The sequence below is a fragment of the Eulemur rufifrons genome, chromosome 3 (genome assembly GCF_041146395.1).
Source record: "Eulemur rufifrons isolate Redbay chromosome 3, OSU_ERuf_1, whole genome shotgun sequence".
NCBI classification, from domain to species: domain Eukaryota; kingdom Metazoa; phylum Chordata; class Mammalia; order Primates; family Lemuridae; genus Eulemur; species Eulemur rufifrons.
Window position 1 is genome coordinate 65,770,111 of NC_090985.1, and position 144,179 is coordinate 65,914,289.

General features: G+C 34.1%; 1 protein-coding gene across 6 annotated transcripts; it reads left to right on the top strand.

Annotated features, from left to right (window-relative positions):
- Positions 1-14,270: 14,270 nt before the first annotated feature.
- On the top strand, positions 14,271-104,493 carry TRIQK (triple QxxK/R motif containing). Of its 6 annotated transcripts, XM_069466232.1 has the most exons (6): positions 14,271-14,378; positions 22,971-23,130; positions 57,698-57,865; positions 61,341-61,419; positions 95,860-95,945; positions 101,278-104,493. In XM_069466232.1, the coding sequence occupies exons 4-6, from the start codon at positions 61,359-61,361 to the stop codon at positions 101,389-101,391; spliced, it is 261 nt and encodes an 86-aa protein (XP_069322333.1). In that variant the 5' UTR covers positions 14,271-14,378; positions 22,971-23,130; positions 57,698-57,865; positions 61,341-61,358; the 3' UTR covers positions 101,392-104,493. The 6 variants fall into 6 exon arrangements, with proteins under 6 accessions (XP_069322333.1, XP_069322334.1, XP_069322330.1 ...); XM_069466233.1 differs by lacking the exon at positions 57,698-57,865 and having other exon boundaries at positions 14,271-14,582; positions 61,338-61,419; XM_069466229.1 differs by lacking the exon at positions 57,698-57,865 and having other exon boundaries at positions 61,338-61,419.
- The last annotated feature ends 39,686 nt before the right edge of the window (positions 104,494-144,179 follow it).

Consider the following 144,179-nt stretch of genomic DNA (forward strand, 5'->3'; position numbering starts at 1 on the left):
AGTGACAAAGATGATAGAATTAGTAGATAAGGATGATAAACAGATATAACTATCTTCCAGATGTTCAAGAAGGTAGAAAAAAGGATAGGCATGTTAAGGAAAGACATGGATGATGTAAAAAGTATCAATTTAAACTTCTAAATATAGGAAAAATGCTTCACATCGAAAATACAATGGGTAGGTTAATAGCAGAAAATATAAGTGAACTTGAACGTATAGCAATGAAGCAATAAAAACTATGTGAAATTATATACTAGGAGAAAAAAAAGAGAAAAATATGAGTATGCCAAGTAGCTTACTGTGTAAGTAGAGTTCTTGAAAGAGAAGAAAGGGGGAGGGTAGAAAAAATACTTGAGGCAATAATGACTGAAAATCTTCCTAATTTGATGAAAATCGTAAACCCACAGATTCAAGAAGCTCAACAAACCCCAAACAGAAGAAACATGAAGAAATTTACACTATGCCATACAATAATCAAATTGTTTACAGTGGGGAAACTCTTAAAAGCAGCCAGAGAATAAAGATTAATTACTTACAGAGAAACAAAAATACAAAGTAGGCATATTAATGGGAAAAATGCAAGGCAGAGGGAGGTGGAGTACCTTTAAAGTACTCCAGTGAAAACTGTCAATCTAGAATTATATACCCAGCAAAAATATATTTCAAAAATAAAGGCAAAATAGTGACTTATTAAGATATGCAAAAGGTGAAACAATTCATCACCAGTAGATATACACTATAGGAAGTGTTCAAGGAAGTCTTTTAAGCAGAAAAAAAATAATACTAGATGACAATATGTATCTACACAAACGAATAAAAAACAACAGAAATGGTAAATATATGTGTGAATATTAAAGTTATTTTTTCATATTTTTAAAATCTCTTTAAAAGAAAATTGAATTGTTAAGGCAAAAGTAACCACATATATTGTTGGGTTTATGATATGTAGAAATAAAATCCATGACAATAGCACAAATGCTGGAGAAATGGAAGAATGCTATGTCAAATTATGAAATGTATATTATACTATGAAATAATATCATATTGCTTAAAGACAGATATTGGTAAATTGAATTCAATAGCACAGCAAAAAAAATAATTCATCATCCCAGGTGGGCTTCATCCCAGAGATGCAAAGACATTTCAACATAGGCAAATCTATAAATGTAATTCACCATCTAAATAAAAGCAAGAACAAAGACAACATGATCCTCTCAATAGATGCAGAAAAGGCATTTTACAAAATTCATCACCCTTTTATGATAAGAACTCTTAACAAAATAGGCATAGTTGGTAAATACCTCAAAATTATTAAAGCCATATATGACAAACCCACAGCTGACATCATCATACTGAACCAGGAACAACTGAAAGCATTCCACTTAGAACTGGAATCAGACAAGGTTGCCCACTACCTCTGCTTCTATTCAATGCAGTGCTGAAAGTTCTTGCTAGAGCAATCAGACAAGAGAAGAAAATCAAGGGAATCTAAATGGGGGCAGAAGAGGTCAAACTATCACTCTTTGCTGATGATATGATATTATAACTAGAAAACACCGAATATTCAACCAAGAGACTCTTGAAATTGATAAATGATGTCAGCAAAGTCTCAGGATACAAAATCAATGCACACAAATCAGTAGCTTTCATATAAGCTAGTAATAGTCAAGCTGAGAATCAAATCAAATATGCAATACTTTTCACAATAGCATCAAAGAAAATAAAATATTTAGGAATATATTTAATTAAGGAGGTGAGAGACCTATATAGGGAGAATTACAAAACACTAAGAAAAGAAATTGCAGAGGACATAAACAGATGGAAAACCACACCATGCTCATGGATGGGCAGAATCAATATTATTAAAATGTCTATATTACCCAAAGTGATCTACAGATTCAATGCAATCCCTATGAAAATACGAACAACATTTTTCACAGATCTAGATAAAATAATTCTATACTTCGTATGGAACCAGAGAAGACTCTTATAGCTAAAGCAACCTTAAGAAAAAAGAATACAAATTAGGAGGCATCAATCTACCAGACTTCAAGCTATGCTACAAAGCTATAGTAACCAAAACAGAATGGTACTGTCACAAGAACAGAGAAATAGGCCAATGGAACAGAGCTGAGAATCCAGATATAAAACCATCCTCATATTGTCATGTGATCTTTGACAAAGCAGACAAAAACATACATTGTGGAAAAGAATCCCTATTCAATAAATGGTGCTGGGAAAATTGAATAAGCACACGTAGAAGACTGAAAAAGGATCTGCACCTCTCTTCTCTCAAAAAAATCAACTCACGATGTATAGCAGACTTAAACCTAAGGTCTGAAACCATAACAATTCTAAAAGAAAATGTTGGAAAAATCTTATAGACATCAGCCTAGGCAAAGAATTTATGAAGACTTCAAAAGCAATTACAGCAACAACAAAAATAAATAAATGGGACCTGATCAAATTAAAAAGCTTCTGCACAACCAGTGAAACTCTCATTAGAGCAAATAGACAACCTATAGAATGAGTGAAAGTATTTGCATGTTACACATCCACTAAAGGGCTGATAACTAAAATCTATATAGAACTCAGGGAAATCAGCAAGAAAAAAATTAAACAACACCATTAAAAAGTGGGCAGAGGGCATGAATGGAAACTTTTTAAAAAAAGATTGATGGCCAAGAAACATATGAAAAATTGCTCAACATCTCTAATTATCAGGGAAATGCAAATCAAAACCACAATGAGTTATAACTTAACTCCAGTGAGATTGGCTTTTATCAAAAAGTCCCAAAATGACAAATGTTGGCATGGACATGGAGAGATAGGAACACTCATACACTGCTGGTGGGACTGAAAACTAGTACAACCTCTATGGAAAGTAATATGAAGATACCTTAAAGAACTAAAAGTAGAACTACCATTTGATCCAGCAATCCCATTACTGGGTATCTACCCAAAGGAAAGAAAGACATTCTATAATAAAGACATCTGCACTCGAATGGTTATAGCAGCACAATTCACAATTGCAAAGATGTAGAAACAACCCAAGTACCCATCAATATACAAGTGGATTAATAAAATGTGGTATACATATACCATGGAGTACTATTCAGCCACAAAAACAATGGAGAACTAGCACCTCTTGTATTATCCTGGATGGAGCTGGAGCCCATTAGCCAAAGTGAAGTATCACAAGAATGGAAAAACAAGCACCACATGTACTCATCATTAAATTGGTACTAATTGATCAACACTTATGTGCATGTATGGAAGTAACATTCATTGAGTGTTGGACAGGTCAGAGACGGGAGGTGGGGATGGGTCATTTCACACCTAATGGGTGCAGTGCACACTGTCTGGCGTATGGGCACGCTTGCAGCTCGGACCCAGGTGGGGCAAAGGCAATATATGTAACCAAGGTGTTTGTATCCCTGTAATACTCTGAAATAAAAAAAAAAAAAAAGAAAGATGGCGGTTAAGTTAAACATATATACTGTAAACTACAAAGCAACCATTAAAAAATTATAACCACTAAGCCAGCAAAGTAAATAAAATAGATTCATAAAACTATTCTATAATTCCAAAATAAGCATAACAATAAAGATAGAGAACAAAGAAGAGACTGCACCTATAGAAAACAAATAGCAAGTCAACCTAACCATATGGCACATGTAAACCTAATCATATGAATAATCACATTAAGTAAATGGTCTAACATTCCAATAATAAGGCAGATACTGTCAAATTAGATTTTAAAAAGCAAGACTCAACTATATGTTGTCTACAAAAAAGAACACTTTAAAACATAAAGATAAAAAGCCATTAAAAGATTGGAAAATAAAACCATATTAATATTGATCAAAAGAAAGCTGACATGATTATATTAATATCAGACAAAGTAGATTTCAGAACAAAGAATATCACCAGGGATAAAGTATGTCATTTCATAATGATAAAGGAGCCAGTTAATCTTAGAGAACATAACATATGTACATAATGACAGAGCAAAATGAGAATGTGTGACCCACTGTAAAAAAGAAAAAAAAAAAAAACCAGAAAAAAGTACCATTGAAGGTACTAAAATATAAAACTTTTTGTTTCCTTCTTCAGTCTGTCTTTCAACTTGTCGTGGTGTTTTATATTTGCTATTTAATATCATTCTAAGTAAAGAAAAAAATTATAGTATTAGCAGATTGTTATCTATCGTTCACCTTCATATTGTGTGATGCCAATTTTAAATGAAAATATAGAACCATTTACTGATATGCAGAATCACTGAAATTACACAATTCATATTTCATAGCTCATATGTACACATGTATATCATTCTTACTGAAACAGTGGAAACATTTCTAAGAATTAATTCAATTGTTCCTATTTCATTAATTGATATGCACACATTCTACCAATACTCTATGGAAACTAGTGACTTCATAACACATTTACTTCACATTTGCTTTGAGTATCATTAAACTCCCACACATCATGAATCCACCAGAATACTGTGCTCACAGAGCATGATGAACTCTATATGCAAGTGGGATAAGAAGGAATGGTAGTAAACATGCATATTGTGCCTCTCTTTTCCCCTAATGCACATGCTCCATCATCCCATTGGACTTCATTTAAAAAAGACAAGTTCAAAGACAAAATTATTAAAAATCTCAAGATGCCAACAGTACAGTATTAACCAAACATGGAGACCTTCTGAGCATGGAGTCCTGTGAGCGTGTACAGTTCTCATACCCTGAGGGGCAGGTCCTGGGGCCCAGTAAAGATCAGGTGGAAATTTTATGTTTTGTTAAGGGGTCAGCATTGTTTAGCATTCTACTTGGTGTGATTGGCCTTATCTGCTCTCATACTTCACTTCCATGTTTCCTTGACTCAAGTATAGAAGATGATGTTGTCACCCTCCTGGTTGGTATCATGCCATGTGGCTTAATGCCCAGAATATAGAAAAGTTTCGAGTTTCCAATGACCCACTGAAGCCCTGTGTACTTGACAGCTGTTCATCTGAGCCACCAGCCAGGGCCTCAACTGCACCTGGTGAGATAGTGGAAAAGAACCTGAGGTGGACATAAACATTGGAAAATTATTAATCTAATCTATCATACTGATAGAATAAAGTAAAAAATGATCATTTCAAAATATGCAGAAAAAGATTTGATAAAGCTAACATCCATTAAGATTTAAAAAAATCTTTGAAAACCAAATACAAAGAATAGCTACTAGAAGAAAAGAATATCTACTAGATACTAGATATTCTTAACCTAGTAAAGAACATCATTAAAACCTTCACAGCCAAGAAATAATTAATGGCAAATATTTAAAGCTTTCCCTTTGAGAATAAAAGATAAGAATGTCTGCCATCCTCACTTCTATTCATCATTGTACTGAAGGTTGTAGCGTGAAAATAAAATAAATATTGAAAAGGAAAAATAAAATTATCATTATTTATAGATGACATGATTGTGTAGAAAATAAAATAATATTTTAAAAAGTTTAGCAGAATTGCAAGACACAAAAAAATTTCAAATATCAACATGGACTTCTGCTTTTATGCCATGATAGGGTAGTTGGCACAAGACTAGCCCTTCTACCTAAACTACTGCACAAGATAAAAGAGGCAACATTTTTCAGATATTGAATGAGTCAGCACATACCTGTGATCCTTGAAAGAAGGGAAACATTTGACATAAACCCCATGTTCACTGCAGCTCTCTGTCTGGGACCATTTCCTGGTCACATCATAAAGAGCTGGAGAACAAGCAAAGTACATCAATCCCACTGATCTGTGGAGACAGAGTTCAGAATCTTGGGGTATCAAAACAGCTAGAATCTGCAGCACAGGATATTGAAGAGAAGAAAAACGGACATAACAGGGAGTCCAAAATTCTGTTCAGGGGTGCTCTACAAATCCTTGGCCTAGGATTAGGCTGTGCACTTACAACAAAAGACTTTGCAAAGCTTACCACCAAAGACTGGTTGTGATAAGATTGGAAGAAGAATAAAGATATTAGGGATTAAGTAAGGTTGAGAGATCAAATTCCAGCCCAGGCAGAGCAAAGAAACTATAGAAATACTTCATGCATAAAAATGAGACAGCAGAAATGATATATCTTCGGTGCAAGGGCCACACCCTCAAGTAAGATCTATTCTAGACTACTTATACTAACAAAGCTTAAAATCAAGAACAGAAGGGGAGAGTTTGGAATTTGAGTACAGCCCATGTAAGGGGTCTTGGGAAACACTTTGGAATTTTCACAAATCCACCTTAACAGAGCATAAAATCAAGCTTACAGAAATGCAAGGTGATTGACATAACTGAACTTGTAACTAGGAAAAAAAAAAAAAAGGCCACCATCACTTTTTGGAAGAATGTAATGTAATTGAGTTCCTTCAATGTATCATTCATAATGTCCAATATATAATAAAAGATTATCAGATGTATAAAAAAACAGAAAATTCTGATCAATAGCTAGGGAAAATAGCAGTCATTGTAAACTGACTTCAGGAAAGCCTAGATTTTTTTTTTTGTCATACTGTATTGTTTTTATTTGTATTATTTTCATTATTGTACTTTCTTTTTATTATTTTTAATTTTTTTTGTAATTGATCACTTTTATATTTCAGCATATTATGGGGGTACAAATATTTAGGTTACATATATTGCCCTTACTCCCCCTTGCCCCCCACCCGAGTCAGAGCTTCAAGCATGTCCATCCCCCAGACAGTGTGCATTGCACTCATTATATATGTATATACCCATCCCCTCCTTCCTCCTCCCACCTGCCCGACGCCTGATGAATGTTATTCCTACATGTGCACTTAGGTGTTGATCAGTTAAAACCAATTTGATGGTGAGTACATGTGGTGGTTATTTTTCCATTCTTTGGATACTTCACTTAGTAGAATGGGTTCCAGCTCTATCAGGAAAATACAAGAGGTGCTATATCACCATTGTTTCTTATACCTGAATAGTACTCCATGGTATACATATACCACATTTTATGTTTCCACATCTTTGCAATTGTGAATTGTGCTGCTATAAACATTCAAGTGCAGATGTCTTTTTTATAGAATGTCTTTTGTTCTTTTGGGTAGATGCCCAGCAATGGGATTGCTGGATCAAATGGTAGATCTACTTGAGGCATCTCCATATTGCTTTCCACAGAGGTTGCACTAGTTTGCAGTCCCACCAGCAGTGTATGATTGTTCCTCTCCTTCTGCATCCACACCAACATTTATTGTTTTGGGACTTTTTGATAAAGTCCATTCTCACTGGAGATAAGTGATATCTCATTGTGGTTTTGATTTGCATTTCCCTGATGATTAGAGATGTTGAGCATTTTTTCATATGCTTCTTGGCCATTATTTTGTCTTCTTTTGAAAAGTTTCTGTTCATGTCCTTTGCCCATTTTTTGATAGGGTTTGATTTTTTTCTTGCTGATTTTCCTGAGTTCTAAATAGATTTTAGTTATCAGCCCTTTATTAGATGTGTAGCATGCACATATTTTCTCCCATTCTGTAGTAGATGTCTTAATTATCAAGTGAAATGTTTAAAATGGCTATTATAAACATATTTAAAGAGTTAAAGATAAATATGGCCTTGAGAAGTGAAGAGTTTGGGAATCTCAGTGGAGAATGAGAAATAAACACTTAAATGGAAATTCTAGAAATTCTATAGTGATTGAATTGAAACATTTACCGAATAAGGCTAAAAGGAGATTAAAGAGAGCTGAAATGGGCATCCAATCTGAAGAAAAAAGAGCAAAACCTTGAAAAATAAACAGCCTCAGTGACCTGGGTGACACATTATCATTCACATTGATAGGAATTCCAGAATGAGATGAAAACTATGATGAGCCAGAAAAATTCTTTGAAAAAAAATCATGAATAAAACTTCCCAAATGATATAAAGCACCGATTCATAAACTTAAGTAATTCAGCAAAATCAAAATAAGATAAATACAAAGAGAAAAACACACACATAGCCTTGTGATAGTTAAACTGCTGAAAATTAAAGATAAAAATCTGCAGACACTTAGATGTAGAAAGAAAAGATAGAGTACAAACAGGAACAGCAAGATAAATGATGGCTAACTTCACATCAGTAATGTGGAGGCAGGAAGACAATTGCATGACATATTTAAAGTGCTCAAAAAAAATATAACTTTTAACCAAGAATTCTAAGTAACTTTCAAAGAGGATAAAGACATTTTCAAACAAATAGAAGCTAAGAGAAAATATCACCAACATACCTGGACTATAAGAAAATGCTAATTTGGCAATATGAAGGAAAGCAACACCACTGAAAATGCAGGCAAGAAAAAAATGCATCAGAAATGGCAAATATATGAGTAAATATAAAAGATAATTCTCTTAATTTCCTATAAAAAAGCTGACCATTGAAGTCAAAACTAATTGTATTTAAGTTGAAGTTTTATAATTTAAAACAAACATACATGACAAATAACACAAGACAAAGGAGCAAATAAATGGAATTATACATAAAAGATTCTTACATTTGTGAAGTGTGACATATGAAAGGGAAGTTCAAAGTGATGTGTGCAAAATGTGAAACTCTGTGAATTCCAGCTTTGGATGTTGGAGTTGGGGAGAAAATTGTGGTATGAAAGAGCAGTATAGAGAGATTACTCCTAGCAATGTAATATTAAATGGATAAAACAGTGATAAATCTCAGGAATGATTTATGAATACATATTGTTAATCCTAGAATAACACTAATAAAATAATAAAACAAACATAGCTAAAAATCCAGTAGAATAAAAAAACTGGAAGGCTAAACATATTTGACTCAACAAAATGAAAGCAGGAAAGGAAAAACAAGAGGAGAAAAATTAGAACTGAAAAATAGAAATTGCATAGAAAGATGGTAGATTTAAACCCTTCATATTAATAATTACATTAAATATAAATGGAATAAACATTTGATAACAAATCAAAGATTGTTAGACTGGATTAAAAAAGCAAACTCAACAATATGTTATCTATAAAAGATAGACTGAAAATATAAAGACACAGTTTAAAAGTAAAGGTATGGAAATGGATCTGGTAGAAACAATAAGCATAAGAAACCTAGTGTCACTTTATTAATATCAGGCAAAGTTGACTTCAAGACAAAGAGTGTTACCAGAGGTAAAAAAAGTAAGATTTCATAATGATATTAATGAAAAGGTTGTTTCATCAGTAAGCCATAATAATCCTAAATGTGTATGAGCCTAACAACAGAGCTTCAAAATACATGAAGCAAGAATTAACATACTTAAACGAAAAAAATAAACACATGAAGAAGCATAGTTGGAAATTCAACACTTGTTTTTCAGTAGGTGATAGAATATGTTAAAAACATCAGTAAGGATATAGACTATAATCAGCACATTTACAGAACACTGCAGCCAACAATTGCACAACACACTTTTTTTTTCAAGTACACTGGTAACAGTCATCAATATAAACCATATGCTGGGCTATAAAATAAGTGTCAATAATTTTCAGAAGTTTGAAATCTTACAGAGTATGTTTTCTAACCACAATGGAATTAAATTAAAAGTCAATAACAATATTAGAAAATCTTCAAGTACTTGGAAACTAAAAAACAGAATTCTAAATATATAACCAAATGATAAAAGAAGAAAGGGAAATTAAAACATATTTCCCAATGAATGCTAATTAAAATAACATATTAAAATTTATGAGATAACTCCAAAGCAATTCTTAGAAGTAATTTTCTAGCTTTAAATTCCTATATTAGAAATGAAGGAAAGTTTAAATCAAATATCTTGGTTTCCACCTTAAGGACATAGCAAAATAAAAAAATTAAGTTAGTAGAAAAAAAGGAATAATAAAATAAAAGCAGAAATCAATGAAATAAAAAGCAACAAAGTTAACAAAGCCAAGGTTTGGTTTTCTGAAAAGATTAATACATATGTATCTCATAAACACTTCTGTTAGGGGGGTAAAATGATACAACACCTTGGCAAAACAATTTGGTACTGTATTTTTATGTAAAATATCGACATGCTCTACAAATTTGTTACTCTAAGCCCTAATGATAAACCAGAGGAAGTCTTGCAAATCTATGCCAGGAAACTCATATGTTTATAACCACCTTGTTTGTTTTAGAGGAAACTTAGTAGTAGCCCAAAAGCCCTTCAAAAGAATAGATATATGAATTGTAGCCCAAAAGCGCTATAGCAGAAGAGATATATGAATAGTAGTATATTCAAGCACTAGAATATTATAAGGAATTAAAACAAATCAGTTATAACTATGCACAATTAATTCAACCAAAAACCCTTTCTTGAGTGTCTACTAGGTGCTAGGCACTGTTCTTGGCACTTGGAATACATCAGTTAATAAAATTGGCAAGGATCTCTACCCTTAAGCAACTTAGATTCTTGAAGTGGAGATATATAATAAGCGATGCACACAATAAATTATGTATAAAGCACACTAAAATGTGATGAATTATTATGAACAAAAGAACAAGTGAAGTGTGGTAATGGGTCTCTGGGATACTGGAATTGGGGAGAAACTGGGATGTAATATTAAGGGGAACATAGGGAGACTGCTCTTAGCAATGTCACATAAACTGGATATAATGTTGGTGAATCTTAGCAATAATATTGAGTGACAAAAGTACATCTCTGATGATGTGCCTCAATTCTTGCCTGTGGCAGTGAAAAGACCTTAAGAGATTCTGCAGTTGCTCTTTTTCCCTGATGTGAGGAATGTGGAGGCTTCGTTTTGAGATGGATGAAGCACAAGATCCAAGCAGCTCGGATTACTGAGTCACCACCTGGACATTAGGAGGCTATCAATTGTAAAACCCATTATTACTATGTGTACACTATGAAGGAGGAAAATGCCATCTGTGAATTATTTGTAAACTGCATCATGATTTCAGAACTGTTTTAGAGTCACTGACATATATTAAATGTTCAATAAACTGAAAAAAGTAAATGTGAACATTTTTAACTGATTGCAGGACATGCCTTTTATCTACATGTCATTTGTTAAAAGAATGGCTGGCAGCTACACATTTGAAATTACATCCTTAAAATATTTGCAGTATATGACTCCATCTTTCTTTTACTTATATGAAATAATTATATATGTTCTTACATCATGGGAAGAATATTTTGAGATTTTTTTTTTCAGAGACAGTTTTGAATTCAATTACTCAAAAAGCAAATAAGCATTGAAACATGCATTTAATAATGTAGGTTCATTCTTTCCATGAAGCTCATTCTATGCATGTGCTATATAACCATAAATTCAAATTTCAAATATTGTACAAATCAAAGAAAATATTTTTTATGGTTTATTAGTTTTCTGAGTTTTGAAAAGGAAGTTTTTTAAGAAAAACAAACCTATTTTCCAGTTTTTAAGTGGTTCAAGTACAGTACTATAGTTAAAACTAAGACTTTCAAGCATAGACTTGGTGATTCTAGGGATTTCTTAAATGAATTCACATGAGAAACATTTCTTTAAATGTTTTAAACAAAATTCACCCTAAATGCCTTCCTAATGTCCTAGGATGATTGCACAGAAATTGCAATACATGTGTTTGATCTGTTAACCAATCAATTCCAGCTACTTAGGTAGGCTGGATAATTCCTTTGTGTTAAAATTTAAGGCAGAGGATTACTGAACAAGATTAAGTATTAGTAATTTGATATTATATTTGTCATTTTAAAATTTTCAATATACTTCACAGATTTTTGACAGAATCATAATTTTGTTAAGATAGTTGAGCTTCATGATTACTAAAACAAATTTCTGCAAAGGATTCAAATTCATTCCTTCAAATTTTAAGCAATGCATATTCATTCTAGGCCAAATGTGTTAGCCATATAATTATTAGATTCTAGTTTATATTTCAACTTGCCACAAATAAAAGTAAATATGTCATGATATGCTAAATAAATAAGCATACTCATAACATATATCTGGAAGTTTTAATTTCACATTAAGCCATTTACTTCTTGTCCAAGATATATTTATTTGGAAAGGTTTGTTTGTTCTTCGTAATTTTTTCTAATATACATTTGTGCCTATGAGGGAATTTGAAACTATACATGTTCCAAGTTTTGGAGCAGAACATGAGGTGAAAAATTAATAATTGAGGTGTGAATAGCATGGGACTCTCCTACTCCAAAAGTTACAAGATATGCCTTTTATATACATGTCATTTTTTGAAGAAATAGCTGGCAGCTACACATTTGAAATTATATCCTATTTGGGAGATTAAAATTAATTGAAAACATTATTTTTTTGGATTTAATTATTTTGAAAAACACTTATAAGACTACTTTGCAATAGTTATATTAACACAGGGTAAATTGTCTAGTGTCCATTTTATAGATCAGTAAACTTCTTGTAGAACAATTATCTAAGACAAGCTTATCTCATAAGGATATGCTCATAAGAAATATAGTGGTAGAGATTCATTATTTGCTGTTCTAGCCTTATTTCCTCACAGCAGATACAATTTTAAAATGTATTCCTACGCATATGTAGCACAGCATTTTTTACTGGTTGTTTAACTAGATATCAAGGTGTAGAGTTCCAGGAATTTGAATGTATGCTTCAAACATCTGGAGCTATACATATGGGGCATATACAGCTGTGTTTATTTCAATGATTACACATTTACATGCATATAATACATTTATTTAAATGTATAATATCTTATATATGTGAGAATATTCAAACACATACATTTGCTGTACTTATTTGAATATGGAATTGAAAAAGGATTCAAATAAATACATTTGCCACTTTTATTTAAATCTTGTGCTATTTTTTATATAATGTACTTATTAATATACAATCATAACTCTTTCTTTTTAGTCTAAAATAAAATATTTTTAAAAGATTAAAGAAAATGGGGACTGTGAGTCATACAAAATCAAGAAAGTTTTGTGGAGAGTTACTCACAGTTAGCAAGCTTTCAGAAGAATTTGAAAATTCAGCAATCAAGAAAATAAAATCATTTGCAATTGGAATGTGTTTATTTTATTCCAACAATTGTATCACAGTATGGTGGACATTTTAATTGAATCTCAAAGCACTTGTCTTGAGGCATTTTTTTTTTTTCTTACTACTACCAAATCTGACAAGATAAACACTTCTGGGTTTTGGTTTAATATAGAAGGAAAAAGAGTTTCACTATTTTAAAGCCACACACACACAAAATCTGGTTAAGAGTATTAATATAATCTCATTTAACTCTACCTTTATTTCTGGGAAAGGAACTGGAGACCAGAAAATGATTTAGGAGGACAGAAAATAAAATTACATTTTGGATTCAATTCCTGGCCATGATATGCTGGGAGACTTTAGAGAACCTTCTGGTTAGTCTATTTATACTTGTCTCAGTTTTTTTGTATGCTACTTTCTTTCTCGAGGGCTTTTTAAAAAAAGATATGATGGACTGGTTTAGAGGAAGGTGACTTATTCTTGAGCAAAGGAAAAGTTAATATGGAAGTGGCATAATTTTTTGAAGGATTTAACTATACATGTACGTACTTAGATTTGTTTAATGATTGAAGAAACTTAAGCTCTCATAACCTGTGTTTCATTGTTCATAAGCTGTGGATAATAACAACTCTCAATGGGATTTTTAAGGATTACATGAGTATAATGTATAAAACATTCAATAGTCAAATGCTTTCCAAATAACTAACATCTTAATATTTCATTCTCTACTTTGTAGCTGTGAAAACTTGAGTATCTGAACATAGACCCTAAACCTTAGTTCTTGGTCATGTTTCAATAATCAACTTTCCTAAATTGATTAATCTCCTGTTAAAAGTTAAAATTAAGATAAAAAGTTTTTTTTTTCCCTTTTTTGGTGCTTGAATAGGCAATGAGTACATTGTTTACACAGACCATTCTTTCTCCTAGTGATGCTCCCCTGAAAGTGTGGATTGGAAGTGTGTGCCCGTGTGTGTGTTAGGTGGGAATGGTTAAATAATCAAAATAACACATATTAATATTTGCGTTGTATAGTTACAAGTTACAGTCTTTACTTTTAATTTCTACAGTTACCTAGTGAGACAGGAATTAGAGCTTGGGATTCACGTCAAAGGAAAGGAAAGGCCGCAGGGCCAGCGCATTCGCTTTCAGTATCGTCGCAGAGGCGGGAGAAAGACCGACCAATCGGAGAGCGGGCTGGGGACTGGTCCCGCCCCCGCCCGCCGAGCCCCGCCTCTGCTCCGTCCCTCGGTGAAGCTGGTGTGCTGCTAGCTCGTCCCGCCCCTGCCTGTGAGTGACAGGACCGTGGACAGCAACATTTTCAGCCGGACACGAAGTTTGTGGGCCCTTGCCTTGGCAGAGCTGAGGTGTGTGTGTGTCCGGCGAGTGCGAGGGGTTTGGGGAGATCCTGCCCAGGAAGGTCGGGGTCCGGGACTAAAAACGGGCGCACCTCCTTAGCGAGCCCCTAAAGCGTTTAGGAGACGATGGTTCCGTCCCTGGGAGGGGCACTTGGGTGGGCTGGGCGGAGGGAGGCTCTGCAAGAGGAACCCGGAGCCTGGGAAACCCAGTAGGTACGATTATCACTTAAGGACACCATCTCGGGGAGCAGGGCGCTCGCGGTGGGGGCGGGCGATGGCGGGCAGGGGTTCGCGTGGAGGGTGGGCGTGGCCGCCGCGGTTGCTAAGGAACGCGCGGTTCCCGCCCTGCCAGCGTGTCTGGCGCGGGCCTCTGGGCCCTGGAAGCGTTGGTCCCGCCCACCTCCTGAGGCCTTCCGCTCGGCTGGCGATTGGCTCCTTTGTGTAGTCAGATAATTCGCGGCCCTTTCCTTCAGTGAGCAGCGATGTGTGTTTTGCAGTCCCAGTTCTGGCTTCCCTTTCCCATGTTGCTCTTCACCCTTTTTCTTGCCTGCCCTTATTAATGGATAGGTATCTGCAGTGCAAAACATTTGTAGCCAAGAGCTTCAGACAGCACAGAGTGGCTTTATTGGTGGTGGTGGGGAAGGCAGGGTTACTTTTTCTGGAGCTTGGTGAATCCCTAAACCCACCAGGTATTGGTGTCCACATGGATGACTAGGAAATGGGAAGCTGAAGATCCTGTTTCTTCTCCCTGGAATTCTTTTTCTTACTGCTGCCTGTTTGGGCTTAATGAGCTTCCTCAGGATGTTGAAGCAATCTGTTGCTGGAGGGGCCCCAATAAACGATCCTCCTTTCAGTCCCTGCTGTGGAGAAGTGTGCTAAACTGTAAAGCTCTTTTTTGCTTCGTTGGGCCCATTTTTAATGATCAACTAGGAGATGGTAACCATAGATAACCATTTCAAATCTCCTCTTGTTTGCTCATGTAATCTGGCCCCAAATGATTCAGCAGAACAAACATTCCAAAGAAAAAACACAGAGGAGCTAAAAATCTGCTTTTACTTCCTTCTGCCAGGTTTACAGTGTAAATCCCCAGTAAGGAAGCTTGTACTGCTTGTTAACATTAGGAAGATCATTGGCCTACAAGTCAGGAAACTGGCAGGGTTAGGAAATGTTTGTCCTTAGGCAATACGCTTCATAACTGTTTTCTTATCTGTAGATCAAGTATACTGGTACATGCCCTTTCTTCCCATAAAGGAAGAATAATTGATTGTGAAAGTATTATTAAAATAATGATCTACGCAAATGCAAAGTGTTGATTTCATTTTTAATCTTTATGTGATCTGAATTTGTAAACATATAAGTATTATCATTCAACTTAAAGTATTTTAGAAGTTCCCTTTTGATTTCTTTGGGTTATGTAGACACGGGGAAGAAACCCACTCATCTATTCATTATTGATTCTGTGTTGGTTCTGGTTAGGTAGTGCCTGAAATGTCTTGCATGACACTTTTTCCCACTTAATAACACTAGATTTTTTTTCACTTATAGCCTGAAAGGATTGGGAAACATTACCTTTTAATTCAATGGTAACTAACCTTTTTGGTGCCACTTTGAGAAGCCAAAGAAAGCTATTGACTTCCTCCCTCAGAAAGAGGCACAATTTGAACCATAAGTGGACCCTGCCTTAAGAACACCTGTTTTCATTCTACTTCTTTAGGGATAAGAAAACTATTCTCTCTTCCTTGCCTCATCGCAAAGAAAGACTAAGTAAATTTTACCCAAAGCTACATAGCTGCGAGCAGAGCTAGGTCTTTTTGCTTTCTTCCACAATGGCTGCTACTATAGCTTACCTTAGTTCAGGGTCTTCAATCCATCCACTGCCACTGGCCCTTGATTTTTTTTGAGCATTTAACAAACAGGAACTAACAATGTTTAATAAATTGTTACTGTCTTTCAAAACCATGTAAGCAGTATTTTTCCCAAAATGCCCTTTGATCATTATTTCTTAAAGCATATTCAGATATTTAAACAAGTGAAAAGAGAATTTATTGTCAAATATTTTGGGAAAATGTTAAATTGTCATTTTGAGGTAAACATTAAATACATAAATTTTCTGTCAAAGTCTGTTTTGGACAAAGAAAAGCTGATTATGTTTAGTACCTGCCACTGGAATATCATTATCTATCTGATTGCTAGAACTCTTTTTTCAAACTAAGTTAATTAATGATCTTTTATGGCATTTTAATTTCCTGTGGCTAAAAAATATTGTGGTTGGTTTCATGGTAGCTCTTTTCCTGATTTCCATATTCAGATAGAAGGCTGTAAATAGAATACTTTATTTTCTTTGTTCAAATTCGTTATTTAGCTTCCCCAATAAAAGTGGGTATCCATAGTAGATACAAAAATTTATCATTGCATAAGGAAAAAATTGGAGAGGGAAAGATCTATTGTTTTTGTAATAAACAGAGGAAATAGGAGTACCTGTTATTTCTTTAGCACTTATGATTTATTCAAACTGTTTGGTATTTGACTATTCCTTTACTTACTCTGCTCTCTTCATTTCTGGTAGAGAAACAGGATAAAGAAAAATGGATTAAGGCCATTCTCACTGGGGTTAAGTGATATCTCATTGTGGTTTTGATTTCCATTTCTCTGATGATTAGGGATGTTGAGCATTTTCTCATATGTTTGTTAGCCATTCTTATATCTTCTTTTGAAAAATTTCTATTCATGTCGTTTGCCCACTTCTTGATAGGGTTGTTTGATTTTTTTCTTGCTGATTTTCCTGAGTTCTAAATAGATTCTTGTTATCAGTCTTTTATCTGATGTGTAGTATTCGAAAATTTTTTCCCATTCTGTAGGTGGTCTGTTTATTCTCGTGACTGTTTCTTTGGCTGTGCAGAAGCTTTTTAATTTAATCAGGTCCCATTCATTTATTTTTGTTGTTGCTGTGGTTGCCTTAGGGGTCTTCGTCATAAATTCTTTGCCTAGGCCAACGTCTGTAAGAGTCTTTCCTACATTTTCTTCTAGAATTCTAATCGTTTCACACCTAAGGTTTAAGTCTGTTATCCACCGTGATTTGATTTTTGTGAGAGGTGAAAGCTGTGGGTCCTGTTTCAGTCTTCTACATGTGGCTATCCAATTTTCCCAGCACCATTTATTGAATAGGGATTCTTGTCCCCAGAGTATGTTTTTGTCTGCTTTGTCAAAGATTAGATGGCTATATGATGATGGTTTTATATTTGGATTTTCTGTTCTGTTCCACTGGTCTGTGTCCCTGCACTTGTGCCAATACCAGGCAGTTTTAAGAACCACAGCCTTGTAGTATAGTTTGAAGTCTGGCAAATTAATACCTCCCATTTTGTTTTTATTGCTTAAAATTGGCCTTTATCAAAAAGTCCCAAAACAACATATGTTGGCGTGGATACGGAGAGACAGGAACACTCATACACTGCTGGTGGGACTGCAAACTAGTGCAACCCCTGTGGAAAGCATTATGGAGATACCTTAAACAGATTCAAATAGACCTACCATTGGATCCAGCAATCCCATTATTGGGCATCTACCCAAAGGAACATAAGTCATTCTATGACAAAGACACCTGTACCCGAATGTTTATAGCAGCACAATTCACAATTGCAAAGAGGTGGAAACAACCCAAATGGCCATCAATTCATGATTGGATTAGTAAATTATGGTATATGTATACCATGGAGTATTACTCAGCTATAAGAAATAACAGTGATACGACATCTCTTTGGTTCTCCTGGAGAGAGTTGGAACCCATTATATTAAGTGAAGTATCCTAAGAATGGAAAAACAAGCATCACATGTACTCACCAGAAAATTAGTTTCCCTAATCATCACCTAAATTCACATCTGGGAATGATACCAATCAGATATCAGACTGAGGTGGAGGGTGGGGGGAGGGGATGGGTGTATGCCTACATGATGAGTGCAATGCGCACTGTCTGGGGAATGGACATGCCTGGAGCTCTGACTTGGGGGGATAGGCAGTACATGGGCAACGTATGTAACCTGAACTTTTTAGCCCCCATAATAAGCTGAAATAAAAAAAAAAAAAGAATTCACAAGGGAAGATTTTATTACAAAAGATTTTAATGTCTACACATCAATAATATCAAACAAACAAATAAACCTCAAGTTTAAAACTTAAAAAAAAAAAAAGAAAAAGAAAACGAAAAATGGATTAGAGAGGCCATTAAAATGGACTTAGAGATTTTCAGGGTTCAATAATAGCCCTTTCCTTACTCTTTTGAGTTTGTAAACAGACCTGTGGGGTTTGCAATATTAGCTTCTTTACTAATGAGTTGATTGAGGGTAGTGTTTTAGATGTGAGACCAAAAAATGAGTACTGGTACTTCTTATCCCTTTTACCCCAACTCTTTCCCAGAACTTAGACTTTAGTTCAGCTGAGAGAAAAATTTCAGTTTGCAGACTAGACACACTTACCCAGAATTACTCCTTTGCATGGTCCAGGGCAGAAAGACAAGTAAAAGAGGGCAAATCTCTAGTGTATACTGGCTTATATTAGGTTAGCTCTAACCATGGAGTAATGTGGACTTGTGGATTTTAGCCACCAATTAAATAATTCTGTTGGGAAGCTGTGAAAAAGGAGTGGGATCTGAAGCCAAGACTGTTAGTCTAGTGCTCTGGTTTTCCATTCTAAGTTACACCCTTGGGCCATTTGGAATTTGTGGGGGTACAATGTCTTTAAAGAAGATACTACTGGCTTTTGGGACCCTGAAGATCAGGGATAATAAATATTGTGTAATGTCCACCAGCTCAACGAATAATTTCATTCTCTCCCATGCCAAAAGCTGCTCCACTGCAATTTCCTCCATGTAGAAACATGAAGCTTTAGGCCAGATTTCCCCATAGTCTGTGTTCACGTATATCTATGTTTTTGATATCAGTAGATTTGGCTCTAAGGGTGAAGGTCTTAAAAAGTACTGCTTAAAATATAGAGTTCTTTTTGGTATTCTTCCAGAATATTAGAATGATACTAATGGAAAGTAGTGATATATATTTCATCATATTCGATATCCTTAAGTATCTTATTGAACAGATAAAGATCATATAGTCCTAGAGCTAATTCTTTTTTTATATCTATTGCATACATTTATTCCTTTCTTATATGGCAGAAATGTTAAGTATCTTTGCAACAATCAAGTGAGATAGGTATATATTTTCATGAAAAAGAAATGATTTCTTACCTCATACTTTTGAAATGTTAAACAACAACAATAAAATTATAAGTGCTAAAAAGATAAAAACTGTATATGCAGTGGTTTAACAAACTGTTTCATTGAATCAGAAGGTGAAGATAGTTCCATAAATGAGCAACTCTTGTCAATTGTTTGGCTTTTAAGCCACTGAACATGGAGACTGGTAGCAGGAATAAAGTAGCTTAGCTCTTCTATACACATATTATGTAGTGACATAGTTGCAAAAATAGAAGACTGATCATACTGAACAAGTTAAAATTTTCACAAAGACAAAAGAAAGAGTTTAATCCAAAGAACACAAGTTTTACATACTTAGAATGTTAAAAATATTCAAATATTGCAGGGCATAGAATAAATTATATGGGTACCTGTGGCAAAGTCCTAACTGTAGATAGTAGTTTATAACCCATACAAGTGGAAGGTGTACTTCACTGAAAGCTTTAGACTTGGCATCAGCAGTAGACATATCCTTTGTTGAGTTTTATAACATTTCCAGTTTTCAAGTTCATTATCTATTTAGAAATGGTTGAAGATTTGTGGTTCTCTACCAGTTTCGTGAGGAATATGCTTGAATATTATAATACATTGCCATTATTCACAGTGACTCAGTATAGCACTGACTCTCTCTAGGCAGGGGCATATCAGATTTTTTTTTCAGGATGAGAAGGTGTAATTTTAAAAAGAAACTCCTAGTTTCTGATTCTGCTTTATCTGTGTTTCTAGGGAGTTCATTCTCTGTCTCCTCTCCTACCCTCAACACCTGTCCCCCCAGCTCATATTTGGAAAACACTGGACTGTGTAGAAATGATTTATACAGTTTCTCTCAGTGCCAAAATATTCTGGATTAATTTAGCATTTGAAAATGAATCAAGTGGAACAAAACAAGCCACAAAATCAAGACAAAGAAAGCAAGCAGAAGACTAAGAGGCATACCTGTAAAACTCTGAAAAGAATTTTAAGCTAAGGAAGAACACTTCAGGGAATTCTTTGATATCTAACACATTCAAGAATGCATGGCCTCTATGAATAGGAGAACTCCATATAAAAAGAACAATGGTAAAGTGACAGAAGGGAGATAGTAAAGGGAAACAAAAAGAAGACAAAGAAACTAGAAGCGTGTCCATTCCCCAGACAGTGCGCATTGCACTCATCACGTAGGTATACACCCATCCGGGTGGGGGGAGGGGATGGGTGTATATCTACGTGATAAGTGCAATTTGCATTGTCTAGGGAATGGACACGCTTGAAGTTCTGACGGGGGGGGGGGGGGGGGGGAGATGGAGGTGGGGGGAGGGGTTGGGTGTATACCTCCGTGATGAGTGCGATGAGCACTGTCTGGGGAATGGACACGCTTGAAGCTCAGACTCGGGGTGATGGGGGGGCATGGGCAATATATATAACCTGAACTTTTGTACCCCCATAATAAGCTGAAATAAAAAAAAAAGAAACTAGAAGTGTAAGATTTATTAAGGTCATTAAATATGAAATGTCCAATTTCGAATCCAAAGTTACGTTTATTGTATCTCAAACAAGAAGCAGTACAATTAATCAAAGTATGTGCCTAAACTGTTGACACAGTTTTGCCATCTTAATGGTAGCTTGTTTATGCCAGCAGTGAAGAAGCCTGGAGAGCTAGTGGCAATGAAATCGCTAAAGGCATTTTCCACAGCTTGTTGAGAATTGAATATTTTTCCTTGTAAGAAGTGGTCCAAATCCTGGAAGAAGTGGTAGTCACCAATCAGGTCTGGTGAATATGGTGGTTGACAGAGTTTCCAAGTCTAGCCTCTGTAGTTTGAGCAGCGTTGTTTGTGTGACACGTGGTTGAGTGTTGTCTTGCAAGAGGATTGGCCTGTCTCTTTTGACCAATCTTTGCTGCTTAATCTCAAGCATCCTCATCATTTCATCCAACTGGTTGCAGTAGACATCTGCTGTAATGGATTGACCAGGGTTCATGAAAGCTGTAGTGGTTAATACCCCCGCTAGATGACCAAACAGACACCATTAGCTTTTTTTTGATGAATATTTGGTTTTGGACTGTGTTTGGGCACTTCATCTTTATCCAACCATTGTGCTGAATGCTTGCGATTGTCAAAAAGTATCCATTCATCACACGTAACAATACAGTGTAGAAATGGTTCGACTTTATGTCGTGACAGCAAAGAAAGGCAAGCTTCGAGAGGCTTTCTCTTCTGACACTCTAAGTCATGCGGTACCCATCTAACCAGCTTCTTTACCTTGCCGATTTGTTTCAAATTGTCAAACTATGACCAATGGGCCAAATCTGGCTCACTGTGTATATCATATAATCTGTGAGCTAAGAATGGTGTTTACATTTTTAAATGGTTGAAAAAATCAAAAGTATAATGGTGTTTTGTGACATGTGAAAATTATCTGAAATTCAGATTTTATTGTTTATAAATGAAGTTTTATTGGAACACAAGCATGCTCATTTGTTTACACATTGTTTATGTCTTCTTCTGCATTACAACAGCAGAGTTGACTAATTGCCACAGAGATGCATGTGTGGTACTTTCATTGCTTTGCACTGCTTCTCATCACACTACAAATCATGATGATACTATTATAATTTGATTTTGTCTCTGGACACTCAAAGCCTAAAATATTTGAACATGGAAGTTAGAAAAAATTTTCCAATTCCTGACCTGAACTATAAACTTTAGTGTATAAGGTGAAACTTCCTTTTTCAATTCAAGTGACCCAAATTTTCTCAATTATTGCCCTTAAATTTGATAATCTTGTCCATATGAGAGCAATTGCAATGAAACACTACAGATAAATTCAGAGCCTGGCATATAATAGGTATTCAGTAAATATTCATTGAACAAAAATGAATAAATCGTGCAATACTTGATTATTGTTCCTTGTTGCTTTTTTAATGGGCATTTAGAAGGTAAAATATGCTTAAAATTTATGATTGAATAAATATAATTGTTTTTTAAGTCAACTGTATACAAATTAAAATAACAGAAAATAATTTCAAATCAATCTCTTTACACTCATACTGAACTTTACAAAATAGTGGAAGCATGGCCTGTTACTTTTCAGGTAATTGTTTGGGACACTTTGGATCAAGTAAATTTAAATAGGCTTTTCTGTGATAGGACTTCTCAGAGCCAATATTATGAAAATGTGCCTTGTTAAAATGGGGCATCATGTTCAGTATTTCCCAAATATATTTGGCCATAGAAACTTATTTGCACTGGATAGGTAATAGAGTTAGCAAACTGAGAAACACCTTTTTGGAAATGGTTTCACTGTGATTTTATTTTGTGGACAACTAGGGAACTTGAGATCATTCATTTACTATGTCTTTATACTCTATTTTGAATTCTAGTAAGAAAAATCAACCAAGAATATTATTTCTGGTATCTGGAATTGAATTTACCAGGAATGCGAGCACAGTTTCCTCAGTAAAGACTCTGCCTTTGGAAACATTCTGCCCCTTGGCAGCTCTCCAGAGTTCAGACTTGGCAGCATCAAGGACACAGCGCAAGGTGTGTTTATTTGATTTAACATTTGGCAAAAGGTGTTATGATTTGTAGTTTGTTTTCTTTTGCTTTGTTTTTCTTATTTTGGGTTGTTTGCTTCTGACAATGAACCTGGGTTCCAAACATAGTTTTTTCATGTGGAAGGAGGAAATGTTTTTACTTGTGTCTATTTTGTGGTATTTAGGCAAATCCAAGTAAATGATGCAAGATTTATAGAATTATACATATATATCTGATTTATTTGTTAAATTGTTTAGTATTAATTGTCTACTAATATTTGTAGTTATGTAAAATGCTTAGTGTCTCTTCATGTTTGGTACATTATTATACTTTGGCACTTTTCAATATTTTGGTAATTATATATTGGTTTTAATCATTCTCTCTGTCTAGTAAGTAATGAACAGATTAAGATCATCTTAAAATATCAGTTATTCAACATTATTTTTAATAATTTTGGTTAATTGATAAATCCATGTTTCTCATGTATTTTGGAGAGAGGAAGTATGGCATAAAATGAGAGAATATGGACCCTCATTATCTCTGACCTCATCTTTTACTGTCCCTTCCCACTCCTTATTCTACTCAGAGCCCTTCAATGGCTCTTCATTTTACTCAAGATAAAAGCTGAATAAAGCTCTTAAATTGGCCTAAATGTCTCTACAAGATTTAGCCCTTTGTTATCTCTCTAATTTTATCTTCAACTCCTCTCATCCTCATTCATTTGCTCTAGGTATACTGGCTCCCTTGTTCTTTCAACATGCCAGGCATTTTCCCATCTCAGTATTTTTGTATTTGCTATTCTTTCTACTGAATTGCTCTTTTCCCCAGTATCTGCCTGGCCAATTTCCTTACATTGCTTTGGATCTTTATTAAAAGGTCACCTTCTAAATGGGGTCTTGCCTGACCATTATCCCACACTTTACATTCTTTCCCTGATAAATAGCATTTATCACCATCTGATAAGCTATGTATTTTCTCCTTATTTGTCTGGCTTTTTGTCATTTTCTCTCACAAGAATGTAAGGCATATGGGGTCAGGGATTTTTGTTTGCTCAGTTTTTACCCTATCTCTAGCAACTAGAGTTGCCCCTGGCCCTTGATGAATGAATATATGAATGAATGGTTAATTCAGTATACATTTTTAAAGCACTTACTATGAGCTGGGCAGTTTGCTAGGCGGTGAAAATATAGGGTTAAAGTACACAGTTCCTGCTTTCAGGAGATCAATTTAATAAAGGAAATGGATAATTACAGCAGCCATTTTACTACAGTGTTGTGTTATAATAAGATCATGAATAGAATGCTGTCATCACTGGGAGAAGCAGCATTTAATCAGACTATATTGATCTCGTGAAAGGTTTCCTGAAAAAGTAACCCTCTGTATCAGTCAGACTAGCCTCGGTTATGCTCTAGGAACAAACGAGCCCAAATCTTAATGTTAACCAGTGTTTATTTGTCACACAAACTGCATGCCCAAAATGGGTTGGTAGGAAAGCTTATGGACCCAAGACATAGAAGACTTTTACTGGATGTATTTCTATGATCACTTCAGCAGTGGGAAGGGAGAGTGGCTCATTATGCACTGGTATTTAGAGCTTCATTGGTCAAAGAAAATTGCTTAATTTCAAATGGGGGACTATGAAGTGCAATACTGCCTTCTACCCAGAGGGAAAGAGGAATTATAAGATTAATGAGTTGAATTAATGACTTACATACCTCTCTACTGATTTAAAGGTGGAGTATAAGGTATTCAGGTAAAGAAGTATTTAAAAGCATTTTCTGAGAAAGGAAGATCATGGGCAAAGACAATAAGCTGTTATATAGTATGATATTTTCAGGGAATTGTGTGTAATTCAAAATAGTTGGCTTTCAGCTCTATCCAGGAATAATACAAGAGGTGCTATATCACCATTGTTTTTGTGGCTAAATAGAACTCCATGGTATACATATAACACGTTTTATTAATCCACTCATGTATTGATGGGTACTTGGCTTGTTTCCACATCTTTGCAATTGTGAATTGTGCTGCTATAAACATTTGAGTGCAGATGTCTTTTGTTCTTTTGGGTAGATGCCCAGTAATGGGATTTCTGGATCAAATGGTAATTCTACTTGTAGCTCTTTGAGGTATCTCCATATTACTTTCCACACAGTTTGTACTAGTGAAGTATCACAAGAATGGAAAAACAAGTACCATATGTACTCACCATCAAATTGGTATTAACTGATCAACACTTAAGTGCACATATAGTAATAACATTCATTGTGTGTGGGGCAGATGGGAAGGGGGTGGTGGGGATGTGTATATACACACCTAATGGGTGTGGTGCGCACCGTCTGGGGGCTGGACATACTTGAAGCTCTGACTCGGGTGGGGCAAAGGCAATATACTTAACCTAAACATTTGTACCCCCGTAGTATGCTGAAATTAAAAAATAAAAATAAAAATAAAAAGTATAGAGCTAAAAAGAAAATAGTTGGAACACTGTGTATATGTGAAATAAAGACAGGTAAAAAGATTGGAGAGAAAAGAAGGGGTTGGATTACACCAAGCTATGGGGTTAGAACCAGATCCTAAAGGAAATAGGGAAACATTGAATGATATAATATAATTCAGGGGGATGTCTTGATTATTTATTGATTAAATTTAAATTATGAGAGATTATTCTGGAAGCAGTCTGGGAATGGATTTGAGGGGAGAAAGACTGGAAATAATGAGATCTATTCTGATACTAATGCAGTAATGCAGGTGAGGCCCCAGATGGAGGCAATGCCAGAGAAGATAGAAAGGAGGGGAGCAACATGTAAAAAGACAGGGAAATTGCACATGGGTCTAGTCTTCTGAGTACAGAGGAACCCTTTGCAGGAGACAGGACACTTATTATACTGAGAGCAAAGTAGAGGTACTGATGCAGACAGTGTTCATGTCTGTGGATATGTGCGTGGATTTGTGTGTATGGTGTGCGTGTTGGTATATGTAACAGAGTGAGTTAGAGCAAGCTTGTAAAGGGAGTGATTCTTACCTGATGGCCTGTATTTTCTTGGTGATTTGGGAAATAAGCTCCTGAGCACAGACTAAAATAAAAGTGGATGGAGAACTTGAGGAGAGCTTTGTAAATTGGAATATCTACTGAGTCAAATGGTAGATATAGCAGATTTGGGAGAGAGGGATTATTGGGCAGTGGTATGTGGTTATAAAATACCAGATTATACATAATACTGCAAAAATTGCTTTGGGAAGCTCAGTTGCTTTTTTCTTAAATTGTTTAGAATTCAGTAGTAATCTGGAAATACATACCTTATAAGAATTTTTATATGCCATTTCCATTAGAAGGGCTCATGAGATACAATCTAGCCCCTGGCCAAGAATCTTGGTTAATGTGATAATAAAATCCCTATCATATCATAACAGAGGAAAATTTTCTAAAACTAGTAATTATCTAGTACTTTTATAAAATCATTTTTTATAACAGACTTTTTAAAAAGACTTTTTTTAAGAGCAGTTTTAGGTTCACAGTAAAATTTAGAGAAGGTACAGATATTTCCCATATACCTCCTACTCTGACACGTGCATAGCCTCCCCCATTATTAACATCCCCTGCCAGAGTAGTACATTTATTACAATTGATGAAGCTACATTGCCATCTTTAACACCCCAAGTCCATAGTTTACATTACATTAGAGTTCATTCTTGGTGTCGTGCATTCTATGAGTTTGGACAAATGTATAAGGACATGTATCCACCATTATAGTTTCATATTAGAGTATTTTCACTGCCCTAAAAATCTTTTGTGTTCTGTCTATTCATTGTTCCTCTGCCTCTCAAATCCTGGCAACCACTGATCTTTTTATTGTCTCCACAGTTTTGCCTTTTTCAAAGTGTCATATAGTTGAAATCATACAGTATGCAGCCTTTTCAGACTGATTTCTTTCACTTAGTTATATGCATTTAAGTTTCTACCATATCTTTTCATAGCTTGATAGCTCATTTCTTTTTAGCACTGAATTATATTCTATTATTTGGAGGTACCATAGTTTATCCATTCATCTACTGGTGGATATTTTGGTTACTTCTGTTTTTTGAAAATTATGAATAAAGCTTCCATAAACACCCATGTGCAGGTTTTTGTGTACACATAAGTTTTTAGCACCTTTGGGTAACTACCAAATAGTGCAATTACTGGGTCATATGGTAAGAATATGGTTCATTTTTTAAGAAACTGCCAAACTGTCTTCCATAGTGGCTGTATATTTTTGCGTTCCCACCTGCAGTGAATGAGAGCTCCTGTTGCTCCACATCCTTGCCAGCATTTGATGTTGTCAGTGTTCTGGATTTTGGCCATTCTATTAATAATAGGTGTGTGGTGCTATCTCAGTGGTAATTTCATTTCCCTGATGACGTATGATAATGCAGCATTTTTTCATATGCTATTTTCCATAGGTATGTCTTAATATCTACCATGCTTTCTATTTGTCACCCTTGTCTTTGTTCCTGTTTTTGTCTTCCATTGTTTTTCTGCCTTTTAAAATTTTAATCAATCATTTATACGATTTCATTTTCTCACCTTTCTTAGAATATCAATTGTACTTCTTTTTTTACTTTTTTAGTGATTACCCTAGAATTTGCATTGTACATTTGCAACTAATCCAAGTCCACATTCAAATAACACTATTTGATAACACTGGTAGTGTGAGGTCTCTTAGAGTAACACAATAACCCTCAATCCTCCCTTTTGTCCCTTGTATCATTGCTGTCACTTATTTCACGTCTACATAATTATACATAAGCTTATATATTAACATAATATACATAAATAAGCTTATGGAATTAAATGCATTGTTGCTACTATTATTTTGAACAAACCGTGAATCTGTTAGATCAATTACAAATAAGAAAAATAAACGTTTTTATTTTATCTTCACTTATTTTTTTCTTTGATGTTCCTCCTTTCTTTATGTAGATCCAAGTTTCTGACTTATAGTATTTTCCTTTTCTCTAAAGAACTTCTTTTAATATTTCTTGCAAGTTATGATGATTGGTAACAAATTCTTTCAATTTTTGTTTTTCTGAGAAAGTATTTTTTATTCACTTTTGAAGGATAATTTTGCAAGGTACAGAATTCTAGGTTGGTCGATTGTTTTCTCTCAATACTTTGAATATTTCACTTCACTCTCTTCTTGCTTACCTGGTTTCTGAGGAGAAGTGAGATGTAATTCTTATCTGTGTTCCTCTATTGGTTCCTCTATTTCAGGACTTTTTTCTATCTTTGATTTTCTGTAGTTTGAAAATGATATGCCAGGTATAGGTTTTTTTTTTTTTTTTTGCATTTATCCTGTTTGGTGTTCTCTGAGCTTCTTGGATCTCTGGTTTGGTGTCTGCCATTAATATAGGGAAATTCTTAGTCATTATTGTTTTCTTAATAAATATTTCTGTTCCTTTCTCTCTATTCTTCTGATATTCATATTACACTTCTGTTACACTTTTTGTAATTGTCCCCCAATCTTTGGATATTCTGTTCTGTTTTTTATTTTATTTTTTCCAGTCTTTTTTCTCTTTGTTTTTTAGTTTTGGAAGCTTCTATTGATTTATCCTGAAGCTCAGAGATTCTTTGTTTGGCCAGTGTTCAATTTACTAACAAGTTCATTCAAGGCATTCTACATTTCTGATAACTGTGTTTTTGATCTCTAACATTTCTTTTTGGGTCTCTTTCTGGATTTTTATCTCTCTGCCTATATATTGTCCATCTGTTCTTGCATGCTGTTTACTTTATGCATTAGAGTCCTTAGCTTCTTAATCATACTTGTTTTAAATTCCAAGTCTGATAATTCCAGCATCCCTGCTATGTCTGGTTCTGATGCTTGTCTCTTCAAATTGTGTTTTTCTTTTTTTTGCCTTTTAGTATGCCTTGTAATTTTTTCTTGTTAGCCAGATATGATGTACTAGGTAAAACGAACTGCTGTCAATGGGCCTTTAGTAATGATCATAAGGTGTGGAGTGGAGGGTAGAATGTTCCACAGTCCTATTATTAGGTTTTTTATTGAACATTTCATTTTGGAGTATGAGTTTCACAAGTGTTTCTCAGTTTTTTTTTTTTTTTTCCTTTTGCCCTTAAGTGGGACAGGATGGCAATGGTGGGCTGGAGTTGGGCATTTCCTTCTTTTATGTGGAAGGCCAGAGCTGACTGCAGTTGGATATTTCTCTTCCCCCAGATCGGGTATGCTCTGTTAGTAACCAGCAGATTAGGCTCTGATTAACTAGTTTCTCTTAGGGCAGGCCTTGTTAAGATGCTCTGGTGTATTTCAAAATGTTTCCCTTTTCCCTCCCTCTGGTGGAAGCAAGAGGGTTTTTTTTTCTCAGGTAACTACTGTGAGAACCTGGTTGAGCTCCTGGAGGATAAACAAAAGTGTTGGGGGTACCTGTCTGACTGGGTTCCCTTGGAGTTTTTAATTGTGATACTTTCCCATACTGAGCCTCCAGCAATTTGCCAATTACAGTTTGGGTTTTCCTACCCCAGAACTGGTTCCTGCAGTGCTTTCTACTCATACTCTGGTAAGCTGTGACTTCCTGTATTTGCCACTCTGTCTCTCCAGTCTTGGGGTCAGCATTTTGCCCTACATCCTCACCTTTCTTAATCTAAGAAGAGGTGTTGATTTTTAAGTCTGTTCAACTTTTTACTAGCTGTAAGGATGGAGTGGTGACTTCCAAGCTCTTCACATACAGAAATAGAAACCAGAAGTCTATGATAGACTTTTCAGTGAGGTAATACAGTTGGTCCTCCATATCGAAGGGTTCTGCATCACTGAATTCAAACAACTGCAGATCGAAAATATTTGGGAAAAAAACAATAAAAATAAGAATACAACAGTAAAAAATACCAATACAAACAATACAGTAAAACAATTATTTACATAGCTTTTACATTATATTAGATATTAATATTATAACTAATCTGGAGATGATTTAAAATATACAGGAGGATGTGCATAGGTTATATACAAATACTATGCCATTTTATTTAAGGGACTTGAGCATCTGTGGATTGTGGTATCCAAGGAGGTAATGTAATCAATTCCCCATGGATACTAAGGGAGGACTGAATAATGTTATGATGAAGTTTAATTTTTAAAAAGAAAATAGAGGCCGGGTGCGGTGGCTCACGCCTGTAATCCTAGCACTCTGGGAGGCCGAGGTGGGCGGATCGTTTGAGCTCAGAAGTTCGAGACCAGCCTGAGCAAGAGCGAGACCCCATCTCTACTAAAAATAGAAAGAAATTATATGGACAGCTAAAAATATATATAAAAAAAAATTAGCCGGGCATGGTGGTGCATGCCTGTAGTCCCAGCTACTCGGGAGGCTGAGACAGGAGGATCGCTTGAGCTCAGGAGTTTGAGGTTGCTGTGAGCTAGGCTAACGCCACGGCACTCACTCTAGCCTGGGCAACAGAGTGAGACTCTGTCTCAAAAATAAAAAATAAATAAAAAGAAAATAGAAAAGTATTTGGAATATTTATGATATTTTTCTTAAAGAGTTTTCAAAGATGCTGTTTGGAATGTACTATAATTTAAGGGATTTCCTAAAATTGTTTTTCTTGTCAGTATGTGTTAGACCCAGGGTTATTTTAAATATTTGAGATGCTAAATTTATCATTGGAAGTTAAAGGTTTGAATCCTCAGAACCAATTTTATCTAAAGTCAGGCCACTGCTCTAATATGAGGAACAGTATTGACCTCACGATTCATGTGGTAGATTATGAGAAATTGTGACTTACAGACTTAGTAGAAATAACATTAGGAGTTTACTACTCCTAAAGAGAGAATAAGGAAGAATTGGTGGAAGTGTTTACCTGGGAAATTTCTTTTCTTAAATCAGAGGAGGATTTGGGACTTTACACAACAATTAGAGATTAAGTTGACAGCTTTAAAAATGAGGACTAATGTGTAAACCTTTTTTTGTTCAGAAGCTTTCCATTTTAGACAATAAATATTTTTGAGTACCCATCATATACATATACTGTAAGTATGTAAGTGAAATTCTATTAATGCAGAATTTCCAACACTTGTTAGCAATAAGACAACATGCATAATGTAACATCTTTAAAGTTATCCATATATACTTTTATGGAAGTTATTAATACTTAGCTGATGATAGAAGGTAGTTAGGAGATCAAATAATAGCAGAAACTGTACAATTTATATATAATTAAGTTGCTACAGGCTTAGTACATTCTGAAACCATTACTACATTCTAAGAACCTTAAATATATTGGAACTCATTGATTTTTAATGAATGTGAGATCATCAAGTTCAGGTTGTATTTCGGTCTAAAACACTCTTTGGGTTGTGCGGTGCCTCAACAGTAACTGATTAAACCAGCATGATGTGATGATATTAATAACATTTATTGAGTACCTACTACGTGAGAAGCACTGTTATGAATTATTTATTTAATTTAACCATTGCAACACAGCTATATGAAATAGGTATTCTTACTGTGCCCATTGTAAGAATAGAAAATGAGCTCACCTTGGTTAACAGCTAAAAAGGGACAAACAGAAAGGAAACTAAGTAGGGAAGATTTAATCTATACTTTTTCAGGCTAATAGTCTCATAAAAGAGAGATAGCTTATAATACTATTTTAAAGCTCAAATCATTTTTAATTAAGTTTACAATAATTGAACATCAAATGTGAATGTTTTAAGTTAACATAATTGTCTGAGAGTATTTACTCAAACATCTGTATTAAGTATGTATTATACTATGTGCCAGACATTGCCCTTATTGTTTGAGATTCTTCAGTTTACAAAACAAAGATTCCCGTTTTGGTGGTGCTGTATTCTAGTTGAGGGAAGTCACAAAATAAAAAGTAGGCTAAATTTAATATGAAGAAAGCTTTCTAATATTTTTAAACTAATAGTTGATAGGTACAAGGTAAAATAACTTTTCGGTTGCAACACCAATATTCTAATTGTTCATGTCATTTGGTAGTGTCTACATCAAATCATGAAAATTATGAAATATTGATTGCTGTAAAATGGTTATTTATTTTAAATAATTAATTTGAGATTAAATATTGTTGACCATTACTGTGGAGAGTCTCTGCTCCTCTCTCCTTACATACTGAAGATACAGCATTCCAAAGAAGCAATTAAATGTTATTTACCAGTTGTAAAGGAATTTTGTTTTCTATAATCATGGGTCAAGGTGGTCTGTAGCTAAAATAGAATGAAAGTGAATTAAAAAAAAAAAGGTTCTAGGATATATTTTTCCTATGAAGGACACATTTAAGCAGTCTTTGTACCTTAATTAAAAATGCTCATGATTAAAGATTCAATTTTTTTTGTTTGCAATATATAGGTATATTTTTATGTGTACATGAGAAAAAGAAGAAGAGAGAGAGTGAATATGAAAATGAGAATGAATTATGTCAGGGTTCCCTGTGTGCCTTTGTTTCAGTAGCTTTTCAGAATCTACCAGTGTAATTCAAGGAACTGACTAAACATTTACATATATTGTTAAAATAGAAGATACCATTTTTCTCTGTCTTGTGTTTCTTCTACTGTCCCTCAGGCAATCTCAGTATTACTCTACTGAATATTCCTTATGTAGGTATATCCAGTATATCACTGTGAACCGCTCCATTTGGTAGGCTGTCTTGCATTAATTCTTTCTTGTGAATTCTTTAAAGAGTTAAATAATGGATATGGTTTATGGACTTCATTATTGAAGTAGTAATGATGTGCTACAGTGAAAAATTAAAATGTTCAATCACAAGGTCATTAACAAAGAGTGAAAAATAATTAAGGGCAAAAGAAGAAAGAAGGCTTTAAGATAAAATCCAAACTCAACTCAAGTATAAAAAGAGCACTGTATTGACAGAGGCATAGGAAGGATTTTTGCAGAGGGTAGGATCTGTATTAAAGGAAAAGTCTAGTTCTGTTGGTAACTAGATTTTTGTACTGGAAGAGATAACATGGAAGTCTTTAGAACAGGCTCTAAAAATATTTTAGGAAAAGTAGAGGTAACAAAAGTGGCACACATAGTTAAAAAGTAAACCGTAGGGAGTCTGGCTCATTAAGGCAAAGCATGGTCCAATCAGAGATTATTATGGCCAATAATGTGAAAAAGTTGGAAAATGATAATTTTTTAAAATTAATTGCTTTAGGCAGTTTATTCATGGAATAAAATTTGTTTACTTTCACAAAATCCCATTTTCTGATCTGAACTAAACAGGCAAGTTCAAAGACAGGGGCTCAGAATAGTTCATAGCCTTTTTACTACATTCATTTTTAAATGCCTTATTTGAAAGGGAATGTCCTGGTTTATGATTTTCATATTTTTTCCCTTTTAGAAAGAGGCAGATGGTATGAAAACTGGACTCCCTTATTTAAAGGGAATGTTGATATTTATAACCAAGCTTATCTCCAGCAAGATTTGTTTTTTGCAGCTGTTCCAGGTTGGAAAAAAAATATTATATTAAAGCTCTGGCTTGTTTTTCTTTCCATATTTAGGGGGGGAAATCTTCAAAATGTGAAAAAGTGATGTTTGATTTTATACATGAATGCAATGTAAACTGTGATTTTTTCGTCTATATGTGAATTTTCTGTTTGTATGCTGTGATATTACTCTTTTTGTTTCACTGATCTATTTCCTAGACACATCACACTTGAAAAATAATTTACTCATCATTTTCTACATCTCATCAAAGTATTCTAGGAAATGTAGTAGATTTGCATTAAGAGTTAGCCTATGTTATTAAGTAAGCTGCTCTCCAATTTTCCATTTTGATATTTTAGTTTGTTTTCTTTCTTCCCAAAGCATTTTTATCATTGGAAAATTAACTTGTTTTTTAGTTCTTGTATTATTTATTATAAGATATATTTATTCCTTTTATTTTCTATTCTTTGCTTCTATTTTTAATTGTAAATGCTGCTCTTTTTCTGGACATATTTTAGATACTTTCTTTTGTAATTTATTTAAGAATTAACTATTTTATATCCTAAACTTAATATAGAGCTATCTCTTTGGGTATATATTAATACTAGAGTGAATATCCATGCCTGCACATGTATGTAATCTTTGAACAAATGTGTATCTGTATATGCCCCCATACATATATAATATTCCATAAAGAAGAATGTTTTTGTAATAAATTTATTGATTTATTGTGAATAAATGTATTGATTATTGTGGAGCTAATTTATTAAATATACTTGTCAAATTAAAGCAATGCCCACTATTTATATAGGGATTACTTTCTTGAATATAAAACATTATGCAAATTGTGATTATGTCATACTTGTATATTTTTTTCAATATTGACGCCAAAACATTTATTTAAAAGTTTCTGTTGCCTTTCTATGCCTCTCTATCAATATTCACAGTTTCACCATTTACTATGACATCGTGAAGACCAGCGTATTGCTTAAATCTATGAAAACAACCATTATTAGTGGCAAGCAATTTAATTATCTCCAGAGAAATTTCTTGCTGTTTTCTGAATAAACCTTAAACTTCAATCTTCAGCTTGCAAAATAAAGGATCTTTCTTTTTTTCTTTAATTACACAGAACATGAATACTTTTAGTACATTTTATTAGTTCAGTCTATTCTACATCTTTTATCCTTTCTTTATTCTTTAAAATTATATTCACAGTTAGATGTGTTAATGGAAGAGTTTGGGAACTCTTTCTTGGTGTATCACCTCTCTCTTTCTTTTTATAAATAATGCTTTTCACTCTAGTATAATACTTCATTACACAAATGCCATTCTTGCCTTGCATGAGTGTTTACCTCTGCGAGTTTAAAAAAATCTAAATGGGATTCTCAAAATTCAGAAACAAATTGACATGAAACAATTAGCGAAAGCGTCTAGCATTCTATTACTCTGTACACTAACCATATAACAAAGCAAGTGATTCTGCAATAAGGTATGAAACCATGCAAATAAAAATGTCTCACATCCCCATTCCTGATTTTGTTATTGATGCATGTTTATTTTTTGTAATGGATATATAAGTGAGCATTAAAAGACCATGTGACCTGGGGTGGTTTATATTCATTTTTCTACTTCTTTATCTAGGGGATCCAAAGTATATATTATATTTCTCAAATTGTTTGAAAATAATAAAGATGAAAGGGTGTTCTTTCAATCAGTATCTTGTATATCTGTATGGCATATGAGTTCAGATATAAAGAGCTAGAACAGAAATAAAATTTATTCTTTTATTATATGATATGGCTGAAGAAGATGCTATATTTAGTCATATAAATATAGAAGTAACAGTGTGTTAAAAGACAGTGAAATAAAATATATTTATAAACTATATTCAAATAATTGGATTTTTGGCTCAGAAAGCATTTATGTATTTCCTGCACTTGCAGCTTTTCATTATAAACATCAGTGATCATTATTCTGTTAGTTCATTGTGGTAAATAGCAAACTGCTGATAATCACTGTCTTTGGAAATATTCTTCTCTAGTGCCCAGGTCAGAGGCAAAATGTTAGCTTATCTGCAGGAGGATTTGATCAACACTGTTCCTATCTAGCAATTGAGACTTTTTCAAGGGTCAAATCTCTTTTGCTTTGAATCTCTCTGACTTCTCTGACTTTGACCTCTAGACTAGGATTTGAAGTGCTCATGTCTTTGGCTCATTCCCACTTGAATAATATAACTGTTTTAAAGTCAACTGATACTGAACTTTAATTATATGTGTGAAGTCCCTTTTGCCATTTAATGTAATAATCACAGAAATGATATCTCATCATATTCACAAGTTCCACCCATACTCCAGGAGGGAAGATTATACAAGGGTGAGAGTCATTGGGGGTCATCTTAGAATTCTGCCTACCATATTTGATAGAGTGAATACCTATCACTATGAATGTATGGATAACTTTTAATTGAATATGTGCTACAGGATCACTTTGTTATTTTTGTAGTTAATTCCAGGTCTTTCTTGCTTTACTCACTCAACATTTTTGTATTTGCATTCACATTCCACTCCCTTTATTTCTACTGCTGTTATCATACTTTTATTTTCATGTGGATTTAGAACAGGATAGACACTGGGAGCGCACATGTTGAGGTTTCTCTTCTTAATAGTGGTTTATGAATTCCTGGGAGAGTTATTTGGGTCCACATTGGATATTCAAAACTGATTTGAGACAGCACAAAGTATTTCAGTTAATTGCAAAAACAAAAACAAAAAACTGATATATTTTGAAATTGTTGGAACAGAAATAGAGTAATGGATTATCTTATCATATATTCCCAAGACAAGAGAGTCTGAAGCACAGCTTATGTTTGGGTGCAATACCTAGGGGGACAAGATCGAAGGAGAAATAGAAGAAAGGAAAATAGTAGATAAGGAGGAAAAACAAATATAAGTTGGTTACTAAGCTGGCCACAGTTGCATGAGAAAACATAGACTTAGTCATGTGGGGCATCTCCAGTTTTAAGTTTGTTGTCATTGACATATAGTAATTGTACATATTTATGGGGGTACAGAGCGGTGTTTCAATACATGTATACATTGTATAAAAATCAAATCAGGGTATTTAGCATATTCATCACCTCATACATTTATAATTTCTTTGTGATGACAACATTCAAAATCTTCTCTGCGAGCTATTTTGAAATTTATAATACAATATTGTTAACCTTTCCTTCTATTTAACTGTAACTTTTTACCACTGGCAAAACACTCCCTGTACCCTAACTTGTAACCCTACCTCTAACCTTAACATTAACCCTCTCCAGCCTCTCTTGACCACTGTTCTACACTCTACTTCTATGAAATTAACTTCCTTGGATTCCACACATGAGTGAGATCATGTTGTGTTTGTCTTTGTGTTCTTGGCTTATTTCACTTAACACAATGTCCTCCATAATGTCCTTCATCTGTTCTGTGTTGCCATGAATGACAGGAATTCATTTTTTTATGGCTGAATAGTATTCTCTTGCATAAATATGCCACATATTCTTATCCATTCATCTGTTTATGGACTTCTATGTTGATTCCATCTCTTGGCTATTTTAAGTAGTGCTACAAGTAACATGGGAGTGTAGATATCCCTTTGACATACTGATTTCATTTCCTTTGGATACACATACCCAGTAGTGGGATTGCTACATCATATAGTAGTTCTATTTTTAATTTTTTGAAAAACCTCCATGCTGTTTTCCATAATAGCTGTACTAACTCGCATTTCCACAGTGTATAATAATACCCCTTTCTCCACATCTATGCCAGCATTTGTTTAATTATCTCTTTGATAATAGCCATTTTAACAGATGTGAGGTGATATTGTGGTTTTGATTTGTATTTCCCTAATGATTAGTGATGTTGAACATTTTTTATATACCTGTTGGCCATGTATGTATATGGCTTCCTTTGAGAAATGTCTATTCAGGTCTTTTGCCCATTTTAAATCAGATTATTTATTTATTTATTTATTTGCTATTGAGTTGTACGAATTCCTTATATATTCTGAATATTAATGCCTTGTCACATGCATAGTTTGCAAATATTTTCTCCCATTCTATAGGTTGTCTCCTCATTCTATTGATTGTTTCCTTTGCTATGAGGAAGCATTTTATTTTGATGTAATTCCATTTGTCTATTTTTTGCTTTTGTTGCCTGGGCTTTTAGAATCTTACATGAAAAATTCTTGCACTATCCAATGTCATGTAGTGTTTACTTCTATTATTTTATCATTTCAGGTTTTACATTTAAGTCTTTAATCCATTTTGAATTGTTTTTTATGTATGGTGAGAGATAGAATCTAGTAGCTTTATTCTTCTGCATGTGAATGTCAAGTGTCCCAGTATGATTTATTGAAGAGACTGTCCTTTTTCCATTTTGTGTTCCTGGCACCTTTGTTGAAAATCAGTTGGCTCTAAGTGTGTAGATTTATTTCTGTGTTCTTTTTCTATTCCATTGGTCCATATCTCTTTTTTTTTAATGCCAATAGTGTGTTGTTTTGGTTACTATAGCTCTGTAGTGTATTTTGAAGTCAGGTAATACAATGCTTTGACTTTTTTCTTTTTGCTTAAGAATTGCTTTGGCTATTAGGGTCTTTTCTGGTTCCATATAAATTTCAGGATTTTTTTATTTCTATGAAGAATGTCATTGATATTTTGATAGAGATTTCATTGAATCTATAGATCACTTTGGGTTATATAGATATTTTAATAATAAATATCCCAATCTGTGAACACGGACTATCTTTCCATTTATTTGTATCTTCTTCAATTTCTTTCATTAGTGTTTTATAGTTTTTTATATGGAGATTTTTTTGCCTCCGTGCTTAATTTTATTGCCAAGCTACTATAAATAGGATTGTTTTCTTGATTACTGTTTTAGATAATTTGCTATTAGTATATAGAAACACTACTGATTTTTGTGTGTTGATTTTGTATCCTGCAACTTACTGAATTTGTTTATTAGGTCTAAATATTTTGGGACATCTTTAGTGGTTTCTATATATAAGATCATGTCATTTGCAAACAGGGACAATTTAACTTCTTCCTTTCCAATTTGGAGGCCTTTTAATTTTTCTTTTGCGTAATTGATTTGGGTAGGAATTCCAGTACTATGTTGAATAGAAGTGGTGAAAGTGGGCATCCTTGTCTTTTTCCATATCTTAGAGGAAAAGCTTTCAATTTTTCCCCATTCAGTATGATGTTAGCTGTGGGTTTGTCATATATCACTTTTATTGTGTTGACGTATATGCCTTCTATACCTAATTTGTTGAAAGTTGTTATCATGAAGGCTGTTGAATTTTGTCAAATGCTTTTTCTGTGTCTATTGAAGTGATTGTACTGTTTTTGTCCTTCATTCTGTTATGTGATGTATCATGTTTATTGATTTGTATATGTTGAACCTTCCTTGCATCCCTGGGTGAATTCCACTTGATCATTGTGAATGACCATTTATAATGTTCTGTTGAATTCAATTTGCTATTATTTTGTTGAGGATTTTTAACATCAATGTTCGTTAGGCATATTGGCCTGTAGTTTTGTTTTTTTTTTGTTGTGTCCTTGTCTGGTTTCGGTGTAAGGGTACTACTGGCTTTGTAGAATGAGTTTGGAAGTATTCTCTCCTTTTGAATTTCTTGGAATACTTTGAGTAGAATGGTATTGGTTCTTCTTTAAATGCTTGATAGAATTTAGCAGTGAAGCCATAAAATCCTGAGCTCTTCTTTGATGACTTTTTATTACTAATTTAATCTGGTTACTTATTATTGGTCTTTTCAGACTTTCTATTTCTTCATGATTTAATCTTGATAAATTGTATCTTTCCAGGAATTTATCCATTTCTTCTTGGTTATCCAATTTGTTGTTGTATAATGGTTCATAATGGTCTCTTATTATACTTTGTATTTCTCTGTTTTCAGTTGTAATGTCTCCTTTTTCATCACTAATTTTATTTAAGTATTTTCTCTTTTTATCTTAGTCTGGCTAAGAGTTTGTCAAGTTTACTTATGTGCTCAAATAATAGCTCTTTATTTTCTTGATCTTTTGTATTTAGTTTTTAGTGTCTATTTCATTTATTTCTGCTTTGATCTTTATTATTTCCTTCCATTAATTAATGGGTTTAGTTTGTTCTTGTTTTTCTAGTTTCTTTTTCTTTTTCTTTCCTTCTTTTTTTTGAGACAGAGTCTCTCTCTGTTGCCCAGGCTAGAGTGCCGTGGCATTAGCCAAGCTCACAGCAATATCAAACTCCTAGACTCAAACAATCCCGCTACAGCCTCCTGAATAGCTGGGACTACAGGCACAGGTCACCACACTGGCTAAGTTTTTCTATTTTTAGTAGAGACAGGGTCTCATTATTGCTCAGGCTGGTTGGGAACTCCTGAGCTCAAGGGATCCTCCTGCCTCAGACTCCCAGAGTGTTAGAATTATAGGAGTGAGCCACCATGTCCGGGCTTTTCTAGTTTCTTGAGGTGCAATTTTAGGTTGTTTATTTTATATCTTCATTTTTGATGTAGGCATTTATTGCTATAAACTTCTCTCTTAGAACTGATCCTGTGTCCCATAGGTTTTGGTATGTTTTATTTCCATTTTTATTTGTCTCAAGAAATTTTTAAATTTCTCTTTTAATTTCTTCATTGACCCATTAGTTGTTCAGGAGCATGTTGTTTAATTTCCGTGTGTTTGTAAAGTTTCTGAAGTTCCTGTTCTGATTAAATTATACTTTTATACCATATGACCAGAAGAATAGTTTGTATGATTTCATTCTTCTTAAATTTGTTAAGATTTGCTTTGTGGCCTAACATATGATCTATCCTGAAGAATGCTCCATGTGTAATTGAAAAGAATGTATATTCTTCTGTTGTTGGATGGAATATTCTCTATTTGTCTGTTAGGTGTTAGGTGTTCTGTAAACACCTGTTAGAGTCTTTTGGTCTAGAGGGCAGCTTAAATCCAATATTTCTTTTTTCCATCGGGATGATCTTTCCGTTGGTGTAAGTGGTGTGTTGAAATCCTCTATTATTGTGTTGCAGTCAATTTCTCCCTTTATATCTATTAATATTTACTTTATATATTTAGGTGCTCCAATGTTGAATGCATATATAATTATGTTTGTTATATCTTCTTGCTGGATTGATCTCTTTATCATCATGTAATGACCTTCTTCATCTTTTTTATGGTTTTTAATTTAAAGTCTATTTTACCTAATATAAGTGTACCTACTCCTGTCTCTTTTCATTCCTATTTTCATGGAATATCTTTTTTCATCCCTTTACTCTCAGTCTGTGTGTTTCCTTACCAATGAAGAGATTTTATTGCACATAGCATATAGTTGGTCTTGTTTGTTTGTTTTTAATTCATTTGGCAATTCTGTGTCTTTTAATTTCATTAGTTTCTTTTGGAGGTGTCATGATTCCCTGATTCTTTGTAATCCTTGTGTCCTTATGTTATTGTCTTCACATCTGAGGAGATAGCTCCCTCCTCTGTCCTCTACAAGTGTTCTTTCGCAGGGATAGAGCTTCGCTATTTAGTCTAGCCTGTGATTGTTGAAGGGCCAGCTGGTGATGGCCTTGAGGGGGCAGAACTTGTGTGTCCTCTAGTTCGCTGGGCTGCTGCTTTTGTTCTGATGTCAGATGGGGCTACTAGCTGGGCTCTGCTGACCAGTAAGACCACTGGCTGGGCTCTGCTGTCAGGCAGAGCTGCTGGCTGGGTACTGTAATGGCTTCTGGTCAGGCTGATATAAGATGTATTTCCTAGTTGGCAGCTCTACTATTTGGTATTTGCAATTCCCCAGGGCTGCAGGTTGGACTTCAATGTTAGATGGAGTTGCTTCTCTATATAGGCAGGACCTGAGGCTATTCTCCTGAGAAATGCACAGTTGAGGATTGCTTTTCTGTGTTCAGGCCTAGGGTGGATATTTGGCTGAGTTGAGGGCTGTTTGACCGCCTGGATCAAGCATGACTAGCCTCTACATTTCTTCAAAATACACAGAAATAGGAGTCACCTTGCTTGAGTGAGGTCATTGGGTGAACTTTTTGGTTGTTTTTAAAAACACTTGCGGTGAACATTCTTGCTAGTGCTTTTGTGCCGATATGGCATTGTTCCTATAATTCACGTAACAAGCAGTTGAATTGATGGTTCTGGTATATGCATAATCTTCAATTTTACTAGATATTGCCACATTGTTCCCTCAATACTTTGTTAATTACTTTTCTTACCTTACTGCAATAATCTAAGCTCCTTAAAAAGGTCCATAAGTGGTTACACATATATTTTTTAGAGGTATTCATAGTATTTATAGTTAGTCTTTATAGATTTTGTTGCTATAGTAAATCAGGACTTTTGTAGATGGGCTGTATATATAGTAAACTTGCTGAACTCTTATAAATAATTTCATACAAATTCAAATAACTTTCCTGTAGTTTTTTTCCATCCCCAACCCTAGAGACATATTATTTGTGAATAATAATGTTTTGTTTTTTCCCTTCCAATCCCTATGTTCTTTCCCCTTTTGTTTCACTATGCCACTTGAATTTCTCACTACAATGTCTTTGCCTTGTTTATGATTTTAAAATAAGGGCTTTGATTTTTCTCTATTAAGAATAATCTTTTATTTATCTGTTTGCCTGCCTATCAACAGAATAAGAATGATCTTTTCTATTTCTATTTATTAACTTTCTTCTCTTCCTCCTCCTTCCCTCTTTCTTCCCTTTCTCCCTTCCTTCTTTCTTCCTTTAATAATGAATGAGTATTGAATATAACTTATTTTTTCTGTATTTTTTGAAGTCTTTCGATTTTTTTGCCTGCTTTAATCAATTAACATGGAGAATATTATTAATATATTATCTAATGTTAAATTATCCTTATACCCTTACATTTTTGTGATTAGTTCAGCACCATCATGAAAAATTTTATTGCTAATATTATACATACTGGATTTGGTTTTCTAATATTATATTTAGAATTTTTATATCTTTGTTCATAAGTAAGAGTGGCTTGTGATTTTTCCTTCTTATACGATGCAGTCCCCAGTCCCTGGGCTGCAGACCGGTACTGGTCCGTGGCCTGTTAGGAACCAGACTGCACAGCAGGGTGTGAATGGTAGGTGAGTGAGCAAAGCTTCATCTGTATTTATAGCTGCTCCTCTTGCTGGCATCACTGCCTGAGCTCCGCCTCCTATCAGATCAGTCACTGTCTCCCATCCCCCAGATGGGACCGTCTAGTTGTGGGAAAACAAGCTCAGAGCTGCCACTGATTCTGCATTATGGTGAGTTGTATAATTATTTCATTATATATTACAATGTAATACTAATAGAAATAAAGTACACAATAAATGTAATGTGCTTGAATCATCCCAAAACCATGTTCTGCACCCCAAGGCCATGGAAAAAGTGTCTTCCTTGAAACTGTCCTGGTGCCAGAAAGGTTGGGGACCACTGTCATAATGTCCTTCCTTTGTTTTCATTTCAAGATTGTGTTAGCCTCATTAAAGCATTGAGAAGGGTTGTGCCTATAATAGGCTTCAAAATAGCTTATTATTTTATATATCTGATATAGCTTGTTACAGAGATTATCTGTTCTTCAAGTGGTTAATAGAACTGAAAAAGCATCTAATCTGGCCTATTTTGTTTGATGTCTTTGTGTTTGTATCTTTTATTTTTTTAGGGTAGATTTTTAAACATTGATTGACTTTTTAAATGGATATAGCCCTTTTAAATTTTATTAGACTTTTACCTTCTTAAACTGCTGTTGGTAAGTCCGTTTTCTAAAAAAATGTATACTTTATCTTAATTTTCAAATTTATTGACAAACTTTTTTATGAAATTCTCTTGTTATGTATATAATATTGCTCTTTGCTGAATATTTATCCATGTTCCCCTTTTCATTCTTTTTTTTTTGAGACAGAGTCTTGCTTTGTTGCCCAGACTAGAGTGCCATGGCATCAGCCTCGCTCACAGGAACCTCAAACTCCTGGGCTTAAGCAATCCTTTTGCCTCAGCCTTCCGAGTAGCTGAGACTACAGGCATGTGCCACCATGCCCGGCTAATTTTTCTATATATATTTTTAGCTGTCCATATAATTTCTTTCTATTTCTCACACTTGCTCAGGCTGGTCTCGAACTCCTGAGCTCAAACAATCTGCCCGCCTCGGCCTCCCAGAGTACTAGGATTACAGGCGTGAGCCACCGCGCCCAGCCCTCCTTTTCATTCTTAATAATGTTTGTATATTTTTTCTTGTCTTATGTTGACAAGAGTTTGTTCCATGTTATTATGTTTCAGAGGATCAGCTTTTATCTATGGTGATCATCTCTTTTGAATCTTTGTTTTCTATTTCATTATTTATTGCTTTTAGTTTATTGTATCACTCCTTATAATTTGAGGGATTTTACTCTTCTTTTTCTAGTGTTTTCTTTTTAATTTATGATTTTTCTATATTTTATCTTTTCTAATCTGTTTACCCTAAACCCCACTTTAGCTACATACAATTTTTTAACTTTTCATTGATGCATAATACTATACATACAGCAATATGCACATAATACAGTAGTGTAGTTGCTAAATTTTCACAAAATGATCACTCACTTAACCCAAACCCTAATAATTTTATTTTATCCATAATTTATAGACATTTGCAGTTGCAATGTTTTAATATGTGTAGTCCACAACATTGTTGAAGTTGTGGCCTTTTACTCCTTTTGGACAGTTTATTTCAAATCTGTATTTTTCATTATTTTCATTTGTTTGGCTTTTCTTTCTTTATTTCATTTTTTTTTTTGTAAAACTGAATACTCTTAAAAAGGTCAGCAATCAGCTATCAAGCAGCACTTCGACATCTTTTTAAATAAATTGCCTTATGAAAGGCATTATACATTTGATAGAGTAGGAATTGAGGAACAGGAGATGAAATATATTATATAAAACCTGGTACAAAGTAGAATTTCTTTCTCATTTACGTTTTGGTTTATATCTGGGAAATTCTTTTCTCTATCAATCCATTGTAATGGAAATATTTAATTATGATTTTTAGCATTGTATTTCCCCCTCTATTTTGTTTATTTGTTTCTACATTATAGAGTTATATTAGTTAATAACCCAGTGCTTCTCCCCATTAACCTTTTCCACATTGTTTTCTTAATTTTTTAAAATCAATACTCTTTATTATATTTCTCTGGTAGAATAATTTTGTGGTTTTATAAATGTGTAATTTGCATCATAGTTGGTAAATATAAGTTTTAATACTGCAATCTGTTTGAAAACTACCAGTCTGCAGAATTCTTATATTAGTAAAGTGGTAATAATATAATCACATGAGACATCAATATAATGAATCCATTTAATACAGCATCTATGAAATTGGATATATACTAGTTGTTTTTATACTTTTGAGATCTAAATACTAATAAAGCTATTTTAAATAAGTCATACAGAATTATAAAACTACTAGAAGCAAAATAACCATAAAGGGCATTCAGATGGTTGCCTTGAGCTCTGTTTCTCCTTATATATTAAAACTTAGACTAAGTTTACTGCAGTGAACATATCTTTCTATGTTGTACTTATTGTTAGGCCTATCCTAATATGCAAGGATATATTTCTAGGGAATATTGAGAATAATTATCCTTAGTCTGAAACATATGCTGATGTGTACTATGTTTTTAAATTTGAACAGAATTTAGGAATTGTGTAGGAAGGGAAACCGCGTGAGTTTGTCAAGGTCATTCAGCTTTTAATTAAGAACAGACATGGCTAAACTAAGGTTTTATGCCTTCTTGTCTAGTATGTTTCCCTACTACTCTTTATTTTGTTAAGTGACAAACATTGACTGTCTTATGGAAACTATTCATATACCAAACTAGAAGTTTCTTTTTCTGTTCAGTATTCTTGAAGTGGTTAGCCATAGAGAGATAGTGAACGAAAGAAAGAAAGAAACCCCGACAGACAAATCTATGTTATTTTAATTCTTTTTGTTTGGACTTACATGCCTTTTCCTAGCATATTTTTGTTGAACTTGGAAACCTAATTACTTGAAATAGATAATACATATGAAATGACTAACAATTAGCATAAGTGATACCATTAAAATAGATCAAGGAAGCTTGGTGACTGATGTGTAGTCTATATATTTTACAGTAAGAAGTGTGAGAATCATTGTGTTTAAACCTTAGATTATGTGATGAATCAACATACATACACATAATTTTACAATATATACCTTGAATGTTAGCAATCTGATATGCAGTCTTTTTATAGTATATGGATACTTACGTATACATAGTATATGGCTACTTACACATTGAAATGACACTTTTCGTTTCTTATTGAGGATCTTTATACTGTATCTTCAAAGAACCCTGATTTTATTCTGTTATCTACCTCTCCTGCAGACGACTATATACTTAGTTAGGGGAAACAGCCCCTCTCCTCCATGGTCAGCTTCATTAGTAGGTGTAATTTGTTTAAGGACCATCTCATTTTCCTTGCCATAGAGTGGAGCATATATCTGTAAAGTGTAAAATAATGTGATAGACCTCTATGGTGTATTTAATATTTGATATTACCATTATCCCCAAGTTGGTCTCCATCAGCACAGGTTAGTTGTTTGGTAGATTTAGTTCAAATGGGATCTTATCCTTTGTTTCTTAGGTGATCCACAAGTTAAAAAAAATCTTAGGTATTTTAGTTTTTACTAAATATTATACATAAAAATTAAATAGGAAGACTTTACATTGATAAAAATGTCTGACAGGTTTCTTAATGTAAGAGAAGAAAGCTACAAATATAAATGTGGAAAAGGTAAAACTAGGCCAGGCGCGGTGGCTCACGCCTGTAATCCTAGCACTCTGGGAGGCCGAGGCGGGTGGATCGCTCGAGGTCAGGAGTTCGAGACCAGCCTGAGCAAGAGTGAGACCCCGTCTCTACTAAAAATAGAAAGAAATTATATGGACAACTAAAATATATATATACAAAAAATTAGCCGGGCATGGTGGCGCATGTCTGTAGTCCCAGCTACTCGGGAGGCTGAGGCAGTAGGATCGCTTAAGCCCAGGAGTTTGAGGTTGCTGTGAGCTAGGCTGACGCCACGGCACTCACTCTAGCCCGGGCAACAGAGTGAGACTCTGTCTCAAAAAAAAAAAAAAAAAAAAGAAAGAAAAGGTAAAACTAGAATGAACTCTGTGATGTTGGATTGGAAACTGGAAGGATTAGTTCACACCAGTACATATATTCCCTAGCTCTGCCCACTTAGAAGGCCTGAGAACAATATCATTCCAGCAGCAATGAGCATATCTTGTTCCCAGATCTTGCTTTTTAAAAACCATTCCCCACTAAAAGGGAGCTGAGGCCCCTAGAGAAATGGCAGACACCAAGGAAGGAGCAGAGAAAGCACATGATGAACTTTGAATATGTGTCAGAAAATGAGGAGATGCTTATAAAAGGATGGTGATATGTCAAAAGGACACACACCACCTTGAAAGAACTTCCACCAGCCAAATTCAAGACAATCTGAACATCAAAATAAACAACTGACATAAGTGAATTCTAACTCATTGAATAAAATAGTAATTTATGTGTACATATTGCTATGAACACAAATGAATAAATGGGGAGAAGAAGATGCTTTTTCATACAGTAGAATACCAACTAATAAATGTAGAAGAAATGGTGAAATTAGAAAATCATCATTTGGCAACTGTCAAAGTATAATTAATTCAACCAAGAAACATCAATAGATGCTAAACTAGTAGTTGCAAATTTGATGAAAAACAGGTTATTTACATAGTTTCAAAACACCTCCACACCAAATACTTATTAATTACAAAGGAGAAAAGACTAAATTCACACTGGAGAAATTAAGTGGGTACCACCTTAATCAGTGATGAAAGTTAATACCATCAGATGAGGACAGTATGCAATGAGAAGAACACTGTATCTGTGAGTTTAGTTTAAAAAAAAAATGAAGTAGAAAACAGGAAAAACAAGCTAGTGAAAAGGAGAAACAAGAAAATCAGATTGATCGTGCTTGGTTAGAATGATGTCGGATCTATGATTGAAGATGTCAGGGCTATAGGTCCTTGGCATGTGTTTGAAGAAATGAGGTACCCAAAGGAGGGCATAATATATTCAGTGGATCAACTATGGAGAGCACCAAACACAAGAGTTTCACAGGAAGATAGAAGAAGAGTGCTTATGATGGAGATGAAGAAGAAACAGAGATGTAATAGGAGAATCAGGAGAGTGCTGCCTTGAAAACCAAGGACTTAAAGTTTGAGGGTGGAGTACTCAGTATCACCACATATCAAAGTGATTTTGTAAGTAAGGACAGTTTGTCTCACAGCACAACCTACTCTTGTGGTATTCTCATATCTGCTGCAGATATTATCTAAAATACTAATCTGTTCTCCTGAAATATAAGTATTCCAAAAAAAGAATTGTCATTCTTACCTTTTACTGCAACACCTTATGAATGATAAAACTAGTTTAGCTATGGTGTGTTGTGAATTGTCCTTGTGTGCTTCATGGTCGGGGTGAGGGTGTAGCCCAGTTGTCCTGTATGGTCCTGGTTTACAGTTGTCTTGATGTAATGGGGCCTCTTTCACTTTCATGAGTATCTCGATTTGAATGGTAAATTATGGTCACCCTGTTATAGGTCTCTATTTATGGCATTTTCCTTTCACTATCTGAAGCTGGGGAACTGATTGATTAGCATGTCCCTTAGCCAGTTATTGATATATTTTATTCATTAACCAAATGCTTATTCCCTTCTCTTATAATCCTTCTAAATCAGCCTTCCAATAATCTAGGCCTCTATTTCCCAAACTTTACATGAAACAGAGGCTTCATGAGATGATAATGAACATAATTTGAGAAGTTGGATAAGTAACATTGGGAAATGTGGCATATGAAAGTGACCTCCTAGAGACTGACATGTAGAGACTCAAAAAAGCTTTTGAGTAACTTCCCAAACTTATTAATATATTTTCTTAAAACTACCACATCTTGGGGACTGGGTCCATGTTTATTTCAATGTAAAATGTATGTAAATAAAGAAAAATAAAAATTTTAACTTTGAATAAACCAAATTTCGTTATATAGTGATTTTGATAGATTTAGAGTATATCAGAATATTTCATCTACATTGAACACATATTATTTAGAAATTCCCAGTCAAATGCGTTTAACATTTGGGCTAAACATTAAAAAAATGTATTTTTTGCTAATAAACCTTTATTTCAGAGAAATTTATTAAAAATTCTGAATGACAAGAATTTGCTAATATTCCATTAGAATCAAGAAAAGGGAGTTCCTATAGAGGAATCATGATAAAATGAATATATGTCTGTTTACTCAGGAATTATAGAGATAAGAGTAGATGTCATCTCAGTTATTTACATCTAGAGCTTATTGTTTTCCTTCATTTTTTAGCCACCAGTTTTTGGTACCAGATGGATGAAATAAAATTTTTTATTATCAATATGGTAATTGAAACAATCTTGGGTTTCATATAATTCCCTTAAAATAACCCGGTTTAAAGGAATTATAAGCATTTACAATTCAAGGTTCATGACCTTTATATCTATAACCCTATTTCTAATTACTCTTTGTCCCATCAGGAAAAGCAGTCTGAAGATGTGTTGGGTAACACAGTACAAGTGGATATGAAACTGCCCTTTGTAAACCTCAGAGTCCCTGAAGCCAGTTGTACCCTTGCTTCTTCTCATTTCTCTTGTCTGATTAAGCTCTTAGTGTACAGTGATGCCAGTTGCCTGTCTTATTGGCTTTATGCCAGAATTGTAGATATCTGCTCCTTTTACATGTTTGGATATGTGTCTCTTCTTGTGTCAACATTTTGTAATAGTAAAAACAGGGTCTGTAGTTCTATTTGTTTGGTAACCTTATTATTGTAACCTTTAGAAACTTTTAGAAGGAAGAGTTTACGTTAAAAAAAAACTTTATGTAAATGTGTGACTAATGACTTTTGAATTTGACTACTAAAAGTTACATCATGAAACAATTCTAGCTTTACTAACCTAACTCCTTTTGCAAATATAATATAGGAAATTAATTGAAGCGTATTTCCCATTTTGCTGAAGTTAAAACCTGGTGAATCATAATAATCATTTTCCTGTTTGGGAAAATGGTCACTTATGCAATACAAATTCTCCCCCTTATGTGTCCTTTCAGATTTGAAGTGCCTATCCCTTTTATATTTGTGCAAAGTTAAGAATTTTAAAAAATAATTCCACGAGACCCAGCTAATTCCATGCAACAACCCCCCCAACACCACCAATGATGAGTGTTGTTGATGGTACTTGCAAGGCAGCTTTTTGTCTATTCTGGGCAGTATAAATTTAATGTGTTGTTTTCAAGTATGTCATGTGTCCAGATGCCACAACAATCTGTGCATTAAAAAGGCATTAAAATAAAAGTAAATAAAATATTTGTGGGTATTTTTTAGTGGGGGCTGGGGTATCTGTGATACAATTATGTTTGGATTAATTAATTCTACTAGGTTTTAGGAAAAACAAGTGCATTGTTTTCTTATAGCACTTTTAAACATTTTATAATGTAGATTTCTAACACTCCCCCACCCTCATCACCCACCCCATACTTACTTCTGTATTACCTATTTTTGTTAATGATATCACCATCTGTTCAACTCAATATTTTGCCAAGTGTGGTCCATGAACCACCTGAGTTTGAAAACTCTGGCAGGGAGTTGGTGCTTGATAAAAATTCTGCTTCCTTGGCCCCTCCCCAACCTTAATGATTGAGTATTTATGAAGGGTGAGGCCTGGGACTTTGTATTTTAATTAACTGTCTCTAAAGTTGAAAAGCACTGTTATGTTTAATTTTTCTCTGACTTGTGCCTCCTATCCAGGCTGTTCCCAAATTCTAAAAAGTCAAACACAAAATATCATTTCCTTTCTACTTATTGCATTTCTCTCTTAGTGGATTGCTTTTGAAACTTAGCTAGATTTTTTTTTCTAGCCTATTAATTATCTTTAAACTTCCCAGTGTTTCTAATTTTCTTAAAATATATCTGATTTGGTTACCTCACTGCACAAAACTCTTTGACGGCTTCCTCTTGAATTCAGGAGAAGTTTAAATTTTCAGCTGATCACTAAAAGCTTCCATAATTTAGTCATGCTGCCCCAATCAGACCTTGCTGTCCACCAAAGAGACTGAAGGTTCTCACAGTCTCGGCTCAAACCTCATGTCCTCAAATGCTATTAATAGCACAGAGAGAAGAATTGCCTGTGAGCTTGCTAAAAAGACAAGTAGTGGTTCTCAAACTTTCATGGTCACAGCCATCACCTGGGAAATCTAAAAACAAAACAAAACAAAACAAACCTGGAGATCCATGGCCTTAGTCCCTGAGATTCTGATTTGGTAGGACTCTGATGGGGCCCAGGAATCTGTATTTTTAATGAACATCTCAGATAACTCTAATGCTGGTGATGGATGGAACACATTGGACAAATACTGACCTAGAGCCGTGAGTTGCTCCCAGGGAGTAGGTGTGCTGAATATAGTCTTGAGAGCTGAGGTTTCTTCTGAGGTGCTGAATTCTAACCAGCTAATTCTTCCTGGAGGGACTGGGATTTCCCCATTTTTACCTAGGCCACTGCTGACTCCTGCTGACCACTGCTGACCACTCAACGCACTATTGTTATAAAGCAAGTTCGAGATACTATGCATTCCTACACATGGACATAGAATGTGAAATAACAGACATTGGGGACTCAGAGGGTGGGACAGTGGGAGGAGGGTGAGGGATGAGAAAAATCCTTAATGGGTATAATGTACATTCTTGAGGTGACGATTACACTAAAAGCCCAGACTTTACCACTACACAATATATACACATAACAAAACTGCACTTGTACCCCTTAAATTCATATAAATTTTAAAAAACTAGATAGATAATACACATTCCTGTTAATTTTACTCTCTGTCCAAAATGACCCATTTGGTCATATGTCCTCTACTGATACCTATGCCCATATTATTCTGTGGTTGGTTGGCTTTTCATGGACCAATGTCTTGCTATTCCTTCCTTGCCTATATTTTTCTTTATATCCCCCTTGAATCCCATCCATCCTCAAACACTTCATTGATTACTAATTTTACCCCTTGACATTTATTGAAACCTGATTCTTACAGACACTACTTGTCTGAAACCTTCTTAAATGAAGACTGTTCTTCAACTCTCCACATACCTGTGGATCAAGAGGTTGGTCGTTATTTTTTTATTTTTTCTTTGCAACTTCCAGATCATTTACATTTTCATGCATACGAAAACAAAAAAGACAAATCGAACTAAAAGCCTAGCTCCTTTATGGTTCATTTCATTTGAGCATAGTGCCCTCCACTTCTTTCTTTTCTGGTTATCTGTGAACATGTAGGTCCCTCCTCAGTCTTCCTAACCCAGAGTCTTTCTTTGCACACGCACCTAAATCCTGCTACCATTCTGGGTGCCTTTGTTATTCACATGTCTGATGTATGCATTTTCCTGATCTCTCAGTTCCTTAATACATAACTGCCATAATGTTTTCCTACCACTTTAGTTATCCTGGACCAAAACATGCTCCATCTCAATAATAACATCTCTCACCTCACACTCTTTATTAATAGCCTTTAAAAAAACTTTTCTTCCCTAAAGAAAGAACCTCTACTTTTTTTCTCCCAATATTTGATTATTTGGCTATTTTTTACTTCCAAACTTGGTTATTTGATCACATCCAAACCTTTAAGTCCAAAAGCTGATCTACTTTCTGCTCAACTCTAAAGCCCCACTGTTTTCACTTCCTTTTCTAGCGTTAGACACCATGGTACATCACATCACCAACTTTTTTAGTATCCTAAACTTTTTTGCCTTACTCCCTTTCTGTGTTGCCTGTCTGGGAACACTTAAATTCTCCTTAATCTAGCTGACTGCCCTTCCATAGGCCAGCATTGAGTAGAAAAAAATATATTATTTGCATCATGCAGCCCCATGCTATGAAAGATTCATGGTTCCCAAATTTATCTGGTCTCTTAGCGTTGCCCATCAATCCCATTTTCTTTAGACAACTCTTTCCACTCTACAGCATTAATTCCAGTCCCTGCATTCTCAAATCTTCAAACTTTCCACATTCCCTTTCACCCTTAGGAGAGACTCTTGCCTCCTACTGTATAGTGAAAGCAGAGCTACCAAATAGAACTCTCTCTACTTTTTGATTACTAAACCTCAAAGCTTATGTGTATTTTTGCCCATTCATTTTCCATTTTTCCTGTTAAAGTGAAAGAGGTAGTCTGCTATGATTATTCCTTCAAATGTACACTGGATTCTATCCCTTCCTCCCTACTTGGAATCCTTAATCATTGTTACTTTTTTCCTGTATCTTCACACCCTCCCATTCTACTCGTTCCTTACAGTTATTATTTAGACTGATTCAAATTTCCATGTTTATTCAGAAATGAGCCTTCAGGAGTAAAAACAAAGCATAAAAAAATTCCTTCAACCTTAGTTTCTCTCTTTATTATCCTATCTTTCTCTTCTCTTGCCTTTATTTGGTAATAGTTTGGTCTATATTTTCTATCTCTGCTTTCTCACCTCCTACTTACTCTGTAGCCCATAGAAAATTTCAATGGACCAGAGATCACCATTGTCAAATGATGCTACAAGAACAAATAAAACTGATGAATGCCCATTGAAGTCCAAAGGCCATTTCTTCTTTTACTCAGCAAAATATTTTTGAGATTTATCTCCACTGTTGCATATTCTCAGATATTTTTGCTCAGTAGTATTATACTGTATGAATAAGCCACAGTTTATCAGTTCTTCTGTTGATCAAGATTGAGGCTGTTTTCGATTTTTGACTTACGAATAAAGCTGCTATGACCATTGTACAAAGAATTTTTTGTGGCCATATGTATTTATATCTCTTAGATAAATATATAGGAGTAGAATTGCTAGTAGTTAACTTTGTAAGAAACTGCTAAATAATTTTCCAAAGTGGTTGTATGGTTTTACACTCCTACCAGCAGTTTTAGTTGTTCCACATTCTGTCCAGTATTCATGTATGAAATATTTTTATTTGAACCATTCTAGAGCGTATGTAATGGTATCTCAGTTATGATTTTAATTTGCATTTTACTAATTACTAATGGTGATTACTAATGATGTAAAGAACTTTTTCATGTACTTATTTGTAATTTGTAGATCTTCTTTGCTGAAGTTTCCATGTTTCTGTTAAAGTGATGCCCTTTTGTAAATGGGGTTATATGCCTTATATTATTGAGTAGTTCTTTATACATTCTGGATGTGAATTCTTTTGTCAGATACATGTATTATGAATACTTCCTTTCTATAATTTACCTATTTATTTTCTTACTGGTGTCTTTTGATGAGCAAAATTTAATTTTGTTGTAGTCCAGTTCATCATTTTTCTTCTTTTATGGTCTATGCTATCTGTGTTCTCTCCAAGAAATATTTGTCTCTCCAAGGTTATGAATATAATCTCTTTTTCCTCCAGTAGCTTTATTGTGTTAGCTCTTTTGTTTAGGTCTATGATCTATCTTCATTTAATCTCTGTATATGGTGTGAGATGAGGTCAAGTATTTTTGGTTGTTTGTTATGTTTTGTCTTTCATGAGGATATACAGTTTGTCTAGCATTATTTATTGATACTATATTTGTCTTAGTTTCATAGTTTGGCTGAAAGGTGAGTCCCAACAACTAAAGTTTGTTTCCTGGAGCATGACTTCTTGGGTGTACACAGATAACTGTCTTGTAGTTAATTTTCTCATAAATTTTTGTATCAGTGTTGGAAAATGATCAGGATTTTAGAAATCAGCTTTTCACATATTTAAGTTTTTAGATACTTTCTGTGCAGCAATGAAGGAAATTAATTTGGCAAAGTTAAGGTGAACTGGTCTCTCTGAGCTCTGAAACTTTAGGACCACTGTTTGGCTCTCCAGTTTTATACAATAAGAATTGTTCCTCATTGAAATTGCTTGTCTTAATATTATATTTATTTATTATAATATTACTAATAAATATCAATAACAATAAATATAAGTATTTGAAGTAATTTATATTATTTATTATAATATTAATTTTTTATACATTGTCTACTTCACATTTTGATTGTCTTTCAAATTACCTATTTTGTTTTTCATTTCCTTAAGTGTGGAGAATTATTTCTGGAGATCTGAAGTATGAATGATGCCTGTTAGGCATGCTCTGAACGATTACTCTGTAGAAATGACCGTTGTGTACAATATTAAAATATAGGTTCCACAAGTGGGGATGTATTGAAAGGACATTTAAAGCGAATTGAAGAACATGACTAAATGCACGCAAACGTGAATGAGCTTGTCAAAATCATGGAACTAAAAGCTGAATTTGATAAACTCAGATTATTAATGGTTCTTTATACTAAGAATTTGGCTTTATCTAGGAAACGTGTCATCATCTGGATGATTTAAGTATGTTAATTTCATGAACAACTTTGAATCTTTAGTACTGTGGAAACAGTGAATGTGCCATAAGATCAGGAACAAATGTCTTCTGTGTTTACTATTATATCCCCAGCATCTAGCATGAAGTAGTATTTTCATGATTGTTTCTCAATTTTGATCCAGCCATACATAAATATCTTTTGTGCCTAATTATAACTTCATGCTTAATTAAGACTTTTCTTAGGTAAAGCTCCTTCTTTTAGCCTTAAAAACTGAAATTTTTTTTTTGTGGTCATGGGTTGAATTTTTTAATAACCTGTGTTTTGATATGTATTTAAATGTCACAGTCTGGATTTAATGCTTTTTCTGGAAGCAGAGACATATGTGAAGGCTTTAAGTTTCTTATTTCTTTACGTGTTCTTTCTGGATTTCATAAAAAAGGCATATATGAGCAATAAAATAACTTGGTCAGAATGTAATAGAATATAATACTACCTTTGTTTGTTTTTAAAGGTCACATATTATGCTTACAAAAATACAGGTGGCAAAATTACTGTGCAAAATTCAGGTTAAGAACGCATATTAAAAAATCCTATCTTTAATCTTAAAAGTCCTAAAGAGTGTAAAGTTTTAATTAGATAAACAATTAACTATGAATTATTTTAATATGCAATTTAGGTATTAAATAAAATTAGCATTTTTTCTTCCTTAAATATGTGTTATCAAGTTTCCAGAATGTTGAAAACTTCTCTGATGATTTAATCTGAAATCATTCCTGCAGCAAAATTCATAAATAATAAATATTATCTTATTAATCCATATTTTAGTTTAGCTGGGTCTCAGAGCAAGTTAGTTCCTCAGGGAATGCAGTATTCTTTATAAAAGAAGGTGATGAGACATAATCTCCAAGGAATTAAATTGTGAAAACAATCTTGGTATTGTACATGCTAATATAAATCTGTTATTCCCTTCCCGCATCTATCACAACACATTTTAAATTGTGGCTGATCTTGTATGCAAATAGCTGTCGTATTAGAAATTGCGGCTGTATGTGCTAATGTCTCCCTGGATTTCTTGGGAGTTTGCTATCTAACCATCAAAGCAATAGAAATGAATGATGATTAGTGCAAGGCTTTGAAGAACAAAGAAAAGTCAGAACATTTTAAAGGTTCTAGATGTCTGAGGCCTTGACAATTTGCACTATACAGATGAATGGGTGTCTCTTTAGATTATTTGAAATAGGTTCAATGTGTTGTTCAGTAAGGTAAAACATCTTTCACCTTTTTGTGTTTTTTGCAGCTAATATTAATAAAATGTAAGTAATTTGTGCAAATGTGCGTCCTATAGGCATTTTTTTGTTTCATCATTTGGTAAAATGTTACTTTGCCTAAAGAATAGAATATAATAATTTCAAAGATAAGAATAAAGTTTAAATATTTGAATTTTGATTAACTATTACTAAACCACTAAAATAATTAAGAAAACAAATTTAAAACCATTTTATCTTTAATATATTTCCATGGTTGACATTCTTTTAAGGTTTTTATATTCAGATATTATTATATTAATACATATAAAATGTGTTTATTCATAGAGTTAGGCCCTTATAAAAATTTAGATTGTTTAGCTTTTCTTGGTATAATTTTGTTATGTAAACTACATCTACAAATAATTAAAATTCATTTTACCTTGGTGCAAAGATATTCTTCATGGATCCCATACTTTTTTATTTACTAATAGTGAATGAATAAAATATTGGCTTCTAAAGTGTTACCTCTGTTGGGATTTTTTTTTAAATGACCAAGAAGGAATTGGGGGAAGTATAATAACCATTTTGGCAGATAGCCTTAGGATTTGCTTTTTTACATCTTTAAGTATATTCCATAAAGATAAAGAACACAACTAAATTGAAGAGGGAATATCTTGTGTGTTTATTCATTTAAACTAACTTCTCTCCTAATATGAAGTCATATCTTTCCTAGCCGCATACAAGTGACATTAAAATAACTTGACTCCTCTTTACAATTAATAAATGCAAAACAGTATATGAATGGAATTTCTATACAAATACATTATAATGTATCATTGACTTTTTATGGTACTTGTCTTGACAGAATTATTTTTAATGTTTTGAATTACAGTAAGACTATAGAATTAGGTGATGCCTTAGTTTTATTTCTAAAATTTTAAAGATGTGTTATCCTACTTATTACTATCCCCATAGTAATGACTATGTGGTTTATTAGAGAGAAATAATTAATTTATTTGACTTTCTAAGTTGTACATTGCTATATATTGCTATAATACTATAACTGAAGAATATTATGATTAGAAAAATAGGTTTTGAGCTGAACTTGTAATTTTATTACACACAAGTAAAAATTAAGTTGGGGATGCCTTTTATTGTATTGAGTGGGATCATTGTTAGCTATCTGTGTGAGGACATATAGAGATACTCAATACAATTTGATCTGGACGGATTTCAAATGCATTTGATATTTGAGAATCTTAATAAGACTCATTAGAAAAATCAGTCTGATAATTGCATTTATACATATTTGTTTTAGTTGCAGTGATAACAAACTACTGTAACAAATAGATGCAAAAAAATGCATAGTACCACAAATGCTACAAGTTTATTTCTTTTCTCACAGCAGTATGAAAGAGAAAAACAAGTTGGTTGGATAGCTCTCCTCTATGCAGTCATTCAGGATCCAGGCTGTCATAGGGCCTGATATTTTCATCACATTATTTCCAAAGTTACCCTGGAGATCATCTCCATTTCAGCCAGATGAATGAGTACAGGTGGAAAGTTTTTATAGGTCAGTTCTAGAAGTAGCAAGCATTAATTTACTCACATTCTGTTGGTTAAAAATCAGTGATGTGCCCACAGCTAGTATCAAAGGAGGATGGGAAGTATAGTCAAGTATACCCAGGAAAAAAAGGAGAACACATATTTTAGTAAACAGCCAGCAATTTTTGTTATAGTCAACTCTTCTGGTCCAGAAATAGCCATACACATAATTTTTCCTGCCTCCCCAGTAGAGAGAACCTGAAGTTTTCCATTTACAGCACCCAGCTCCAAGCCAAGAATCTCAAGCCAATGTACAATCCTCTCTCTCAAGCTGGGATATCGTCCCTTGAAGTTTACAGCTATGTAATTTACCTACTCTCTCTCAGCCTCACCAAACCCCTAAGAAATAATGACGAAGCACAAGATATCTGCTTCATATCTTCAATAATCATTCCCATTTGTAAAGGGAAGAATAGGAAACACCTACGAGAGTCATTGGTCCATCACAATGATGAAAGCTACTACTCATGAGTCCACTGAGAAGGTCCACTGTACTACAGTAGAAGTTTCTTGCTTAGAACCCAAGTGTGGTCTTTTTGTGCATTGTTCTCCATGGCTGTCCCCTGTGGATGGTTCTCTCTTCCTGGTCACATATGAATTGGATGTTACAAACTACAGAGTTTGCCTTCCTTGAGAGCTGCAATCTACTGGTTTAAATGTAGATGCCCAAGAGTTGGTTTTCCTTGAAAGACTTTTTTAGACAAAATTTCTGGTTTCTTTGTAAATATAGTTCCTTCAAATTTTAGTAACCTTCTTATCATTTCTACTAAGTTGTATGTGCATGTGGTTAACATCGCAATTTCTTTTGTAGACATAATTCTCATGTCTGCTTTCTTTCTATGCTTCAGAACTCCTTTCCTTTCTATTTCTACCCAATAATGTCTACATTGGAGTAACCTGAAGTAATAGGCTCAGGTGACATTGTAGCACCCTTAATCTGGTTTTTATTTCTCTCTCTTTCTCTCTCTCACTGTCTCTAGCTGAGAAGTCATAATGGGCCTTTGTTCTTCAAGGCTTTTTCACTTTTATTTCCTGCTATTTGGTTTTTAGAAGAAGATGGCTTTTCCAACCTCTTTCATACCCAAATTACTGCACTTCCTATTTTCTATATTTTTGTTTGTGAACTGACCAGTTCTTGCCTGACTTCATCTTCATCTTGTAGTACCTTACTAGAAGCAGCGAGGAATAATTTTCAGGCACAAATATCTATAATAAATAGACCCCACCAATGTAAAACCACTCAACCACAATAGAATTTCATTCCTTTCTTGGAGTACTAGGATGGTAAATAAGTTAAAGTAGCCTTTTCCACCCTAAGCTGACTGAGGTTCCTACAAATGTACCTTCAAGGTTCTTCTGGGAATCATTTTCATTCTAGCCAATTGGCAGGGGAAAAGAGAACACAAAATTATGCATGGGAGTTATTTATGCTCATGTCTGAAATGATGCACATCACTTCCATTCATATTCCATTAACAATAAATTATATATTTGAATTAACATTAGGAAATAGAGTCTAACTCTACCAGGAAAAAAAGGGAATATAGATGTGGTGAGCAGGTTGTAGTCTCTGCCATATTATTTGAATTCATTCAATCAAAGTAATAGGATTTGCAGAGCAGAAATAAATTGAAACAAAAAATACAAAAAAAAATCAATGAAACAAAAAGTTTATTTTTTTGGTAAGATAAACACAATTAACAAACCTTAAGCTTGACTAAGAAAAAAAGAGAGAAAACCCAAATAGCTAGAACCAGAGACAAATAGGAAACATTACAGCTGATACCACAGAAATACAAAGAATCTTTAGAGACTATTATGAACAATTATGCACCCACAAATTAGAAAACCTAGAAGAAATGGATAAATTCTTGGGCATATACAACCTACCAAGATTGAACCATGAAGAAATAGAAAACCTGGACAGACCAATAATGAGTAATGAGATCAAAGCAGTAATAAAAAATCTTTCATCAAAGGAAAGGCCAGGACCTGATGGATTAACTGCTGAATTCTACCATATATTTAAAGAACTAAGACCAATTCTACTAGGCCAGCATTACCTTGATATCAAAACCAGACAAGGACACAAGAAGAAAAGAAAACTACCAGTCAATATGCCTAATGAACATAGATGTTAAAAATCCTCAACAAAATAATAGCAAATTGAATTCAATAGCACATTATAATGATCATTCATGACGATCAAGAGGAATTCAGCCAGGGATGCACGGAAAGTGCAACATATGCAAATCAATAAACATGATACATCACATTAACAGAATGAAGGGCAAAAACCAGTATGATCACTTCAATAGACACAGAAAAAGCATTTGACAAAATTCAATAACCTTTCATGATAAAAACTCTGAACAAATTTGGTATAGAAGAAACATAGCTCAACACAATAAAGGCCATATATGACAAACCTACAGCTAATATCAACAGCAAAAAATGCTTTTCCGCTAAGATATGGAACGAGGATGTCCACTTTTACCACTTCCATTCAATATAGTACTGGAAGTTCTAGCCAGAGAATCTGCCAAGAGAAAGAAACAAAAGGCATCCAAACTGGAAAGAAGGAAGTCAAATTATCTTTTTTGCAGACATGATCTTCTTCTGAAATCCATTGACATTGGTTACGTATGTCATGCTTTTTAAAACAAAATGCAAAATACTTGAGGTTCAAACTTTAGCTTTACTTTTTGTGTAACATAGTAGGTAATTGGAAAGAAACATGCTGCCAATAGCATGCTTACAGCCCCAGCCCAGCTGAATAAATAGTACCTGCTTTTCAAATTTACAGATAATGTTCTCTAATAGTGTGGTTTAATTGAGCATTGATGGTACTTGATAAAATGAATGTTACCAAGAACAAATGATTGGAAAATTTAATTACCAGCAATTGTATCCTTGATAATTTAGTTGAAAAAAATTTTGTCTTCTTTATGGATATCTAATGAGAATAAGTCAAAGACATTTTTACCCATTGCTTTAAAAATGAATTTTATGGAATAAATTATTCCTGAAGTTTGTAGATAGTCCTTTTTTTAATTAAGGATTTCATCATATTTGTTTTTTTTTTTTTTTTTTGAGACAGAGTGTCGCTTTGTTGCCCTGGCTAGAGTGAGTGCCGTGGCATCAGCCTAGCTCACAGCAACCTCAAACTCCTGGGCTTAAGCAATCCTACTGCCTCAGCCTCCCGAGTAGCTGGAACTACAGGCATGTGCCACCATGCCCGGCTAATTTTTTCTATATATATTTTAGTTGGCCAGATAATTTCTTTCTATTTTTAGTAGAGACGGGGTCTCGCTCTTGCTCAGGCTGGTCTCGAACTCCTGACCTTGAGCGATCCACCCGCCTCGGCCTCCCAGAGTGCTAGGATTACAGGCGTGAGCCACTGCGCCCAGCCTCATCATATTTGTTTTCTCTCTTTTCAGCAGGCATTTTGGAGATCAAAGATGGGTAGAAAAGATGCTGCCACTGTCAAACTTCCTGTTGATCAGTATAGAAAGCAAATTGGTAAGCAATAAATTCTCTTCAATATAATCCTATGAATTGAAGATAAAGGAGAAAGCAATTATGCATGATATTAAGAAAACAAATTTTCTCTGATACGTAGGATACACAGAAATATATGAGTAAAGAGGCACTTTATAGAGTTTTATAGGAGCAAAAGTAAATGTAGCCCTGCTTTCCAATGAAGATATGTACTGCATGTACTTGTGACTTCTCAATGCTTTTATAATTTTATTAATTTTTAAAAGCAAAAATAATTTTCATTATTACTCTTAAGGCTAGATACTTTTATACAGTCAATATTTTTGGATATTATCATCTATTAAATCATTTCTTTTTATCCATGTAAAAACTTTTAATTCTGTTGACTCTTGATGGCAATAATTTGATAACCTTAAAATTCTCTTTTAAAGTAAGTATGCTGAATAAAATAGAACAAATGTCCTTTTAAATGGAAACCTAAGCTCAGAAAATTGTAAGAGACCTCTCCAGGGGTAATAGTGAAGGTTTATGGGAGACTGGAGACAAGCCTTTGGAAATGAAATTGAGACTCCCAATTGTACTTGGACCCTTAAAGAAATACTACCTTAGTAAAATAGTGGGCTAGAGGAAAGTGCACTCATCAGCACAGAAAAATAGTAGGAAGCTTATCTGTTTTAGCTTATGCTCTAGGTGCAGGATTTTCTTTTCAAGCATGCATGGAGTATATGTAAAAATTACCTATATACTAGGTCACCAAGAAATTCCCTCAGATTATACAAAATCAATATTCTACAACCACATTTTTGATCAAAATGTAGTAAATTAGAAATTAGAAGCAAAAGGGTAACTTCCCTTTTCTTATCCCCACTCTCTCCTTTTGTGTGCTCCCTCTTATCCCTACCATTCCTTTGGAAATGAAAAATAATAAATTAATAAAAAATAACTTCTAAATAACTGATGGTTAAACAAAGAAGTTACAATAGAGGTCAGAAAATAATTAGAAACAATTGATATTAAAAGAGAGTGTATATCTAGTTCATAAATATGACACAAATAGTATATTCTATAAAGAAAAAGACATTTTTGCGAAACAATAGTCATTCAAACAATGTGAAAAAATATTTGGAATGCATATAGCCAATTAAGACTTTTTATTGTATATATTTAAGGTGTAGGGCATGATGATGTTTTAAGATAGATATATATAAAAATATATACATACTCATAATGAAATGATACTACAGTCAAACCAATTGAAATATCTGTCATCTCACATAGTACGTTTTTGTGTGTATGGTAAGGGCACATAAAATCTACTCTCAGTAAACATCCACTGTTCAATAGAATATTAACTATAGTCCTCATATTGTACATGAGATCTATAGATTTATTTATCTTTGTCCCCTTTGACCTGTATCTACCCATTCCCTCCTCCTCTCCACCTTTGGTTACTACCATTCCACTCTCTTTTTTTTATATATTTGACTGGCTTTTTGAGATCCCAAATATAAGAGAGATCATGCAGTATTTTTCTTTCTGTGGCTGGCTTATTTCACTTAGCATAATGTCCTCCAGGTACATCCATGTTCTCTGAAATGGCAGGATCTCTTTCTCTTTAAAGGCCGAAAAATGTTCACAATTTCTTGATTCTGTGGTCCATTAATGGACACTTAGGTTGTTCACCTATCTTGGCTATAGTGAGTAATGCTGCACTGAACATGGAAGTGGAGATATCTCTACAAAGCACTAATTTCATTTCCTTTGAATATATACCCAGAAGAGAGATTGCTGGTCATATAGTGGTTCTACTTGTGATTTTTTGAGGAACCTCCATAGTGTTTTCCATAATGTCTGCACATCTTTTCATTCCTACTAACGGTATACAAGAGTTTCCTCTTCTCCATGCCCTAAGCAACATTTATTATCTGTCTTTTTGATAATAGCCATCCTAAAGTTTAGAGATGGTATCTCATTGCATTTTGATTTGTATTTCCTTGATAATTAGCAATGTTGACCAATTTTCATATAATTGTTGATTATTTTTATGTCAGCTTTGGAGAAATGTCTATTCAAGTCCTTTACCCTTTTTTTTCAATCAGGCTGTTTTCTTACTATTGATTCGTGTGACTTCCTTATATATTTTGCATCTTAACCCTTATCAGATACAATAGTCCTCTCTTTTCCACAATTTGGCTTTTGGTGGTTTCAGTTACCTGCGGTTAACTGTGATCTGAAGATATTAAATGGACAATTCCAGAAAAAAGCAATTCATAGGTTTTAAATTTTGTGCTGTCCTGAGTAGCACGATGAAATCTAGCACAGAACCACTCTGTCCCACCCAGGCCGTATACCTGACCATTAGCCACTTAATAGCTATCTTGGTTATCAGATAAAAGAACAAATTATACGGTACTATCCATGATTCCAGGCATCCACGGAGGGTCTTAGAACTTTATCCCCCACGGATAAAGGAGAATTACTATATATGGTTTGCAAATATTTTCTCCCAATCTGTAGAATGCTCTTTCATTTTAGTTCCTTTTTAGTTTCATGTAGTCCCACTTGTTTATATTTGCTTTTGTTGCCTGTACTTTTGGTGTCCTGTTCAAAACTTCATTGCCAAGATCAAAGTCTAAGAGCTTTCCTCCTATGTTTACTTTCGGGAGTTTTACCAGTTTCAGGTCTTACGTTTAGATCTTTAACCCATTTTGAGTTGATTTTTGTGTATAGTGTAATACAAGGATCCAATTTGATTCTTTTGTTTGTGGATATCCAGTTTTTCCAACACTATTTATTGAAGAGACTATTTTTCCCCCATGTGTCTTCTTGGTGCTCTTATTGAAACCAACTAAGAATTTATATGCAGAAAAATTAAGTCCTATTATAAATAAATAAAGTAGTCTGGAGACTCAACAGCAAAATGGACAAGTAGTAAGAGGAAGCAATTCAAAAAGAGGAAATCTAAATAGTCAAATAAATAAAAACAAAACAACTACTAAAATAAAAAATGAAATAAAAACTTTATGAAAAGATCTAACTCATAGTCAGATAAATACAAATTAAAAAATAATATTTATAACTGGATTCATTTTTATGAAGCAGGGTTTATGATATTTATTTCTTTTGTATATCCTTTCTTCCCTGATTATAGAATGCATTATGAATGGTGTGGGTTTATGTCATTTAAGTTAGGTTACTTATGTATTTGTTTAAACAGAAGGACTGACTTACTATTAATATATTGAAGTCACTGATCAAATGGGAGGTACTAACCACATAAATAAAGAATAGTCATATTGTGGAGCATTCCACATCCAACTCTTAAACAGACAATTCTTAGAAATTTGACAAGTGCATGTATACCCGTGTAACAGTGTATGCCAACAAAAATATAGAATATCTCCATCTTCCCAGATAGTTTCTCATATCTGCTTCCAGTCAATCCCTGCCCAACCCCCATTTGCAACCACTGTTCTGATTTCTGTTACCATAGTTAAATTTGCTTCTACAAAGAAAACCTGTTAAAATTTTTATGTAAATTTAATTTTATCTAATAGTCAATTTTGGAGAATAGATATTAAACATCCAAAATCTTCTGTTCTATAAACATGGTATATCTTTCCATTTATTTAGTTCTTTTCATATCTATTAGAGTCAAAGAAGAATAAGGCAGAAAAAATAATTAATTGTGAAGCCTGAGCTCTCTTTTTACCTTAAATTGTTCTATGAGTTCTAAGAGTGCTGTGATGTGCATATGTTCCCATACAAATTTCTATTTTCCGTTTGACTTTCTCTTGAAAATATAAGCAGGCACAAGATGTCCCTGTCTCACAGGGTTCTTGTGATTTCCATAAGTGTTAGGGCCATTTATAAACTAGATTGCTGCATGGATATGAGTTATCCTGTGTGCACTTTGCAAATACAGTAACCACAATCAAACAAAATGTATGAAGTGTAAACTTGTGAGGGTACACTTTTACTCTTTTTAAGCATAATGCACCATCTTTCTTAAGATTCTCATGCATGTGGTATAGAACGTTATATATAAGGTTTTTGTAAAGGTTGAGAAATAAATGAAATAGAAAAGATATTTAAATAAGACATTATCTAACTTAAGGATTTTGTTTTCCAAAGAAGGATTTTCTGTGTTAAAGTTAGAAAGTATCACTAGCCTGAACTCAGACTGTTGATAATAGATCTTTTATTACTAACACTCTGACTTAAGTGGAGTCTTATACAGATGTTTCCCAGATATGACAGAAAATGTGAAGAGGGAATAAAGCAGCTAGAATTATTTTGTGGAGATACTACTATATTGGTGATTAAAAAAACACAAACCCATAAATAGCCAATTAACTGAATATCATGGTATTTTTTAATATTAAAGTTATTAGTAAGCTAATTTAGTTTTCTAACAAACTTTCACAAAGAATAGTAGCATTATATGTGTACAATGTCCCCTTGTTACTAAATCTCATTTATATAAATTTTGTATGGTCAGTCAGTAGCTATATTTGGCAAAAACAAAGCCATTTTTGAATGATGATTTTAACATTTCTTTTAATATTTATCTTCCACTAAAAGTTTTACCTTTTCAACTGTGTACTATAAATAAATGGCAGTGATTAATGGCTTTCACAAATGTCTTTCTTTATAAATATTCTTTGCCCGGGTGAGAATCAAATGGGCTTATGTTGTGACTGGAAACACCTTGTAGAATCAGAATTTTCACCTTAAACTGACACTGTTGTATTATTGTAGCATGGTCTTGAAATGTGTAGCAAACAGAGATAAAATACTTTTTCATCTTCAAGGCAGTGAACTAAGGAAAACTGATTATTCTGAAATATTACTGACTACAAAGGAAAATCAATTGGTTTGGACATAACCTTTCTTCAGAAATAATATTTTAAAAATAGTATGAGATTAGCTAATATTGCATATATTATCCTAGACATAAATTTTTTCAAAATGGGGAGCAAAAAGAAAAACACTTTTAACATAATTGAAATATTTTATAAATAGATGTTATTAAGCACGTCAAGCCTAATATTTCCATGTACTAGGTAAATCATACAAAAATACAACTAATTTTCTTGTAAATCTCTATTTCTATATAATAGAAGTAGGTGACAATTATTAAGCATCTTGTGCCAGGCACGTATTACTTAATCCTCGCAGTAGTCCTATGGTATAGGAACTATTAATATTTTCATTATTACAGATCAGGAAACCTTAGCATCGATGGGTTGAAGAACTTTTCCAAGGTTCTACAATTGGTAAGAGGTAGAGCCAGGACTGGATTCATTTCACTATACTGCTTCTTTGGGGCCCAAGATTATATTAGGTATTGACAGATGCAATGGTAAAGTCTTAAGATCTGAGTTCATGGAGTTGACAGTGTAATAGCACTGTGGCAGTCATGAGCATCTCAGGTACCTCTGCTTTACATTTAGAAATACAAAGGGTAGAGTAGGATTCTTATATTTCTTAATTCTATTTTTAACCCCTGTAAGATACTACTATATTCAGTCAAAATTCATTTACATTTGTATATATATTTACCACTTTCTCTGCTCCTAATTCCCTTTTACATTGATGACTTTGTCTGAATTTTTTTTGAGTGTGCCTGCTGAGAACTTTTTAGAATTTTCTAGAATTCAGGCCCACTTTTGGGAAATTCTTAGTTTTTTTCTTTTACATCTTTGAATTTATTTTACCTTTATTATTGAAACATGCTTTCTCTGGTTATAGGATTCTTGTTTGACAGGTTTTGTTTTCATCCTGTGTTCTTTCAACACTTAATGACTCCTCTACATTTTAGCTATTATTTTTGCTGCTGGTAAATGAATCTAAATGCCGCTTCTTTTTTTTTTCTGTTTTTATATATATATATATATTTTTTTTTATTTCATCTTATTGTTATAGGAGATACAGAATTGCAGGTTGCATACGTTGCCCATGTACCGCCTTTCCCCCCAAGTCAGAGCTCCAGGCATGTCTGTTCCCCAGGTAGTGCGCGTTGCACGCATTATGTAGGTATATATCCCTCCCTTCCCCACCCCTCCCTACCCGAGCCAGCACCTTCAAGCTTTACCATTCCCCAAACGGTGCGCAATGCATTCATTGTGTAGGCATACCCCAATCCCCTCCCCCACTCCCCACCTCAGTCTGATATCTGATTGGTGTCGTTCCCAGATGTGTATTTAGGTGATGATCAAGGAAACCAATTTTCTGGTGAGTACATGTGATGCTTGTTTTTCCATTCTTGGGATACTTCACTTAATATAATGGGCTCCAACTCTCTCCAGGAGAACCATAGAGATGTCGTATCTTCATTATCTCTTATAGCTGAGTAATATTCCATGGTATACATATACCACAGCTTACTAATCCAATCATGTATTGATGGGCATTTGGGTTGTTTCCACATCTTTGTGATTGTGAATTGTGCTGCTATAAGCATTTGGGTACATGTGTCTTTGTTACAGAATGACCTTTTTTCCTTTGGGTATATGCCCAATAATGGGATTGCTGGATCGAATGGCAGGTCTACTTGAATCTGTTTAAGATACCTCCATAATGCTTTCCACAGGGGTTGCACTAGTTTGCAGTCCCACCAGCAGTGTATCAGTGTTCCTGTCTCTCCGCATCCACGCCAACATGTGTTGCTTTGGGTTTTTTTGATAAAGGCCATTCTCACTGGGGTTAAGTGATATCTCATTGTGGTTTTGATTTGCATTTCTCTGATGATTAGGGATGTTGAGCATTTTTTCATATGTTTGTTAGCCATTCTTATATCTTCTTTTGAGAAGTTTCTATTCATGTCATTTGCCCACTTTTTGATAGGGTTGTTTGATTTTTTCTTGCTGATTTTCCTGAGTTCTAAATAGATTCTTGTTATCAGTCCTTTATCTGATGTGTAGTATGCAAAAATTTTTTCCCATTCTGTAGGTGGTGGGTTTATTCTCGTGGCTGTTTCTTTGGCTGTGCAGAAGCTTTTTAATTTAATCATGTCCCATTCATTTATTTTTGTTGCTGCTGTGATTGCCTTGGGGGTCTTCTTCATAAATTCTTTGCCTAGGCCAATGTCTGTAAGAGTCTTTCCTACATTTTCTTCTAGAATTATTCTGAACGGGGAAAAATTGAAAGCACTCCCACTTAGAACTGGAACCAGACAGGGCTGCCCACTGTCCCCATTACTTTTCAACATAGTATTGGAAGTCCTTGCGAGAGCTATCAGGCAAGAGAGCAGAATCAAGGGAGTCCAAATAGGGAAGGAAGAGATCAAACTCTCACTTTTTGCTGATGATATGATGCTATATCTAGAAAACCCCCAGGATTCAACCATGAGACTCCTGGAATTGATTAACGAATATAGCAAAGTCTCAGGCTACAAAATTAATATACACAAATCAGAGGCATTTATATATGCCAATAACAGTCAATCGGAAAACCAAATTAAAGACTCAATACCCTTCAAAATAGCAACAAAGAAAATAAAATATCTAGGTATATACCTAACTAAAGAGGTAAAGGACCTCTATAAGGAAAACTATGAAACACTGAGAAAAGAAATAGCAGAACTTGCAAATAGATGGAAAAATATACCGTGCTCGTGGATCGGAAGAATCAACATTGTTAAAATGTCTATACTACCCAAAGTGATCTACAGATTCAATGCAATCCCTATTAAATTACCAACATCATTCTTCACAGACGTAGAGAAAATAATTATACACTTTGTATGGAATCAGAGAAGACCCCGTATAGCAAAAGCAATTTTAAGCAACAAAAACAAAATGGGAGGTATTAATTTGCCAGACCTCAAACTATACTACAAGGCCGTGGTTCTTAAAACAGCCTGGTACTAGCACAAGTACAGGGACACAGACCAGTGGAACACAACAGAAAATCCAAATATAGAACCATCCTCATATAGTCACCTAATTTTTGACAAAGCAGGAAAGAATATACTCTGGGGACAAGAATCCCTATTCAATAAATGGTGCTGGGAGAATTGGTTAGCCACTTGTAGAAGACTGAAACAGGACCCACAGCTTTCACCTCTCACAAAAATCAAGTCACGGTGGATAACAGATTTAAGCCTTAGGCGTGATACAATCAGAATTCTAAATACCGCTTCTTGAAGGTAATACGTATTTTGTTTTCTACCTCTTTTAAGATTTTCTGTATCTTTGGATGTCTGCAGTTTCACTATAGTGAGTCTAGGTATAGATTTGACTTCATTTATCCTCCTTGGGATTTGCTAGTCTTCCTATTATGGATTCATTTCCTTAATATGATCTAAGAAAATTCTTAGCTACTGTTTCTTTAAAATATTACCTTAGTTTCATTTTTTTTCCTCTTCTTTAGGGCAAATACCAGAAAGTATATTGTGTAAGAGGATATGTGCATTTTCAACTTTGCTAGATGTTGCTAAATTGCTCTTCAACTGTACTATTTTACAGTCCTGCTATCAGTGAATAAAGGTTTCTGTTTCTCCATACTTTTTTGTTACTCTTAGATTTTAAGTTTTTGCTAATCTCATGAATGTGAACTTTTACTCATTCTTGTTTTAGTTTTAGTTTCTTTGGCTACTGAAGTTAATCATGTTATATATTTATTGATCTTTTGATCTCCCTTTTTTGTGAATTTACTGCTACCCATTCAACTTTTTTGTCTTTCTTTTTTTGCGTATGAGATTTTTACATACTATATTTTCCTTCTTTTTTTCCCCCATCAGTTAGTAGATCCATATTTTCTTGAGCTAATTTGAGTAACATATTCAATTGAATATGATATGAATATGATAAAGTTGAATGAAAAAATTTCAAATGTATTCACAAACACTTGTGCATAAAATTCTCTTATTATTAATATATATATATATTTTTTGAGACAGGGTCTCACTCTGTCACGCTGGCTAGAATGCAATGGTGTCATCATAGTGCACTGCAACCTCAAACTCCTGGGCTCAAATGATGCTCTTGCCTCAGACTCCTGAGTAGCCGGGACTATAGGCATGTGCCACCACACCCAGCTAATTTTTCTATTTTTTGTAGGGTCTTGCTGTAACGCAGGCTGGTCTTGAACTCCTGAACTCAAGTGATCCTCCCGCTTCAGCCTCCTAGAGTGCTAGGATTACAGGTGTGAGCCACTGAGTTCGGCCAAAATTCTCTTAATATTTTTGAAATGACTACTGCAATTTTTCTTTCATTGATAATATTACTTAATTTTACCATCTCTCATTTTACTTGATCAATATTAACTGAGCCTTATCTAATTTATTAGGTGTTTTAAAGAATTAGCTTTTCTTGCTGTAAATTCTATTCTTTCTTATTCTATAATTTTGTTCTTATCTTTATGATTTCCTATATTGTAATTCTTTGGCATTTTTCTTTTGTTTGGTAATTACTTGGAGTTAATGTTTTCCTAGTTTTCAGACTTTATTTTCTAATATACTCATTTAATAGATCAATTTACTTCATTACATTATTGACATTACATTATTTAGCATTTCTTGAATTTTCATATACATCTCTATATATCTGTATTTGAAATGTTTTTTTCAAGATTGAGAGACATTTTATTTTTTTAAACACTGTATTGTGTGATTGACATACAAAAAACTGTACGTATTTTATATATATAGCTTGATGAGTTTGGAGATAAGTGTATACCTGTGAAATTTTCACCACAATCTGTATCATCAACATATCAGTCACCTCCAAAAGTTTCTTCCCAACCTCTTTATTTATTTCTCCATGTGTGTGTGCGCATTAGATAAGAACACTAACATACCTATATTATACTATACTCTTAGCAAAATATAAAATATATAATACATTATTTTTAACTATAGGCACTATGCTGTATGCAGATCTCTGGGATATATTCATCTTATCTAATGAAAATATTGTACCCTTTGAGTTTTACTTCCTGGTTTCCCCCTTCTCCCAGCCCCTGAGAACCACCATTCCACTCTACTTCTGTGAACTTGTCTGTTTTAGATTCCTCATATAAGTACTATCACCCACTGTTTGTCCTTCTTTGTCTGTTTTATTTCAGTTATTATAATGTCCTCCACATTTATCAAATTGTTGCAAATAGAAGGATTTCTTTTTTGTTTTTAAGACTTAGTAATATTTCATTGTAGGGATATCCACATTTTCTTTATCCATTCATCCACGATGAATGGATTTTTAAGTTGCTCACAAATCTTGGCTATTGTGAATAATGCTGCAGTGAGCGTGGAAGTACATATATCCCTTTGAAATCTTGATTTCATTTGCTTTGGTTATGTAACCAGAACAGGCGTTGCTGGGGTTTGGCATATAGTAGTTCTATTTTTAATTTTTTGAGCAACCTCCATACTGTTTTTCATAATGGCCTCACCTATTTACATTCCTACCAACAGTATACAAGGATTCCCCCTTTTTCACATCCTCACCAACATTTGTTGTCTTTTGTTTTTTCAGAAATAGCCATCCTAACAGGTGTGAGGATATCTCATTGTGGTTTGATTGGCATTTGCCTGATAATTAGGGATGTAGAACACCTTTTCATGTACCTCTTGGCCATTTTTCTCCATTTTCTTTGGAGAAATGTCTGTTCAGGTATTTGGACCATTTTTTGGTCAGGACATTTGTATTTTTGCTATTGTAAAGTCAGAGTTCCTTATATATTTTGGACTAACTCTGAAATATATGGTTGGCAAATATTTACTGCCCTATTATAGGTTGCCTTTTCATTTTTGTTCATTGTCTCCTATGCTGTGTAGAAGGCTTTTAGTTTAACGGAGTCCCACTTGTCTATTTTTGCTTTTGTTGCCTGTACTTTTAGTGTCATATCCAAGAAATTATTGCTAAGAACAATGTCAAGAAGGTTATTCCTTATGTTTTCTTCTAGTAGTTTTATTGTTTCACCCATTATGTTTAAGTCTTTAATCCATTTTTAGCTGACTTTGTGTGTGGTGTGAAATAAGGGACTAATTTCATTCTTTTGCATGTGGATATTCAGTTTTCCCAGCACCATATTTTGAAGAGACTATCCTTTCCCCATCACGTAGCCTTGGCACCCTTGTTGAAGATATCTTGAGCATATATGTGTGGGTTTATTTCTGAGCTTTCTATTTTGTTTCATTGGTCTATATTTCTGATTTATTACTAATGACATACTGTTTTGATTACTGTAGATTTGTAATGTTTTGAAATTGGGAAATGTGATGCCTCCAGCTTTGTTCTTCCTGCTCAGAATTGCTTTGGCTATTCAGGGTCTTTGTGGTTCTGTATAAATTTTAGGATTTGTTTTTTCTATTTCTGTAAAAAATGCCATTGGGATTTTGATAGGGATTGCACTGAATCTGTGGGTGCTTTGGGTAGTAGGAACATTTTAACAATACTAAGTCTTCCAACCCATGAACATGGAATATCTTTTCATTTATTTTTGTCTGCTCTAATTTCTTTCATCAGTGTTTTGTAGTTTTCACTGTACAGGTCTTTTACATTTTTTGTTAAGTTTATTACTTAATGTTTTATTCTTTTTAGTGCTGTCATAAATGGGATTGTTTTATTAATTTCTCAGATAGTTCATTGTTAATGTATGGAAACACAACTGCAACTGATTTTTTATGTTGATTTTCTATTCTGCCACTTTGCTAAATTAATTTACTTTAACAGTTTTTTTGGTGGAGTTTTCAGAGTTTTCTATATATAAGATCAGATCATATCATTTGCAAACGGACAATTTTACTTCTCCCTTTCCAATTTGGATGTCTTTTATTTATTTTCTTTTCTTTCTTTCTTTTTTTTTTTTTTTTTTTTGCCTAATTTTTCTGGCTAGGATTTCTAGCACTCTGTTGAATATAAGTGGTGAGAGTGGGAATCTTTGCATTGTTTCAAATGTTAGAGGAATATCTTTCAGTTTTTTCATCGTTGAGTATGATGTTAGTTGTGGCTTTTTCATATATGGCCTTTATTCATTCTATACCTAATTTATCGAAAATTTTTATCATGAAAGGGTGTTGATATTTTTTTTGTCCCATGCTTTTTCTGCATTTTTTGAGATTATCATGTGATTTTTATCCTTCTTTCTGTTAATGTATTGTATCACATTGATTGATTTTCATATGCTGAGAACCATCCTTGCATCCCAAGGATAAATACCACTTGGTCATTGTGTATGACTTTTATAATGTGCTGTTGCATTCTGTTTGCTAATATTTTGACTGAGAATTTTTGTATTCACGTTCATCAAATATATTGGCTAATAGTTTTCTTTCCTTGTGATGTCTTTGTCTGGCTTTGGAATCAAGGTGATGCTGACCTTGTAAAATTAGTTTAGAAATGTTCCCTCTTTTTCTATGTTTTGGAAAAGTTTAAGAAGGATTGGTATTATTCTTTTTTAAATGTTTGGTACAATTCACCTATGAAGCCATCTGGTACCAGGCTTTTCTTTGTTGAGAAGTTTCTCATAAGTGATTCAGCCTCCTTATTTGTTATTGGTCTGTTCAGGCTTTCTATTTATTTCTTCTTGATTCATTCTTGTTTGGTTGTATATTTCTAGGAATTTATCCATTTCTTTTAGGTTTTTCAATTTGTTGGTATATAATTGTTCATAATTATCCATTGTGATCTTTTTCATTTCTGTGGCATGATTTGTAATGTCTGCTCTTTGATTTGCGATTTTATTGATTGGAGTCTTTTCTCTTTTTTCGTAGTCTAGCCAATTAGTTAGGATTGCCAATTTTGTTTATCTTTCAAAAAACCCATTCTTAGTTTTACTGAATTTTCCCCATTCTCTGTTTTATTTATCTCTGGTAAAATCTTTATAATTTCTTTCCTTCTGCTAACTTTGTGCCTAGGTTGTTCTTTTTATAATTCCTTGAGGTATAAAGTTACTTTGTTTGAAATATTTCTTTTTAAATGTAGGTTTTTATTGCTATAGACTTTTCTCTCAGTACTACTTTTGCTGCATCGCATAAATTTTGACATATTGTGTTTTCATTTTCATTTGTCTCAAAATGTTTCTAGTTTCCATTTTGATTTCTTCTTTGAATTATTGTTTAAGAATGAGCAGAGTTCCACATATTTGTGAATTTTCCAATTTTTATTTTGTTATTGATTTCTAGTTCGATTTCATTGTGGTCAGAAAAGATACTTGGAATGATTTCAATCTTCCTAAATCTGTTAAAGCTTATTTTGTTACCTAGCATGTGATCAGTGTTAGACTGTTAGTGTGCATTTAAAAATATTGTGTGCACTTGAGAAGAATGTGTATTCTGTTGCTGTCGGGTGGTATGTTCTGTATACATTTGTTAAGTTCATTTGTTCTATAGTATTGCTTAAGTCTGCTGTTTTGTTGATTTTCTGTCTGGATGATTTATCCATTATTGAAGTCTCCTACTATTATTATACTGCTTTCTATTTCTTCTATTTCATGAATGTTTTCTTTATCTATTTAGGCGCTCTGATGTTCAGTTCATATAGATATATTTATAATTATTATATCTTCTTGTTGAGTTTATTCATTTATCATTATGTATTATGAAATGATCTTCTTTTTCTCTGGTGACAGTTTTTTGGCTTAAAGTCTATTTTGTGAGATATAAGTCACAACTGCTAGCATTAGGTTACTGTTTGCATGGGATATCTTTTTCCATCTCTTTACTTTCAGCCTATGTGTGTCATTAAGTCTAACATTAAATCTTATAGACAGCATATAATTGAATCCTTTTAAAAATCCACGTAGCCACTGTATATCTTTTGTTAGTGTGTTTAATTCATTTACATTTACATATTCATTTACATAGGTAAGGATTTATTATTGTAATTTTGTTAATTGTTTTCTGTCCATCTTGTAGTTCTTTTGTTCCTTTCTCTCTTGCTATCTTTCTCTGCAATTTGATGACTTTTTGTAGTAATATATTTTGATTCTTTATCTTTTTTGTATCTACTATTAGTTTTTTCTTTGTGGTTATACCATGAGACTTGCATAAAACATAACAGTTCAGTTTAAGTTAGTAACAACTTAACTTTAATCAGATACAAAATCTCTACACTTTTATTGCTCCTCAAATTGATTTTTAACCTTGTTTTTAGTTCAGAGAATATATTTTGTATAATATCAGTTTTTGATATGAAGCTTTCCTCTATGGCCTAGTACATCGTCAATTTTGTTATCATTTGCTATGTACTTGAAAGGAATAGTTATTCTTTTATATTTGGATGCAGTACCACTTAGGGTAATTATAGTTTTCAAATCTGGTCTGTGCTTTATATGTTTTAGGTATCATTTTGTGAGACAGGAGAATAGAAATCTCCTAAGATTATGGAGTTTTCAGTTCTTGTAATTTTGTTCTATCAGTTTTTGCTTTATATATTTTGAGGCTATATTTTTGTTGCTTAGCATTTGTAAATTCCCCCTTTTCTATTATATAATGACCTTTATATTTATAAAGTTCTTATGAGATCCTTTCTTTGCATTTTTGTTTTATTAATATATTAATATTAGTAAAATATTGGTCTTTTGTTTAGTATTCTGATTTTTTCCTATTCCTCTGTTTTCATCTATAATTCAACATTTTGTTTTTAATATAGCTAAGAATCTTTGTTTTTAAGCAAGCAAATTTAATCCTGTATCAGTTTTCATTTACTATGCATGAAAAATATGTTTTTTTTTTACGATTTCATTTGTATTTTTTATTTGACTTTTCCTTGATAATCTCCATTCTAACCTTTTTTTCCTGAAAAATTTGGACTGTCCTTTTTTTCATTTTTCACATAATCATCAATGTTTTTCATTCATTTCTTTCTTTCCTTCCTTTTTTTTGGGGGGAGGAGGGAGGATTCCCTTAAATTTTTGTGGCATATTTCACTTAACGAAATGTAAAGTGTATCAATATCTTTATTTATGCCAAACAATGTAAAAGATTTTAACTCTAATATGTTAATACTCTCTTCCATCTTTCACGTATAATTACTTTAAATTGTACCTGCTGGGATGTAAATATTCTTGAAGACAGAAACTCTAATTTTTTTTTTTTTTTTGCATCTCTGATGATGTTCATAGAAGGAACTTAATAAATATTTACTTAAATAATCAATGAAACAACTTCCCTAATTCTCAGGTAATTAAAATTTTACATACCATTTGTTTAGCCTAATTTGTTTATATTAATCTTAAGTATGCTATCATTTCTCTTGAAATAATAAGTAGTATCTTTAAGTAACTTGAAAACTTACTGAAATATATTGTTTAAGTTTGTCATTTATCTTCCCTGTTATCCTTTTTGTTGTTTTTCATTGATTTTACTTTTCTACATCCCCAAGAGTACCTTGTACATAGCAATTTCTTAAATGTTGATTTTTTTTTTTGCTAAGTGCAAACTGACATTTGTTTTAATTTGTTAGATGATATCTTTTATTTTAACTACATTTCGTCTCCATATATAACTTATTGCTTGGTTAGCATTTTTAATATGATTTTCTTGGAAATTAATTTATATCTCATGAACAACTTTTTGGCTTATCTTTGTAGCAGCCCGAAGCTTAGTGCTTGTTTGTTAGTACTTACTGTAGTGTTAAATGGTGATATGTCCTTTTTAATATATGGTTAGGGTCAAGCTGTTCTGTCCAAGCATTGAAAAATTATTGGTTTGAGTTTTCTTTGTAACATAATTAAAAAGTTTGCATGAGATTTTCACTTTTAAGGATTAATTTACCAGCTTGCTTTCTATAGTCCAGATATCTCTATATAGTTTTGAGAAAAGTGCTTTTTGTATATTTTACTTTTATAGATAGTAATTTTTTTTCTTTAACGTAATATATGGTACCATTTTGTATGATTGGTAAAATATAAACATGCACTATGCTGGTGGTAATCCACTGGATCCATTTTTTATTGTGTTTCTGGTTCTATAATAATTTTCATTTTTTCCATTTGATTGATTAATGTTTTACTTAGTTATTTTCCTGTGAACATTTGTAATTTTGTTGAGCTTGAAGGTATGAAAATATAGACCATTTGTTTAAAGGCATAGCTACTTGATTTGCCATAAGATTCCCTAAGCAACGCTATTGACTTCTAGTTTTATAATGAGACTTCTATAGTTATTTATAATTTGTTATTTAGTAACTAAAAACTGTGTTGATATGGCAGTTGGGAAATTATATGACAAATTGTATTACTCTTTTATATGTAATTTTGGTAATATAGGAAAAGTAAGATTCCAAGTAGTGTTTGCCATTTGAGGAAGGGAGGAGGGATTTGAAGCAGTAGATGAGAAATTATTCTAAAAAATGTTGAAGGAAATATAAAAGTCTTTATTGTTGATTAGCAAATATTATTTGTTGGTATTTTTGGCATGCTGTAAATAACTCATCTTCCAATAATTCATTTGAGTAATTAAATTTAGATTGCAAATTTTTCTTTTCAAATATTTTGACTCTTATCTCTCTGCTTTTCTATTGTATCTTAATTGGTGTGGTCTATATAAATGGACAATAAATTATATATCTTTGTTATAGAGATCAGACAGTGAATAGAACTTGGTATTCATCCCAGACAGAATTATGATTGAATGTATTTGCAAGATTAAAGCACTAAATTTACTTTTTTCTAATTAAAGGCAATTAAAGATTTCCAGACACAAATAAAAGACAATGAATTGAGGAATAAGTGTAGGAGCAAGTCCATTTGCAGGTGAAAAGATGTGCCTTTGAAGCAGAACCAGCTGTATTTTCATTGAAAGAATAACAGTTTAGGAAGCTTTTCTGCATGTGCTTGCTTGATAGCATAATGTACTCATAAGCAGCTTATGCAGTATTCAGAAAATAACAGTGCATTAATTTTTAAAGCAGCAAAGGCAGAGGAAGAGCAGTACTGCCACATGATGATAATGAGTGTGGCTAGTGTAAAGTCGACTGTTGAGAAAGAAAAAAACAGTAAGCTTCTGGAAAATGAACATTTATAAAACAATAACCAGATATTCACATGATAATGAGCTTGGGCAGCAATATCAACAAAGGGCAATATGCAGTCTTGTTTCCGTGCAAGGGTAAGGAATTGAACAGTAAAGAGCCAAAAGCAGTTAAGTAATTTATTCTTTTATTAAACTAAGGAAACTCCCATATAAAACCATGTCATACAAAGCAGACAACAACATACACTGGGGAAAAGAAGCCCCATTCAATAAATGGTGCTGGGAAAATTGGATAGCCACATGCAGAAGAATGAAAAAGGACCCCTACCTCTCACCACTCACAAAAATTAATTCAAGATTGATAAAAGATTTAGATCTAAGACATGAAACCATAAGAATCCTAGATGAAAATGTAGGAAAAACTCTTCTAGATATTGGCACAGGCAAAGAATTTATGAAAAAGACCCCAGTGACAATCATGGTAGCAACAAAAATTAATAAATGAGATTTGATTAAACTAAAAAGCTTCTGCACAGCTAAGAAAACGATCAACAGAGAAAATTGACAACCTACAGAATAGGAGAAAATATTCACAAGCTAGACATCTGATAAAGGGCTAATAACTAGAATTTACAAAGAACTCAAGCAAATCAGCAAGGAAAAAAACAAATAGCCCTATTAAAAAGTGGGCAAAAGACAAGAACAGAAGCTTCTCAAAAGAAGATAGACAAAGGGCCAATAAACATATGAAAAAATGCTCAACATCACTAATTATCAGGGAAATGCAAATTAAAACCACAATGAGATATCACCTTACCCTAGTTAGAATGGCATTTACTAAAAAGTACAAAAACAATAGATGCTGACATTCATGCAGAGAGAAAGGAACGCTTATACACTGTTGGTGGGACTGCAAATTAGCACAATTTCTGTGGAAAACAGTATGGAGATTCCTCAAAGAACTAAAAGTAGAACTACCGGCAATCCCACTACTGGGTATTTACCCAAAGGAAAAGAAGTCATTTTATGAAAAAGACACTTGCACTAGAATGTTTATTGCAACACAGTTCCCAGTTGCAAAGATGTGGAATCAACCCAAGTGTCCATCAATTCATGAGTGAATTAATAAAATGTGGTATATGTATACCGTGGAGTACTACTCAGTCATCAAAATGATGCAACAATCTGGATGGAACTGGAGACCATTCTCTTAAGTGAAGTATCACAACAATGGGAAAACAAACACCACATGTACTCAGTATTAAATTGGAACTAACTGATGAGCACAGATGTGTACAAAAGCAAGTAACACTCAGTGGAAAGGCACAGGGGGAGTAGGGAGGAGGGGAGGGGAATAAACCAACCTCATGGGTACTATGAACACTATTTGAGTGATGGTTACACGTATAGCCATGACTCAAGCATTACAAAAACAATCCATGTAACCTAAAATATGTGTACACCATTATTTTTGGAAAAAAAAAAAGAATTGCTAAAAAAAAAAAAGTGTGTACTCAAGGGTAGAGATTTAATAAAAATAATGTTACTGCTTCAAAAACAAAAAACAAAAAAATTAAAAAAATAAAACCATGTCACAGTTAAAACTGACTGTTGCTTTAAATATGAAATAATTCCTGATATAAATAACTTTTTATATTAAATAGACCATATAAATTACTGTATCCTTTCCTAAAATAATGTAATATGAGAATGATAAATGTGTTTTTGTATCTATAAACATTATTATATGTTTTAGTAGATATATTTTGTATCTGCTTAGATATATGATTCTTTATAGGGACAGTGCTCATGCTGAAAATCTTGTAATCATACTGAATGCATAAGAAAAGGAACTTTTAACCCAGATAATATCTACTGTTTAGAAATTATAACTTAAAATGGCTTCTAAAGTATTTTGTTTAAAAAGTAGGTAGTACAGATTATCTGTATTGTATATGCAAATAAAAATTGTGAATTTTTATGCTTCCATCTTTGCTATTAAAAATTCCAGGCATAACTTGAATGTTCTTTTGCATTAATGTTTACTTTTTAATTATGATTTTGCTTTTAGTTGATACCCATAATTCCTGTTTAAGATATGAAGCAGGAAATTCTGTTGATTATGTACCATGAGTTTGGAAGTATGTATTTTAAATCTATATTTAACAGGAGCAAGCAGTGATAAACTAGTTTGGTTTGTTACAGTGGCTTGAATTGGGAGCTATACAGGTTATTAGGCAATTCTTAGTCTTCTGTACTTGGAAGAAATCAGTTACAATGGTAATCTTTTAGGGCATGATAAAATGATTAAAATGATCCCAGGAAAAATATCCATTCCACTTTGATCTTAGTTTTATAAGATATGAGCCATAGATGGTAAATAGCCATGGTTCCAGAGAAAAAATTAGAAATAGAAAGTGGTGGTGGAAAGAGAAACCCCTTTAGAGTCAAGACTCCAGTTCATGTCAATCCCAGCAAAATCCTTGCTCTTCCTTAATCTCCTGAAATCAATTGATTCATCTCAATCAATATGTATCTGTCTCTCGCTCTCTCTGCCCCTCCCCATTTTCATGTTATTTCAAGGTGGATTTGTCATCTATGATGAAAATAATTCTGAACAGAATCTAAGGATAATCCCCAGCATCGTTAACAGCTTCCCAGATATACGTCCCAACCATGCCAGACTGCTGTTCTTTAAGTCTAGGATCTTAAGTGACATTTAGTCTTGTTTTGTTCTGTTGTGATCCAGCCTAAAGGAAGAGGAAGACATATGTTTAAAATTTTAATAATGGTGATTTTACAGGGAAATTGGTTGTATAGGAAGAATAAGTATTACAATCAAGGAGCAAGCAAACAAATATAAGTTCAGATACCATTTATCAGTTCTCTAGTCGGTCATGATAGTTGTAATTTATGAACTCTCTCCTCCAGTATTCACTCTAGATATTCTTGTCTCTAGAAAGCATCTTAGTTTGCTGAGGGTCTTTGCCTTTAGAGGGTAACCCAAATCTTCATTTCTGAAAACTCTAAGCCCTTAGTGATTCTCCTAGTTATAAAGTTATATGGAAATTTTATTAAATTTTACAACTGCTCGTAGTAGTACATGAGTTAACCCAGGAGTTCCCTTACATCTTCCCATATTCCTTTTGGCATTCACTGTTTTAACAAACCATTTCAATAGACCTTGATAACCAACATAAATTACCCCAGCCAACAATGTGATTTCCCATTTTACCAGTTTCTCCATAGGTATGAAGAATCTGAACTGCCTAGGTGGCTGGTTCAGCTTCTGATTCAGGAGGACTAGTATTATGCCTTTTCTTAGGTTGCCTCTCTTTCCAGGTAAACTGCACAACACAATATATTACTCAAACTTTGATCACTTGGAAGATTTCCCTTTGTCATTGTCCTTTAGATTCATCTCCAAGAATAGCTATTAATATAACATAACAATCTACTTCTAACTGGTGTCAGAATATAAAGAACAATTTATAGACTTTTTTTTTTTTTTTTTTTTTTTTTGAGACAGAGTCTCACTCTGTTGCCCAGGCTAGAGTGAGTGCCGTGGCGTCAGCCTAGCTCACAGCAACCTCAAACTCCTGAGCTCAAGCGATCCTCCTGTCTCAGCCTCCCGAGTAGCTGGGACTACAGGCATGCACCACCATGCCCGGCTAATTTTTTCTATATATATTTTTAGCTGTCCATATAATTTCTTTCTATTTGTAGTAGAGATGGGGTCTCGCTCTTGCTCAGGCTGGTCTCGAACTCCTGAGCTCAAACGATCCGCCCACCTCGGCCTCCCAGAGTGCTAGGATTACAGGCGTGAGCCACCGCGCCCGGCCTATAGACTTTTTTTTAAATGTTAAAATGGTGCACCTAATTTTTTGGCTTGTTGAACTATTAATAGATGGCCTCCAATTCTTGACTGGTGCTTCGGACCAGATGATTTTTTGAGTCCCATGACCAGGTAGTCAGGTAGTCAGTTTCCATCAAAGTTTGGTAGCAATCCAGGAGTTGTTTCTTAGCAGCTGTTACTTGCTGAAGGAAGTATGGCACTGTTCCAAAACCTTAGAGACTGCCACTTCTTTTTTATTGGGACCTCTAAAGGCTTGTTTCTATGTCTCAGTTAGCTAAAAGCACTTCAGGCTCCATTGACTCTGCCATGTCATAAGCTACAAGAGGTAAAGTAGTTTGCACAGTAATCTACTGGAGAACCTTTTATTGTCTCGTGCCCTATTCAACACTTGCAATTTTTCAGGTCCCCTACATATATAAAACATGTATTATAGATTTAAAAGCACTAATGGCATAAACAACCATGTATCCCTCATCCAGGTTAAAAATTGAACATATACCGATAGATAGTGTACCTCTTCCTGATTGCAACACCATCCATGCTTCTGAGAAATAACCATGTTCTTAATTTTGTATTAATTCTCTTTACGTATTTCCCATTTATATTTGTGTCAAACAATATATTATTTAGTTTTGTCATTTTATATAAATGAAGTTTATATAACTGAAATAATGGTGTATATGTTATATAATTTGCTTTTTTAATAGCGAACATCATGTTTTAGAGTTTTATTCTTGTTTATGGATGTTGATAGAGTTCATTCATTTTCTGTGGTTTATAGCTTTCCATTATTTTTATATACTGTTATTTTTCTATCTATTTTGGTTTGGGACAATTAGATTCAGATTTGGACATTCTCAGTTTCTTTTTTTCTATGAATGCTATTGTAAGCAATGCTTCTATGAATATTTTTAGACATGTCTGTTCATCAGGTTACATGTAGAAGAATTTCTCTGCAATATATACCTAGTAAAAGAATTTTGTATCATAGATGGATGTGCATGGCATTATCAAGTAATGTCAGTGTCATTTTCATCTTTTAAGAGGTTGAACCTATGCACGTTTCTTAATGGTAAAGAGAATGTGGCAAGTTGACCTTTATTTCTGGGAGACAATCCTGACATGCTCTAACTCAGTGAATCTCTATGAATTAGATTCAGGTAGCAAGTCTCTTTCAATAGAAATGTTCATTCTTCTCTCTTTTATGCATATCTAGGTGAGGCATCTCAGGAGCTTTCCGTGTCTTTTCCAAGCGTTATATTGTGTCATTGTCATTGTGATATATTTGGGAGTGGTGAAGAAGTTAAAATTTCTGACAATCAGATTGTAAAACAGATGCAGAATTGATCTAGTTCTTTTTCTTATTTTTTTTTATTTCAGCATATTACAGGGGTACAAATATTTAGGTTATGTATATTGCCCTTGCCCCACTCGAGTCAGAGCTTCAAACGTGTCCATCCCCCCCAGATGGTGCACACTGCACCCATTACATGTGTATATACTAATCCCCTCCTTCCCCTTCCCATCTTCCCGACACCCAGTGCATGTTATTACTATACATGCACTTAAGTGTTGATCAGTTAATACCAATTTGATGGTGAATACATGTGGTGCTTGTTTTTCCATGCTTGTGATACTTCACTTAGTAGAATGGGTTCCAGCTCTATCCAGGATAATACAAGAGGTGCTATATAGCCATTGTGTTTTGTGGCTGAGTAGAACTCCATAGTACACATATACCACATTTTATTTAATCCACTCATCTATTGATGGGCACTTTGGTTGTTTCCACATCTTTGCAATTGTGAATTGTGCTGCTATAAACATTCTAATGCAGATGTCTTTTTTATAGAATGTCTTTTGTTCTTTTGGGTAGATGCCCAGTAATAGGATTGCTGGATCAAATGGTAGTTCTACTTGTATCTCTTTGAAGTATCTCCATATTGCTTTCCACAGAGGTTGTGCTAGTTTTCAGTACCACCAGCAGTGTATGAGTGTTCCTATCTCTCTGCAACCATGCCAGCATTTATTGTTTTGGGGCTTTTTGATAAAGGCCATTCTCACTGGGAATAAGTGTTACTCTCATTGTGGTTTTGATTTGCATTTCCCTGATGATTAGAGATATTGAGCATTTTTTCATATGTTTGTTAGTTTTTAATCTATCTTCTTTTGAAAAGTGTCTGTTCATGTCCTTGGCCCACTTTTTGATAGGGTTGTTTGATTTTTTTCTTGCTGATTTTCCTGAGTTCTAAATAGATTCTAGTTATCAGCCCTTTATCAGATGTGTTACATGTGAATATTTTCTCCCATTCTGTAGGTTGTGTGTTTGCTCTCATGATAATTTCCTTGGCTGTGCAGAAACTTTTCAATTTGATCATGTCCCATTTATTTATTTTTGTTGTTGTTGTGATTGCCTTTGCGGTCTTCTTCATAAATTCTTTGCCTACGCCAATGTCTATAAGAGTTTTTCCAACATTTTCTTCTAGAATTCTTACAGTTTCACACCTTAGGTTTAAGTCTGTTAGCCACCATGAGTTGACTTTTTTGAGAGTTGATTTTGTGATTTTTGTGAAACGTGGGGATCCTGTTTCATCTTCTACGTATCACTATCCAGTTTTCCCACCACCATTTATTAAATAAGGATTCTTTTCTCCAGTGTATGTTTTTGTCAGTTTTGTCGAAGATCAGATGGCTGTATGAGGATGATTTTATATCTGGGTTCTCAGTTCTGTTCCATTGGTCTGTATCTTCCTCCCCAACACATTTTATGAAGCCAACATCACCCTGATACTAAAACCAGGAAAGGATGCAACAAAAAAAGAAAACTACAGACCAATATCCCTTATGAATATATATGCAAAAATTCTCAACAAAATTCTAGCAAACCGAATTCAGGTGTTTATCAAAAAAATAATCCATCACAACCAAGTGGGCTTCATCCCAGAGATGCAGGGATGGTTCAGCATACCCAAATCTATAAATGTAATTCACTACATAAATAGAAGCAAAAACAAAGACCACGTGATCCTCTCAATAGACACAGAAAAAGCATTCGACAAAATTCAACACTCTTTTATGATAAGAATTTTTAACAAATAGGTATAGACAAGACTTACCTAAAAATAATACAAGCCATGTATGACAAACCCACAGCCAACATCATACTGAATGGGGAAAATTGAAAGCACTCCCACTTAGAACTGGAACCAGACAAGGCTGCCCTTTATCACCGCTTCTATTCAACATAGTGCTGGAAGTCCTAGCCAGAGCAATCAGACAGGAGAAAGAAATCGAGGGTATCCAGATGAGAGCAGAAGAGGTCAAACTATTGCTCTTGCTGACGATATGATCTTATATCTAGAAAACCCCAAAGATTCTGCCATGAGACTACTGGAATTGATAAACAAATTCAGCAAAGTCTCAGGTTACAAAATCAATGTACAGAAATCAGTAGCATTCCTATACTCCAACAGCAGTCAAACTGAGAACCAAATCAAAGACTCAATATCCTTCACAATAGCAACAAAGAAATTAAAATACCTAGGAATATATTTAACTAAGGAGGTAAAAGACCTCTACAGCAAGAACTATGAAACACTGAGGAAGGAAATAGCAGAGGACGTAAACAGGTGGAAAACCATACCATGCTCATTGGTCGGCAGAATCAACATTGTTAAAATGTTTATACTACCCAAAGTGATCTACAGATTCAATGCAATCCCTAGTAAAATACCAGCATCATTATTCACAGATCTAGAAAAAATAATTCTATGCTTCGTGCGGAATCAGAGAAGACCCTGTATAGCAAAAGCAATCTTAAGCAAAACAAATTGGGAGGCATTAATTTGCCAGACTTCAAGCCATATTACAAGGCTATAGTAACCAAAACAGCATGGTACTGGCACAAGAACAGAGACATAGACCGATGATCTAGTTCTATAGTAGGACTAAAAGTATACTGCTGTTTCTTCCAGTAAAAATAGCCTCTTATAGTATCTTAGAAAAATGCATAGGCTTGATCAATTAGCTAGTTGTGACTGTGTGCTAAGGACTTCATTATTCTGCTACAGTTAGAAAATTCTATTGTAAGTTTAAATTTTCAGTACTAGTTAGTTAGTTGATTACCATGGCCAACTAGTCACAGTGAGAAAATAAACAGGTCTATGAAAATAATCAGTGTGACTGCATATTTAAAGTTTTTTATGACATAGTCAAACTCACATTTCTCCAGGAGTGTTCATGGCCTTTAGTTTACCATTGATAAGGAAGCAGAATAATATTTGTACTTAATTCTTACTGACAAAAGCTCTTATATCACATACTGGGGAACCAAGCTGGAGATCCTATCTATTTCCAAGGTTATCATTTGAGCCTATGGACTCAGAATTGGGGAAATGAACATACGGTCTGTTCTGGACCACTGAGTCTGCTATTAGAAATTAATTTTTTTAATCAGCTGGCCTGTTAAGTTTTATTGCCTTCTTGGAGTTAGTGTCTTTTGAATCTTTGCAGTTTGATATTTTCAGTATTTTAAATTGCTTCCACCAGATATCCACATGGCTTTTATCCTAATTTCATTCAATAATCTGGTAAAGTGAAAGAATAATTAAGGAGAACTTCTCTAACCACCCTATCTGAAACTATACATCTTTCCCTTTTATTGTTTGCCCCTTGCCAACTGTATTTTTCTTTTTAGTGCTTTTAATTACCTGACAAATTACATAATTTTTGTGTGTTTATGATCTGTCTTTTTTACGAGGTTTAGGGTGACAGACACTTGTTCTGTTTCATTCACATGTCATTTATCAACCTCAATGTGTGTTTATTTCCGTACTAGGTTTTGGTTGCACAGTATCATGAAAATTGCATTGATTCAAATAAATAGTTAAAATGATAATTACCTTTTTAATAGTGCAGATCTAGCAATTTCAGGATACTCTTCAATTAAACTGATCACAAAATGTGAGAAAAGAGTAGTAGAAAATTTTATTCCAGAACTGAATCACAGGCATTTATAAGGACAGCCTGCAGTTTTTATTATGAATATAGTAATAAAATTTCAGCAACCAAAGTATAATAATCCTCCTAACTATGCATGTACCTTTCACATTTTATTACAAAACTATTAGGACACAATAAGAACATGCATCAAGCAGGCATACCAGTGTCTTGCCTGGCATTTAATTAAGCAAAACACACCTGTGCTAAAATAGTATATTCACTTGTATAATTCTTTGTGTGCAGACATTTAAATGCCTGAATTATTAAAAATCTATCATCTAAATAAGAATTCCTTAACCAATGATACATGTCCAAGATGTTCAAAAATAAGCATAGCAAAGTCAAAATGTGTAAGTAAAAATTAACAAAATTTGCACTACAAAGCAGTGCATTGCTTATTTCTATTATATTAAAATGTGAAATGTGTTGGATTGTTAAAATTTTAAAAATATGTTAAAATTTTAAACATAATTTAGAACATGTTTAAAAATAGAATATTGAATAAAATTGATTTGAATTAGACTCTGAAAAGTTAATATGTGTTTTATAATTTCTAGGGCAACCATTAAAACATTTTAAGAGATATAGTTAAAGTCACAATACATAATTTAAATGGAATAATAAAAAATGTTCAACTAATCCAAAAAAGTCAAGAAAGGTGAAATAGGAACAAAATCAAAGGGAACAAAAAGAAATTATAAAATGTCAGACTTTAATAAAAACACATCAATAGTTTCATTGACTATAAATATCTAAGTACACTAATAAAAAGACAGATTTTCAGGTGAAATTTTATAAAATGACCCAAATATAGGCTGTATATAAGAAATTCACTTCAAATATAATGATATTAAAAGTAAAGGGATAGAGGAGAAATACTTCATGAATATGAAGTAAAGACCTCTGAAAAATCTGCTTCTATATAAAGCCAACAAGGAGATTGGCAAAAATTGTCAAAATCAACTTTTTTAGAAATCTAGAAATTAACGAAAATCTTGCAATAGTCCAAGGAGTGTTTATTGAAGAAAAACAGCTGAATTTTTCCTTTGAGGAAAAATTTGGTAATGAATATTTTGTAAATAAAGGTACATTTAACTACAATTTCCCATTTTCCCTATGTATGGTGACTTTGGGGACACCCTGTAGCATGAGCAGGGCTTGCCATGCCCAGTAGAGGTGTGAGAAGGTTGAAATCTCTCACCTCTTGCCAACCTTCAGCCTCTATACAAGCATAAGTGAGGACTAAGACATAACTCTGAATTCCTGTTAGATAATGGAGATGTACCCCAACACAAACATACACATACACACACTCACATATCACCTCAGCAAAACTGGAAGACTCAGTAGTTCAGGAATTTAAGGAAATATCTGTCTAATCACTAGATAATGTCTTAGTTCATTTTGTGCTGCTATAACCTATAGCAGAATAAATTAAATGGGCTAATTTATAAAGAAGAGAGATTTATTTCTTAAAGTTCTAAAGGCTGGGGAGTCCAAGGTCAAGGGGCCCACATCTGGCAAGGGCCTTCTTGATGTATCATCCCATGGTGGAAGGCAGAAGGGCAAACACACACAGGAGAGCTCAAGGAAGGTCTAACTCATCCATTTATCATGAACACACTCACCCAACAATGGCATTAATCTATTCACAAGGGCAGAGCCCTTATGACTTAATTACCTCTTAAAGGTTCCATCTTTCAACACTGTTAAATTGGGAATTAAGTTTCTAATAGTTGAACTTTAGGTGACACATTCAAGCCATAGCGTTCCACCCCTGGCCTCCAAAATTCATGTCCTTCGCACAATGCAAAATACATTTTTTTCCCAATAGTTCCGAAAACCCAAAATCTTAACCTGTTCCAGCATCAGCTCAAAATTTCAAATTACAAAGTCTCATCTAAATCAGATATGGGTGAGACTCAAGGCACAATTCATCCTGAGTCAAATTTTTGTGCATCTGTGAGCCTGCAAAATTAATCAAGTTATCTACTTCCAAAGTACAATGTTGGGACAAGTATAGGATAGATATTCCCGTTCAGAAAGGGAGAAATAGGCAACAAAATAGGAGTAAGTCCAAAACCCAAAAGAGAAAATTATATTAAGTCTTAAAGATGAAGAATAATGTCCTTTTACTTCATATTCCACAACCTTGGCACACCGGGGCAGGGGTTGGGTCTCCTAACCTCAGGCAGCCCCACCCCTGTGGCTTTGCTGGGCTTAGTCTACCTAGCAGCTCTTATGGGTTGGAGACTCTTGCCTGTAGCTTTCCCAGCCTGCAGTTTCACACTGGTAGCTCTATAGTTCTTGAGTTTCTGAGGTGGCTTTGCCCTAGTGGAGGCTCTCTGCAGTGCCTCCACTCCTACAACAAGTTTCTGCCTAGGCCTGCAGGCAGTTTAATACATCTGTTGTAATATTGGTGGAGGCCACCATGATTCCCCAGTTCATCTTGTGCAAGTCAGCATGTCTTCTGAGTCAGCACTCCATGGAGCCTGTTAAGATTTACCCCTTGAAACCTCTGAAGCTGTGGCACAAGCTGCAGCTGGGCCTGCTCAGGCCACAGCTGGGGCAGCTTAGGGGTGTTGTGCTAGAATGTGAGAGCAAAGTCCCAAGGCAGTGCAAGGGCAGTGAATGCTGAGGTCCTGTGGACAGCTCTCGGAAAACCTTGCCATCAAAGTCCTTTACTGAGCCTGTTACTGGAGGGACATCCTTGAAGATCTCTGACATGCCTTTTCGGGTATTTCTCTTGTTGACTTGATGAATATCCACCTGGCTCCATTCTATCTGTGGTAATCTCTTCAGCAAATGGTCACTTTGCCACACTTTCAGTATTCTCTCCTGAAAAATGCATTTTTATTCTTTACATGGCCAAGCTGATTTTCTAAATCTTTCCATTCTGCTTCCCTTTTAATTATAAATTCTATTCCAACTTTATGTCATTTCTCTTTTCTTGCATCTTACTACATGCAGTTAAAAGTAGCCATGCAGCTCCTTGCAATATTTTGCTTAGAAATTTTTTCTGGTAGATAATCGTAGTGCATTGATCTTAAATTCTGTCTTCCATAAAAGCCCTTGAACATGGGTACAATTCAGCCAAGTTCTTTGTCAATTTATAACAAGGATGGCCTTTACTCCAGTTCCCAAAAAGATATTCCCCATTTTCATCTGAGGCCTCATGAGTATGGCCTTTACTGCCCATATTTTTACCAATATTTTGATTAAAATCACTTAAGTAATCTCTAAGAAGATTCAGAGTTTTCCTATAATTCTCCTCTTCTAAGCCCTCACTAGAATTGCCTTTAATGCTTCATTCATGGAAATACAGGCTTTTCTAACCTACTTCTCCAAATTCTTCCAGCCTCTAGCCATTACCCATTTCCAAAAAGCTGTTTCTACATTTCAGTTATTTGTTCTACCAACAGACTCACTTCTTGGCAGAAATTTTTGTCTTAGTTCATTTTGAGCTGCTATAATGGATATCTGAGACTGGGTAATTTATAAAGAATAGAGATTTATTCCTTATAGTTCTGAAGGCTGGTAAGTCTAAGGGTGAGGGGCTTACATCTGATGGGGGCCTTGTTAATGGATCATCCCATAGTGGAAGGTGGAAGGGCAAAAGAGCATGCACCAGAGAGAGCAAGGAGGGGAGTCAAATTCATCCTTTTTTCATGAGCTTATTCCTATGACAACTAACCCACTCCTGCAATAATGCCATTAATCAATCCATCATTTAATCCCTTTTTAAAGGTCCAACTTCTCAACACTGTTGTCATGGGTGTTAAATTTCCACCACATGAATTTTGGGGGACACATTTAAACCATAGCAGAAACTTCAGTGACACACATGATAAAGAATACAGGCTTTACAGAATTAGTCCAGAAAAGTCTCTAAACAGAAAGACTCCAATAACCAAAAAACAAACAGCAGCAACAGAACCTAGGGGAGATCTGATTTGCAAAGTTGCCACATTACATCATTAAATATGTTCAATTTTCAATGGGAAATTATGAAATGTGCAAAGAATTAGTAAAGTATAGTCCATATATACACACAAAAACAATAGAAACTGTTCTTAAGCTCAGACATTTGACTTACTGGACAAAGACTTTAAATTAGCCATTTAAAATGTAGACAAAAACTTAAGAAAACTAAGTGTGAAGAATTAAATTATAAGAATTATATCTCACTAAATAGAGAATAGTATTAGACAGTTATAAATTGTATATATAGGTATAGACACACATATATCTATATACATATATTTACATATATACTCATATATCTACATATAGATATATGTGTATATTTCTGTTAAAGTAGAAATTCTGGAGTTGAAAAGTATGATAACTGATACAAACATTTTAGAGAGGCTCCACAACCAATTTCAACTGGCAAAAGAAATTATATATATATGTATAGACACACATATATCTATATATATATTTACATATATGCACATATAGATACATGTGTATATTTCTGTATCAAGTAGAAATTCTGGAGTTGGAAAGTATAATAATTTCAACTGGCAAAAGAAAGAATTAGAGAACATAAAGAGAAGTTAATTGAGATTATCTAGTCCGAGTTTGTTCTCTAACACAATGGAATAAAATTAGAAATTGCTAACAGAAGGAAATTTGTGTGATTAAACAAATTACAAATGTTTATTAAATAGTATACTTCTAAATAATAGGTCAGAGAAGAAATCACAAGGTAAATACTTTGTGATGAGTGAAAACAAAACATAACATTTCAAAACTTAGGAGATACAGCTAAACCAATACTTAGATGGAAATTCATACCTGTTAATGACTCCATTATTAAATAATAAAGATTTCAAATCAATAACCTAACTTTCCACCCAAACCAACTAGAAAATGAGGAGCAAACTAAACCCAAAGCAAGTAAGTAAAAGGAAATAATAAAGATTAGAATGGAAGTAAACAAAACAGAGACTAGAAAAACAAAAGAAAAAAATCAACAAAACCAAAAGTTTGTTAATTTGGAAAGATCAACAATATTGAAAAAAACTTTAGTTAGACTAACTATGGAAAAAAAAAAAACATTCAAATTACTAACACTAGGAATTAAACAGGGTATACCACTATTGACCTTACCGAAATAAAATATAAGGGAATATGATGAGCAGTTGTATGCTGAATAATTAGAAAACCTAGATAAAAGAGTACCAAGTGCTAGTGATGATGTAAAGTTACCAGAACTCTCATATATTTCTGGTGGGAATGTAAAATGATATAGCTACTCTGGAAAATTATTTGGCAGTTTTTTATAAAATTAAACATGTATTTGTCATATGACTCAGCAGTCTCACCCTAGATAAATGGAAACTTAAGTTCACACAGAAATCTTTACAGCTGTGCTTATGACAGCTCTGGTTATACTTGCCTGACACTGAAAATAACCCAAGTATACTTCAGTGGGTGAATTAATAAACAAACTCTGGTACTTTTTTCTATAATGGAATACTACTAATGAACTGTTGATACATACAATTTGGGTAAATCTTAAAAGTCTTACAATGAATCAAAGAAGCCATTGTTACTTTATTGCCACATTTTTGAAAGGGAAAGCTATAAAAATGGAGAATAGATCAGTGGCTGCCAGGAATTATGAGTGGGAGGTGGGATAACTATAAAGGTATAGCATATGGGAGTTTAATGAGGTGATGGAACTATTCTATATTCTAATTATATAAGGTGGTAGTTACATGAATCTATACATGCATATTAAAATTTATAGAAACATGTACCAAAGAAAAGCCAAATTTACTGTATAATAATTTTTAAATAATACAATATTATAGAATTATATCGGTGGGAGAAACCATAAATCCATCTATCAAGAACATGGAGATGAAGAGAAAAAGCTGCTTACTAAGGTGTAATATATCAGAGAAAACGAAAGTCCAGAAATTATTTAATGAATGGTGTCATTGTGAATAGAGAAACTAGGTGATTGCAGCCCCAGATTGGCTTCATGGGCTTCAATTATGAAGTTTTTCTCTCCACATAAAATTTAATGGGCAACTGTCAAATAGTTACTTTGGTTATTACATTGTTGATATAACCAAAATCAGACCCAGTTGTTTTCAAGAAAACATCTACAAAATCTAGATTATCTAAGTTTGTGGTCCCCAGTCCCGGGCTGTGGCCCAGTACCAGTCTGTGGCCTGATAGGAAATGGGCTGTCCATCACCACCTGAGTTCCACACAATGCCTCCCCCACAACACCCCACCCACTGACCCCCGGTCCATGAAAAAATTATCTTCCATGAAACTGGTCCCTGGTGCCAAAAAGTCTGGGGACCGCTGATCTAAGTGTGTTTTTTTTGTAGGTGTCAGTAAGTACTCAGAAGTCAGGGACTTCTGTATTTTATATTTTGTATAATCCTGTGGGCATAGATATCTTTCTTGAACCCATTAAAATTCAAATGTTGAAAACTCTTTGGGTGCAATGGAAAGATCTGGTTTTAATTATAAAGAACTTAGCAGATACCCCTGTAAATGTTTTTACTTAGTAGACTAAAACCACATTTTGCAATATATACTTTTGGATATCATAGTCAGCAAGGAGAATACTAAATTAATGACAGATGTACTGTTTGGAGAAGTACCAGATGTACAATAACTTTTAATACTATCTTTTTATTATAAATACAGTTTCAAATATTCATATCAACTTGTAATATAAATTTAGAATATTATTCTCTATGAGAATATGAGTTGAATTTAGATAGAATACATCATTTAACCCATGGTTATATGGCACTTGAAGTAGTGTGACAAATTCTCACTTTAACCTTGACTCTTTGAGGTATATTTGAGTCTGTTTAATGACAGACACATTATCTAAAATATTGCATACTTGTATGAAAAACATAGGGTTAAGATAATCCTTTTTAATTTGTTTATTGTTTCCCCATATCACCCAGAGATTATTATAGGGCATATACAGTATAAAACAAGAAATTACATCTTGGCTTTAAATCCACAGTCTTCAAATTTCTTTTTTAGATTCTCATCAAAAACTTGATCTATAACCCTGAGTGAAGACATTTGATGTGTCACCATTTTCATTGTTCTGAACTGTTTATATCCCAGCAGGAATAATGACATGAATAGTTTGACTGTTGAGATGTGAAATCAGAGTGAACACTTGTCAAGATTTTTTTATCAAAATTAAATGTTGCTAATTTAAAATGGGTCAGAGTAATATTTTTCTGTATTTAAATGATTTAAATTTAGATCATTTGATATACATTTTTACAATTGGCTCATTTCTGGATCATTAAACTCCATCATCAAATAATATTTATTAAGCTTCAGCATGCTCATAGATCTAGAATTACTGCTATACAATAGCAGTTAAGGAAAGAGGATACACTTCTTTAAAAAGAAAATACAAAACTCTTCAACCAAACAAATACTTTTATGGATCTAATGAACACAAATACAGCATTTTCTCATTACTCCCATCCATTTGACTCACCTCTCTCTGCCATTTCTAATTCTAAAAATCTATATCAAATTTTAAAGATACTTTTGAATCATTAGTAAACACATTATGAGATACATTGCACATTAAATTTTTATGATATACTTTAGATGAACTGCTTTCCAATTTATTTCAATGTGAGAAAGATGTGGAAATTAAAATTAGAACTTGCATTATTTAGATAATGGAAATGTAGGGTAAGTTTGGGAAAGGAACTGGACATTGTAAGATAAAAAACAAGGCAAAATAAGCATATAAAATAGCCAGAGAGATTATGCAGTAATATGTTAACTCCTACTCAGAATAGCATATACTATTATATTTGAGGCTCATTTGACTCAGTTAAGAGTTTGGTTAACAAAATTGTACATTATTGTAGTAAATGCTTTTGTTGCTGTTGTCAAGTCTATTTTCTTCCCTGGCTGTGTAATAATACATCTTTCGTTACTCATTGGTGGGGTCACCAGATGGTACACAAAAGAAGGAAATTTTAAGCTCAGTTTTGCTCATTTTTGGCTGTGAGATGTGGTAGTGATGACTGAAACTAATATCTAAATGTAGCTATCCTATATCTTTTACCTAGCCATATTTATTCTGTCCTTTAGTAAGTGGAAAAAAGTTAAATACATGTTTTTCTAATGAATTCAGGTGACTAAAAGTTAATTGTCTATATATTTCTTCTTTAGTCTCTTACTTAGAGAAAACTTGGGGATATTTGTCATTGATTTTTTGAATAATGTATCCATAATAAAATAAATTTATAATGAGCTATTACTCTTCACTTATGAAGACAAAGTTAACTTTACCTATTAATGATATCTTACATATACTCATTTATTTATGCATTTGTTTCCAAATGCTTCCAAAAGATTTTTCTTCACTTTAACTTCTTATTCTCTAAAATAAGTTTTTACCTATTTTGATATTCACTCCACATGAAATCAAAAATGTCTGTCACTATCTTCTTGAAAAAGTATGAGAGGAAGAAAAGTTGACCATTGGGTGACTATTTATGTGAAAGTTTATGGTTACTACAACTGGGAAATACTTTGCAACTCTGTGTCCCTGTTTTACTCTGTTTAAACATTCCTTGACATTTCAGATGACTGTTAAACTTGAATTATATATAAGCATTACTCATTGTCTGAAACTATTTCTTTCTAGGTAAACAGGATTATAAAAAAACCAAACCTATTTTACGAGCAACCAAATTAAAAGCAGAAGCAAAGAAAACAGCAATAGGCATAAAGGTAGACCTCTATTTGATAACTTTAAAATTTGATATGTGCATGCCATTTCATTTTCTAAAACTGGATTGCATAAATGTTGAATTCTAAATGTTTTATGACATTTCAAAATCTAAATAGAATGCCAGACTCGAAGGTTTTTGTAAAGAATTTATTTAATGGAAAACATCCTTCCTATCCTGAGATTTTGAAGGGTCTTAAAATAAAACATAGTGTCACTTAAGAGAAGCAGTTATACTTAAAGTTGCAATTTATATTCTCTCTAGCTACTGTGTATATTGTTCAAACATTTTAGTGATATATGTGGCCTTTGTCAAAAATTTCTGTTGTTTTCAATAAATTTCCCTTTATAGTTGCTTAAATTGTAGTTGTAATTATATATACTTAGATCGTTAATACGTGTAATTTTATTCTGTATATCTTATTGTTGTCAGTACTCTCTATGAAGAAATTCTAATGATGCTCCCAAACTTGTTCTTTTGAAACACCAGTGTTATATCTGCTTAGGAAGGATAAATGCAACTGATAATGATGTTAGTAGACAGTGAATTCAATGTGTCAGCACAATTGAGCTGAACAAAATTACATTTACATTATTTCCCATGTCAATCTTTTGCCAGATATTTAGAGTTGAATTAAACTATTAATAGAAAAATTAATTTGGCAACCCTACTATAAAATGGGTAAAATAAAAATGGCCAGTACATATATTTTATTTAAATATTAAGATGTTAAAAGGAGATTTTGGTTTTTATCTGGCAGATGAAAAATCAATTTTTCTAAGTTATAGCTTATAGCAAATGCCAAGGTATTACTACCAAGCTGTAACAGCTGTTGAACTGCCAGATGATATATTTGGTTGTCTTCCAGAATTTGCTATTATGATCATGAAACACTGTCTTCTTTTTGCTCCTGATTGCTGATTTTGATCAAGCATTGCCGTGTGATGCAGTATGTTTTCACAACACAATCTCCTCAGTTAGTGCTGTATGTCAGTTTTTAATGAAAAAAAGTAAATTGCCTTTCTGTTTAAAAGAGAGAAGATTCTTCTTTGGAAGTATTTTTCTAAATTCGTATGAAATGTTACTCATCTTTAAAAACTATTGTGATGACATGACTTTTTCTAAGAGCAATGTATAGTTTTTTTATTTTCCATTTGGTCACTTGGTGACTATCTCTTGAAGTGAGAGTATTGTTTGTCATTGTCCCCCAAGGAAATATATCACTTACTTTTATCTTTTATAATGCAGTGTTTTTTTTTTTTTTCTATTTTTTGTTTGATTTTTTTTTTTAGGAAAAATATTACGGTAACGAAATCCACTTGTGGCACAATATAATGAGCAGTTATATATTAGGATTTGAGAAATAGTGCAGCCGTTCATTTATTTATAAACCACTTTTTACATACTTTTTAATATTTGTTCATAATTATTATGTTTTAATTTAAAGAAATAACTATGTTCCCAGTGTGAGATAAAGTCTACCTTATAATGTGCAATTATTATCTTTTTAAAAACAATGTAGAATTTTCTTAATCTTTTTACAAGAAAATTTTTTCTTAGATTTTATTTCCTATTTAAAGTATGTACAGAAGAGTTTCAAACTAACATCAGAACATAGCTCTTTTTTAATAAGCTAGCATATCATTTTGATTTGTAAACCTGTGGAAAACAAAGACCTTAACCTCAAATATTGTTTATTTTGCTTGAAAATTTATGTGAGGAGCCTATTAAGATGGTATGAAACTTTTTAGAATCAGAACCATGGAGGTGTTTTACATTTCAAATCTAGCATACTAATTAGTTTGCCCTGTCAAACTTTGATTGCCTTGTCATTTTGGCATAGGATTTTAAATAACGAAGTTTCTTTCAGGAATTGCCATTTAATGCTTTTTAATTTCCCCAGTGAGTGATTTTATCCATATTGATAATGTCAGAGAAGCAACTAAGGACTAATGAACATCAAACATGTTTGACTCATCTACTTGATACAGAATGACCATAATATTGTAATATTTTATCACTTTACTACATATTCTTTTGAATGAATCATAATGATGCTCTTCAAATAATTTAAATCTACAGAAAATATGAACAGGTGCATGGATAGAAAAGTAGCAGCAATGACAACAACACTGAACACAAGATAAGGAGGCCTAGGATCATATCCTTCTGCCCCTTACTGTTGCTGTGATCTAGTTCAACCTAAGCTGACACATTTATAAAATGGAGATTTTGCTATTGACCTCATAATGTTGTCAGGAGAGCTAAATAGTACAGTGCAAACATTGAACATAGTGCATAGAAGTTATTTATGAATCATTAGCTGATTGAGAAAATATTTGTTTGAATTAACCGTTTCTAGTATGTATAAATAAGACTTCCCTTGAATGTTTGTCATTGGCTTTAAGATGCCCTACTTCACCTAAGTTTGCACTGAGTGGCTATAATTATATATAACAAAATGTTCCCAGTTTGTGGAGATAGTATTATGTACATTAGTGTTGTAAAGTTTTAAAAGCATTACATAATTTTAATATACCTTGTATAAAGATCATATAAATATTACTCAGTCATTCATTATTTACTTAGAAATTACAAGTATTACAATATAGTAGCACCTGTGGAAAGAAAGATGAATAAGACAGGATTGTCTTGAAAGAACTTATACAAGAAATCACTTCTAGATTTAATTACTATATCAAGTCAGCAGTACTGATTGTGAAATCATGGGTTGAGATACGAAGAATTATACAATAGGGCCTTTACCCTTAAAGGCTTCTAGAGCTTTTTGTAAATGTATGTTTAGTAACAGAAAATGTTTTGGGGGAGCAGTTAATGATTTCAGCATAAGATATGAATAGAGTATGTTAAAATCTAAAATTAATTTCTACTGAGAAGCTATTTTTCTTTTTTTGTGTCTTAAAAATGCAAATAAAATATTATCATTTAAAAGCCTAAAAATTCAGTGAGTACCACCTAAAAAATATTTACACAACTAAGTTTGCTGTTTGGTTGCTGCCCAATTATGAGATTATTTTTCAAGAATTACAGCATTACTAAAAAATTTTTTAGAATATAAATACCCATGCTTCCTAGTGTTTAGAAGGAAAAGAATTTATGTTTATTAATTGATTTATTTAAAAGGTTTATTTGACAGGCATAATTATAATAAAAGAATAAGGACCAAAAATTTACTTTTGTTACATAAATGAAATATTTACGTGTCAACCAGAGCCAGCCAACAACCCCTTGGGATGAGCCAGCTTGAAACGTTTTGTTTGTTCTTTTTTGTTATTTCGGATTTAAAGCTAAAAATGGCCAAGGGGCAGGGAAGTCATAAATGCCTACAGGTCTCTAAAGTTATGGTTAGTGTCACCAGCATCCTGCAAGTATTATTTTCAAGTTTTACCATTGTTTTAATCCTGTAAACATTCATCCTCTGCTATGCTTGTTTCCTCAACAAAATAGGGACATTTTGAAGAAAATTATTTGCTACACCTCCCCACCTAATACTTTATAAGCCACTCCCACACCACATATTGAACAGACATAATTGAATTAGTGTGTCCTCTGAAGTTGTATTCTAGGAATACACTCTGCTTCCTACCCTTAAAACTCTTTCTCATGCCTCCGGATATTCTGAAAGTATATAGTGAAAACGATACAGAGTTGTTCTAAGCACAAGGAGTTGAAAAGCAGCAATTAGAGTTGACTATCAATAAGGTGTGAATCATGGTCTCCAGTCAAGAGTAAAAACTTTATTCTTTCATTAAGCTTGGGTGACTGCTGTTGAACAGTCTTGTTGTCCACTATACAGAACAGATGGAGTTTGCAGTTGTGTGTCACTTGTTTATTACATCCTCTTAAAATTAGTAGCTGTGTAACCAGATGGGTCTGGGAGCACAGCTGTGGATATAAGAAAATAAATGAAACCTGTCTGATGCTGCCATGCCCTTTTGAGATGCCAAAGTGTTCCAACTGCAACAAAGAAAAATTCACTTTCATTTGACACTATATTGATATGTTAGATTTAAAAAATGAAATCTCACAAAAATGGTTGACACTGAGTTTTCCAACCCCCGGTGTTTATTGATATTTATTTTCATATTTTGGAAATCTAAATGTAATTATGAAACTAAAAATCTGTATAAAATATCTAGAATTTCAACATTCAGGTAAATACTCCATGTTGATTATAAACCCGCTTCATTTTAATGTTTTTAAAGTTTATTAGGTGTATATGTTGAATTGCTGATTTTACATTCTTATGAAATGTAAAATATATTCATGCAAATGCAAATGAATTGCTTCTCTGTAAAACAATGCCAGGTAAGGAGTGTGATACACAGTGGAAATTAGAAAGGAATATTAGGCCCCTTAGGATACTGAACTGGCACTCTATTTGCTTTTTTTTCTATTTAGCCAAATGATATGTTAATTTTGAGAAAGTTTCTTGATGGTGTGTGTATACATATATGTGTGTGTGTGTGTGTGTGTGCGTGTATGTGAATATGTGTATGGTGTGTGTGTGTGTATGTGTATGTGTGTTTGTGTGTGTATGTGCTTTTTGTGTATGAGATAACATGATTTTTACCATAATATACACCATAAATTTTTGACCATTATTTTATTATAGTTGATTAATATAATCCATATCAAATCACCAAATGAAATATTCAGGACCATCCTTCACAGTTATGATAAATTGTACTATATCATGCTTCATGAGCTGAGAGTATTCAGTTTTGTTTCCCTGCAATATAAACTACAGAATTTAGAATTTAAGAATTAGAGTTTCAACAAAGCAATATTTAATGAGGATGTATACAGAGACATAATCTGGAAAACAGTTATAATAACTGTTTCTTCCCAATAAAAAGGAATTATAAATTTTTAAAAATGCTGTATCCAAATACTATTACTAGTAATAAATGTATTTAAGCAACAAATAAAGTTAAACATAATCAAATAGAGAACAGAAAAACTGTGTAGATAAAACTCCATTGCTTGTATTCAACATTTCAATATCCAAACTATGAAAATATATTAAAATGATAAATTTTTATTTTACTGTTAGGAAAACACTAAATGAACTAGAAATAATACCAATGACTCACCTACTGATGTACTTGTCATTGCATTGGGAATTGTCAAGTTCAACATAAGTTTCTTTACTTAATTGCAAGAAGTATTAAACAAAAATAATGTGATTATTAGTTTTAAATTATTCATTCTAGGCTGTGTAATAATATGTTTATTTTATCTGATGAAACTGATAACATTAACCAATCTCTTTTCATCAATTTCAAGTCTACTTTTTTTTTCTTCCCCAGGAAGTTGGCCTTGTACTTGCAGCTATATTGGCACTACTACTGGCTTTCTATGCTTTCTTTTATCTCAGACTGTCCACGGATATTGACCCTGATCTGGACCCAGATGAAGATTAGCTAAGCAGCAATTAATGTATTAAAGGGAAATAATTTTACAAAAGCACCTTTTGGGACCATTACTTCCAATACTGAAACTGTAACATCTTGAATTCTTTCTGCTGGTATTTTTTGTTTGCAGAAATATCTTTTTAAATAGTTGCATAGGCTATCAAGAAAAGAATCTTACCTAGCAATGTAGTATAATGTATGCTACCAGATACTTTTATAAATCTTTCTGCTTTGAAAGGCACCCTGTACATGGTACATTTAGATAAAATGGAAAACAGATTCTAAATTTTTCAGATGTCTTAGCCAATTTATGTATATAACTCCATCACTTACGAATTACTAAATCTATTTTTGTTCTATATACATCATTAGTAAAAGTATATATTCTCATTTATGGAAACACTCAAATCACATTTGGAGGCTAAGAAGGAACAAAAAGTCATGGGAAATTTTATATTTTAAAGAGAAGCCCTTCTCTCTTTCCAGACGTATTTTATATCATTAGAGAGACTATCTGCACATACATCTACAGTAATCTTTTTCCTTCTTTGCCAACTGTTCAGTGCACATGTGCTCCATCAGAAATGGCACCTGGATGACAGAAGCTCAAAGAGTCACATATGTCTCTAAAATAGAGTTCCTTTCCTCTTGGGCTGTCTGAGCTGGTGTAAATAGAAAGTTCAGTTGATCTTGATTTTAATTAACTTACTACTCTATTAATATAAACTTGGAATTCTATTTTAATTATTTTGTTCTGGCTGCTTGCAGTATCAGTTTGCCCCTCTTGTTAGGGAGGTATGTAACAATCTGTTATTTAATTGTGCAGTCTTTTTCACATAACGGTAATAACATCCTGCTTACTCAGAATCATTTTCTTGGGTTGTCTCGTAAATCTGAACAATACAAAGCTGTTTTACAAAATTATATTTTGTCTTTTGAGAGCTAATCAGTTAGAATTCTTCAGTGAAAAATAAATGACAGAAGAAAATATATACTTCATATTACTTTCATATGTAATTGTTTATATAATTTTTCAATGTATTTTGCATTTGTTGGAGCATAATGACCAGTATATTCAATATTTTTACTGATAATCAGATTTTTAAATATATTTTACAAACACATAAACACACAAAGCTTAGAAAATTGGAAAATATCTGTCCACAGAAAAGTTGTTAGCTACTACCTTATATAAAGACACATAGAAAATGAATAGTTTGAAACGTGTACACAAAATGTTTTTTATTATATACATTGTATTTATGAAGAATGAAGAAAATATTAAGATTGTTTTCATACTGGCCAAGAGAAAAAATCTTTGGTTAATATCTGAGGAGTATATAGGGTTTTAGAAGCACAGTTTCTAAAAAGACAGATATTCTTTGGTACTTTTACAAAAAGTTGAATATGACTGGTTAGCATTATGTTCTGTAGAATTTTTTTCAAGTAACATAATTTATTTCATCAGTGTGAAAACAGCCAAAGGTTCCAATATCCTCACAGATCATTTATGCCAAACATCTGAGGGCAAAATTTAGCCAGTGTTATTTACTAGATTCTTCCCCTTGAACTCACAAATTCAAGAGAAAGACTAAAAGTTCTTATATACTCACCACAGTGGACCAATCCAAGTGGCATTTTTAGGAAAGGTTGCAGCATTTAATGCCATGTGGTATGTCTGTTCGTGAAGTAGGAGGCAAGGGAATATCCAAGCTGGCATTTTGGATATGATGGGCCTTTTGCTTTCCTGAGTGACATGCCACATGTCAAGAAATACTGCTTCTCCCCCCATTCCCATCACATTTACGTGAACAATTTTCAGTTAGTTATTTCCCCTCCCATATGGTGTCAAAAACAGTCATATTAAATAAAGATTATTTCTAGTGTGCAGTGGTAATTTAAATGATAGGATATGTAATAATTGCTTATTAGATACCTATCCAAGTGACATATAAAAGAGTTTACAGTATTTAAAATAGATGATTATGTTCTTGGAAATGTTTGAAAATACATAATCCTGAATAAAACTTTCCTATTCTGTTCTAGTCTTGAGGTGTTATTTTGGGGGAAAAAATGTTTCTGATAGTAATAAATATTAATTTCAATATAGTATAATTATAGGCAAATTTCATGGCCTGGTCTTATGGATATCCTGAGTCTACAGCCAGGTGGTCTATTTGTATGACTGATTGACTTATGCTGGCCCCAGAGAGCCATAAATCCCAAAGGCTAAACTCTCTGATTTCAGGAAATAGTAGGTAAAGTGACACAATATATGTTTACACAACACTGTTTTCGTGAAATGCAAATTTTGCAAACTCACATTAACTGGGAAGCAGCCAATCCTCTGTAGAGAAATCCCAGATTGAAAGTCTGGTTTGAATCTTTGAAGACAGAAAGGTGATATCCAGCCTGCTGTTTCAAGGGACCACACTTTTGAATAGTGAGTGGTGTTTGGCATAAATCTGAGACTGGCACCAGACACAAATTTTAGGCATGGGTATTTTCCCTCCAATAATTCACCACTCAGTAATTCAGAAGACAAAAACAGAAAAAAATTATAATGACTTTTCAAAATGTTAGATTCTGTTTGTTAACCTACCCTGCAAAATAAATTTTCACTAATGCAGCAGACTTAAAATATAGCCTGTGGCATACTGTGATTGAAGTTTGAAGAGTTGCTGGTTCTTATTTTGCATGCAAGTTTCTACAGGGTAAAGAATAGATAAATTCATTTGAGATGAGATATAGTATTATAAAAATATAACTTCATCTAGAATTTCTTTTAAAATAAACAAGACTGTTTTAGTAGAACTATAGGGTGGGTCATTGTTTTAAGGTGGCAAAATATTTCAAGATTTTCTATCTTAATTTTTCATAAAGACAAAAGAAATATTCTCACTCTAACTAATGATTATAAAATCCTGAGAGTATGTTCTTGTTCATTTCTGTAATTCCAACATTGTAGTAACAGCACACAAATCTAATAAATGCATGTTAAAGCTTAAGTTAATGTCTTTAGTCCTGTCAGAGTCTGGAACAATTCTTTGTGTAGAGCAGATGACCAAAAATTGTTTGAATTTTGTAAATAAAACTTAAAAATCACGATATTGATCACCTCTTAGCATTTAGCATTTGAGTTATATTGAGATATATACGTTCATCTTGATTCTCTTTAAGGTCACGAAAAATACCTTTAAGGTTGCTGTAGAATAGAAACATTGCTCTTTTCTAGAAAATAATAAAATATTGCTATCTTATAATCTTAGTATTTATTAAAAACCATACTCAATGCTTGAGTTGAACTTAGCATGCAACTTCACTCCAAATGAAAATAGAAGTAAATTTTCATTATAATGTTTATGTGAATACTAAAACAGTATATTTTCCAGACTCTAAATTATATAGTCGATGATAATTCAGTAGAGTGCATTGTGCTATACGTGAGCTTCAGAAACAAACTTCTAGAAATTAAACTTATTCAATTTTAATGTATTTCATCCATGACATAATGTCGTTGAGCCAGAGGCTACCTAAGATAATTTTATATTCTCTTCTTACCAACAATTAGACTTCTTTACACTTACCTGGGCTTTCTCTGGGGAGATTCCTACCACTTCTCCCTTAGCAGCACTGCCTTCTTTTATTAGAATTGCTCCAATGCAGCCTGAATAGAATGATGTTTGCCAGATTTTGTTCCCCTGGCACCATATCTAGAGTCAGTGCAACTCACGGAAAAAAAAGAAAAAGAAAAAGAAAAGAAAAAGAAAGAAAAAGGAAAAAAAAAACCCAGCAGATGAATTCAATACGTACAGAAACATTCTTAGCAATTTTGTTCAGGTTTTATCTATACAGGTAAGGATAGAGGGAACTGGGAGAGTCGTGTGAAGAGCTGTACCAGTATGGAAATATGCATAGTGGGTCAGTAACTCATTTAAAACAATTAAACTGCAGCCGTATTCAGCATAGTACCTCGTTATACATTTTTTTTTATCCCTAGCAACAGATATGAGATCCTTATTTCAAGAAAAATAAGATACTTTACATGCCAGAAGATTTTTGATGACAGTACTCCCTCCTATTCTTCATTTTTTAAAACAACAACCAAATTGGTGGGGAGGCAGCCAAAATTTGAGGTACCAATGCCTCTCGAACAGATGTCGCACCATTATTTTTTAGCTCGTTTAGATGAATAAACATGTTAAACTGTGAAGTATTACATTTTAGATTTTTTCATTAAAAAAAGAGACAATCTGTTTACTGTCCTAATTGAGACAACAATCCTTGTGGTTGCCAGTTTTGGCAGTCATAACAATGAACTATAAATATTTGGACCAATCAAGTAAATGGTGACTATAAAGGCTATAGCATGTGTAAAGTTCTGTTTTCACGGGCACCCATCTTAGTATGGCATTTTTTTCAGACTTCTTCAAATACAATTGTTTGTGTGAAACTGAAGTTTCATGGTAAGCCTAAAAGAAATTGATTTCAATATCTAATTTCTTTCTAGTTTATCATCCTTTTTAGTGTTCAACTATCCATCTGCTTGTAACAAATTGCTTCTGTAGTTGCTCTATTGAATGTGACAAGGCAGGTCTTCATTGGATTGCCTTCTGTGTATGTCCTAGCATAACGCAAAATTCGGAGGTTTTATTTTTATTTTTTTTCATATTTATAAAGTGAGACGAAAGACATTTTAAAGGTCTCTTAAATTGCAGCATTTTGTTTTTTAAAAGAGGGTTTTATAAATAAACAATGGTGGATATAACTCTTGCTATAGCAGCCAGGAGATGGAGTTCATAATCTTAGGCCCTATTAGGATGCTTTACGTGAAACAACAGTGTGGGAGAAATTGAGAGACTAAAGAGAAATAACTCATACATGAAAAATTATTTATTATGTTAATTCCCAAACTTTTGTGATTTGGATAGCAAGTGCCCTGCTAGGGATTTTATTTTCTAGGCATCTTATTTGAGTGCTTTTGTTCCCTTCTCCAACTCTTCACTTTCTAGCCTATCTGCCTGAGTTCTAAATTCCAGGCAATCTTTAACATTCCCTCTTGGTTTTTTGAACCTCACTTCTACTTTAATGGGTTAGCGTGCAATCATACTTAAATATGTACTTACTATATTGCCTGCCTCTATTCTTTTACTTAAACTCATCATTGTTCCTCACCTATTTTTTCCTATCTCTTGCTTCTTACCTGCTTTCTTTTTTATCACTAACCACATATAGTACACAAAAGTAGAGAGAATAATATAATAAACCCAATCTACCCATCATCTAGTTTCAATAATTATAAATATATCTCCTCTCTTTTATGTATTTTCCTCATTTTTTAATAACCTGAGCATCTTAAAGTAAACCCCATATATGGTGTCATTTTATCTGTAAATATCTCAGTATGCATCTCTGAGAAGAATTTTGGTTTAGGAAGCCATTATTATAGCTAATAGAATTAAATACTTATTTCTTAATATCATCTAAAATCAATATTCACTTGTCCCTAATTGTTTCCAAGATGTCTATTTACAATAGATTTTAAATCAAGGTCCATAATGCATTTGGTTGCATGTCTCTTAAATTTATTCTGTTCTGTAATAAGCCTCTTTATCTCTCATGCCATTGATTTGCTGAAGAAACCAGGTTATTTGTCCTTTCAGATGTCCAGTATTCTAGATTTAGTCTTTTACATTATGCTACTCATTTTATTCCTCTATTTTTTTCCTATTTTCTGTAAACTGGTGGTTAGATATTAGGCTAGGTTAGATCCATACAATTCTTTATTGTTGTAGTTTGTTTTTAAGCCAAGAGTATTTCATAGTACTTAATGAGGCACATAATATCTGGTTGTTTCACTTGCTGAGATTTATCAGTGAGTTCCTGTGCTAGTAACATGATTACCTGCAAAATAAGGTTTTCCATCAACATTTTATATATAGCTTTTAGCATCTATTCATAATTGTTTCCTAGTTCCGTCATCTCATTAGGCATTGCAAAGTGGTGGTTTTCTGTTATTCTTTCAGCATTTATTAAGTGGAATTAGTATTCTAAGAAGAATTTTCTTTATCAACTATTTGGTTGCCCTAAAACACAACTCATACAGGAAAAGAAAGATGAAGACTTGGATCTTTCCCTTTATCAAATTTCAGAGCAATGGGTCAGCACTTTGTAATGGTAACCAATGAAGATTTGTCACTGCTATTGCTGTTGCTGCTTTAATTATCATTATAAAACCACAGATTTTATATAATTGATGTGTTTCAGCCCATTGCCCATCATCATTCTTTTCAGTACTGAAATGAGAGTTTTATTATTATGCTTAATATTAGAAGTATTCTCATTAAAATCATGAAAGTTTAATGCTTTTACATTATTCTACATTTTTCAGAAAGTAATAGCCAGTGCAATCAGATTTTACAAATGACAGGAATAAGTAGTAAATATGGTAAAAAAAAAAAAAAAAAAGAGAGAGAGAGAAAAAACTAACATTTTCAGATTATATAATTGACTAGAAAAACTAACCAAATATTGAGTAAAATTTATATAACATGCTCATTTAGAAAATAACTGTGGCAATCAATAAATAGATTTATATCTCTCTCTATATATAAAATAATACCATAATTATTTGAATATCATAATAGGAAAATATCTTTCACAATTGCAGTTAAAATTATGGACTGTGTAGAAAAAAATAGCAGGAAATGTAATGAGTATTCATTAAAAAAAACTCTACAAGATAACATAATGAAACTTTAATGAAAAAGAGACCAACTGTCTCCCCGGATGGGAAGATTCAATATTGTATAAATATAAATTTTCCTCTAATTTGGAAATAGAAAAGAGAAGCTTAATCTGCAATATATTAAAGTATATTACAAAGTTCTAATTAGAATAATGTCATACTCAAGGAAAAGTAGAATAGGAAAATATGCAGTTTCCAGAAATAGATCTAAATATAAATATTTATTTAGTGTATCATATATGTCATGCAGATGGAAAGATATATTATTTATTAAATGTGTTGGAACAATTGAGTATCCTTTTGGAAATTAAAAGATGCCTATACTATGACTTAAAACAAGATTAATTTCTGACAGAATTTATGATTCCTATATAAAAAATGAAACCATAAAAAGTATTAGAAGAAATTATAGGTAGACATTTTTAGAATCTTTTGGTAGGGAAATTATTTCTAGGCATTGGTTCATGAGTCAGAAATCATAAAGAAATATTGTTGGATTGTAACACATTAAATTAAAATCTAACATGCAGGCTGGTACTCCGTGTTCATTAAGGATGTGAGGAAACAATGTCTTATATACTGCTTGGGATAATGATGATCTCACACACTTTCTGGAAGGCACTTTTGAAGTATACTTCAAAAGTCTTAAATTTCCATATATACTTTAGCTATTTATCTATAGATGACAAATATAGTAGTGTGCAAAAATGTGTTAATTACAGCATTGTTTATAACATAAAAAAAATGAAGGCAGTGTGAATGTCCAACATAGAAGTCTGTTTAAATTAATTGTGTTACATCCATAAAATAAATGTGATGGGTTCATTAAAATGATATATATTTATACTCAATGACATGAAGAAAGGTGAAAAAGTAGTTATAAAAGATTAAATGTGATACAATGTTATTTTGTTTAAATATACATGTCTCTGTATGTGTATGTGTGTGTGTCTGTTTGAGATGTTGGGAGAATATTTAGCAAGAAGTAAAGATTATTTTTCTCTGAGTATTGAATTATAAGTGATTTTTGCTTTTTTATGTTGAGTGAATCCTTCAGTTTCTACTGCAAGGAGGACTAAAAGGGAAATATTTTACTAAGCTACACCATGAGTCCATACATCTAGTAGATCTATCTGTTTTTTCCATTATGTTCTTCTATGTTATATTTATTCAATAACCATTAAGGGCTTAGTAGGTGCTAATATGTCATCTTTCAGAACTCCACAACAAAAGCACTATGGAAAAAGACCATTCTGTATTTTTTTTTTTCACAGTGAGAATTTGAAGAACACTTCAGCAAGGAACTGATATTTGAGTTTATTCGTTGTTCATTCAAAAAAATATTTATTGAGTATTTGCTAAATGCCAGTCACTGTTCTTTGTGCTTGCAACAAATCAGTAAACATTAAAACAAAACAAAACAAAACAAAACAAAAAAACTCCTGTTCTTATGACATGTGATCTTGAGAGATAGTGATTGTTTCATCAAACAGAAAAAAATAAAAACCAAAAAAGGGTGAGAAGGTATTCCAAGCGAGGGAAAGCTAATAAAAGAGACATACTAGTGCACAGCCTATTCCAGCTGGTATAGAGAATACAGAGCGTGTGGTGTAGTGGAAGAGGAAGGTTGTTAACGTCCTTTTGTGCTCACTGATACCTTCTTTCCTTTCTTTGTCTAAAACCATTTTCTCTTGCTTGATCTGGAAAATTCTCTTTTATAATAAGACTCATCTGTTCCCAGATTTCCCCTGACTTTCCCACTCAAGCACCCAATCCCTCCTATGCAGGGCTAAATTAGGTGACTCTTCTCTATGTCTTTCATAGAATTTATGCCACAATAATTAACCATTTATGTGTCTGATTCTCCTATTGTACTCCAAGTTCCTTAACAAAGGAGCGCTGGGTTTCATTGATCTCCAATGATCAGTGGTTGATCTCCAATGCCAAGCACTGTTCCAGACCTGTAGTGTGTACACAGCAAATATTTTTGAATAACTAAGTACTACACCTCTTTTCCTAAAAAGGGTTTCTCAATATTGGCATTATTGACATTTGGGGTCAGATAATTACTTGTTGTGGGTGCCTGTCCTGTACATTGTAGAAAGTTTAGCCACATTCCTAGATGCTAGTATGCCGCTAGATGCCAGTAGCACCTCCCCTGATCCACATGACAGCCAAAAATGGCTCCAGACATTTCCAAACGTCCCTGGGATCAGATTTGCTCCCATCTCTACCGTTGAGAATCACTGCCTTAAAACTATGAAATTCTATGAAAATTATGAATAATTCCATGGAGTATGGTGTGGAAATTGGGAAGGGTAGAATGGGACTTTCCAGTTACTTAAAGTCTTTCATCGGAGAAATTGCATTTTAAGTCCTAGAGCTCCTAATCCTATACTAACCATAGTGTTTATGAGAGGTGGGAGGCATCACATATAAAGAAGAGAGATGTCTGTACTTGACCCACCTGGCTATTGAGTCCCCAGTGGTACTGCAACTGCAAATTTTGTTTTGTATTGTTCTCAAAAGAAGGGAAGAAAGACTAAGATGTTGCTTTTATCAAATAAATAAGCTAGTGTTTTTTGCAAGAAATTTTAGACACACTCTAAGACAAAACTCATAAAGCAGAAAAGGATTTTTAAAAAGTCGTATGGCCTTCCTACATTTTACATGTCTTATTAACAAAGCATTATTCAATGCAGCTGGATAAATTTTATACATAGGTAGCTAAATAATATCTTATAAACAGATATGTAATTCTTAGAGGGCTTTCTGAAACTTTATCGTGTAACTCTTTTTCATGGATGTACTGATTACATCTGATTTCCATTTTCTCTTTATTTTTTAATCTGAAATGATTCATATATAAAAGATATATATATTATATATATACCTGTACATTGGTGAAAGAATACCCATGTACTCAGTGCCTGGCTTGCCAACATTTGGTATTACCTATTTTAATTTTTGCCAATTTAAGTGTATATAAAGATATTTCATTTTAAAAGTTTCATTTTCCTGATTATTATGGAAGTTGAACATCTTTACATATACTTTACTATCCATTTATATTTTCTGTGAAAGATCTGTTCATATTTATTGTCCATTTTAAATTTTTTATATGTTTTAAAAATGAATGTGAATTCTCTGTCTTTATATATTCTGATACTAATCTTTGTCAATTATATGTGAGTTTGTGTGTTGCAAATATATGGTTAAAGTTTGTGTCTTATATTTTCACTTTCTTAGGTATCTGTTGCTAAACAAAAGTTCTTGATTTTAATGTGATCAAACACATCTTTTCTTGCCCCTGGGTCATGAAGTGTATATATATATACATATATATATATGTATATGTATATATTTTTTTTTTCTCCCAAATGTTTTATAGTTTTTTTCTCTTACATTTAAGTCTTTAATCTCATCTGGAATTGATTTTTGTACATGGTGTGGAAATTCTTCTTTTTTTTTTCCCCATTGGCTAAAATACCATCTTTTCAGTAAGGACTACCCTCATCACCCCAAAATAAAATTATAATTCCCCCCTTACCCTGCTTCAGCTTTCTCTCAAGCACTCCTTATAACATAGTCATATGTTAGTTCTAGATTTGTTGTCCCAGTATCCCTTATTAAGTTACCTCTCTTTTCCACGCTGACTTCCTTTGCCACGTCAGTCAAATATTAAGTACAGATGCTCTGACCTGGACTCTGTATTCTGGTTCCTTAAACTTTTCTGTTTCATGATCCATATATCACATTGTCTATCCCTGTGCAATATTACTACATTGTCTTAAGAACTATGCTTCTATAATTGATCCTGGCATATCGTGCAAATCTTTTATAGGAGTATCATCTTCTTAGTGAGGCCTGCCTTATTTAAAATTGCAAATATCCATCCATTCTGGGCCTTCCTACCCCTCTTATCAGTTTTATTATTCTCCGTAGCAGTTATTACCACCTGAAATAGTCTTATTTTATTTATGTTTTTTAATCTTTTTTTAATCTATAATATTTACTGCCACCATGAAGCATGGACTGGGTTTCTATGTAAGTTATTTTGAGTAAGTGATTGGATGAATAAAAGTATAGATATTTATATCCTATGCTGCCAAATTATTTACTGTTTCTCTTAGTTTTACCATTCATTCTCTAAAGATTTCCAAGTGTACTACTATTCTGTCATCTGTAAATAGAAACAATTTAAGTTGTTGTTTTCCAGTTCTTATGTTGCTAATTGTTAGTGCTTGTCTAAGAACATTGGGTAATATCATCAGTATAATGTTAAATAATAGTAGAGATGGTGGTCATTCTTACTCCTGATCTTAGTAGAAATTACTCTGTTTCATCATTAAATAAAAGTCTGGCTTTACTTTAGGACTGATTATGTCTGTGTGTGTGTTTACATATATACACATAACTAATCAATGCTATCTAATTATCAATCACATATAAAATATATAATAGATTATATATGTTATGAAATTATCAAATGACATGTAATTTGTGTATAATTTACAAAATTGTGCACAATTAATTGTACAATATATAAATAGAATTGTGTGTATAATGATTAATTATTTATTATATTGATATGTCATTTATTAGGTATATATTTTACATATATGTTTATATTTATATATTTTTATATAAATATATAACATAAAATATGTAATTTATTTGATGTAATTTATGAGTATATAAAAATGAATATATTATATATATGAAAATATACATATATTCATATATATGAAAATATGTATGAATATACATAAAAATCAGGGTATATTCATGTTAAGAAAGTATCCACCCATTTCTATTCTCTCAAGATTTATTAGAATGGTTGTTAAATTTTTTCATCATCTATGGAGATAATTATATGATTTTTCTCTGGAAAAATTCCACTATAGTGATAAATTTCTTTTTTTTTTTTTTTTTTTTTTTTTTTTTTTTGAGACAGAGTCTCACTCTGTTGCCCAGGCTAGAGTGAGTGCCGTGGCGTCAGCCTAGCTCACAGCAACCTCAAACTCCTGGGCTCAAGCGATCCTCCTGTCTCAGCCTCCTGAGTAGCTGGGACTACAGGCATGCGCCACCATGCCCAGCTAATTTTTTCTATATATATTTTTAGCTGTCCATATAATTTCTTTCTATTTTTAGTAGAGGTGGGGTCTCGCTCTTGCTCAGGCTGGTCTCGAACTCCTGAGCTCAAACGATCCGCCCACCTCGGCCTCCCAGAGTGCTAGGATTACAGGCGTGAGCCACCGCGCCCGGCCGATAAATTTCTTAATATTGAACTATCCTTGCACTACTGGTATAAATCTCACCTGGTCATGATGTGTTATTTTTTTTAATAAGGTGTTGTGGCCTGCTAACTATTTTTTATTTTTGCATCAAATTTATAAGTGATATTGGTCTTTAATTTTCTTTTTTGTGAGATATAGATATATATATATATATATTTTTTTTTTTTTGGATACAGAGCCTAGCTATTTTGCCTGGTCTGGGCTTGAACTCATGATCCTCCCACTTCAGGCTCCCAAGTAGCTGGAACTAGCACCACTGCACCTGGCCACACTTGCTTTATAAAAGAATTTGGGCGTTTTTCTTCACTTTATGAACTCTGAATCAATTTATGATACATTATTTCTACCTAGTCCCTAGAGTCTGGTAGAACTCCTGTGTGAAGCCATCTAAATCTGTTGTTTTGTGAAGAGCATCTTTGATATTTTTATCTTTTTTCTATGGTAATTGGCTTATTTAAATTTCTATTTATACTGAGGTTAATTTTGGTAAGTTGTATTTTCCTAAGAAATTATCCATTTCACCTGGGTCTTCAAAATTATTCACATAGAAAAGTAGTCTCTTATAAACATAGAGAAGAATACTCTCATTATTTTAAAAATTGTATATGTATCAATGGTTATTTCACCTTGTGAATCTTATGTTGTATTTTGGAATTTTCCCCCCTTTATATATTAATTAGATATATTATTTCTATGTTTTCTTACCTACAGCTTGTATTGTATTTTCATTTATTTTGTTACTAAATTTTCATTTTCTTAAGTTGTAAATTTAAATTATTTATTTTATTATTTCATTTTTACTGATATAGATGTTTAAAATCATAAATATTCTCTTATATCTCTACTTTAAGTTTATTTCACAGATTCATTGTTGAGAAATTCTGTAATTTCTGTTTGGATTTTCCCTTTTATTCAAATGTTATTTAATAGAAAGTTTAAAAATATATATATATATTTATTTATAGGTAGAAGGGTCTTTTATTTAAAATTTAATTTTTAAGTTGAAGTTTTACTGAATTATAACCAGTTTTTTGTAATATTTCTATTTTATGGAGCTTGCTGATGTTTTCTATTTTACCTAATATATGATCAGTTTTTGTGAATGAGTGATTCATGCACACTTAAGTAGGGAATATATTCTGTTATAAGGAATAATGTCAAATATTGATGTACAAAATCTACCTTATTAATTATGCTGTATAGATCTGTATCCTTACTTATTTTCTATCCTTTTGCTCTGATCTGTTTGTACTGAGAGTGGTATGTTAAAGCCTTCTATTATTATGTTTTCATTTCTTCTTACATCTTCTGTAGTTTCTGCTTTTTGTGGATGGTGGCTCTGTTATTTGTTGTATTGGTATTCATAACTGTTACATCTTTGTTGTGAGTTGTGGCTTTGAGCATTATGGAGTATTCTCAGTATGCTATTTCTTTATTTGGTGCTTCCTTGCTATTTATAAAATTATTTTGGTATTTTTGAAAGTGGGTATTTTTAATGTAATGCTTACCCCTCCGTGTATACATTTTTGGTGCCCCTGATTACTTTTCTATAAATTATCTTTTATTATGTAGACTATAAACCTTACATGACATTCTTTGACTCTCATCTATTCGCTATAAAAGTATCATTGATCTTATTCTACTTTCTCTGAAGTTTAATTTTTTCACACTTGTAAGTAATTCAATCTTATTGCCTGTATACCTTGAATGTTTTTCTTTGTCTCTAAATTCTAATTTTTTTCTAGGATGCATCTCAGAATTTATTATTTTTGAGTTTTCAACACATACAATGGGGCCATTGGATATGTAAGAATAAATTTTTTTCTTCTGAAAAGTTTTCTAAGATTATAGTTTTACATATCAGTTATATTACATTGTTTTATTTTTCTTCTTCAAAGACTTCAATATGTGTTGAACTTTCTTTACATGTCTTCCATTTCAGGCATTTTCTCTTTGACCCTTTTACTTGTGACTTTATCTCATTTTTATTCTCTTAGCTGTTTTCCTGCTTTTCTTCAAAGTCCCTTATTAAATTTTCACTAGGATCTTTTATGCCTTTGGTATCTTTTAATTTATTCTTTATTTCTGAGATGGACTTGTCTTTTTCTTCACTTTCTTTACAGAAATCAGTCAACTCTTATTGTATTACTGTCTTTTTTCTCACTAATGTTCTTTATTTTAAAAGTCTGATTCTAGTCAATATCTTTAACTATATCTACATCTATATGTCTCTGTACATCTATATCTAATCTCCAAATGGTTGTTTGAGGATTTTTAAATTAAACTTGAAATTAAGCTAAACTAAAAATTGTGTTAGACTATTCTTCTGGTTTTGGGGCCAGGGGGCTGGGGGAGATTCTTCCTTTTCGTTAAGGAACGTTTCATCTGCTGAGGTATTATTATTTTCTGTTTTCTTTTTCCATTACCTTTGTATGGAGTTGGTTTGATTTTTTTTTTTTTTCTGTCCCTAGGCATTTTTTGGGTAGAGTTCCAAATCCAGAAATCCCTCCTTTCTGTCAGTACAGTGAGGCCAATTTATTTAATGAATGCTATTAGTGGCAGGGGAGATACAAAAACTGGCATGTCTTGTTTCTCTTTAATTTCTGAAAGATCCTCAATTTTCTCCTCTTACCTTCTTTTTTCTCATTTCTGCTACATCATCAGGGCATAATTCTCTCTCTATTTTTATGATTCTTTCTAAGAAGCAATGCTTTTTGACGCTGCTGGCTTCTTCAATACTACTCACTTTTAAACCTCTTCCCTACAGCCGAAGTTGTAAACTGCTAAATACCAGATCAGAGATTTCACTTAGGGTTATACTTTCTTTTTCTGGTGTCTGTGCCTTGTCTATGTGCTCTACTTTTTCCTGGTGTTTCTTAAACCTCTCTTTTCCTATTTGCTATACCCGCAAGCTACCAGTTTGTGTCAGGACATCTGTTGAAATGTGTTGTTTATATCTTTATTTATGGATAACAATGTTTCTGGCATTTTCTATTTCTTAGCAAGGCAAAGGTCATAAGTCATTTATAATTTTGTCTGCACTCTTTTTTGATATTATCATTTTGGGGGAGGAATTGAGGAGAGATTCAGGTTCAGGAGGGCACCCATTATCCCCAGTCCCACAATCTATTTGGGAATGGAGTTTTGAATTGATCATTTTCTAGGTTGAATATATGCAATAAAATCACATTGGAATTGTTTTCTATACGTTTGTTATATTTTGCATTTAAAAATGTTTTGTGGCTTTAAGTTGTATATCCATAATTGAACTCAATATTTTCAGTGAAGGGATCTTATTGTTTTGATTTTCATCACAGTACCTGGTATGATAACTTATGCATAATAGTTTCTCAATAAATATTAATTACTTAGTAATCAAGGCTATTATGTATGGATACAAGAAAACCATTTTATTTAAGAAATCATAAGCCAAACATTAGGAATGTTTATATGTCTTTTAAAAGTTTCTTATATAGATAAATATTGAGAAATATCTTCTAAAACAAATAAAATATAGCCCAATTTCTTTTTAAAAAGCCATATTTTGAGAAAAACACACATCTAAGAACACATTCTCGTGAAAAACTGGAAATAATGGAGACTAATTTCTCCAATTTATATTTTTCTCAATACCTTCTCTGCACAAAAAGAAAAACAAATGAAAACCCATAAATTGTACACTTTATTTTAGCATGTGTAAAAATTAAAGCAGCAAACAATAAGAAAATATAACACATTATTTTAATCTCTTCTATTTATTAATTCATTTAATTTAAATGCAAATTATATGTTTTAATAATCATAAATTGCCTGGCATCAGGTTGTTCCTAGTAATGAGCAGTTCGAGAGATGGCACTTTTTTGAAATTCTAATAAAGCATTCCACGGAGCCTTCTTTCTTTGTGAACATGGCTATCCCTTGAAACATCCTGAAATACAGAGCTGAAATGATTTAAAACCTCAGAAGGTTTTTAAGGTTGGAATAGGAAGCCACTCTTGGCTTCATGGCTAGATCTGAACATTGAAGTTAAGAAGCAATTTCAAATCAATCTGTAGAAAGATTTTACTTCTGATCATGAGCAAGCAGAGGCCCTTTCTCCGGTAGGTGTCAGGAGTCATGTGATGGACACTAATGATGTCTGCTGCCTTTTATCATCTGTCAGGGACAAGTCACATTTATTTCCACACAGACAGTAAGGACATTTAATGAAACAAAACAGCATTATTGAGCTCCAGGTTCCCAATCTTCTTTGGTCCTAGAAATGAGGCTTCAGGTTCATTAAATTGTGGCTTGTGGAGGTATACCACAATTATAGTCTACTGAACCAAAAATTATAATAAAATCCCAAAGCAAGGCTCTAATATACAGTGACGCTCCTGTCTCTATTTCAAAAGTTCAAATCAATTCAGCAAATGTCACAGGTTTAGGGCATATATATGTTTATACACACACACAAACGGATACGTGGATACAATGGCTGGACTGTGGTTGGATACTTTCTGGACAGCCCTCATATATATAAAGTTTTATCATTCTTTAATATACAATTACATGTTCATTATTGAACAAAATACAAAAACTAATAAGAAAAAAATGAACCCATATTATATTACCCAAATATACCCTCTGGAAATATTTATATATTTTTTATTTTGCCATTTAGCCTTCTAGACTTTATGAAACATTCATATTCATATAAAAATATACAACTTATTCCCCCTCCTCTGCCTATGATTACAGTAATACTCAGATTTTTGCTATCTTAAATCAAAAGGTTCATAAATATAGGCAGACACAGCCTAATATATTGTCATATTTTTTCTTATTTATTCATTCATTCAACAAATATTTATTGTGTTTCTGCTATATGCAAGGCACTTTTGAGCAACTGGGAGTACAGCAGTGAACTAAAACTAATGAAGTCTGTCCACACAGAGTTCACATTCTGGGGGAGTAGGTAGACAGAGATAAAATAAACAAATGAAAAAATACATACAAATATCCAAACATAATATTTCAGGTTGCGAGAAGTGCTAGTGAGAAAAAGAAGATAGGGAAACGGGACAATGTGGGTCTGTATTCCCTACTTACTCTGCCACAGCCACAACGAAGATTTTTCTTGATTTCACCAGACATGCTTTGACCTCAGGGCCTTTACACTGACTATTTCTTCTATTATACACACTTTCACCTCTTTCTGTTTTTTTCTTTTTTCTTTTTTTATTTCAGAGTATTATGGGGGTACAAATGTCTAGGTTACATATATTGCCTTTTCCCCACCCGAGTCAGAGCTACAAGTGTGCCCATCCCCAGATAGTGCGCACCTCTTTAACCTTTGCTCAGTGTCACCAGTGAGGCACCAGCCTAGCTACCCTATTTAAAATTTCAACCTGATGCCGCCTGTCCTGCCCCAGCACTCCTAAGCTACTTTTCATAGTATTAGTTCTTCTCAGTGCTTATCACTTTGGAACATTCCACATATTTTACTTTAGTTATTGTGCATATTTTCTATCTTCAGTCTCCCTCCACTAGAATGGAAGATCCATAAGGGCAGAGATTTTTGCCTGGTCACTAATGTGTGCCAAATGCTGAAATGAGTGCCTGGCGCAGTTCCAGTGTTCAAAAAGTATTTGTTAGATGATTAGAGATGTGGAATAGGTTGTTGAATATCTAAGATTCTAGTTTTGGGAAAGTCTAGGCTGGACATACAAATTTTGGAGTCATATAAGGTGACATTTTGAGCCATAAAATTAGAAGAGATATCCTAGGGAATGAGTAAAATAGAGAAGAGAAGATGTCCTAGGAAAAAGCCCTTGGGCATATTAATGTTAAAAAATCAGCAAGATGGGGAAGCTCCAGGAAAGAAGGCTGAGAAATGCTAGCAGTAAAATAAACCGAGTGTGATCTTATAATCCAAGCAAAGCAAGTGTTTCAATAAAGAACAGATTAGCAAATGTGGAATATTTTTCTTTTTGCAGAAGATAAATATGCAACATTTCTTAATTTGACTACTCTTCTAAGCACTATACTACAGAATAATCTCTGTAATTCTGAGTTGTAAAACAAAATTTTTATTGTAACTCTAATCTCATTACAAAGTATTATAAAGATTCTAATTTTTTATAAAATTAGCCACACACAATACTGTAGCACATAAACTGCAATGCAGTCCACTAAATGAACAGAAAATATCTTGAATGCCTTAAGATACATAAACTCTACTTTACAAACCATTGACCTAGAAGATTTAAAAGGACCTTAGATTGAGATCATACAAAGAATACTTTCTTTCTCTGTTCTCGTCCTCTTCGAATGTTGTCTACTTCCATCAGTGGCACATCTTTCTATAAAAACCTAGCTGTCCTGCATGAGTCCACTCCCTCCCTTCCAGCTAGGTCCCAAGCCACATTGGCCTCACATCCTGTCCACTTCACATCTGTGCTCCCTTTTGAATCCTGCCCTCTTCCTTACTTGTAAGCATCTTATTTTGGCCCTTTATACTACCATTTCTGTCTTCTCTTCATAACTAAGTGTTCCATCTCTGTTAAGGTGCATCTCCATTCACTAACTCCTTTTGACCTCCTTTTCATTCTTCATCTATTGCACTTTAATTTATATTCTCACATCTTTACCACATCTGCTGTAGCTGAGATTACTAATCTCCTAAAACATCCAATTCAGTGGATGCTTTTTAGTTCTTGCTTTGCCTGTCCGTGGCATTTGACATTGGTAGAAGCTATCTTCAGCTTGATACCTTTTCTTCTCGTGGCTTCTGTCATACCACGTTTTCCTACTATTTCACTTACCTTCCAGATTCTTTACAGCCTCCTCTGTGGCCTCCCTTTTCTCTCTTTGGCTCTAAATGTCAATGGTCCTCAGGGTTCATTTAGTCTGAGTTCCTCTTCTCACTCCTCAAAGTCTTTAGTCTAGATGAACCTCTTGTTCTAACCTAATTAACCTCTTCCCTTCCCCAGTACTCACCTATTCTTTCCCTCTCTTCTCTGATCATTCAGTCCTTACTTTCTAGGTTCTTTCTCCATTGTCATCACCAGCTGTCACAGATCTCTGGTAGTGGTGCTTCAACTGAAACGACATTTTCTCTTCCTTCCTGGAGCACTTCGACTGTACCTTTCATAAGTGACTTTCCACAGCCCATCAAGCTTTAGAATTATTTATGTAGCCTGTTATCTCCCTATGGGCTGACTCCATGCCTAATTTATCCTCTCCTACATTGGCATTGGATATAACTGGAACTCAATACATGGACTGAATAAAGAATAAGTAAATAGGAAAGTCTAATATTATGATGGCACGGTAACAGTCACTAGGAAAAGATCATTTTGTTAGCAACATCCAGAATTAGCCAGCACACTCCAAAATTAAGGACCGAGGACCACTAATTCCTGTCCTGTTGAATCTACAGTGCGGCATGGATTCACTGGGAAGCAGACATCTTTTCCACAGTTCTGGATAACTGGACACTAAAATATAGAAACACGTTTATAAATATGCAAATTGTAGTGGTTGTGTTTTCTTCATTACTTTCAACGAACCATTTATGTGTATATCGGTACTGTTTTTTTCACATGATTTTATAATATTTTAGACATTCATTATGCATGACTTCACAGTTCTCTGACTACTTTGGCAGGGCTCACTCTGAAATAAAATTAACATTAATGATTATTAATAACATTTTAATGGAGCATTATATTAACGTGTGAGAAGATTAGGGCTTATTACTAATATTCCTCATATGATAATTTCTGTAACAGTTTTAAAATTTATTATGCCATTATATTGGCCTCTTTTCCTTGAGCATTGCTTGGGTTTACAACTTCCAAAACCACTATGTTTAATTATCTAGAGAGACTAATAGCAACAAAAGCTATCATTTATTGAGCACTGTGTTACCCTAGGCCCACTAGTAAGCGCTTTATGTGTTTCATTTGCTTTGGTCCTCACAGAACTGTGGAAAGTAGATAATGTTATTATGCCCATTTTACATTGAGGAATCTGAGGCTTAGATAAGTAATTTTTTCAAGGTCGTAATCTAGAAGTAATGGATCTAGGTTTCCAAAATAAAAATGTCTGACTCCAGAGCCAGTCTTTTAATTATGCTTATTTAGCTTCTAAATCACTCTTTCAGTCAAGGATATATTTGAGTAGATCATGCCATTTCCATTTAGTTTGCCAGTTTTCACATTTAACATCTAAGGTCATACTGTATTATAGTATAGAAACAATCCTAAATGTTCCCAAATAGAGAATTCATTAAACACCTCAGGATACAGTATGTTTACTGTATTTCCATAATGTTTTATTTGAGAAATATTAGCTTAAAAGAAAATGAGGTAGGTTTTTATTGTACAAAGTTGGCTCCATTTTAAGTGTTCACAAAATACATTTTAAACAATCCATTCTAGACTCTTGCCTGGAGTCAAGTTCTCTGACCTGCTTTTGTATAATATATCAGGAATAAATTTGCCCACCTCTACTCTTTCAAAACTACAATACTTTGTGATTCCTTAAGGATATCAGGGTGGACTGATGAACTGATATTGTTTCCTTAAAGTTCCAAATAAGTAATATTTGAAAGCTAAGAGACAGTTGAAACAGATAGAAATTCTTACAGCCTTATGGATTTGGGGCTTCTATTTCCTCTTACCAGCATTTGTGCTACCTTTCCTCTCTGAAGACCATTCACCTTGACAAGGGCAGAAAAATCATCAGACCTTATCAGATCTGTTCACTGCTTGTGTCTGGCAATTTTATGCAACTGAACCCGAGCAACAGGCAAAACTGGACTTCTCCTGCCCTTTCTCTTATTTGTAATGTAAATAATTGAAGCTTTTTAAATATTTGTCTATAGCAATTTTCACTCACCTCAATTCATTTGGGTGCTTAGACTCCCCGATGGTATTCTTTAGAAATGGCTGCTACTTTCTTGGTATGTGTTCTTTAATATACTCTTTCACATTGAAATCTATTAGAAAGCTCCCTTTGGGCATCTATGTAACTTCTAAATTGATGCTTCTGGATCATTTTGAATTAATGAATCCCCTTTGAAAATCTGATGAGAACTCTGCACATTTCTCCCCAGAGTAATGCACCTGTACCTTCAAATTTCATATAAGTTGAGCAAATTTATAAACCAACGAATTTCATCCATGGATCCTTATGGATCAAATCTTTATTAAAATCTCCATTATTAGAGATTTTCCCATTTTCATCTTCATTAGGATTATCAAAATTTATTAAGGCAATATATATATATTTTTTCTTTTTGAGACAGTCTCGCTTTGTCACCAAGGCTAGAGTGTAGAGTACAGAGGCATCATCATAGCTCACTGCAACCTCAAACTCCTGGGCTCAAATGATCCTCCTGCCTCAGCCTCCCAAGTAGCTGGGACTGCAAGACTGCAGGCATGTGCCACCATGCTCAGCTAATTTTTCTATGTTTAGTAGAGATGGGGTCTTGCTCTAGCTCAGGCTGTCTCAAACTCCTGAGCTCAAGCGATCCTTCCATATCAGCCTCCCAGAGTGCTAGGATTACGGGTGTGAGCCACTGCACCTGGCCTAATTCTTAATATAAATAATTTAACTTTGATAATTTAGGATTTCACATCATGGATTCATACTTGTCTTTACCCTAAATATTTTGAAAACTGACTTCATTAGATTTGGTTACCACCTGCATTTTCTACCACAGTTGTTTCGTATTGTTGGTTCATTTAAGGCCGTGTGTATAATAAAAAAAAATCAGGGCTTTGAAATATAATGTTAACCAGGGTACTCAATATCTCTAAGCTAGAATTAGATAGGAATGTCAGCTACCAAGGAGCAGGAATATCCTTGATTTTTTTAATGTTGTTCGTTAGCACTTGGCTCCAGTAGTGCTTGGCACATAGGAAGTGCTTAATGAATATTTATTGAATGAAGCAATAATGTGCACAAAATTGTTAGCAGATAGTATTGCCTTAGTAATGATTGTTAATCACAATTATTACAATAATGCTTCAGAAATGAATTCATCACAAGGCAAGGCAAGAATTATCTGGAAGATGCCTTTTATCTGAATGTCACTTCCAGGTGTTTAGTTCATGGAAAATTCCCATTACTACTTTATTTTTTTCATCACTTCCTCAGAGATGCCTTCCCTGACAAACCTAGCTAATGTTACCTGCTCCTGTCCTCAGCCAGGAGCGCTCTACCATATTACACAGTCTGAGTTTCTTCATAATCTGAAATTACTTTATGTGTTTAATTTGTTCTTCATCTCTCCCACTAGAGAGTAAGTTTTTTGAGAGTAAAACTTTGTCTTGCTCAATGTTCTCTCTGTAGGGCCAGGCACATAGTAGGCATTAAACAAAAATTCGTTAAAGAATGAATGATGTATAACACTTCCTCTTCCTAGGAATACAGTTTTCTCCACACCTGCTAACATGTATATGTTCGTGTCACAGGACGTGAAGCTCTACTTCCTTCCATTCTAGAGAGTCTGACTTTAGTCATTTCATTTTCTGGGGACAGCCCTGACATCCATTCTTCAGATCCTATTCCGCCGTCTCTGTTTGCCGTGCTCCAAACACTCCTTGTAATCTGACTCAGCATCCATTTCCCCCTGGATCCTTCCAAACAGAGCCCAAGTTTTATTCAGGTGTCCACAGTTCCCGCCCCTCAGCCACAGCCATTGCTACAGGGGAGGGCAGGCCAACTCCAGCCCCAGGGCATGGGGCCTGAATCCTCTAAGCCAATCATATGGTCTCATTCCCCTTTCTGTTTGGTTTGAGTATGTGCTCACAACTCAATGTTGGCCAGTGAGATGGGTAAAGGATTTCCTGAGGTTTCCATGAATTGGTAACCACATAGACATACATAGTGTAAGCTTCAGAGCTCTAGAGAGTACTAGAATGTAAGAGTAAAAGAGAACAAGAGTAAGAGAAAAAGGAACAATGAACACACATGAGACTGAGAAAATAAAAATGAATGAAAAAGAATGAGAGAGGCAGAATCTAAAAGAGAGACTATTATAAAGAGAAAATAAGGGAAGAAGAATAAGAGAAGAGTATACATAAAGATCAGTTAACTGAAAAGACCCAACTCTGTATGATTTTCCAAGAGGGTGAACAAATAATAAAAAATTACTCCTCTGTTGAGCTGCCAGCAAGAACTTCCTGCAGAAGCAATACGTTCAAAGTGGACTTTGCTACCTGCTGCTTACCATTAAATGACTAATAACAAACTTTTATTCAATTTCTTAGATTATCTTAGAGACCCAAAATGTCTTCGAATTATTTATTGATAGGATTTAACAAACAAGCTGTGTCATAAGTATCCAGAATCCTGAAGTTTCTATAGTAATGTTTGGTGTTGTCATTGCTGTTGTTGTTGTTTAGTGATGTTCAGCATCTGTTTGCATGACAACATTATACTCTCCCTGTGAGGAATGCCAACAAATGGCCACAGGTGTCTGGCATGTTGGGACTATGGCCAGGAGACCCGTATCATTAAACAATGACCAAGAGTCATCCTGCTTGGCTATGTGTTTGAAATCAAAACAAGAGGCAAAACCAACATAAGCACAGTTAATTTAAGGTACTTTCCCTCTATTTATTAAAGCTAATTGCAAGCCTGGCTTACAATTAACAATTGTCCAAAGGATTCAAATGCCCATGACACTTGATCTAACAGAGTGCCTGTGGCATTGCCCCTAGATTTAATGTTTCCAGGAATGGATTTCATGGCCTGTGGTGTTACAGCTAGAAATACTCCTGCTGTAAAATAAGTATCAACAATATCTTGGCAATACCAAAGCAATTCATGATTTTTATGACAGTCTATACTAGTGTCTAGCATTAAAACAATGCAGCTGGAGGCTAATTAGCGGATGCAGGTAGGATGTTCTGTCCTGTAAGAGGGAGGCTGCCTGTTCCCTCACCGGCTGCCGGCTGTAGCTCTCATACTGATAGCATGTTGTTGCCAGTGTTGCCACCTCATTAGAAAATTAGCTTTTAATTAACTTTGGAAGCTGTTGCATAGGTTTCGATAGGAGGCATACATTTGTACACATCTTGTTGCAGAATTAAACCGCCCCTTCATGTTTCTAATGGGCCTCTCCTGCCTTGCAGAAAAGCAGCAGTCTAGCCGCTTGCAGGCAGCCACTCCGTGGGTAGCAGTGGCCACGCAGTTCCAGCCTGCTCCCAATTACAAAGAGATGTCCTTTAGTGCCCTCGTGAGAAGCCCCTTACTCCAAGGCCACTTGAGACATTAAGCAGCAACAGAGAGGACCACAATCCCAGATGCTCCCCTTTCATTCTTCTGACCCCCAACCTGGCTTTAATGGCACATAGTCTGGGAAGAATGGCCCTTACCTCATTTTTATATTTAAACATCTCTGCCTGAGCACAGTGGTGATAAACCTACAGACAAGATAAATAGCTAGATTATCACTCTTCTCCCCAGGGGAAAGTCGTGCTGTCAATTAGGCTAATGGGGGTTCCAGGTTCAGCTTTGGCATGCCCTAACACCAGGGAAGGCTTTCTGCCCTGGATAGCTGCAAAGCCCAAAGATGAATTTGAAAAGTGGCTATGACCCTAGGGTGGCCAGCTAGCAAAGGGGGAAGTCAAGAAGCCTGATGATTAATCATCTGCCACAACAATGGGAGGGTGAGGAAGATGAGGCCCAGGAGACCAGATCTTTTGAGCTTTATTATAATTATACATTGCCTCTTTCAATTCTATTTGGTGGCTTAAAAGGAGATATGGGTGCTCTCTGTTTAAGGAGTGAGGCTCCATCCTTTACTAAAAATAAGTGTTCTTTTGTTATACTTTTTCAAAGCACTTACTCTGACATCTCACTTGATCTTATTGCCAGTCTCTGAGGGACTTAGGGCAGGTGGCATTTTCTCATTTTGCAGATGATGGAGTGTGTGACACAGCAGAGGTTAGTAATTTCCCTGTGATCACACAGCCAGCTGGTGATGGCACCAGAATAGAATCCAAATAATCTAACTACCCTACATCTTTCTTTATAATTCTCCACTGCATCATACCTCACCTTCCAACCATAGAAATTAAGTAATGACCTGCTAACACACTATTTTTGTAATTTTACCCATTATGTTGCTATGCATAACAGACAAACCTACAAACCTAAATAGTAACTGCTGGCAAATACAGCCTGTTAATAATAAAATAATTTATTTAATACAAATTCGGAAAGCATAGTTTTAGCCCTGATTGTTCCTACGGTTGGGAGAATATAAGGCTGACATTTTTAGATGCTAGCTGTCAATGCTAGTATTTTCCATTCAGAGACAGGCTTTTTGTGGTATGGAGGTTGGATTGTGAAAGGGTGACCACATATTCTGTTTTGCCTGGGAAAATCCTAGATTTCAGCTGTTGTCCAAGCATTCCACTGGTTTCTGCACTTATTCTGAATATAAGTGGCCCAGTTGGATAGTAAATTTTATGGCACCCCAATTTTAAATCAAAGATTTATCTTCTATCTATATTGCCCCACTAAGGAACCAAACTTTCCACAGTTTAACTTTTGGAATTTTTCAAGAAATACTTTATTAGTCATATACTTCAGTGCTTTCCTGAGAGCAGATGATGGTTGTGTTAATGGTGACATTTACTGGTCATTCGCTCTGTGTCAGATCCCGTGCTTCATACTTTACTTGTATTATTTTCTCCTTTAATCATCCTCAGATCCTCCAAGGTGGTTACCATTATTACCTATATTTTACATATGAACAAAATAGGCTCATGATGATTAAATAACCTGCTCAAGATCCAACACCAAGTGGCAGAGCCAGTATTTGAACTCAGTCTTTCTGACTTCAAAGCCCAGACTCTTAACAGCTATGATTTTTCACAATAGGCAAAGTCTCAGTCCAGATCCTTAGGCTCTTGTGCAGTGTTTTTGACTTTACACATGGGGAAAGCCCACACCACTATCTCAGACATTCAAGGCTGTTTTCACCAGCTTTACCTAAATAACTGCTTCTCATGGAATGCATATTCCTGGGCTTTTCCTCAAAGACTCTGATTTAGTAGAACCTACAAATTTCCCTTTTAGTAAGTCCCACAGGTGATTCTGATGTTAGTGGTTTCTCATCTGTACTTTAAGAAATATTGATCTATATATTTCTAATTATTTATTAATCCTTTGTGTAACAATTTGGATCTGAGTAGCAATTACCAAGTAGGCTGGGAGAATCATGGATAAATCATCTATTTCATTGAAACTCCTGAAATGAAGAACAACAATAATGATGTGTATCAGGCACCTACTCTACATTGGACATTTCTCACCTATTTTATTACATTTAATCTTTATAGTAATCCTGTTGGGGATGTGTGTGTGTGTGTGTGTGTGTGTGCATGTATACATTTTACCAGTAAGAAAATTGAGACTAGGAGAAGTAAAATGTCTTTTGATCAATTATACATCTCAGTGGTACTATAGGAATACAAACCTGGATAAATACACTTCAAATACTTGATATTTATTCATATGGATGGAAATGGATAAAATTCTTAATAATAGTTACATCTACTACATTTATGTTCTAGCAGTTTTAATTTTCTTTTTATACCTCTATATTTTCCAAATGACCTTGAATGAGCAAGGGTTATTTTTGTAATTAGCAGTATAAAATATTATTTCTCATTGTTTGGCTTTCCCAGCAGCAGAGTCTAAATAAGGATTTGAGCACAAGCAGGTTATTTGGGAGGTAACCCCTGGTAGCACTGGTAGGGAACAGAAAAATGAGATAAGAAAGGGACTGATGCCCACATAGGGTGTTAAGGAGCAGGTTCCCATCATGAGTGACTAGGACTCAATCCTGCTAGGGAACTTCTGCAAAACTGCATAAAGAACTACTCAGGGTGATCTCACCATGAGTAAGAGGGTTGAGAAAGTTGAAGTACTAATCCTATTTTCTTCCTCATCTGTTTTCTTCTCCAGCACTTCTAGCCCTCCTTGCCCATCAGGTGAGAATGCTCTTGTGATCAGAGAAAGCCTTTAGGCAAAGAAATGCAGTTGTTTTCAGTAAACAGCCATCAAGGTTCAGGGGCTCAGAGGGAGCTGGATGCATTATTTGAACCAAGGAGGTGGAGCTCTAGTGCCGTGACAAACTAGTGTGTCTTCTGGCCAGAGTTATAGTTTGACTTTAGGATGTTTCAAATGTTTACTGCCTCCCGATTAGTCACTTTGCTTATTTTAAAATAGACTCTATTAAACTTAGACTTGGATTTATATCTATATTATTAGCCTATACATAGATTTACTTTTCTGTTGTTAAACTTTTTATTTTCGCTGTCTTGTTGAAAAGTATAGGGTGGTTTCTGTTGTTTGTTTTGCTTTTTAGGAAAGTATCTGCTTATATATTGTGTTGGCTTTTCACTGTCAATGTGCAGAACAATCTTAAATTTGAATTCCCAGTTCTCTGAGGACCACGAGATAATGAAATAAGGGAGATCTGGAATGCTGAATGTGATGTGCCTTCCTCATGGACGAGGGTGGGATATCTGTGCTGCATCCACTGCCTCGGACAGCCCAAAGGAAAGCTCAATCTTATTGATACAATGAACTGACAGGTAAGACCTGACAGTCCCCATCCATCATACCTAAATCAGCTGAAATGCCACTGTTGCTCTTTGGAGAGCAGTGGCCCCGCAGAAGGGCTGCTTCCAATAGGCAGTGAGGAAATCACCTTTGCTAATGGGGTCTTTCCTGAGGGAATTGCCAAATTTGTGCTAAAAGCAGCTTTACCTGCCCTTCTCTCTAGGAAGGGACAAAATGGATGGAAAAAAGGACCAATAGATATTAGGTCACCATCATGATACTAGCTTTGTTTACAGCCCACACAAATCCATATCAAAGTAGAGTGAACTCTACATAATGAGAAAGAGAAGGAACTCCATCTCTTTATTGTTACCAGAAATTCAAACATAACCAAATACTGAAAGTTAACACATTTTGAACCCTTGCTTGTTTAATATGGAGAATTGAATGGTAGTACCAAAAGAATGTGATATAGGCCTCCTCAAAAAGCTTATATTATCTTGAGTTGCACAACAGGAAGTGTCTGCTTCTCTTCCTTCATTATTTTGGCCAAAGGCATTATTGTATGGGAACAGCCCTCTCTGTTAATATCAGACACATCCCTCCCGTGAGATCCCCAAGATCGTTAATTAACAATTTTCTTCCTGCAATGATTTCTCTTCTCCAAAATCTCTTGGTTGATCTGCAAGGAGGAAGAGTCAGAGGCCCTAGATACCAGACCCTCAAGAGAATATAGATATAACAAATCCTAAATATAAAGCCTACATATCAGTGCTTACTGTATAATAAATCACAGGTGTGGAGGAGGAATCCAAAGGCAGAAGGGGAGGGAATGGAGATCAGGTCTTCAAATTTATCTTCGAAGGTCAGTCTCAGCTCTGTCCGTCTGGGCCATGCTCCACAGCAGTGTCACCATTGCTCTTGGTGGGGATCTGGTGATTTTTCTGGAAATGAGTCCCCTCTTTTGACAACATGTTTAACTCTACCCATGAGGTTTTTTTTTTTTTTTTCCAGTTGAGAAATGTTACTTTCAACTTTGTGCCCTAGAAGCCTTTTCACCCTACACCAGATCTTCCACTACTCTCTACCCCACCCTCCATTCCAACTCAGCCAATAATAACTTGTCCCTCAGGACAGCAGTTATAGACAAAACTGTTCACTTTGCAATCTACCCCCCACCATTTGCAGTTTCTCCAAATGACGTTTTGTCTTGCTAAATCTTGGAATTTTTTGTTTTGCTTAATTTTAAAAATAAGTATATAAAGGTGTTATTTCCTTACAATTTCCACTTGAATGGTTACTCAAGCCAGGGAATTCAGAATATCACATTTGATGACTCAGTAAGTTGGGTGATGGAGTCTCTTCAGGGCCTCTCGTGTCAATTTCACTCCCTTCCATCCTCACTGCTTCTTCCTCCAGCCAGTCCCTCGTCATCCCTCCCCAGCTGTTGTCTTGTTGCCTTCAAGTACTGCCCTTCTCCAGCCCATCCTCACCATTTACCTTTGTAAAGCATAGATGTGATCATTATATTGCCTTGCTCCAAAAATTTTATTAAAAGAAAAAGTATAGCTGTGCATTAGGAAGAAATAAAAAATACCCTGTGCAACTCCTGTGAACACAGTTGAGGTATCGTGTGAGCCTGGGGTGTGATCATGTGGGTTCAGTAAAGGTGCTGGATTGGGGCAGATGGGGCAGCAGAAGCTAACACGTAAAGGCACAATTTGGTGTCCAAAGGCAGGGGAAAGGGTCATAATGCAGACACTGGGCAGCTCTGGGATTCCTAGACTCCTGTGGCACCCATGTAGCTGGCTGGAGCAGGGGATGGGTAGGTAATAATTATCTAGGAGCTCTGCCCAGTCACCGTGGGGCTTTGGCTACCTGTTTATGTTCTTAGTTAGGACTCTTGGTTGAAAGTGACCCAAAAAATGCATATTAACTTGGGCAAAGGAACCATTTATTTCCTCACAAAATTGGAGGATGGTCAGGGATATAGTTAAATCTCGGAGAAAAATTAGAACCTTGGACTCTGATCCTGCCATCTTTCTCTTCTCTGTTCTCCTTTCTCTCTTTTTCTCCTTCTCTCTGTCTTTCTCTTCTCCCTTCTTAGCTTACTGCCTTTTTTCTCAAGCCATTTTCATCATATATGTAAAATGATTTGATCCTCAACCCATTTTATTCTCCATATTTCACAGATTCATACAGAAAGGGCTTATATCTCTTTCTCCATTTCATTTCAAGAAGTCCTACAGAAGGTTTCTGATTGTTCTGACCTCACAATCCAATTGGAAATTGAATTGCCTGGGAGGCAGATGGAAGAAAAATATGATTGGCAATTTCCACTAAGGTATGTGGTTACTGTTGGGGGAGAAGCAGCTCCTCCAGAGAAGGGAGTGCTGGTTCTGCAAGGAGCGCCAGTGTTCCAAACTACAGGGAGGTTGTTCTATTAAAAGGAGGATAAGGAAGAAGCAAATGCAGCCAATGATAAATTCATTTCACTTGGGCATATGGAATAGTTGTGGTCCTCTGGGCATGAGAGTTTAGGCACAGTCACCTGGACAGTGGTGAGCCCCCTATTTGGATGACAATAAAGAAATGATAAAACTGAAATGATAAAACAGCAATGTGATGTCTACGCCTTGGCAGGCATACTTAGGTATAGGAGGCCAATTTAATGTCAAGCCCTTCGGGTAGCAACATATACAATCTTGTAAGTCCTATTTCATATCCCTCTGGACTTGTCTGACCTTGGGAGAAAGAGTGAAGCAGGAACATGTAACATTGGCACTCAATCTTTATTCATTCATTTCTCTAGTAAATATTTATTAAGTGGTGTATACTTGCCAAGCAGTGTTTGGGGCAGTGAGTATACTGTAACGCATGAGACAGATGCTTTTGCTGCCCACAAGGAGCTTAGAAGACACCTACCATGTTCCTACCATGTTTCATTTCCCCAGTTCCCACTCTTGCAATGCAATGTTGAGTAAGTAGGAAAGCATGATGGAACCCCTCCTTTCCTACACAGATGCAGATTTCAACAGCAGACTGACTTGTAATACAGTGTCAAATGTCTTGAATCTTTATAAAACCCTCTTCAGCACTTGGAATTTCAGTTTGTGGTACATGTGCAAATGTCAAACTTTTAAAACTACTCTCTGACAAGTTGCTTCTTTAATTAGATAAATGAAACTGGCTTTTTTGCTTATAAATTATACTATTTGATTGATAAAAGTAGCTTCCTAAATTATGCCTTTCTTCAACAGGTTTCTTTCTTTTTTATCCATATCTTTTTTTAAGGTCATCTGCACCATTATCCTAATTAAGAAAAAAAATCTTTCTTCATTGGTCCTTATTTATAAAAGGAACCCAGAAGTTTATTCTTTTCTTCTATACTGTCTGTAGCTTTTAAAGGTAAATGGCATACTTAGTTTTGGTTGCATGGCCCATGAGGTTAGGATTACACTGTGAAACTTAACCAGGAAAAAAATTTGTGTATAATACACGATTAAGTCATTTTCTATAAAGATTAATTTTAATTATGGTAACAACATTAAATCATTGAACTATTTATTATAGGATGACCCTGAGAAAATACTATGTATTTTATTATAATTTTGAAAACATAAACATCTATTGTTGTTTAATTTAAACATACTGTCATGGTCATGCTGAGTTTGTGTTCTGAAAGTAGCCTATCTTTGATGTGGCTTGCTTCATAATTCCAATCTTTTAGGCAAGGTTTTGTAAGGAAAACAGCACAAATCTCTGGATAAAATACAATTATTTCATTAAGAAATGTAACTAAAGTAAAACAAAATAGCAATAACTCTGTAGTAACAAAGCAAATAGTGCCTGGAATTATTAACAGAATTAAGGTTTATAGAACCCAGAAATTCATTTTAAGAAAAGAAAACACTTTCTGAACTAATATTTTAAATAATATTTAGAGTCTCAATTATTTTATAAATAGGGGCTTATAATATTTTTCTTACTCTTACAAGAATTTTGCCATATTAAAAGAGAAATTGTACCTGAAAGTGCTTTGCAAACAGTTCTATCATGATATGTGGAGCTGTTCAGTACTTACAAGTGCTTCGAAATTTTTATTATAAAGAATATGAATGCTTCCATCAGTTGTGAATTTGCCACCCCCCACCCCTACTGGCACCCAGTGAGTATTACTACCATGTGAACAACTTAGTGGTGGTCAGTTAGTACCAATTTGATGGCGAGTACATGTGCTGCATGTTTTTCCATCCTTGTGATACCTAACTTCCAAGGATGGGCTCAATCTCTAACTAGCATAATATGAGAAGTGCTAGATCACCATTGTTTTTTGTAGTTGAGTAGTATCCAGATTCATAACTAATAGAAATGGAATGCACTATATGGGGGAGGGACATGCTTATAGCCCTGACTTGGGCAGGGCAAATAGCATTACATGTAACCAAAATGTTTGTACCCCCATAATATCCTGAATAAATAATAAAAAAAGAAAGAATATGGATGCATGGCACCATGTATCCCAGCTAGGGTACCAGGCATCAGATCAGCTTTCACACCAATGCACCATCGTAGCAATGGTCGGTAAAAATCAGTATTAGATTTCATCCAAACTTGAGATGATAGGACAGTTTGGTAGATATTATGAAAAAGATGACTATTTGAATATTAAATACACACCAAAAAAGGAATTGAAACAATGAGAAAAATTTCATTCAAATACGATAAAAAAAAGCAGGCAGGTCTCTAAAATAGTGAACTATAACTTCAATAAAAAAGTTAAAGTCATTTTTTCATATGTTTGTTAGCCATTCTTATATCTTCTTTCGAGAAGTTTCTATTCATATCATTTGCCCACTTTTTGATAGGGTTGCTTGATTTTTTCTTGCTGATTTTCCTGAGTTCTAAATAGATTCTGTTATCAGTCCTTTATCTGATGTGTAGTATGCAAATATTTTTTCCCATTCTGTAGGTGGTCTGTTTATTCTCGTGACTGTTTCTTTGGCTGTGCAGAAGCTTTTTAATTTAATCATGTCCCATTCATTTATTTTTGCTGCTGCTGTGATTGCCTTGGGGGTATTCTTCATAAATTCTTTGCCTAGGCCAATGTCTGTAAGAGTCTTTCCTACATTTTCTTCTAGAATTCTGATTGTATCACGCCTAAGGTTTAAGTCTGTTATCCACCGTGATTTGATTTTTGTGAGAGGTGAAAGCTGTGGGTCCTGTTTCAGTCTTCTACAAGTGGCTAACCAATTCTCCCAGCACCATTTATTGAATAGGGATTCTTCTCCCCAGAGTATATTCTTCCCTGCTTTGTCAAAAATTAGGTGACTATATGAGGATGGTTCTATATTTGGATTTTCTGTTGTGTTCCACTGGTCTGTGTCCCTGAACTTGTGCCAATACCAGGCTGTTTTAAGAACCACAGCCTTGTAGTATAGTTTGAGGTCTGGCAAATTAATACTTCCCATTTTGTTTTTGTTGCTTAAAATTGCTTTTGCTACACGGGGTCTTTTTTGATTCCATACAAAGTGCATAATAATTTTCTCTATGTCTGTAAAGAATGATGCTGGTAATTTAATAGGGATTGCATTGAATCTGTAGATCACTTTGGGTAGTATAGACATTTTAACAATGTTGATTCTTCCGATCCACGAGCATGGTATGTTTTTCCATCTATTTGCAAGTTCTGCTATTTCTTTTCTCAGTGTTTCATAGTTTTCCTTATTGCAAATCAAAACCACAATGAGATATCACTTAACCCCAATGAGAATGGCCTTTATCAAAAAAATCCAAAACAACACATGTTGGCGTGGGTGTGGAGAGACAGGAACACTCATACACTGCTGGTGGGACTGCAAACTAGTGCAATCCCTGTGGAAAGCATTATGGAGGTATCTTAAACAGATTCAAGTAGACCTGCCATTTGACCCAGCAATCCCATTACTGGGCATATACCCAAAGGAAAAAAGGTCATTCTGTAACAAAGACACATGTACCCGAATGTTTATAGCAGCACAATTCACAATCGCAAAGATGTGGAAACAACCCAAATGCCCATCAATACATGATTGGATTAGTAAGCTGTGGTATATGTATACCATGGAATATTACTCAACTATAAGGAATAATGAAGATACGACATCTCTATGGTTCTCCTGGAGAGAGTTGGAATCCATTATATTAAGTGAAGTATCCCAAGAATGGAAAAACAAGCATCACATGTACTCACCAGAAAATTGGTTTCCCTGAACATCACCTAAATACACATCTGGGAACGACACCAATCGGATATCAGACTGAGGTGGGGGGTGGGGGAGGGGATGAGGGTATGCCTACACAATGAGTGCATTGCGCACCGTTTGGGGAATGGTAATGCTTGAAGGTGCTGACTCGGGAAGGGGGGGTGGGGAAGGGAGGGATATATACCTACATGATGAGTGCAACTACCTGGGGAACAGACACGCCTGGAGCTCTGACTTGGGGGGAAAGGCGGTACATGGGCAACGTATGTAACTTGCAATTCTGTATCCCCCATAACAATAAGATGATATAAAATAATAAAAAAAATAAAAATAAAAAGTTAAAGTCAGTAACTAAAATAGTAGTCATATCATCCATGTTAGTAGAATGTAAAGCCAGGAATAAATAAACCCAATTAGTACAGGAAAAGGCAGAGAAAGAGAAAAAGATGATCATAGTAAAAAATATGATCAATATTTAAAAAGAAATAACCACAAGAAATGTGGTTTTTGCTTTTTGAAAGGAAGATCCTCATATTGGATAAAGAGCTAAATCTCATTTAGATGCTAATTATGAAAGAAACATCTAATACATAAGGATTTTGGAAATTTGGAAGAAAAATAAAAATTTTCAAAATATGTCCCAAGTTAAACTTATACTAAAAAGAAAAAAAATGTTCATTGTTTATCTGAAAGTCAAATTTAACTGGTGTACTGTAATTTTATTTACTAAATCTAATAATGCTAAACCAAAAGAATGTTGGTCTAACTATATTAATATCAGGTAAAATAGACTTTGGTTCAGCAAGGATTTCTTCAATAAGACAGAAACTACCAACCCATAAAGTAAGTGATAGATTTATCATACTATATTAAAATTTTAAAAATTCTGATCAAATAAGACACTATAAACAAGGTGAAAATAAAGTACAAAGACTGGGAGAAGATATTTCTGATTCATATAATAGGTAAAATATTAAAATCAAGAATTTATAAATTGCTTCTACAAGTTAGGAAAGAAAGAAGGAAGAAGGGGGAAAAAGAGAGAGAAAGAGGGAGAGAGAAAGAAGGAAAGCAAATAATCCAATAGAAAAATGATCAAAGACTACAAACAGGCAATTCAAAGTACAATGGTAAATGGTTAATATTATAAGATGATAAACCACAGTAATCAGGAAAATTAAGATTAAACTAATCAAAAGCTACCATTATTGGTCAACTGACTATCAAAAATTTTAAATATTAGCGGTGAGCACTGTAGAGGGGAATGGCATGCCTCTAATCCTCACTTGGGTGAGGCAAAGACATAAAATGTAACCAAAATGTTTGTACCCTCATATCCTGAAATAAAAATAAATAAAAAATTTACACACACACACACACAGATTTAAATTTTGACAATTCCAGGATTGAAGAAGATAAATTATAAAAACCCAATCATTGTTGGGCATAAAAATCAATAAAACAAATTTGGAAATTAATTGGACAATATCTATAAGGATGCCCATAGAAGTGACAGCTTTTGAACTAGATGCTCTATTCTGAGGCATACTCCTAGAGCTGAGCTGTCTAATCCGGTAGCCACTGACTACATGTGGCTATTTAAATTTCAACTTAAAGTAATTTAAATTGAACAGAATTTAAAATTCTGCTTTTTAGTTGTGCTAGCCACATTTCAAGTACTCAATAGTTACATGTGGCTAGTGGCTGTCATGTTGGATAGATAGAACATTTCCATCATTGTAGAAACTGCTATGGGATACTGACCCTAAAACTGTCTTTAACAATAATTTCTACAAGAAAATACTTCTTTTTATTTTCTCTTTTTGCTTTTATTTCCCTCATAAGCTAGCAGAACTGCTTCCATCTTAAGTAGCAGTCATTGTTCTAAGATGATTCGTCTCAAAGATATTTCCCATCTAATTTAGTTGAAGCACTTTACAAAATTAGAGAAATATCTTACTTATAAGTATATAAATAAATGAATGTAAATATAGACTTTTAGGAAAGAAGCTAAAAATGGCTCATTTGCCTGAAACTGGAGGTACATGAGCATGCAGATATATTTTGTTTGGCCAGTAGTCTGTTGTTGTTTTTGTTGTAGTTGTTGAATTGAGTTAGTGGCTAACATTTCAAAATAAATTTTCTTAAAAACAAAAAACTTGTCTGATGTCTTTTTAAAAATAGAAACATCTAGAACATTGAGCCTAAATCTCTTGCTGAAAAGCCTTTGTCAGTGCCGAGTAGTGAGGACTTTTTTTGGTGGGGCACTGCTTTCTTAGGAGACCCTAGTTCTTCACCACTTCCCTCATTTATATTGATGCCCTGCCCCTGTAGCCTTTTGGCTTTCGACCTCTGTTCTCTATCTAGGAAAATGATTGTATTGCTTTCTAGCATACCCAAACACTCAAGGGCTCCCAACTATGTTGCAGTTGTGTGTGGTTGACCACATCAACCAGCATGAGAATGAATCTTTGACTATCACACAAACTGGAAAAGGCCAAAACATCAATCGGTTGAATTGTATTAAGGTATGTTAGTTTGACCATATGATTCTCTGCATATGTTTATTTCTGAGGTTTTATTTATACAGACATGTCTGTATTGCATTTATGCATCTGACAACTGTTATTTTGAGGAAATAAAGTCAAGGTGAAGGTCCAGACATCCTCAGCTGTTAGAAGATGCACCATGTTAGCAGATGCACCAGAAAAGGCTCACACTGTACCATTTTGTTCACACCTAAATGGGGTGGTTTTGGTGGGGGGAAGCACAGTGTAAATAAACACAATGTTTTCCAAGAGCATAAATGTAAAAATCAAGAAGATAATTGCTTTTAAGGTAGAGTACCTATTTCTCACATCTGGCCTGAATTCCTTTTCTTAATTAGCCAACAAAACATTAACATAACTATTCAGGCCGAGGTTAAATGGCCATTCTTCAGGGATATTGTAAAAATAGTTGCTACTTTGTTGAGTCTGGACATGATTTAGTTTAATAATTTGGTTTCTTGACATCTTGGGGTAAGACAAAGTCAGCAAGTTTAAATGGTTTGGGAGCTGGGGACAGAGCTAGAAAGAGGGGTTGATTTTAGCATCAAGACTACAACCAGTAGGACTCACTTAAGACTTCCTCCAGCATAACGGAAACTTTATACCCATTGAAGTACAATTTTCCATTTCCCCCTCTCCCCAGTCCCTGGTAACCACCATTCTATTCTCTGCTTCTATGAGTTTGACTATTTTAGATACCTCAGATAAGTGGAATCATGTCATATTTGTTCTTGTGTGACTGGCTTTTTTTACTTAGCATAGGTGAAAATTTCTAGATTCATCCACGTTGTTACAAATGCCAAGATTTCCTTCATTTTTCAGGCTGAATAATATTCCATCATATGTACATACCACATTTTCTTTATCCATTCCTCTGTCAATGAACATTTGGATTGTTTCCATACCTTGGATATTGTGAGTAATACTGCAATGAATATGGGGGTGCAGATATCTCATTCAGATTCTGATTTCAATTCTTTGGGATATATACCTGTAAGTGGGATTGCTGGATCATATAGTAGTTCTATTATAATTTTTGAAAAACCTCCATACTATTTTCCATAGTGGCTCCACCATTCTCTATTCCCACCAAAAGTGTATAAGGGTTCCAATTTCTCCACATCCTCTCCAACACTTATCTTTTTTTAAAAAAAAATAGGCACCCTAATATGTGTGAGGTTTCTCTTTATGGTTCCGATCTGCACTTCTCTGATGTTTAGTAATATTGAACACCTGTTCATAGACTTGCTGGACATTGTTATGTTTTCCTTGGAGAAATGTCCATTCAAGTCTCTTGCTCATTTTTAAATTAGGTAGTTTGGGTTTTTTGCTACTGAGTTGTAGGAGAGTCTTATATGTTTTGGGTATTAACTCCTTATCAGATAGATAGTTTTAAAATATTTTCTCCCATTTCATAGGCTGCCCTTTCACTCTGTTGATTATTTCCTTTGCTGTGCAGAAGCATTTTAGTTTGATGTAGTCCCACTTGTCCATTTTTTTCTTTTGTTGCTTGAGTATTTGTGTGATATCCAAAATGTTATTGTCAGGACCAATGTCAAGAAGTCCCCCCTCATGTTTTCTTTCAGGAGTTTTATAGTTTTAGGTCTTACATTTAAGTATTTAATTCATTTTAGTTGATTTTTGTGCATGGTATAAGATAGGGGTCCAATTTCATTCTTCTGCATGTAGATATACAGTTTTCTTAATACCATTTGTTGAAGAATCTATCCTTTCTCCATGTGTTTTCTTGGTATCCTTGCCCAGGTTCCGTTGACCATATATATGTGGATTTATCTGGGGTCTTTTGTGGTTCCAGACGAATTTTAGGATATTTTTTTATTTCTGTAAAAAATGTTATTGGGATATTGTTAGGGATTACATTGACTATGTAGATAGCTACGGGAAGTGTGGACAATTTGAAAATATTAATTCTTCCAATTCATGAACACAGGATGTCTTTCCATTTATTTGTATGAAGTTTCTGTTATGCAAGATGAAGAGTTCTAGAGATCAGTTCTACAACATAGTACCTATAGTTAACAATACTATAGGTACAATAGTGCTCTTTAGAATATGTTGAGGATAGATTTCATGCTACCAAAACAACCAAGGAAATTTTCGGAAGTGTTAGATATTGGTTATGATGCATGTGTCTAAATTCATTAAGATATATACATTAAATGTGTGTAATTTCTTTGTATTTCAATTATACCTAAATAAAGCCTTAAAAAAAAGGTTTTCTCTGAAAATAAATGAAGGATGGAAAAGGAGGAGTTGGGGGAGAGAGGTGTTTCCTCATTGTGGTTAGACTGTGTTGCTAACCAAAAATGATGGTGGAATTAGACCTTCTGAGAACATTATCACTTTAGACCAATGTTTTAATATGTCTCTGTGACCTGCTCTCTGACACTTCCTTTCCTTTTCAGTTCTATAAATTTTTAAAAATATTGGTCACCACTGTCCCATTCTTTTCCGTAGTCTTTCTCTTTTTGCTACACACATGACAAAGAGATGAGGCAAACAAGAAGAAAGAATTCTCAGACAAGCCATTAGCTGCATGTTCTCTTATCCTGCTGCATCTGTTGAACTTCTTGTCCTTTAGTGTTATCTCTTGCCAGGCTTTCTGAGTTTAAAAATAGTCAAGCCCTTCAGCACTCTGGCAAACAAACAATAAGTGTGTTCATTGTTTTGAATTGTGATGCCTAAAGCCTAAAATATTAAGGAATACTAAAGTGTAAATAATGTGGGCTGATTCAAAACACACATTCCATTAACCAGCAAATCCGTGAAGCAGGACCCATTGTAGTCACATGAGTATCAATAAGAATTCAATGGCAAAGAACCAGTCCACTCCTTTAAGCAGGAAGGAGTTTATTACAGGGTATTAGATGGGTTAAAAAATCATTGGGAGGACTGAAGACATGGACTCTAGGTTCAACTCTCAAGAATCACTTTTAAAAGACACAACATAGGACTGTGTCCCCCAAAGAACTGCTACACGTTATGTAAATTAAGTGCAAGAAACTCAGTCTTTCTTGGCATCCCTATGGCTAGGTCAGAGCCTGGCATGATTATAGTTAGGAGCCCTGCCAAAACTGAACCCCAGGTCTGTCTCATTCCTTCTGCGTCTGTGATACCACCACTCTTTGTTTGAGAGCGCCTAATGCTGACATTCTCTGTGTTCTTTACTAACTGATTGTTTTCTATGAGCTTTTAATTTCTCAACTATAAAATGGACCTAATATATACTCCACCTGTATGAAGTTCTTTTAGGATCAAGAAAGCAAATTCTTGCAGAATACCTGGCACAATGATTTCTTTATTAAAAAGCTTACATCCACATACAACACTTTATTTAGCAGTGTTTTATTCTTAAGCAAGCAATCATCTTGATGGATTGGAAAAATGGAAGAATGGCTGCCTTTTTGAATCACAGAGGTATTTATAATTATAATTCCATGCCTTTGAGTAAGCATGATTGAACTGAAATTAGTGTAGGTCCTCCCTACAGAAATATTGCTGGTGAATGGCAGAGGACCAGAATCTAATTAGCTTAGATTTTCTGTACAAATTAAACACAAATGATCAGTTCGATGAGTTTTGCTCTTTTTGTTACATGATAACCGTATAGTGGGAAAAGTGTGGGTTTTGAATTGGCTTGCATCCCTGCTCCAAGACCTATGAGCTGCATGATCTTGCTCAGTGTACTTAACCTCTCTGAGCTTCAGTTTCTTCATGTGTAAAAGCATTTGGTGGCTCTGTAAAGTTCCTGACACATAGTAGGTACTCAGCAAATGATAGGTACTATTGTTGTTGTTGATTGTATTATCTGCATTTTGATGACAGAAATAGTTTTAATCTGGCATAGTACCTAGGTAGAGAAAATGCTAGCACATTCTGAAGGAGAAAGAGTACAGATCCATGGAGTATGTTCTTCCTTTTGGAAAGCTTCAAGCCTTATATAGTCACCATCCTGCTTCCTTGCTCAGACTCTGACTTTTGGTCAATAGATCCTTGATTTCTTCAGTCTTATCTGTCTAATAGTCTCCATTTCCTATCTTCAACTTCCCAACTAATAAACAACACTCGATCCTGCCTAACAAAAGCAAGATAAAGTACTTGTCTTCTGCTATTTCTGAGAGAGTAATTGGCATGTTACATAGTCCCTGGAGGTAAGAATATTTCTGAGTTGACCCTCACCATTGTTATTTCAAGACCTGATCTATCAGAATTCCTCAAGGAAAGGAATGCTTGAATATTCCATAGGCAAAACATGAATTGACAGAATCCATTTGTTCTAAAGAGGTATAGGAGAACTGGCTTATTTACTCTTGATTGCTTTGATAGTAAATTTAATACCTGGCTGAGAAAGCAGAAAAAAGAACAAGATTCTTTAAATTGGCCACCAGTTGGAAATGAAACAGATCCTGCCAAGCCATTTTATGGTGTAAAATAGATTATGTTATATCATATTCACTGATGATAGATCTTCTAGGTACTTCACATGCTAAATAATAACATCTTACAGTATATAACAATTACAAAATTAGACTTGGCTTGCTTTTGAATAGTAAAAATCCTTTTCAGCATATGAGTATTGTGACAAAATCTGTGGGTGTAGTAAGCCCTTGGGTATCGGTGAGTCTGAACTATCAAGCAAATAAAAGACACACAGCCTATATTTTCCCATGGAGTGAATAGTGCCAAACATAAATATTGCAGCATTGAACATAAAACACCCTATGCAAAAATATAGACCTTGTTTGTTTGATTCCACTAGTGCTTCAAAAAAGCTTACATCAATAGTACTATAAGTACTATATTTAAGCATCTAATTCAATTTAAGGGGTTCTACACTGCCTATAAATTTTTCTGTTCAATTACTGCCTATTTTCAATTCAAGGCAATGCATTGTTCTATGCCAACAAACCTTGTTAGGTACTTAATAATAGCAGTAATATATAAGAAGTGACTAAAGTGCTTGTTGAAAAATTAGTCATTATTAGCAATTACTGGCAACTTCTTCCCATCATAGTTCAGATAATTAGTTCAAGGACTATGATTACTTTTTAAACTAATTTTATGGAACCCCTTCTATGTGTATGATCATGTTTAGGAGCTTTCCATGTATACTTCACGTATTCATTTTACCAGTCTTGCCAGGTAGGTTTTCTCAGAAAAGAATGCTTATCTTCTATCTTTACATTTCCATAGAAGAGGCTTTTCACATTCTCTCCCAGTTTGGGGAATTTTGAAGGGAACATTTCGGGCTTTATTCTCCCTGCTTCATATTTGTTCCTCCCCAAGGGAAGAAGAATAGGTAATGTGACTTGTGAGAGCTTTGCAGCCAGAGGGTCACGTCCCGCACAGCCACACACTGTTGCCCCTGAGCAGTGGGAGAAAGGCTCATCTTGATTCCCTTGAGCTGCTTGTGTCTTAGATGAGTAAGAAAAATGGGTCCCTTCTTCAGCACCCTCTGCCCTTGCAGTCAAATGCCCAGGGCAAATTCTAGAACCCACCGTCTGCTCATGAATCTCTGGTGCCTCCTGCCTTGGGCAGCAGTTGGTGAGCTTCACTGCCGGTAACTGCGAAGCAGACACATTCTCCAAGCAGCACACATGGGCCAAGTGCTCTGGGGCAGCTTTGCAGACCATACTCTTCCCCACAGACAGCTGCTGAGGCCTAGACTCGGCGAGGGGTGTGGGGGGGAGGAGGCAGGAGACAGCCACAGTGACCTCAGTTATCAAGCACATCTTCCATTCCATCTTTACCTGGATTTTTACACTTTGGGAGTAACAGACATTCCTAAATATGCTGATACTTTGATTTCCATTTATCTCCCTATTCTACTCAGGGGTGTTGAAGGAGATGAGGAATATGGAAGTGGAACCCCAAACTATAACAAGAGTGATGCATATTTTACCAGAAGATTACTGAGAGGCAGAGAGGTGAATAAGTTGCTCCCTTTGGCCATATGAATTGGGTATGATTTAAAATAGTGGTTGTTAAAGTGGGTTGTATAAGACGATCCATTGAGTGTACAAAGAAAATATTAGAATTATATTTATGTTTGTATTTAAAATAATGAAGATAATAAACTTTAATAATATTTAATATGGGACTCAAAAATGACACCTGTATTAAGTTTGTGTATCAGGCAGTCATTTATCACACACAATATACAGAATTTCCCCCCAGTGCTAAGAGGTTTATAGCCTCAGCCTCACTCTCTCATTTGCTTTCAGGGTACTGCAATGTACTGAGTTGATATGTACTTCATTAAGGGGATTTAAAGATTATATTCTCTGGTTCTAAGTAAATGAACATTTCCACAAAATAGATAAGTGGCTTATATAGACTCCTATACAGAAATAAAAAA

What these genes read in the sequence shown, in the direction of transcription:
- TRIQK (XM_069466233.1), top strand. Translation starts at nt 61,359, where the DNA reads ATGGGTAGAAAAGATGCTGCCACTGTCAAACTTCCTGTTGATCAGTAT. An exon ending in TCAGTATAGAAAGCAAATTG is followed by an intron (nt 61,420 to 95,859) that starts GTAAGCAATAAA and finishes ATTTCTTTCTAG; the next exon opens with GTAAACAGGATTATAAAAAA. An exon ending in AAACAGCAATAGGCATAAAG is followed by an intron (nt 95,946 to 101,277) that starts GTAGACCTCTAT and finishes TTTCTTCCCCAG; the next exon opens with GAAGTTGGCCTTGTACTTGC.